The 144,179-nt window shown below is 36.2% G+C and overlaps 2 protein-coding genes across 6 annotated transcripts; both read right to left on the bottom strand.

Moving 5' to 3' along the window:
- Nucleotides 1-44,166: 44,166 nt before the first annotated feature.
- LOC148939460 (low molecular weight phosphotyrosine protein phosphatase 1-like) lies at nt 44,167-56,913 on the bottom strand. 4 transcript variants are annotated; one of them, XM_089106608.1, is made up of 2 exons: nt 56,894-56,913; nt 44,167-44,775 (listed from the first exon to the last, which is right to left on the bottom strand). In XM_089106608.1, the coding sequence occupies exon 2, from the start codon at nt 44,770-44,772 to the stop codon at nt 44,305-44,307; it is 468 nt and encodes a 155-aa protein (XP_088962734.1). In that variant the 5' UTR covers nt 44,773-44,775; nt 56,894-56,913; the 3' UTR covers nt 44,167-44,304. The 4 variants fall into 4 exon arrangements, with proteins under 4 accessions (XP_088962734.1, XP_088962731.1, XP_088962733.1 ...); XM_089106605.1 differs by lacking the exon at nt 56,894-56,913 and adding an exon at nt 56,625-56,861; XM_089106607.1 differs by lacking the exon at nt 56,894-56,913 and adding an exon at nt 56,368-56,586.
- Nucleotides 56,914-73,895: 16,982 nt separating this feature from the next.
- On the bottom strand, nt 73,896-129,749 carry Sps1 (inactive selenide, water dikinase). Of its 2 annotated transcripts, none has more exons than XM_089107009.1 (7): nt 129,617-129,749; nt 122,447-122,749; nt 119,223-119,327; nt 95,529-95,677; nt 90,494-90,606; nt 77,074-77,264; nt 73,896-75,688 (listed from the first exon to the last, which is right to left on the bottom strand). In XM_089107009.1, exons 2-7 carry the CDS (start codon nt 122,730-122,732, stop codon nt 75,291-75,293), a joined length of 1,242 nt encoding a protein of 413 aa, XP_088963135.1. In that variant the 5' UTR covers nt 122,733-122,749; nt 129,617-129,749; the 3' UTR covers nt 73,896-75,290. The 2 variants fall into 2 exon arrangements, with proteins under 2 accessions (XP_088963135.1, XP_088963134.1); XM_089107008.1 differs by lacking the exon at nt 129,617-129,749 and adding an exon at nt 129,523-129,611.
- Between the last annotated feature and the right edge of the window lie 14,430 nt (nt 129,750-144,179).

The raw sequence follows: 144,179 nt of genomic DNA, 5'->3' as shown, positions 1-144,179 counted from the left end.
ACAATATTAACAAAAACACTCTCAACCCATGGGGACTAATCATGATTCAAAGTCAAATCTCTGACCTGTAATACATCCTTCACATAACCCGCAACGCCTCTTCTGGGGTGAGTTGAGAGATTCGAGAACAGGCGATATCCGGGGATCATGATATGATCATCTTCCAGTGGGGTAGTAGAGTTCTTGGGGGTCAGCTCGCAGATACACAACACATCGTATTCTTCAGCAGTAGTTGTAAGTTTTAGTTCAGGAAGCTTATTTGTCACTGTATCAATGTTCGTGTGAAAAAGCTTCAATAATTTCTTTTGACTAGTCTGTGGAGGGTTACTATAATGTATCACTTTTGGCAAACTCTTGAAACTAATGTCTGATGAGCTAGGGCTCGAGCATGAATGGAAAGCACAACTATTATTGCCATTCTTAAATGAATCACTATCATCGACACTACTACAACTGTGGAAACTATTTACATATGGGCTATCCTCAGCAGGCAGTGGGCACATTAGTGCTCCGTCGCTGCCCCGTTTTTTGAAGTTTGGATTTGTTTTCGTTTCTCCCTTTCCGCCTTTGTGCGGTCAAAGTGAAACTGCACAGCACCCTTCAGCTCCCTCGACTTAGTCACAATCTCCTTTTTTATCTTGTAGTTATCAGTGAGGAAGAGGACAGGTCTAGGTCGGTCACCTGGTTTCGGTGGATTGTTCCCGAGCCGCTGCGGCTTCAAGATTTTGACAGAGGGCAGATTGTATGACTGGGCAAGATGATCCTGAATAAACATCAGAATATCAGCTGCCTCTTCACATGATTCAGGAACTCCGTAAACTACGATGTTGAGCTGCCTTTTCTGTCTCTCTCTGTCCTCACGGATGATCCGTCTAACATCACTTTCAAAGTTCTTGGTAGTATCGCTCTGACACCGGTTCAGCCTGCTAGTAACTATATCTTCTAATTTGGATTCAACTTCTGCTAGGGTGCACGTGCCTGCGATCTCACTTTCTAAGTTAGAGATTTTGCTGTTAATGTTCCCCAGTTCTTGTTTAAGATCTTGCTGAAACTGATCCAGAGAAGAGGTCACAGCTTTTGAAACGGTAGCTTCGATAAGCTTTTGTGTAGCATTTGAGCCAAGGCTGCTAGTCCCAGTAACCTTACACACAGGACAGAACCACTCACAGGTGAGGCTGTCAGTCATTTTCCAAAATAGTTGGTATTCTGATTTTGAGATTCCAACGCAATCTATGCACAGCCACTTATCACAACCATCACAAGACAAAGCTTGGGACTGTTCATAAAGTTCGCGTCTACAGCTACCACACTCATCTTCATTTTTCTTTGGGCTTACCCGGGTTCTCTTGTTTGTTGACACTTTCGGCGGCATTTTCTTCTATTTCTTCGCTGAAAACTCGGCTGAGAACAAAACCACAGTACAACGCCAAGCGATCAAAACTTGGCGCCCGGGTTAAAATTTAAAAAGGCACGTGGGCGGGCGGTCACGTAGGCACTTTTATCGCGAGCTTAAGTTCGATAATTGCACAGGATTCGATAAAAAGAATAGTCAAAACTGATCACCAAGTATATAAAATAGTCTATGTCCTGTTTAAATTTCCAAAAAAACTGTTCTAAGATTTCACTTGATCCACTCTCAAGGACGCCAAAGTCAACACAAAGGATGTAATTTCTACAAGTTACACACCTTCGTATTCTGTGGTCCTGGCGAATAATATGCCAATATGCTTTCTAAATACACTTCTCAGCCAATATATTTTCTAATTTGAAGTTCTTTTTGCCCTGAAAGTTCTTGAGGTAGACAAAATGTGGGAAGTGCAATACTCAAATCACCTATTCCCAGCAGTTTAAGGATTAAATCCCGCTGGTACCAACTCGGCCTCTTGTTTGTTTGATATTGCTCCCTTCTGCACAAATTATCACCAAAAGCACGCAGAACAAATCATCACCAAAAGTACGCAGAAAACGGAAGGCCAACGTAATCTGTGGCGTTTTTAATATTTATCGTTTGGCAACTGTGCTCCGTTCCTGATTGCAAATTCAGAAGAAGAAGAAGCTTGGCTTTAATTACAAACAGCCACAGCTGTTCGATCAGCTGTTTAAATGAATTGAAACAAAGGGTAAGTCCCTTGGGAATTAGAATAAAAAAAATTCTAACTTCAAAATCCAGGTAAACAACTTGACACACCAAGGGAATCCACTTGAAATAACACCTAGGTACAAATATAAGCAGTTAAGGCAAAATATGGGTAGAAATAAATAATCTTTCTCACAGAATTGGCCAACAGTCCTTTATTCAAATTCACACAACCCTGTTGCTGCTGTCAATCTATGATTGTCAATGATAATTTCCTGATTTTGATCCTCATTAACATCAGACGACTTTGGAGGGATTTCATTCAGAGGTGACCTAAGGTCTATGATGGCAGATATTTCCTTGCTTATTCATTCTAAATTATATCTAATTACTGTAAGGAAAAGGGGTGATAAGTCCAATAGAGGATTGGAATAATAATTGCCACAAGTAGTAGTTTCAGTCTGGCAGGAGGCATTAGATTTGTTGGCTTTGAGATGGTCATTATTACTTGGAAGGTTTGGAACTAGAAGAGGCGATCGAATTTCCATCACAATGTTCGCCAGGTCATTGCCCGATAGACGACGAGGGGGAGTAATTGGGAGAGGCTGGGGTTGACTGGAATAAGTATTAGCAAAAGTAATTACCTTTTTTTGGACTATCCTTGTTTAAACTATCCTTCTTCACAAAACGATCTAGGTACAGACAACTTTTAGTCCATTGGAGACATTCAATTCCAGCACATTGTTCGTGGAAATATGATCCACAGTCATTGCATATCAAACAGTTTAAAGTTGCCCTGAGCGACATTCGGGGCATACTCTCCTAGTCATTCTTGGGGTTTAGGATAAAATGAAGTTTAGTCTCTAATTAAGTCCGAATATAATCCTTTTAATTCACACCTGTTCAAAAACTGGGATTTAATCCTTTAAAAGAATAAATATGTCTTAACAGGTCAGAGACTGAATAGCGACTGAACTTTAAGAAAAATTCGTATTTTTCACAGGGTAGCTGTATCCAGTGTTGCCACTCGACCGGCTCCGCTCTGCGGTGCCAGCCTTGTCGAAAAGCGGTATTTCTACAGCATCCCCGAACCAAAATGCGGTAAAAACCACGGCATGCCCAAAATTCTCGGAACAAGCTGTTTTGTATTTTTTAGAGAAAATTGGTGAAAAATCTCGCTTCAATATGAATGTTGATTCAGTGTCAAGTGAAGTGTGGTGAAGATCTGTCATAAATTTGAGAAAACACGTGCTGTCTGTCCTTCTTATCAGTGGTCAAAGGTAAGCATGGTCAGCTTAGTCCGTGAACACACATTTGTCGTTCATTGTTTTCGTCAAGCACGCAACAGAAGTAAAAATGCAGAGGTACCACAGCAGGGAAAGTCCACGGTGGGAAAACCGCATAAATGTGAAGTTAATAGTGAAGAAACTAAAAGTGATTTTCCCTTGGGCTTTCAAGCCTATCCAATAGAATAATTGAAGGGTACCTAGATTCTCGTATCTCAAACTTTTCGATTAATGTTTAATGAAAATCAATATCAAAAGCTTCAAGAAGGAACATCAAGATAAATAATACAAGACAAACAGACAAGATTAATTTCAGACAAATAATACAAGACAAAAAGACGAGATTCATTGGAATTATACGGTTCACATGTGTCACAAACAATATCATGAGTCAGATCATACTGAATACTTTGGTTCCAAAAGTTGCAGTCACGAGAAGAGGCGCTATACTTTACTTTGAATACACGCTTGGCTAGCCTAGGTTCTAGCTCTAGCATTGACTTGCCCGAGTCAAGCCCTCCTTTAGAATTGCAATTAAGGCCACACTTGGTTTTCAGTGTTGCCGAAAGAGTCACTGCACTCAGTCGGTTTCGCTTATCAGTTTTCACTTCCTTGAGCAAACTGAAGAGAAGCTCGGCAATAACGTTTGAGAAAGGAAGTGAGAAAAAGTACTGAACCATTTTGCCGATATTTGGGAACACCCGACTACCATTTGGTGACTTTGTTTGCAAGATGTGGCCACAGTAAACGACAATGTCCAAGTCATCTACGTTAGGGAGATCGACAGTACTAGGTAGAGCTACACTCGGTATAGACCGCCATTCCTGCTCCAGCTTTCCTTTATTCCAAAGCGCAGAATCGTAGTAGTCGAAGAATTGACGAAGACTGGGAACTTTCAGTTCATAACTAGAGCTTGGGGTAAGCAAGTGTACCAGGTCGTAGATCTTTCCAGAGAATGGAAAACGGTCAATAATTTGTTGAACAGCTTCGACGTAGAAATCCCTCGGAGCGGCGAATTCGGAGACTTTCTGCTACAAAACGGCCACTGGTAACTTCTCTCGTTTCGAGCTTCACAAGAAAATCGTACCCTTTGCAGCCGATATAGACATTTTCGTCGGGAAGATAGTTCGCTTCGTCATTCAGATTGATGTCAAAAGGGTTGACTGTTTTAACATATGAAGGTTTCATAAAGTTAATGGTTAATGTCCGAAGAAGTTTTTTCCACCTGGGTTTTCATGAGGTGAAATAGGAGTTTTCCAGACTGGAAGATGGTGTTGAACTCATTCAGCTGTCCCAAAACCTACTTGACAAAAAACATCATAACCCTCGAGTATGGGTCGTTTAGTGTCATTATTACATGATCATGAGCATGCGAGGGATCATCAAGTACCAACGAGTCCCAGTACAATGTAAGAGTATCCCACTGTTCGAGAATAAGGCGTGCACAGCTTTGAAACGACAACCAGTGTGTTGGAGCCAAAGAAAGGAATCTGTGCTGTTCCACTTGAGTAAAGACTTGAAACTCCTTCCTATATGCATCTTGGCATTTTGCACTGTGCCTGAAGTGATTGCACACAGTCCGACATAGATCTTCGAGGCTCTTGGACAGTTTTTTCAAGCATGACTTGCAACTAGGGCATACAGATGGCAGCTACATTTCACAACTGTAACCCAGGGATATTTCCCTTCAACAAGTGTTTTGACTGAGTGGTTTATCCCCATCATAACATTCGTTGTGTCAGAGCAACATCCGGACCAGTTTTTGAGAGGAATACCCGCCTTCTTGACATCATTTATTGCCTTCACTAGCTGGTTGAATAGACCAGACGCCGATCCGTCGCTGCATTCAACAAGAGCGAGCAAATCTACCTGCACATTCATTGCTTTGTCACAAAAGCTGACACAAACAGCAAGTTGTTCGGCTACAGAGGAATTTGTGGTCTCGTCAATTACTACGCAGAAAAGATTCGTTTTCAAGTTTTCAAGAAGCTTTTCATGAAAATAAGGGGCCAACGATTGTCGAGCAATATTATTTGCTTTAGTTCTACCAAGAGTGGCCTGGCCTAGAAGATCTGGGCCTGGCATACTTTTCACAAGTTTCAGCATGTCTTCAGAAAGCGAATAGGGTAGTTCGTGCTCAACGAGAAATGTCACTAGCTTCGCTTCAACAGTGGCCACCTTTTCGATTTTTGGATCACTAGAAAAATGAAGACTCAATGGCATGGTCTTAGAAGACGAAGTTATCCACACTTTTTTATAATCTTCGTGAGCTTTGGTCTGTTTTTGTCTTTTTGTGTTATGTTTCCCTTTTTTACAAACGAAACCCTTTTTGCAGCAAAGACAGTGAACTAAAAATCCACTGTTTTGACCAGTCTGTACCTTTTCCTTTTGTAACCATTCATTAAGGCTAGATTCTCATTCCCACTAAGTCTTGGATATTTGGTCTGCCCTTGGTATCCTCTTTGGTATCCTCGGTTTTTGTTGGAGGGTTCACTATCGTCCGAGTCTTTATCACCTTCCTCATATTCCTGATCGATATCTATCACTTCTGCCATTATGTTGTAACACGTTTGGTCTATAAACAAGAGAAATATTTAGCTATTATGGGCTTTCTTTCATGAATTGACTTGCTGGTGAAAGAAAAGAGCCTGCATTAGTTTAATTTCTTCCAGCACCATCCTGCTGAGAGCCCATTGTTCTTCCCGGACAAATCCTTCGCCGGGAATCCGGCTGAATTCGGAAATTTGGCAGAAGTAAGGCAGGAAGTTTTTATCAGTTTCGTCAAAGCAGATATGACGTCGAATCACAGTAGATATGACAAACACACATATGTTGCGTTTTTGCTGATACCCCTGTCACCATGGGAAATGCGGATGTCTAGCTAGTCGTTTTGCAGTTACTGTGATATCTGATATAAGGTCCACTGCAAAAACGACTATTATATTGCCGAAATTGCACTTTTTAAAAGTTCTTCGAAAAGAAAAACTTAAATCGAATTACATAACTAAGTGCTGAACTTCTTTCTCACCAATTTGACAAAATTTGGTGAAAATGAGATGACTTTTCAGATACCACGAGAAGATACCACGGCCTGACCGTGATATCTGAATATCAGTTACCGCGATAGCTGGCCAATTCCGGAGCTACTTGTCTGGCGAAAAATTGAAGCTCAGAAACGAATTTTGCGTATCTCATTACCCCTATTTCCAACATCTAGTCAACTTCAAATAAAAAATATACGCATAACAATTTATCCGGTTTCAGCCGGATTCTGGACGAAATATATGTCGGGCTAAAAAATGATTGCCAGATACGGTTTCAGCATGCCCTCTTACACCGATATCGAGCATCTTATCAACTTCAAATAAAACTTTTACTTTTAACAAACTTTCCGGTTTGTGCTAACAAGGAAATTGCTAATTTCGAAAAAAATTATATTTCTTAGCTGTTTCATCATCGTGATTTTGATGATCTCTTCTAGTGAGATTCGGGCTTTCAAAAGTTTCGGTAAGAACTACACCTCTCGTTGACACCATATGATGAATTCGAATTTTGAAATGAAGAAGTAACGAACTGACAACTAGTTAAAACACGCATTTTGGTAAACAGAAAACAGATCATAGAAGCCACCCACCCCCTAGGATAGGCCAGTAATTTTTGGATCAATAAACTCTCTGACCTGATAACATCCAGGGCCCTATCGACTAGGCGGGAGGTGGGCCCCCTTCCCCCGAATATTGTCGGCCAGTCATTAAAAAGTTGCCGATTCAACGCACAGCGCCGCTATTTTTCGTGAAAACAATAAAATTTTACTTGGAAACAGTAGATTTCTTAAAAACAGTCGGTTTATTCTTGAAAATAGTTTTTTTTTCTTAAAATCAGCCAAATTTTCGTCAACACAGTCGTGTTTGTCTGCATAAAACAGTCGGTAAAAATTACCAGCCAGTCGATAAATACCTCCCCCCCCCCCTCACATTTTGGCTAGTAACGGTTCTTATGACACCTAGGCTACTTAAATATAGGTACTACTTACCATCAATGCCATCAGACAATCCTGTGAAATAAGACAAGTCTGTCTGGTTCTTCTTGCTAACTTGAAAACGCTTGGGCTGAGCCGACAGAGGTCATGAAGTCATAAGATGAACTGAGAAAATCAAACGTCAAAGTTTCGTTAAACCCGCAAAAATAACTCAACCCCCTTCAAACACACTGGCCTCCCAGGGGACAAGCTGCCGACCGCCGACGGGTCATTAATTAAGGTCCGTAGTTGACTTGACATCCTCATTTTATGAAACAAAGACATTTGCGAAAGATAAGAAACTTAAAGTTGGGCAAATTTTACATACGGGAACAAATACGGTATAAAAAGCTATTTTGCGGCATAATCGCGGCGTCCGGCATGATCAAAATTTTAGCTGTTTCATCATCGTGATTTTGATGATCTCTTCTAGTGAGATTCGGGCTTTCAAAACTTTCGGTAAGAACTACATCTCTCATTGACACCATATGATGAATTCGAATTTTGAAATGATGAAGTAACGAACTGGCAACTAGTTAAAACACGCATTTTGGTAAACAGAAAACAGATCATAGAAGCAGCCCACCCCCTAGTATAGGCCAGTAATTTTTGGATCAATAAACTCTCTGACCTGATAACATCCAGGGCCATAACGACTAGGCGGGAGGTGGGCCCCCTTCCCCCGAATATTGTCGGCCAGTCATTAAAAAGTTGCCGATTCAACGCGCAGCGCCGCTATTTTTCGTGAAAACAATAAAATTTTACTTGGAAACAGTAGATTTCTTAAAAACAGTCGGTTTCTTCTTGAAAATAGTTTTTTTTTCTTAAAATCAGCCGAATTTTCGTCAACACAGTCGTTTTTGTGTGCATAAAACAGTCGGTAAAAATGACCAGCCAGTCGATAAATACCTCCCCCCCCCTCACATTTTGGCTAGTAACGGTTCTTATGACACCTAGGCGACTTAAATATAGGTCCTACTTACCATCAATGCCAGCAGACAATCCTGTGAAATAAGACAAGTCTGTCTGGTTCTTCTTGCTAACTTGAAAACGCTTGGGCTGAGCCGACAGAGGTCATGAAGTCATGAGATGAACTGAGAAAATCAAACGTCAAAGTTTCGTCAAACCCGCAAAAATAACTCAACCCCCTTCAAACACACTTGCCTCCCAGGGGACAAGCTGCCGACCGCCAACGGGTCATTAATTAAGGTCCGTAGTTGACTTAACATCCTCATTTTATGAAACAAAGACATTTGCGAAAGATAAGAAACTTAAAGTTGGGCAAATTTTACATACGGGAACAAATGCGGTATAAAAAGCCATTTCGCGGCATAATCGCGGCGTCCGGCATGATCAAAATTTTATGCGGCATTTCTCTCAGAATCGCGGCGTAATGCCGCGAAATGCGGCATAAGTGGCAACACAGGCTGTATCAAACCTGTGGTGACGTCATGATATCAGGAAAAGGCTCAGAGTTTCTGCGGTTAGAAGACAAGCGACAATAAGAATACATATATAGAAGCCTACTGCGTTTCAAGTAACAGGGCCTGGCGGTGAAGCCGCAGGGCTCCCGGTACTCATCTTATATGTGAAGATATAATTTTGTCATATATTCTATTTGTATTTTTACATATTGTTACGTACAAAATGCACGCAGATGTAGCAATTTCCGTGATTAATGATTAATTTATTTCAAAAAGATTAATCTATTTTAAACCTGTTTATTTTTAAATGTAGGTGGTACATAAATAAAACTATTAGTTTTGGGTTTTAAGAATGTTACTACCGATAAAAGGAGAGGTGGTGGAATAAAAAAAAAAGCCCTGGAAGTGACATAAGAAAACTATGCAGCAAATACTTTGCGTTCATAATTTGTAATATGTCCTTTCCGCAAATTTCAAGTAGGCAAAACAGAATTTAAACGACAAAAACAAAAACAATACGGACTTAGAAATAGGAACCATAAAAACAAAAATTCAAAAGAAAAAGTAAAATAAAAGTATAGGGTCAAAAATAATCAAATCAAATATACGGCGAGGTTATTTCTATCCCAACCCCAAATTAAAGCAAAAATCTTTAATTGATCAACTTGAAGTTAAATTTCTTGTGTACAAGTAATCTTGAGATAGTAAGGGATTCCGTATCTTGGGAGAGTAAGGAATCAATTTGTTTATGCAGCTAGCAGGTTAGCCGAGTCTGTCAGCAAAGGAGCCACCGTTGCTTTGGAAGCTTTGCGTAGTTTATCATCTACTTTTGTGCGCCACATCTCAAGTTTTTTAATGCTTGTAGGTTCCACTCTGCCTCTAACTACTAGAAAAATTAAAATGAAGGAAAACATATATGTGAAATCGAGTTACTTTGGTTAAATCTAGAACTTAGATGGCGTTTTCATATTCTAGGTTTGACAGGGGTAACTCAATTGCACATTGATCTTCTTTTTTTTTATTTTAACTGCCTCCTCGATTAGACAGAAGTGACTCTACTGCATTTTTTTTATCAGTTTTTTTATTTGTCTTTGCATACTTTTATTTTGCGCTTTTACCTTCCCTATTTTTTCTGTTCCTTTTAAGTAAGTCCGTATTGACTTAGTTACTCGTTGTTCTTCTGATTTTTCTTGTTCGGTTGCGTTGAGGACGCTTTGTTGATTATGCGAATGACATACCGCAATCGGTATGTTTTCTTGTTCTTTTTATTATCTTTCATCAGACTTTTGTTACGGCTGGTTCACTCAGCTTTTCATCTTCTAAAACATCTATTCGTAAAATTCCAACTATAATCGAAGAATGTGCAATCTTTTCCACATTACCAATACAACTGCCTAGCTACGAAACTCACTCACCATAGTCGTGTTTCTATCAATTCAATTCAATTCAGATCGGTTTTATTAATACTTTACACTTAAATTACAAATACTCACAAATACATTTACCAAAAAAAATCTTGGCCATGATTCATAATAATTGGCCCTCTAGGTCAATCCTTTTAAGGAAACATTATATCACACTTTTAAATATATCACATAGTCGCGGTCCTTCTCATGCCTACCAGCACTAACTCAAGTCACCTCCATAATTTACAAATACCAATAATAAAATTTAACTTAAATTTCAAATTCAACGGGATAATACAAGATCTGATATAGCTTATAAATGTATTATGAAAATAAAATTATTAATTTAACATTATAAATTTTTTTATCGATTTTCATTTATTTTAATCATAAAAAATCATATTAAATTATTTACTACTATTAAGGCTTCTTCCTCAGATGTTTTTTTTAAAATTTAATTTGAATGAAGCAAGACTAGGTTTTTGTCTTAATTCCTGTGGTAGACCATTTCATATTCGTGAACATAAAATATCCAAGGAAAAATCAGGCCGAACGCATGGCGTAAACAGAACAACCAACAGGCTTCTATCTAGTGATCTTCCCTGACGTGTTTCAACTTGTGAAAAAATTCCTGAAAAGCATTTTGGTAGTAGAGAATGAAAATATTTGTAAACAAAAACTGAACAATTAAACACTTCCAAACTATCTAGAGAATATATAGAATCCGTTTCTCTAATTAGGTTTAATACGCTTTTATTTATTTTATTAATAATATTCGTATGAAGTTCAAATGTCGCCAGCCATACAAGAGAGCAATATTAGATATGTAATTGATTCAGTGCAAAGTACAGAACACGAAGGATCTTAAAAGGAAAAAAATGCTTTAGTTTTTTTCTAAATACTCAGATTTCTTGAAACTCTTAGGCCCACCGCTGCAAAATGTTGTTCAAAAGATAGGTTTTAATCGATGCACTCCCCAAAAAACTTGCCAGATCCATCGGTCTTTGATTCACCCCTCTAGATGTTTTGAGACCTTTAGAAGAAGGCTTGAGCTTTCCTACTCATGAAAATAACAAAACAGGGGATTTTAGTATATTTATTGTCATATTATTAGCATCAATCCATAAACAAAGACGCTCCATTGTTTCTTGTTGTCGATGAACCAGTTCCTCTCCATCCTCATTAGCACATCCAATGATGGTGTCATCTGCAAAGCCCTGCAACACTCATCCGAATTCGAATCCAGACTTGGGTTAGACAATGAAGTGCTATGGCACAAAATGCAGCAACGAACTAAGTGGCGGGCAAAAATAAATTGTAAATAATTTATGTGAATAATGAATAAGAGAGTGCCAAGTATTGAGCCATGGGGCACGACGCAACTCATTGTTTTTGATAAAGAATGATCATTCCCTACAATAATTAATCGATCTTCAAGATAACTTTTAAACCACGAAAAAATATAGCCTCTCACTCCGATATGGTCAAACTTACCAAGTAGTATGTCATGGCACATGCAATCAAACGACTTCTTTATGTCCAGGAGTATTGCCATAAGGATTTTACCCTGATCCATCATTTTATTTATAAAAATAGAAAGAGAAGCAAGAGCGTCCTCTGTAGAGTGTCCAGGACGGAATCCAAATTGTAGGAAATTCAGCAAACCCTTAACTTCCAAAAAATTCGCGAGTTATTTATGCATTGGTTTTTCAAAAATTTCTGAATATGTCGATAAAAGTGAGATCGGCCTTTAATAAGACACATCCAATGGGTCTCCCCCTTTAAAAACTGGGACCACTCTCGATTTCTTTTGATCAGCTGGAAAAATGCCTGTTTCAAACAATTGGTTCATCACAAGAGATGGTGGTTTAACCAAAAATTTCAGCACTTTCTTTTACAATTTTAGCGTTAATTCTATCATATCCCGATGCAGAACTACCTTTCGGATTCTTTATTATATTTATAACATCATATTCATAAACGGGAACAAACCCATTGACTCATTACACAAAGGAGGAAGAAAATCTTTATAATTTTGAAGAGATATTGGAACTGGCTCAATCGTTTCCCTCCCAACTTCACTGAAAAAAGAAGCTAAAACCCCCGGAGTCTCACATTCATTCTCAACACTTACTCCCTTATGAATTAGTTTTTTCGGCATATCAGAAGCTTTAGAAGAAGGTTTTAAAACTGATTCTATAATACTCCAAATTTTCTTACCAGTATCTCCACAATTCTTAAATTTATTTAAAAAATACTTTTCTTTTTCATTTCGTATAATTTTACGAAGCTGTTTTATATGCTTCTAACAAACCTTTAGTTGGCTCACTTAAATAATCTTTCCACATTCTCATCTTCTTATTTACACAATTTAAAAGATTTTTCGAAACCCACGGACGCCTAGGAAGAAACTTTCTAGAATTACGGACAATACTCTCTTCACAGCATTCTTCCATTTTTTCCACAACAATACAATGAAACATTTGGAAAGCACTGTCTGCATTAAATTCGTCATACAAGGACGACTAGTTGATTTTGCTCATTTCCTCTTTAAAAAGTTTAATATTGTCCTCCGAAAAATTTAGAAATTTCAAATTTTGATTCATCTGGCGACTAGCAGTTACATGGTCTTTAATTATGTATGAAGCCAAAATAGGGTAATGGTCGGACATATCTGAAACTAAAACTGACACAGAAGGAGAACTTAAGCAAAAAATATTGTCAATCATCGTCTGAGACGCTTGTATGACTCGCGTAGGAATAGTAATAGACGGGTATAATCCGAAAGCTGCCATCATCGAATGTACATGCCATCATCAATGTACTTGAGTTTGGTGTATCTTAGTTTACGTTTTATTTCCTGTAATTTGCCCTTAACCTTTGCAACAGTTTCTTCGAATAGGCAAATATTGTACACAAAATGCGTGATTTGAATAAAAGATCCAAAACAGAACGAAGTAATGAGGGAAGTCAAAATAGAAATAAATTTAACCAGCCAATATAAATATCTCATGCCCTAATATATAAAAATAGAATTCGATAGTTTAAACAAATCCTACTTACAATCACATTTACATATAAAGGTTTTTCAAAGCAAATGGGTTTCCGCTCACTACTGAATTGATACTTCTCTCTTCTTTGGATTATGTATGCTAAACATACGCAAATGATGCAGCAGATTATAAAGGCAAGAAAAATGATGCTGAAGCTACGCGGTTAACTCAAATAAACTTCTAAATTATTACTGCACAGAAATTCTTCTCTGTTCTAAATAAAGCTATTGCGATCAGGGACACTAACACAAATCCAGGAAAGAGACAAAAAGCCAATTTTTCTTTCTTTTCAAATGAATCGTTGAACATTGGAACTATTGTTTGCAATAATCGATGAATTGTCATTGAAACTATTGTCACAACTCTTATGAATCCGCTGGTTACATCCTCAACTATTGTCCAAGTACATATGAAGGGTGGGAGAGGGACGTCCCCCTCCCACCAATTACTTTTATGTTTTTACTTTTATAACTTTAATAAATCAAATAATATTAACATTTTGATTACTAAATATCAGTATATGTATATTAAACTGACAATGCACATTCATTTGTATTTTTTCGGTAAAGTGCGAACTTTGTTCTGGTCTTGGGAAGGCACAGGGGTTTTGCGCCCAACTTATGTTAATTTCTGCTCGTTTTGAGTTTGACTCGGGTATTTATTGTAATTTCTGTTCGTTTTGGGTTTCATTTATTTATCGATGCTGATTTGTGGTAGTTTTGTGCTTGGTAGATTATTTGATTTTATTTTTGCACATTTTTGTTTAATGGAGTTCTTTACTTTTGTTTGAAAAACTTATTTTGTGGAAAAAGTTTTTTTAATTCATTTCTGTTCGTTTTATATTGACATAGTCTTTTCAGGGAAAAAGAAAATAATACTTTAAATGTTTTCGTTTTTTAAGACTTTATAGTTTGGCCTGCTATTTGTATGCTGAAGAAATATTTTTAGCAATTTTTAACAACATACACCCGTTTAAAAATCGGGACACAAATAGTAGGGGAGGTCGGGGTTGTTTCTAACACGGGTTGGTTCGTACACTGCAGTTGTATAATCCAGATCCAGCTGGAATATTCTCCCGAAAATTAGGATCAAATACTGACAAGTGTCCGACTTCAAGCAAAAGTTCAAAAAGTTCCCGAGCACCCGTTTCAAAGATATTCCCTTTGAAACACTTTTTAAGGCATTATTTTTATTTCCACTAATGTGCGCCAGGCTTTGTAGCTGTGCTATTTACGTGAGTACATAGTTGAGTGTTGGCAGGTACTTAGCCTTACCATGTCACTAGCTAAATCTAGCCACAAATTGGACTGGCCTTAACTATTTTTTTTAGAAGCAATTTCTTAGGAATAGTCTGTGTGGGGTTGATTCGGACGTCATAGCCGGGTTGGTTTGGACGAATTTCTGAAAGTGTCCAAAACAACCCCGTTTTGTCAAATTAACCCCAGGGGGGAGAGACAAGCCCAAAGGGAAAAACAAAGGCCATTTATAGCATCCCATACATTGCATTTGTGTTTAGCGCAACAATATAGGCTATGGCTTTGCTGTTGAGGTAAATATGGAGCAATCTACATTTTTGACCTGTGAATAAAGTGAACATATCACTCGATGCGTTTTTTTATGCTATTTCCAAATATAACACTTGCTTTGTTGCCTTAATTACCTTAATTCGCACTTCGGAGCAAATTAAGGTCCATACTGGATCTGTTGTGCTCCGGGTCAAATGATGGCAAAAATTCGTCACTGTGTTAGGGCCCAGTGACACGCGATAGGAGAGGTCTGCTGGAGAGATGCACTTTAAGCCCACTCGGTAGCGGTGGCCACGAGGTAGGTATGGCCCGTAAAGACCATTCTCAGTGGTATAGAGCTGACACCGCCGCACAACAGCAACTTCGGATCGAGTATGCGAGATGGTTGGGTATGACAAGTGGCATCAGCCTCCTAGCAAGACACTCATTATGATAAAGTTGGCATCAGTCAGTAGTTGAGTGGGACGGACAGTCCCACTCATATTTCCATGGCTTGTTATTCCATTCCTTCTCAAGTCTGGACTTGAAGGACGCAGCCGTAGGTGCAGTTGCCGTTTCAGCTTGAAGGCTATTCCAATCGTTGACAACACGCTTGGAGAAGAAGTGTTGCCGCGTTCGTGTTTTAACAAAACGTTTTGACAGCTTATGTGAGTGTCCTCTTGTCTGGTGCTGACTTGAATGTTTGGTAAAGAGGGGGTTATTTGGTTGTGCATTATACTTGTAGGTCAGCATCATATCACCACGGCGGCGTCTGAAGACGAGTGTTGGCAGCTGCATGCGTTCCAGTCTCTTGTTGTATGGGAGATCTCGTAGGCCAGCTATGCATTTTGTGGCACGTCTCTGAACTCCTTCGATTAGACTGGTATCATTCTTATAAGAAGGGGAGGTGAGACACGTACCAAAATCCAAAACAGGTCTAACTATAGCCTTATAGAGCCTTAGAAAGACTGTACGGGAGCGGCTGGTTATAGTGCGTTTGAGGAGACCAAGGCTTGAATTTGCTTTTGAAACTGCTTGTTGCCAGTGGCCATGGAACTTCAGTTGTTCATCTATCAGCACTCCTAGATCTCTTTCTTCGGGACTTGTCTTTAGCACTAAGCTAGCCAGTTAATTGGGATCGGACATGCTATACTGGTGACGGAGGTTGTTGCTTCCAAAGTGAAGGACACTGCACTTCGATGTGTTGAATTCAAGTAGCCAGTCTTGTGCCCACATTTGGATTTTATGAAGGTCACGCTGCAGACTTTGTCGGTTTGCAGGCCCAAACAGCTTGGAGTCGTCGGCATAGAGAGTGATGTTGTTTTCTGTTCCGTTCATCATATCGTTGATGTATATAAGGAATAGGGTAGGTCCCAAGACAGTACCTTGGGGGACTCCGCTTACAACATCACATGGTTTGGAGAATACCTTGTCACCATTAGTTGTGAAGAGTCAAACCGGCTGACTCTAACCAGTCAGAAAGTTCATGACCCACTTAACCACGTCCAGGTAGGTGCCTGCTGCTGGAAGTTTCAATCTGAGATAGTTGTTTGGTACCTTGTCAAAAGCCTTCGCTAGGTCCAATAAAATCAGGTCCACAGGGATTCCTTTCTCCAGGTAATCTGTTATGGTGCTGTATGTCTCAAGGGGATTGGTCTCAACCAATTTTCCTGGCAGAAATCCATGCTGGTCGGGGGAAAGTATATTATTATTACAGAGATGTGTCAAAATATCAGCATTCACAATCTACTTAAGGGTTTTTGCCACCACTGAGGTCAGACTGATGGGTCTGTAGTTTTTGGCTTTGGTGCGGTCACCTTTCTTGAATATTGAGGTGACATGGGTCAGCTTCCAGTCTTTGGGTACCTTTTTTGAGTCAAGCGACAGTTGGAATATATTGCATAGTGGTTGTGCAATTTCTTTGGCAAGCTCCTTCAATAGTCTTGGGTGCAAATTATCAGGACCGGCAGACTTATTGACGTCTAGTGCTTCAAGTCGCTTTTGGACGACAGGGGGGGAGAGTAGAATAGGTGGCATTGGGTTAGGGATGTCCTATGGTGGGCTATGAGGAAGAGGATCATCTGGTTCATTGGTGAAAACCGATACAAACTGCCTGTTGAGGAGTTCGGTGATGTCCTTCAAGTTGGTCACTTCCTTGCTATCATCTGTACTGAGTGCTTTTACTGACCGTCTGCTATGGTCCTTACTTGATACATACTTCCAGAACTTCTTTGGGTTATTCTTACTATCATCAGCTAGCTTGGACTTGTACCGTGCGTAAAGTTGCTTAGTTAGGCTTCTTAGTTTGTTTTTCGAGCTTTCGCAAACTTTTGGTAGTGTTCTTGCTTCCCTCCTTTATTGTACTTTCTCCAGTACCGTCCCCTCCTGTTTCTTTCCTTGCGTATCTCGGGGGTCATGAAAGGCAGTGTTTTGGGCTTTGGCGTGAGTTTTACTGATGTGTGTTTTTTTTTAAGTGTAAGTAGCTCGTCCTTTAGGTTAGCCCATTGTTGGTCGACGTCCCCTTGAAGTAAAGGTGACCAAACTACGCCTTCCAGCTCTTTTCTGATCGCCATTTTGCAATTCCATTTTTAACTTAACCTAACCTTCCTAACCTTAATCAAATCTATAGCCCATATTATTCATTTCCTGTGCGTTATTGATTCTTGATTTCATCACTGTCAAATCAATTTGCGGGTAAATGGGTCTTAACAAGAGCAAAGCTTACAGTGGTATAGCCTATAAGCTGTATCTAAAACAAGAGAAAGAAGTATCATCTTTGTGGGTCCTTAATGGGATTAAAATTGAATTTGTGACAAAAGGGATTATCACATTTGGGAAAAGCATAAATAAGGCACTGAGTGCTATGTTTGCTTTATTCTTAGGTCAGAAACTGGGACTACTCAATATTTACCGCTATTGAAACACAGACAAGTAACCTATTATCATTTCAGATGCCAAGAAATGTTCAAAGGAAGCATGACCATCCACCACCAAATATGGAGGATATGAAAAGGGCTACAGCAGCAGTTATCCTCGACAATGTTTCAATCTGAAAAGCTGCAGAAGAGTTTGGCATTAAGAAATCTACATTACAGGATTATGTTAAACGTTCAAAGAGTTTATCAAACTACTACTACTACTAGCAACTCACTGCAGCACCAAGCCTCCTGAGGCCAACACAGCTACCCATGCTCCTCCACCACCCCAATCTATTCAAAGCCTCCCTTTTTACACCCGCCCACGAAGTTCCCATTTCCTTTAAATCTTTCTTTATGACGTCCTCCCACCCCAGACAGGACAACCTGCTTTCTGTTTAGCCCTAGATGGTTGGCCGAAAAGAACAATCTTTGGCAATCTGTCATCCTTCATCTGCACAATGTGCCCTAGCCACCTCAACCTTTCTTTCATTATAGCCCTAGAAAGCAGTATTGAACCACATTTTTTGTACAGCCTACTGTCTGAAATACAGTCAGTCAGCCGGATACCCAGAACAATCCTTAAGCAATTAATTCTCTATCTAATAATTCAAAATTCTCTGGAAAACATGTAGCAAATCTTCATCTGCTTTTTGGAGCGTCCATGCTTCAGAGCCATGTTTGACCACTGTCATTTGTGTAGCTTCTAATATTCTAATCTTGGTTTGCAGACTTATCTTCCTATTCTTCCAGACTTTTTTTAACTGTGAAAAAACACCCTGAGCCTTGGCTATTCTACTTTTAACATCTTCACTGCTCCCACCATCTTTACTAATAATACTACCAAGGTAAGTGAAGCTGTCCACTTTGATCGATCTTCTCGTTACCCAACATCACCTTTTTATCTTCACTTACTCTTAGCCTTAGCGACTTTGTCTTCCTAACATTAATTTTCAAACCAATTCTAGCACCCTGAACTTGCAAAACCTCTAAAACTTCATTCATTTTGCTCACACTTTCATCTAGGATGCTTAAATCATCAGCACAATCCAAGTCCAGGAGACTTTTTCCTCCCCATTTTATTCTGTGGTCTCCCATTGCCTTTCCTCTGCTCCTTAAAACAAAGTCCATCAAAATAATCCATATAAAGGGGGATAGAACACAACCCTGCTTAACTCCTGATGTAATACAAAACCAGCTGCTAACCTCATTTCCTACCTTAACAGCAACAGTATTATTCTCGTACATAGCACTAATCACTTTGATGTATTTGTATCGTATACCATACAAGGATAAAACCTTTAGTAAAGCTCTTCTATCAACAGGGTCGAAAGCTTGATCGTAATCTATAAAACTGAGGACCAAATGTGTTTGAAAACTCAGGCACTTCTCAACTATTAGCCTAAGAGTAAAAATTTGGTTGACACATCCTCTACCTTTTCTAAAAATGCGCTGTTCATCTCTTAAAACTTTGTCTACAGCATCTCTCAGTCTAAAAACTTTCATACTACTGAGCAATTCGCTACACACAGACACCAAACTAATGCCTTGATAATTATCGCAGTCACTCTTAGCACTTTTCCTATAAAATGGTTTAATTAAAGTTTCCTTAAAAACGTTGGGTACTTCTTCTTTTTCAAAAATCATATTCATAATCTTCAATACTTTATTTCTGACCTCAGAGCCACCATATTTAAGAAACTCACTTACCAACCTATAAGCACCTGGAGCCTTATTATTTTTAAACTCTTTTTGTATTGTCGCTAATTCTTCCTCGCAAAACGAAACTTCTTTCACATCCAAGGTATGACAAACATTTGCGCTTCCTTTTGCATCTTTTCCTGCAACTCTATCTTGTTTAAGCGAGTTCTCAAAATGTTCAGCCCATCTCTCTTTAGTTTTTTCCTTTTTGCTAATTGCGGCCCCATTCCTATCTTTAACTGGGACAAGTCTGGATTGACAACTCCCTCTCAATTTGTTAACGTGCCAGTACAATATTTTACTATTATGCCATCTAGCTGCATCTTCCAGATCCTTGGCAATTTTATCCATGGCCTCCACTTCACACCTCCTTAGTTCATATTTTAATGCTTTCTCCACTTTCTTTACTTTCCTTTTGTTTTCATGCCATGTATCACTCAGATAATTCTTGTACAAGTCCTTTCTCCTTTCTATTAAACATAAAGATTTTTCACAAATAGTCGTAGCTGCGGTCCTAGCTTTTTTCCCTAAGACACCTTCAGCAACTTCACAAATTATTTTTTAAAATTATTCCAACCATCTTCCACATTATCAAATTTTAAACTCTCAAGTTTATTATTCAACTGTTCCTGGAAAGTTTCTCTCAAATTCTCATCCTGGAGTCTACCAACATCATAACTTCCCGGGAGGTAGTTACCCTTCCTATATTTAAGTTTTAAATTAACCCTTGACACTACTAGATGGTGATCTTTACTTTTAACATCAACAGCACTCCTATATACCCTAGTATCTTGTATTGATCCTGCCAGTCTTCGGTTTACTATAACATAACCAATAAGGTTTGCTGTCTTACCATCACGTGAGTACCATTTTAACTTATGAGCCATTTTATGACCAAACACCGTATTGGTTATAACTAGATTGTTATGCCTACAAAATTGCAAAAGTCTGTATCCATTACTGTTTTCTTTTCCTACATCAAATTTACCTAGGCTGGGATACCATTGATCCATCTTTCTACCAACCTGGGCGTTAAAATCTCCCAGTAACAACATCATATTTCTACCAGGGACCTTGTCTATTTGCTCCTGTAACTGTAAGTAAAATTCATCTGAGTCACTAGTATCTCTGGCAGTTGGTTCTACAGGGGCATATACTACTATAACTGATACCCTGAACTTTCTAGTCATAAAATGAGCAATTAGTATTCTATTATTAATACCTTCCCAGCCTAAACAATACTTAGCAGCTTCCTTATTCATCATGAGCCCTACTCCCTGTCTATGTACCCCATCCTTCCTGCCTGAGTAAACAAATTCTACATCACCTAATGTCATGCTTCCTACCCCTGGGATATGGGTTTCTGTAATACCCAATAAGTCCAGCTCAAATCGTCTGAATTTGTCAGTCAAAATGTCGGTACAATAGTCATTTTTTAATGTCGTAAGATTCCAAGTTCCAATTTTCATGTTCTTTAAATCAGTGAAATTATTTTCGCCTCAGGAAAAGCAATGATCCCGGATACCAGTGCAGGACGGGGACCACATATCTTCTCAATTCTACACCGAAGTGCTTAAGCTGGCTTAGAACTGAACAGCAAGAAGTTCCTGGGACCTCCATGAATGGAGGCTTTGTGCAATCCTGGGCCCATCTTGGTCACAACATGGTTTTCAGCACTTGGCAATGCTCTTCTATCAACAAGAGTCAAAATCCTGCACAGAAATTCTCCAGCCTATTACCTCCAAATCATTGTATATTCATGCCTACAAATATTATGCTACGATGGGCAGGCAGCCCATAGTAGATACATTACCTAGGAAGAGGTTTTTCAGCCCAAAGACGTCCGTCAAAACATACCAAGCCCAGAAAAATTAGCCATTAGTCAGAATCCCGTGCGAATGCTGTGTCGTTTACTAGGCTATAATTTCTTCTAGGGGCGCCACTCCTCAAGTGGGAATAGAGTTGACCGCAAGGCCCCAGTCGTGCAGGTATCCCGAAAGGGTCGAGGCAGCCCTTTGCAGAGGCCGGTGTCCATAGATCTGGATCTTACGCCCTGCCACAGTTCTCCTATAGAGGATCCTCCCACGATGGTGTTCTGCATCACCATGCTATTTAAACCATTACTTGGAGAAGGTTTGTAACTCATGGGACTTGTGGACAAACCAGTGGGCCCTGTTAAGTATACACTTGAGGGTCCTGATTCTTCCTTCGCCTGTATTTGACCCTGGGCAAGGTTGCCCGAGATTCGACAGTGCCCCAGAGGGTACCCCCCGGGCGAGGGTACCAATTCGTTATTATTTCCAATTCGTTTTTAGTCATACCATTTCGGACTTACGTTATTATTTCCCAGCTATTTCAGCAAATGGAAAAGATGATAAATTGCGTTTTGGAACACTTCAAAATATTTTCATAAAGAACAAAGGTATCGGAAAAGAGAATTGAGAATCAATTGAGCGAGATCGGAGTCAAGGGGAGAGCTAGAGGTGTTTTTTATTTGTTTACTTTTTTTTTACCAACAATCAATTTAGACTCAAAATTATAATTTAACCCGGTCATAAAAATTCAGACTTTTATTGTTATTAAAAGTTTTTTTTTAGTACTTTTAAAAAAAGACTTCTTATTCAAATTAAACAGCCCTTGTGTTTCAGGAGTCGTTCTTAAAAAATTGGGACAATCAGTCAAACTTCAGTGAAAGAACGATGTATTGAGGAGGAACGATATCCCCCTCATGTGCGGAATAGTTTCTGTTCGTTGTAAGTTTTAACGTTGCTCCTTACTTTCAGTTGCAAACAAAACTTGTTTTTTTTTAATTTAGTTTCTGGTCGTTTTTTCCAAAAATGCCGGAAAATCTGCCATCCCCCTCCATTTAAAATTCCCTCCCATCAAGGAAAATTCCACCGTTGAAATTTCTTCCCACGTAAAATACTTCCACCCGGAAAATTCAGACAATTCCATCCTCGTTGAAAATTCTCCCCGTAAAATTTCTTGTGGACGATCCCGCCTGAAAAATTCTCCTTAGCAACTTTCATTTGAAAAAGGCTTTTATTTCAAATCGTTTTTCAAATCATGCCGGAAATCCCCTATTCCTTTGACATTTTTTCCCGAACCCCCCCCCCCTAATTGGGAAGTTGCTCTCGTGGACAATTGTCCCATAGAGAATTTCGCCTGCGACATCCCCTCCCCCCCCCAAGGAAAAATCGTCCACATAATGCCAACTCCGCTGAAAATTTCCCCCGGGCAATTCCCTGGATCATCTCCACATACAAAATTGTGTCGGCAAACAGAAAGTAACACAAATAAAACTGTTAAATTTTCCCAGCTTAAAATTTCCCCAGAAAAGTTGACCTCGGGAACTGCCCTCCTTCTCCTTCTCCTTCTTCGCTAGATATCTTTTATTTCTTTTATTTTGCCCGCAGTCAATTTAAATTGATATATTATTCACTCATACCAATTCAGACTTATCAAACACTTTAGCTGAAACACCATTGGAAGACCAAGTATGGACAGCAGTGTCTCGTGTCTCGCAGCAGCAGTGTCTCGAGCCCTAGAGCCTACACAAGATCTAGTCACAGGGAGAGCACCTGATCTTAATTATACCTTTTCGCAGAAAATAGTTCTGAGCAGGTAAGTCTTCAATCCCAACGAGGAGAAAGCATCTTCAGACTACTTTCAAAAAACCTTAGCAATGAATCACGGCTTTAGCACCATTGAAGCACACCAGCTCACTTATCATTTTGCCAAAGCAAATAAAATTAGATGTCCTTCATCCTGGGAAATCAAGGCACAAGCTTCGAAAGACTGGATGACTGCATTCCTCAAGCGGAACAATGAAATTTGTATCAGATCCCCCAAGGCAACAAGTCAAGCTAGAGCAAGTGGTTTCAACGAAGTGGTTGTAGGGAGATTCTTCGATAACCTTGCGTTAGTCTATGCTAAATACCAAATCCCTCCGGACCATATTTGGAACACAGATGAAGCAGGTGTTCCAACTGTATTACCACCTCCTAGACTGCTTGCCAAGAAGGGCCAGAAGCAAATGGCCCCGACAACATAACAGTAGAACGTGGTCGAAATGTAACGATGGTCTGTTTTGTTAGTGTGGCAAATACCTTTAGTTTTTGTCTTTCCAAGGGTTAATTTCCAACCACGGATACTGAAAGATAGGCCCCCTGGTGCTCAGGGACTAGCTAATCAAGTAGTTGGATTAATTCTGACACCTTCTTGACACAATGAAACTTTTGTGAAAAATATCAGATCATTAAAAATACCAAAACTCCACTGTTACAGGACAATCATAACAGTCGTCAGGACATCAAAGTAGCCAGCTACTGCAGACAAAATGGAGCAATCTTACTTACCTTTCCACCTTACGGCTTGTACCGCTTAAAACCTGTAGATATTTCAGTCTATGGACCACTCAAAGCGGCGTTGAGAAGTAGCTTTAGTGAATGGTTGAACCTTCATCCAGGCCAGCGTATCTCTATATATGAGATAGCAGAGCTCAGCAGTGTTCCATATCTCGAGAAGATCAGCATGAGCAACATTGTGGCTGGTTTCAGAAAAATCGGACTGTGGCCATTCGACCGAAGCACTTTCTGCCGTTCCGACTTTTCTACTGCTTCGGTTACAGATCGTCAATCGCTGGACAGGCTACCTCAACTTGTTGTGCCTGACCCACACGTGCCAGAGCAAAGTGCTGATGAAACTCAAGGGCCTTCTGTAGTCTTTTCCGTAACTCCAGAGCAACTAAGGCCGTTTCCTCATGTACTCCCTACAACAACCATGGGTAGAGGAGTAAAACAAAGAGGAAAAACTAGAATACTTACAGAAACACCAGAAAAGGAAGAACTAGAACAAATGGTGAAAAATAGAAAAAGGTCTCAGAAGAAACCTGTCGCCACCCTTCCAAAGAAAGTAAGAAAACCGAGGGCCGCTGACCAAGGTGAAGATAGTAAAGATAAGTTACAGGAATGTCTATTCTTGGATGATACTTCTCATGAATCTCTACATCTCGGAAAAACGGAACCGGACAATCTGTATGACGTAAAAGTCATAGCCGCTAATGGACTTGAGTGCATCGTGAAATTTCGCTCGTAGCGACAACGACAACGTTTTTGTATGTCTGGACGTGTAGAAGGCCTTGTTGATGCTGATAGTGGAGGTGTACGTTTGCTATCAAAGAAAATGGGACAAAATTCGTCTTTGCTGATCCTGTTGACCAGGCTTCAGTTTCAAATAGATGACATTATCTTGAAGCTTCCTTGTCCAGTTTCGACAGGTGGTAACCAGACGATTTTGTCTGCTAAAAACTCTCGGCTTCAACTATTGATTTTTCCGAGCGCTTTAAAATGTCGCTAAAGAAGTTTTGTATCTAAGAATTTTAACTAATAATTGAAAGCTTTATAACTATATTACAGAGGTGTCCGAAGCAACCACGTAGCATCGTCCGAAACAACCCCGCCCTCTGGGGTTGTTTCGGACGATTTTGTTTTGTTTTTTAAACCGTTTCTGAAAAAACCTGCGAAGATAAAAATTGGCGAAAATTCTTTTAGGTGTGGAATTTCTGAACACACATTGGGGTGCTTGAAGCGCCTAGATATATTGCTAGTTAACGAGATTTTTGAGAAAGCAAAAATCGTCCGGGTCAACCCCGACCTCCCGATACTGTGTAATTTAGTTTCATACCTCCTCTAGTTGACCCGAAATGGAAAACTTGATCACCAGTATCAGCAAAGACGAATTCTGTCTTACTTTCTTTGATAGCTTGGATACACTTACGCATCATTGTCGACTTGGCCTTCGACATTTTAAGAGCAGAAAACGGAGACGTTGGCGTTGGAGGCTGGGAGCGGAAGGGGATTAGTTGCCCTCAAATACCTTTCGACTATTAAAAAGGGCATCAGCCCTTTCTATTTTCAATCGAATGAGCCCTTTCCGAAGTTCCCACGACAACTCCTTCGATACGAAGTGCCCTGGTCTAAACAACAACAACAACAAAAAATAATACATTATACCCACTTCGATCTTTAGTATAAAAATGTCAAGCCTGGCAATCACTTTCGACTATCAAAAAGGGCACTAGGCTTTTTGATATCCAATCGACTGAACCCTTTTGGAAACGACAACGCTTTCTCTAAACACCTTATATGCTCCCAGGGCATAAATTAAAACCCATACCTTAAGGTCTGTTAGGGTGGTTGTCATCCTCTAAAACCAAATTTCCAGAACTTTCAACTACGTTAAACAACATGGCTATCTAAAAATTTTGATCAGATGTGTTTGGGGAAATGGTCGGCGTGAGAGGGGTGGTAGTCGCTCTCCAATCACTTTCAACTATTAAAAATGGCCCTAGCCCTTTCAACTTCCAATCAAATGAGCCCTTTTGAAGTTCCTACGACAAAGCTTTCAATAAAAATCATATATGCCACCAGGCCATAATTTACAACCCTTACCCTGAGTGCTGGGAGGTGTCATTCTAAAACACCTAATTTCATGAACTTTCTACTTCGTTGAACAAAATGGCTATCTGAAAATTTTGATTGGATATGTTTGGAAGAGTGGTGGGCGTGAGAGGGGGGTTAGTTACCCTCCAATCACTTTTGACTATCACAAAGGGCACTAGCCCTCTCAATTTCAAATTGAATGAGCTCCTTTTTAAGTTTCTACGACAACTCAATCTGTAAAAACCTTATATGCGCCAAGGGCAGAACTTAAAACCTTTCCCCTGGGGGCTCTGGGGGGTTTGTCATCCTTAAATACATAATTTCTAGAACTTTCAACTACGTTGAACAAAATGGCTATCTTTAAATTTTGATTGAATGTTTTTGGGGAAATGGTGGGCATAAGAGGGGGGTTAATTAGTCTCCACTCAGTTTCGACTATTAAAAAGGGCAATTTCAATTTCCAATCAAATGAGCCATTTTTGAAATTTCTATAGCAACTTTCTATATAAACTTTATATGCCCCCAGGGAATAACTTACAACCCTTGCACTGAGGGCTCTAATGGTGTTATCATCCTAAAAGACCTAATTTCAAGAACTTTCAAATACGTTGAAAAAAATGCATATCTCAAAATTTGGATTATATGTGTTTGGGGAAATGGTGGGCGTGAAAGGCGGGTTAGTCGCCCTCCAATCACTTTCAACTATTAATAAAAAAGACACTAACCCTTTCAGTTTCCAATTGAATGAGCCCTTTTGAAGTTTCTAGCTTTCAATAAAAACATTATACGCCCCCAGGGCATAACTTATAACCCTTGCCCTGCGGGCTGTGGGGGGGGGAGGGGTTATCATCCTTAAAGACCTAATTTCAAAAACTTTCAACTACGTTGAATAAAATGACTATCGACAATATTGATTGTTTGTGTTTGGAGAAATGATGGGCGGGAGAGGGGGGGTAGTTGCCTTCAAATCACTTTCGACTATTAAAAAGGGCACTATCCCTTTGAATTTCCAATCGAATGAGCCCTTTTTCAATTTTCTACGACAAAGATTTCAATAAAAACCTTATATAACCCAAGGGCATAACTTATAACCCTTGTCCTGAAGACTGTGGGGGAGTGTCCTGCTCAAAGGTATAATTTCCTGAACTTTGAACTGCGTGGAACAAAATAGCTATCTCAAAATCTTTATTGAATGTGTTTGGGGAAATGGTGGGCGTGGAAGGGGTGTTAGTTGCTTTCCAATCACTTTCAACTATTAAAAAGGGCACTAGCAATTTCAATTTTCAATCGAATGAGCCCTTTTTGAAGTTTCTACGACAACACGTTATGTATAGACCTTATAAGCCCCCGGGGCATAATTTACAACCCTTGCCGCTGTGTGGGGGGGGGGCTCTCATCCTCAAAGACCTAATTTCCAGAACTTAAAACTACGTTGAATGAAATGGCTATCTCAAATTTTTGATTAGATGTGTTTGGGGAAAAGGTGGGCGTGAGAGGCGGGTTAGTTACCATCTAATCACTTTCGACTATTCAAAAGGGCACTAGCCATTTGAATTTCCAATCGAATGAGCCTTTTTAAAGTTTCTACGACAACGACTTCTAAAAGAAATCTTATATGCCCCCAGGGCATAACTTAAAACCCTTGCCCTGAGTGCTTGATTGGATGTGTTTCGGGAAATGGTGGGCGTGGAAGGGGTGTTAGTCAACTTCCAATCACTTTCGACTATTAAAAAGGGCACAAGCCACTCGAACTTCCAATTGAATGAGCGCTTTTCGAAGTTTCTGCGACAAAACACTTCGATACGAAGTGCCCTGCTCTAAAGGAAAAAATTAATAAATAATACATTGTGCTAACATCGTTCTTATTTGCTTCCAGGGCATAACTTAAAACCCTTGCCCTGAGGACTATGAGGGAATGTCCTCCTCTATACTTAGTCCCCGTTTCTTGTCTCGTTCTCGAGTGTCCCCGTTCTTTGGATAGACAGCGCGATCGCGCTGCTTATGATTTATGCTACAACTTTCTATATAAACCTTACATGCCCCCAGGGCATAACTTACAACCCTTGCACTGAGGGCTCTGAGGGGGTTATCATCCTAAAAGACCTAATCTCCAGGACATCCTACTACGTGGAACAAAATGGATATCTCGAAATTTTAGTTTGATGTCTTTTGGAAAATGGCGTGCGTGAGAGGGGCGTTAGTCGCTATCCAATCACTTTTAACTGTTAAAAAAGGCACTAGCCTTTTCAATTTCTAATTGAATGGCCCCTTTTGAAGTTTCTACGACAACTCTTTCAATAAAAACTTTATATGCCCCCAGGACATAACTTACAACCCTTGCCCTGAGGGCTGTTGGGGGAGGGGTTTTCATCCTTATAGACCCTAATTTCCAAAACTTTCAACCACGTTGAATAAAATGGCTATCCCAAAATTTTGAGTGGATGTGTCTGAAGAAAAGGTGGGTGTGAGATGGGGGTTACTTGCCCTCTCATCACTTTCGACTATTATAAAGGGCACTAGCTCTTTGAATTTCCAATCGAATTATCCTTTTTTGAAGTTTCTACGACAAAGATTTCAATAAAAAACCTTATATGCCCCCAGGGCATAACTTATAATCCTTGCCCTGAGGGTTGTGGGGGAGTGTCTTACTCAGAAATATGTTTTCTATCGGGAAATCAACTACGCTGAACAAAAAGGCTATCTCAAAATTTTGATTGGACGTGTTTAGGGAAATGATGGGCGTAGGGGGGGGGGTTAGTTGCCCTCCAATCACTTTCGACTATTAAAAAGGGCACTAGCCCTTTGAATTTCCAGTTGAATGAGCATTTTTTGAAGTTTCTACGACAACATCTTCTATAAAAACCTTATATGCCCCCAGGGCATAATCTAAAACCCTTGCCCTGGGGGTTTTGGGGGAGTGTTGTCCTCAAAAATATATTTTTTTATCGGGAAAATCAATTACGCTAAGCAAAATGACTATCTCAAAATTTTAATTTGGTGTATTTGGGGGAATTATTGGCGTTGGGGGGGGGAGGTCCAGTTGCACTCCAATCATTTTTGACCATTGAAAAGGGCACTAGTCCTTCGAATTTAAACTTGAATGAGCCTGTTCTGAAGTTTCTACGACAACGCCTTCTCTAAAAACCTTATATGCCCCCAGGGCATAACTTAAAACAATTGCCCCGAGGGTTGTTGGGGAGTGTCCTTCTCAGAAAACATATTTTCTATGTGGAAATAAACTACGCTGAACAAAATGGCTATCTAAAAATTTCGATTGGATGTGTTTGGGGGAATGATGGGCCCTGCCTATGAAACTGTATACAAACGTATTCGAACCTTTCACAGTTGAATTGAAACTAATGGTCCTACTAGGCATTCTTTTAGCTATTCCGACTTTTCATTTCTTTGACCCTATTCATTTGAGCTATTAAAACTGTAGTAAAAACAACATGTAGGCTTTCCAAAAGATAAAATCCGATTTTAATTTAAATTATTTCACAGTTTGTCACTACTCAAACCAAGAATCTATTTCAAATTTTAATGAGAGAATGAACACCCTTTTGATCATATCAACCGTCGAAATCTGGGAATTAGTAAAGAGAAAAGAGACTTTAAATAGGTAAGGGACTCCAAAATACATTTATATACTATATATAGAATATACTTTAATTTGTACATCGTTGGATTGAAATTAGTGGTAATCCCAAGCATCTTTTTATTCAGATTAATGTGTTAAAACTTTTTTTAAAGAAAAATTAATAGTCATATTAAAACCTAAGAAGACCAGAAATAAAGTCGTAAACAATTCATACTTAAAAAGAACAGAAAGTATTATAAATGAAACTCAAAGAACTAGAACAAGAGGAATCTAATGTACGAAGAATTATTCCAGGGCACACTTCCCCCTCCCCTCCAAGAAATAAATTGGCATCAACTAACTTTTTCCTATTCAGCTCGAAACTTTTAGCCTCAATGCTCAATACTCAGGAACCCCAATACTCATTGAAAAATATATATAAAAAAAATCATTAGTTCCCCCAAAACAGGGCATAGAAAATAATCTTTTCGTGAAAAGGGCCACGAAAAGATTTTTCCCCATCCACTTTGTTTGGAAGGGATGCTATAAAAACTACTGAGGGGATTCGATTGGAAATTCAAAGTTACAGTACCCTTTTAAGGAACAAAAGTGATTGGAACGCAACTAAACTTCCTCCCATGCCCTTTTCTGCTACCTAGACCTCCGTAACTCCAAAATATTGGATCAATATTTTGAGATAATTGTTTTGTTCGGAAACGTTGATAGGTCTAATTAGTATGTCTCCACAGTCAAAATCACCACGAGAGCTCCAGGAACAATATTCTTTATTAAGTAAATAACCTATGGTTCATGGCATGTTTTACAGTAAAAGGCGGCCATGTTAGGTCTTGGCTGTCCGATCAGCTAGGAGCTCCTAGTGATTGTTCACTAAGCCAAGATTTCCAGAGCTTCGAAGAGGACCCGAAATTTTGGTTTTAAGGAGAGTGACAGGTACGTCAAAAGACACTATGTGTATCCATTTCATCAAAATAACATATTTGCAATATCTCGGGAACGATTTGGGGGGTGAAGTTGAAGAATGGCGGGAAAAGGAGAAAAAACTATTCATAAAGATTATGAGGGGGTGTATTTTTAGAGTTTTATTTGACACTAGACTTCGTAGCCCAACCCAGCAGTGCTGATCACCATTCCATGGCCCTTCATCCAGAAAGTGCAATGGGAGGGGCCAGCAATCCTGTACTTTCACACACCCTTCTTGTTTACTTTCTCTAAATTCCTCCGGGTATTCATTAAAAGCTTGGTTGACTCTGGTTGAGCTTACAGTCACACCACTCACCCTTCTTCCAAACCAAATAATCAGCGTCACTAGGACTCGAAGCCTTGTCCTGAATGGTACGAGACTGCAAGTTCAGTGCACCAAGCTAGGGCAGCTTTGCTAAACACTCCGCTAGGACAGCTTCTAGAGAGTTCTAGAGTGTTGCCAAGTGAATTTTAAGTAAGTGAACATAACATAGGCAATAATATCCAGCAGCCAGAACCTTTCATAGGGTTGGTGGCACCCAACTCTATAGCCCTACAGCTTTTGGGTCTTAAAAATAAGACCCAAAAGGCCAAGCTACGGTGCTCCCACCCCGGTTCCGGTTTACCTCAGTCGCCGCCCCCTTTCAACGGTCCTGCCAGCACCATGTCTTTCAGTTTTTATGCAGAAGGATGATCAGGCAGGTTAAAGCAAGGTATTTGAAGCGAATAATTCCTATTGGCTTTCTAGCGTATAGCGATCGGGTTGGGTACTCAAGAGTCTAAGAATCACGCCATTTTTCAAACTCCAGGAGACACGCTTGTATAGGAACGGCGAGACATAAATAGCGTACTTTCATTGTGGTGATGAGATGGGCTGCTGTGTTAAATTGACAGAGTGTAGCGGGTGCACAAGGCTATTCCCCTAGTCATCGTTACAAAGAATAGAGGTGGACTAAAGATAATACCTTGGGAAAACTGACCTGCGCGACGTAAAACTGTCAAGGACAACCTGAATAAAATAACCATTAACAGACTTTTCTACCACACTGACACCCAGCCACAGATTCCCTATGCTTTGGGCTTTTTATAAGTTTTTTATTTCTTATCCCTGTAAGTCACACTCTATATAGAAAAGCTTCAAATTGATATTGACAACCAGAATTAAAGAGGATATACAAATTACAACTGCCCTTTCTTAAAGAATCTTACTGATAATAATTTCTAGCTACTAGCTTTCGTGGATAAAATTTTGACATTTTCTTCCTTTGTTAACTTTACTTGTTTTATTACCGCACCCTAAATATGAGTAGAACACTTTACAGACAGGGTAGTCTCATGATACTACCCATCTACCCACCCATGATATGAGTGGGTAGATACTACCCACCCATGATATGGCAAATAAGGGAACAAAGTGAAAAAGAAGACGTGTTACTAGTTTTTACTATATGGTAAGCCAACCTATCATATGAAGAAAAAACACTAATTAAATACCAAACTATTTTGTTAGACTATGTAGACTATTTTGGACTATTAGACTATTTTAGATTATTTTGAATAGAATGGCTATCTAAAAATTTCTATTAGACGCATTTCGGGACAATACGACGTGTGTGTAGGGTGGAGGGGGTTGATGCCCTCTGATCACTTCGGTTCTTAAAAGAGAGCACTAGAGCGTCTGATTACCAATCCAATGAACCCCTTCGAAGTTTATATGACCACACTTTCTATACAAACCCTATATGTCCCCAGGGCATAACTTACAACCCTTGCCCTTAGGGGGCTGGGGGGATTTGTTTTCCTCAAAGACATAATTTCCAGACCTTTCTGATGGGCTGAACAAAATGGCTATATCAAAATTTGTCCTCTGATCACGTTCGACTAATACAAAAGGCACAAGTATCTCAATTTCCAATCGAATGAGCCTCTTTTGAAGCAGCTACGACAAAACTTCCTGTAAAAACCTTATACGCCCAAGGGCATAACTTACGGCCCTTGTTCTGAGGGCTGTGGGGGGATGGGTGTCATCTTCAAAGAGATAATGTCCAGACCTTTCAACTACGTTGAACAAAAGGGCGGCATCAACATGCTGATCGGAAGTGCTTGGGGAAATGAGGGACGTGGGGGGATTCTTCCTCTAATTACTTTAGACTATCAAAAAGAGCAAAAGCCCTCTCAATTTCCAATCGAAAACGCCCTTTTTGAAGTTTTTACGACATCACTTTCTATAAAAAATATTATATGACCCCAGGGCATAACTTACAACCTTAACCTTGAGGGCTGTGAGGGGTTTGTCATACTCAAAATCCTAATTTTCGGACACTTCAACTACATTCAACAAAATGGCTATATCAAAAAGTTAATCGGAAGTGTTTGGGGCAATGATGGCCATGGGGGGGGGGGACATTCACCATCCGATCACTTTGACTATTAATAAGGGCACTAGCCCTCTCAATTCACAATTGAATGAGTCCTTTTTCAAGTTTCTATATTGTTTTTTTTGTTTTTTATTTTCTAGACCTGGGCACTTCGTATCGAAGTTGTCGTAGAAACTTCGAAAAGGGCTCATTCGATCGGAAATTGGAATGGCTAGTGCCCATTTTAATAGTCGAAAATGGTTGTAAGGCAACTAACACCCCTTCCACGCCCACCATTTCTCCAAACACATCCAATTGAAATTTTGAGATAGCCGTTTTGTTCCACGTAGTTGATTTCCACATAGAAATTATGTTTTTGAGGATGACACTCCCCCCACAGTCCACAAGGCAATGGTTTTGAGTTGTGCCCTGGGAGCATATAAGGTTTTTATAGAAATCTTTGTCATAGAAAATTAAAAAAAAACTCGTTCGATTGGAAATTCAAAGGGCTAGTGCCCTTTTTATAGTTAAAAGTGATTGGAGGGAAACTAACCCCCCTCTCACGCCCACCTTTTCCCCAACACATCCAATCAAAGTTTGAGATAGTCATTTTGTTCAACATAGTTGAAAGTTCTGGAAAATATGTCTTTGAGGATGACAACCCCCCACAGCCCTCAGGGCAAGGGTTGTAAGTTATGCCCTGGGGGCATATAAGGTTTTCATAGAAAGAGTTGTCGTAGAAACTGGAAAAAGGGCTCATTCGATTGGAAATTAAAAGGACTAGTGCCCTTTTAAATAGTCGAAAGTGATTGGAGGGCAATTAGCCCCTCTCACGCCCAAGATTTCCCCAAATACATCCTATCAAAATTTTGAGATATTCATTTTGTTCAACATAGTTGGAAGTTCTGGAAATTAGGTCTTTGAGGATGATAACCCTCTCCCGCACAACCCTCAGGGCAAGGTTCGTAAGTTATGGGGGCATATAAGGTTTTTATAGAAAGTTTTGTCGTAGAAACTTCAATAAGGACTCATTTGATTGGAAATTAAAAGGGGTAGTGCCCTTTTAATAGTCGAAACTGAATGGAGAGCAACTAACCACCCTCTCTCGCCCATCATTTCCCCAAACACATTCAATCAAAGTTTTGAGATAGCCATTGTGTTCAACGTAGTTGAAAGTTCTGGAAATTATGTATTTGAGGAAGAGAAACCCCCCAAGGCAAAGGTAGTAAGTTATTCCCCAGGGGCATATAAGGTTTTTATAGATAGCGTTGTCGTAGAAAGTTCAAAAGGGGCTCATTCAATTGGAAATCGAGAGGGCTAGTGCCCTTTTTAATAGTCGAAAGGGATTGGAGGGTAACTTACCCCCCTCTCACGTCCACCATTTCCCCAAACACATCCAATCAAAATTTTCAGATGGCCATTTTGTTCAACGTAGTTGAAAGTTCTGGAAATTAGCTATATGAGGATGACACTTCCCCAGAGCCCTCAGGGCTAAGGTTGTAAGTTATGCCCTGGGGAGATATAAGGTTTTTATTGAAATCTTTGTCGTAGAAACTTGAAAAAAGGCCAAATCGATTGGAAATTCAAAGGGCTAGTGCCCTTTTTAATAGTCGAAAGTGATTGGAAGGCAACTAGCCCCCCTCTCGCATGTTTATTTTTTAATCAAATTTAAATAAAACACGTCACAGTCAGCGTAAGTAAAATAAAACATTCCAGTGTTCGAACCTTTTTAATAGTCGAAAGTGATTGGAGGGCAACTAACGCCCCTCTCATTCCCACCATTTCCCCAAATACATCCATTTTGTTCAAAATAGTGGAAAGTTCTGGAAGTTAGGTCTTTGCCAGCATTGTCGCCATTGTGTAAACATGATTCTTTACTTAGGCAGCGCTATTGCGCTGCCTATGATAAACTGAAATAGGCAGCATAGAAAAGTCATTAAAAGAAAAACTTAAAAAAAGGACAAAAAAAACTTAAAAAGGACTTCTGCAACACAATTGAAATTACCAGATATAAGCCAGTGTTGTCATTCTTTAAATACAACGAACGGCTAGGTTGGCATTGATGCCTTGCTGAAAGCCCATAGCCAGAAAAAAATAAAGGATGAATTTCGTTAAACTACTCCTTCCTAAAAATTGGCACGTTTTCATGTCAATAGCGAAACTTTGCCGCCAAGTTTTGCCAAATCTGGCGACTGTTCTTTTTTCTATTTCAATGTGAAAACCAAACACATTATGATTAGTTTTTTTTATAATATTAAGTAATTAAATGCTTCTAAAACATCCAGGAATCTCTTCTTCGATATCAGTATATTTGTAACGGTCAATTTATTTTTAAGTCTAATATATAATAAAGTTTCATTGGGATTTTCTTCATTTTAAATTGTAAAAAAAATCATTTCAAATGTAAGAAAATCAAATGAATAAGCAAAACTTTCAGCATATTCTGTCTACACATATTTTAGTTCAGAACTAATTTAACTCTTGCTTTTTTACAGGTATAGTTAGTCAACATTAGGATTTTCCGACAATTCATTCAGTTACATTTTAAAAGACTCCTATTTTCACTCATTCTATTACAAAACCTATTCCTTTCAAATGTATTGAAAAATCAATTGGCCAATCAAAGTTTCCAATTCAAGCAATTGCTATAGTTTTCTGTAAAGGAAAAGTGCATTCTATTACAAAAATCTATTCCTGTCAAACGTATAGAAAAATCAATTGGCAAATCAAAATTTCCAATTCAAGCATTTCCTTTAGTTTTCATTAAAGGAAAAGCGACCCTCTATCTTAAGGCGGGGGAGAAGGGGGGCTGAGGTCTGGCTTTACAAGCTAATTTTGATCGTTTTAAGTTTATAATTTGCTCTTTAATTTTTACAAAGAAATCTTGCCTTTTATTTTGTGTTCACTTATTAATTGGCTTAGGTTTTTGTAGATATGCAAAATACTAACTTTGGCTAATAATTTTTCTTATAAACAGGAGTAATATACAACAGGAGTAATTTATAAATAAATAGTAGGCATTTGGCAGTAGTAGTCGTGGTAGAAACTATCCTGGCTAGGACAACCATATCTGATCATATTGAGAAAATTAGATACGTTAGCCGACTCTGGTGTGTGAAGAAAATTGGATATTATTTGTGGATGGTGTTCTGGATGTCAGAGTACGATGGTTAACAATCAGCAGGTCTCCATGGTTCATCAGGCCACCTACCAATAAGTTGATTATCACTGCCATCCGTGGGCCTGCCCACATAAAGATAAGTTTCTTTTCGTCTCTATCTGATGCTAATTAAATTCTAATTTTATTGATTTTTAAAATTTGTTGTTACCGTTATGGATCCGGCTAATGTTAAAATTGAAGATTTGTTCCTCGCCAAAATTACGGGTTATCCCCTATGGACCGTCCGAATTTTTGAAGTTATGAAGACTAATATCGGAGATAACAAATTTGATGTTTTTTCCTATGGAAGAAACCATGATCATCAGGTCCTGTTAGTTGTGATTTTACTCGGTTTTGACTGCAGTGCTAAGGGAGCGTCAACAAAGAAAACTAAGTACGTCAATCATGCGTTTCTAGAGCTAAACAATCATCCTGATGTTTACCACTTGTTTCTAAGAAAAGGGCAAGGTTCGGTAACGGCTAGCTTAGTCTCAGATCCCACTGCTGATCTACGTAGACTAATAGTGGCTACAGAGAATGAACTTGTGGCTACAAAACAAAATCTAACAAGGAAATCGAGATAAAAATGAACGAAAAGCCGAAAAAATCAACTTTGCAGACTGCAGCCAATTTTAATGCTAAGTTTCCAGTTGTAACAATGGTTTCTGAAATCTATGATGCAGTACATGTTGAGTTTTATCCTAAACTTGAACTGATTGAAAAAACATCTAAAAAAATACATGTCTAAGATTGATCTATTGAACAACCGCATGAAACAGCTTGAGTTCAAGCTATAAGACATTTAGAAGGAGGGTACAGGTAAGTCCCTGCTATTGAACGTTGCGAAACAGATTCCTTTGCAGAGTGTATAGGATACCATGACGCACGTATTATTTGTCATGATGGATCTAACTAATATTAAGGGTTCAGACATAGTTAGTGTTCAGCGATTTAGGAGTTGGAACACATGATGCTCGAAGACCAGATAAAGTTGCCTCTATTCTCGTCTAGATTTAATCATAAGAAATAGATCGCCATGTGTTAAAAGCAAAGAAGAATCTTAGTATCATAGGATTATTTGTAGCTGAGAAGCTTACGATACACAACCGCGATTTTCTGGGTACTTCAAAAAATGAGTCTGAAAATCGCAGTGTGTGGCCGTATTTTTGTGCGCGAAACTGAGACTGCTCCAACCAGGCGTATCTGGTCAATTGATGACCTTTTATAGAGTTTTTTTTAATATTTGTGCTATTTTTGGTTATTTTTCTTCTTTTTTCTCTCTTTTTTTCAAGTGCTATTTCTTGTTCTTGTATATGAAAAAAGATAATGTCTTATCAAAACCGATTTAGTCTTCAGGGTTATTTCTTAAGAGGTATTGCCGGCGATGATGATATACTGGTTGTTGAGCTAAATCCTATGAGAGAGAGTGATTATATTTGGTTGCCGTACATTCATGATATAAATGAAAAGAGTCTACGACTATGTTCTTGGAATGTCCACGTGATTACAAGCCACATGGATATTTTGGAATTGATTGAACAATTTTTTTTTCTTCTTTTGATATTATAGGATTATGTGAAATATTTTTTAGTTCAAACCAGTCTCTCTCGCTGTATTTATTTCTGGGTAATGATCTTTGTGTTAAGAACCGAGTGGTGATGGGTCGAAGTGGTGTTGGATTCCTTATAAAGAATGGGTTGAATTATAATGAAAGGGATGATCTTAGTGTATGGATTGAAGGTAAGGTTGAAGTTTTTTCAATTGAAATTGAACTTGATGGGAGAAAAAATATAATTAGTATGGTCTATAATCCGCCCAGTGCTTACCTGGACGATTTTGTGGGATGCATGAGTTAGCTGATTTCGAAGGTACCCTCTGGAGCTAGTCATTTTGGTATGGGTGATTTTATTTTCAACCTGCTTCATGTGTCTAATCATAATGTTGATTTTTTAGGTTTTATAATATCGAATGAGTGCACCCGCTTGTGAGTGTACCCACGAGGATTATTGGACAGAGCGCAACCTTAATTGATAATATTTTCGTTCGTTCTGCCAATTTGAAGCTTTGTTATGCTGATGTTGTGGCCTTTCCTGATTCTGACCATCTTCCATTGGTGAGTGTTATGAAGTGTCAAGGTTATAAAGACAAGGTTAATGAAAAAAGGGAATCTTCAAAAGTTTGTGGAGGAGGTTAGTGTTATCGATAGAACCCCTGTATTTTCTGAAGGAGAATCCCCTACAAGAGCAATTGATAATCTAATGTCTGTTATTCTACCCATTTATGATAGTGCATGTCCTATTAAGGTAATGAGAGTGAAGAAACAGGAACCCCGTAAGCCATGGATAATGAGTGAAATACTGGAAGAAAAAAAGCTAAGGATTGAGCTTTATCAAAGATATCTAGATGATAAAAGTGATGTTCCGTATGATTTTTTTAAAAAACACTGATTTAGAGAACAAATTACGTGGCAAAGCTATGGCCGAATATTACGATAGAAAGTTTTCGAATTGTAAAAGAAATATGCGAGAAACAATGAAATCTAAGAAATAAAGTAACCAATGGGAATGCTGAAATTGGAAGGAATGAAGTATAACTTGAAGGGTTCGCCCCTGATGATAAGTCTGGAATTGCAAATGAGTTTAGTAATTTTTTCTCCAATATTAGTATTAAAGTGCAAAATAGTGTAAAAAATAGATGTCAACAGGTTCAAGAATACATTATATGTGATAATAGAGGTGAGAGTTTTGAATTAGCCTTTGATCTGTGTACAAGTGATGAACTGCTTAAAATAATAAAATCTCTGAAATCAAATTCTGAGGGAGTGGACGGCTTATCTCTCGGAGCGTTTAAGGCAATAATGCATTGTATTCTACCGTGTCTGCTTTTTATTATAAACCTGTCACTTGAAAAGGGCATTTTTCCTGATCAGCTAAAAGTTGCAAAAGTGATAACACTTCATAAAGGTGGCCCTAAAAAGGAAATTGAGAATTGGAGACCGATTTCGATCCTTCCATTATTTTCGAAATTATTAGAAAAAGTTGTTCATAAACGTCTATATAATTTCCTACAGGCTAATGGTTTGCTGAGTGAGACCCAATTCGAATTTCGCAAAGGGCACTCGACGACGAATGCTTTGCAACAACTTATGGAATCAATCAACAGTGGTAAGGACAGAGGTGAAACACCTTTGTCTATATTTATAGATATTCGCAAAGCATTCGATACAGTTGATTTTCAAGCACTTCTAAGTCGGATGGAGTCGTTAGGGGTCCGCGAAAAGTGCTTAAAGTGGTTGGAAATTTATATAACATGGAGATACCACAAAGCAGTGTTAAATGATGTGGGCTCAGCAGCTTTTCTAGTGACGTGTGGAGTTCCACAAGAATCAGTGTTAGCTTCGCAGCTTTACCTCATCTATGTTGATCTCATGCGTTTTTATTTGAAAGATGTGTGTCTTATCTCGCTAGCTGATGATACCGTTTTAACTGTGCTTGACTCATCTGTGAAGGACCTGGTTCGAAAAGCGAATCTCGTGTTGGAAAGGCTGGAGATTTTAACTTCACTAAGTCTATTGTGTGTAAATGTTCGCAAGACATTTTTAATGACGTTTTGTAAAGTTGGTACACTCTGGATGTGTCTGGCCAGGTAACTTTATGTGGTAATCTAGTTCAGTAAGTTGATCATCTCCGCTACCTTGGTTTTTATCTTGATTGTCATCTGGCATGGAAGTGTAACAGTGACTCAATTTAATAAAAAATTGCCCGCGGGGTAATAATACTTTACCAGCAACAGAACTTTCTCCCACAAAGAAATATCCTAACTTCACGGTATTCGTTGTTTTGTACATTCTTTTCTTACAGTCGCATCCTATGGAGCGCTAACTTCTTATGCAACTATAGAACATTTTATGTTCACCAAAGTAAATCTATTAGAACAATTGATAAGTGTGTCCAAATTATAAATGACACATGTGCTTGTTTTAGATCCCTGAAGCTAAATGTAGGTCAGATAAGAGATTATCAAGCTGCAGTATTTGTGTGTCAGTGTAAGAATGGTTTAACCCCTGATGTTTTTAGAATTTTTTTCAAATTAATAGTGACGTGCATAATTATGGAACTAGGCAAAGTTCTAATATAGTTGTTGATTTGCGTCGTGGTACCAGGTCTTCATTTTCAATGAGACACCTGTGTCCATCAGTATGGAATGAGCTACCATTGAGCATTAGAGCGGTGGATCACGTACCTTAATTTAAAAAAAATCTAAAAGATTTTTTTTGGGGGAAATTTGTTAAATTTTACTTTGGCTGGTAGGTTGGGTTGCGGAGGAAGAGGAGCTGGAGAGGTGAGGGTGGGCTGGGAAGGTAAGGATGGGTACGGGCTAAGGTAAGGTTGGAAGAGCAGTATGGGGGAGGGGAGAGGGAGTTAAGTATTATGAGTGATGGAGATTGGATTTGTTATTATTATTTTTCTTTTATATTTTATTTATCTATTATTATTTTTAATTCATTTATTTATCTATATATTTTTTTCATATATATAGGTTATAGTTTATCAATTTGTGGTTTATTTATAATAGTTTTAATTAAATAGTTGAGGTGATAAGTAAGTAGTTATGTGGACTTTCGAGCGACCGAATACCTACATAGGTTTTTTCCAGCGTGAAAGTGTTGTTTAATTTATTTATTTGTTTGTGAATGTGGATTAATAAACTTATGAACTTAGTTGCACATTGCACAGTTGCCCAGTTTAAGAGCAACAATGGTAGAAGTAGTCATGGTATGAGTAGAAGGGGTAGGAGCAGCAGTGGTAATTTTCACATTGTGGAAAATCAGATACCAGAAACCAAACTTACCATGTCCCCTTTCTTAGACTTGGATGTTTGAGTGTTAAATCACTTATTCAAATCTCAACTTTCAATAGCCACAAAGATATTTCTAAAAATAATACCAAGAATACCAAAAACTTTACTTGCCATCAAATACTAGACAATTTTTCAAAACCAAATTTGACTACGTTCATTCTAAAACTCATTTGAGAGTTTGTGGACTTTTTTTTAGCAGAGATTCAAGACTTTCAGAGCGATGCGTTCTAAAATCTGTGTATATCCTCAGACGACGAGTATATTAAAGTCAAAGCCATCAATGAATCTTCTTTTCGAATTCCGTCCAGTATTTTTTAATAGACTTGGTCAAATTGATCTCTGAACAGCTCAACTGATACTTGAGTAACATTTGGTTGCTCCATTTATTTTGGAAAAGCGATCCAGCACAATCTTAACAACAAAGATTAGCATCTACTGTTTTAGCAAAACAAAATAATGGCTTGATTCCACAAATGATCAAGCGACTACAAACACTAATGCCTGCTTGCTGAAACTAAGGATTCCAACTCTTACCTTATTTACTATTCAAATGCATAAATTTATTCCTGAAGAAGTTGTCATATTGCACACAAAATCATTGTAATGTGTGAGCAAGTAAACAGTCATCAGGCATCTAACAAGAATAATTTCAATCAATAGTGACAATAGAGGCGGACCTGAATAGCCGGTTTCGCCTTGTTCAAACACAGAAAGACACCTTGGCTGGTGGCAGGGAAGAAAAAACCGTAAAGAACTCCCCGAAAATTCACACTGTCAGTGGACTATCATAGATTAATACGTCTATAGTCACACGGCTACTTTTTTGTGCCAGTAGTGCAAGACAAATGATCCTAATGGTTCTTTCACACTCTTAATTAAAAAAAAACTTTCTTTCACTAGAGGTTTTCAAAGAACAGTAAAGAGCTATATAAATCACAGACGAGCAGGAATAAATTCAAATAATAATTCAAGCATAACACGAACATAAATCACTATAAATGAATAAATGAAACTCAAAATGAGCAGAAATTACAAAGAATGTTCAAGTCAAACTGGGTGAAGGGCCATAAAATGGAGATCAACAGCTTTCCGTTCGAAACAGCAAAGTCAAATACCGTATTTTTTACCTTTTTTTTATTACAATACATAGAAGTAGGGTTTATACCTTCTAAGCCTTCTTAAGGCCCGAACGTCACTTTTGCTTTACTGGAAACAATTTTTATTTCGACCTGTGTGTTTTGATTTGCCACGCCATAAAAAAAAGAAAATCGCCATAACAGTCAAGATTACTGAAAAATAAAAGTACAAATGAATGTAGACTGACAGTTTAATATATATTGATATTCATTCCTGAAACCCTGAGCAATTTCGGGTTTATTAACGTTATAAAAAAAAACGGTAAAATGAATTTTGTTTTCAGAAAAGCGCAAATAACCTTCTAGTCTTTAGAAGATTTTTGGGGCATTATCCCTACTCCTGTTTATGGCAGTTACTGAATTTTCTGATCGTTTTAAATTTGAATTGATTGTTTATTGTGCTTTCTGTTCATTTTGGGTTTCATTCAATTATTGATAGCGATTTATGTTCGTTTCAAGCTTGAATTATTACTTGACTTTATTCCTGCTTGTCTGTGGTTTAATGTAGCTCTTCACTTTTCTTTGAAAACTTATTTTGTGGAAAAATTATTTTTTAATTAATTTTTGTTTGTCTTCAATTGACAATGTTATTTTATTGGTTAATAGTAGGAATTTTTCTGGAGTTTTTTTTTTCTGGTTTTCCTATAAAGAATCAAGACTTTGGCTTGCTCTTTATATTTTGAGAAAAATTTTTCGACAAAATTTAATAATAGTTGTACAATAGAATTTTCAAAGGATGGGTACGGGAATTATTATTCAAATAACTAGTTTGTAAATCAGCACAATTTTTTAGCTAAAACTCCATCATATGGCAAACTTAACTATAGACAAATACAGATCGACCATTTCATTATAAGAGCTTTATTGTGTTATATTTTGTTTCAACCACTTATTTGTGTACATAAATCTGTCTTGAGCTCTTTTATTTAAAAAAAAAAATCGATTTTATAGTACAAAAAAAATAATAGTTTGAATCATATCCACATAAAAAGAAGAATATTAAACACTAAGAACCAATAGAACCAAATTTTATACAAACATTGTTTGTCCTTGATAAGCTACCCTTGTCCCCCCAAGTCAAAATTTAGAATCTATTTGATCTCCCCATCCGATATTCCCTCACAGTTTCAGCCGAGTTCCTTAATTGGTTTCACAGTTTCAGCTGAGTCCCTTAGCGTTATCTGAGATATTGCAGATACGCCCTTTCGACAACCTGGATGCACACAATATTTTTTGATTTAGTTAAGCTTCCACTTCAACGTTGCCATTAAAATACAGCTGAATACCTTATCTGTTCCTGAGATGTTGATGATATGCCAATTCTGACAACATGGATGCATATAGTTTCTTTGGATTTAATTTAACACTTCTCTCATTATTCCCTGAAAGTTCTAACTTAATACAGATAAACGTTCTTGAAATACTGCAGATATACCCTTTTGACACCCCTGATTTACACAGTGTCTTTTTATTTAGTTCAACATACCCCTCAACTTACACTGAGAGCTTCAACTTAATACCCTTAGTCGTTCCTGAGTTATTGCATATGTCATTTTGACAGCCATGATGCACATGGTGTCTTTTGATTTGGTTCAATATTCCCTGAAATTTTCAACTTAATACTCTTAGTCACTCCTGAGGTATTACAAGTACGCCTTTTTTACGATATTGATACACATAGTGTCGTTTGTTTATTTTCGGCACCCTCCTGACCATCTCTTAAAATTTCGGTTTAATACCCATAGAAGCTCCTGAGAAATTGCAGATATGTCCTTTGGACAACCTGGATGCACATAGTGTCTTATAATTTAGTTCGACATTTCCCTCAACTTTTCCTCGAAGCTTCAAATTAATAACCCAAAGCTGATCCTGAGTTATTGCATATGTGACATTTTGACAACCATGGTGTACTTGCTGTTTATTGACTTAGTCCAATATTCCCCTCGATATTCCCTGAAAATTTCAACTTAATACCCTTGGCCACTCCTGAGATTTGGCAAAAGCACCTTTTTGACGACCTTGATGCACATAGTGTCTTTGGTTTGATCATCATCCTCATTACCATTCCCTGAAAGTTCCACCTTAATACCACTAGAAGTTCCCAAGATATACACAAAGAAAAGTTTTGTGATGGTCAAATACATAAAATTTGAGCCAATTGAATTCCTAATAGTAGCAACCTGTCCCTTGAAAAAGGGAGAGTCAAGTCCAGGTTACTCACCTACTAGAGTGTCCTCGTAGCATCTATCTATTTATTCAACAACATAAAGCTCCAAAATCTTTTATGTCAGGGTATATATGAATACAATAATGCGAAAAGCAGTGACAACTGGCAGAATATAAACTTCGATTCAATTTAAAATAGAAATTATCCACTATTGTCAAAATTCTAAAAATCAAACAAATCACATGGATTTATCTATAAAAGCACTACAGCACCTAATACATTGTTGAAAACATTTTTCAAAACCTTTATCATCACGATCGTAATATGGATCTCTTATAATCCTATCTCCTTCAGGATCAAACTCACCTAACAATAACAATTTTGCTTTTGAACTTATTGGAGCCAAGGTTTCTAAATCTTCTATATTTTCATCATCCATTCCAAATATATAATCGAAAGTATTAAAATCTTCTATTTTGATTTGTCTTGCTCTGTGGTTTGTTGAAAGATTGTGACTTCCTAGTGTTTTTAGCGCTCGTTTATCAGGTCTGTTTCCAACATGCCAGTCACCAATTGCAGCACTGTCTACCTCCCATTTCTGATCCAGTCCTTTTTCCTTCACCAGGTGATCAAATACTGCTTCAGCAATAGGTGACCGGCATATATTTCCAAGACAGATGAACAAGACTTTCTTTTTATCGATCATTTTCTAAAAAAGAATAAACCAATAAAATATACTTCTACGACTTATATAATTAAAATGGACATAAACAAACATGGAAAAAAATCATCCTTGAGGGAATCTTGACATTTTTTGTGTGGTAAGTTTAATACTTTAAAAATACTCTTTTAGGCCCAAGCATTGGTAGTTTTATGTGCTTAAATGGATTTCTTCACGAATTCTCTGCAAGAATACTAGGGGGAAGGCAGAAATTCTAAATCCCCATAAGAGCAGACTCAAATATATTCTAAGATGATAATACCAAAATTCTTTAAACATTTAAGTTGTATAAAGCACAGAAAAAAAAACATTGGAATTCCTTGCTCAACCTCAGTGGTTGTTAGACGTGTGAAAACTTCTTGGCGCCAAGTTTCCAGGATACGCGATAAAGGTTAAACTTTTTTCAAACAGCCAGGGGCACCAATTTACGACAATTTAGGGAGACCGGCAAAGAGTTCTTTCAATTTTTAGTCTAATGAAGATTCAAGTAAAAGATTTTTTTTTAATATAGAGGGTGGAAATATGAAAATATCTTTCCTCCAGTTCATTGAAACACTTTTGCGCAAAAACCTATGACATCTCTAATCTATTCACGCTTAAATAGCAAGGTAAATCAAATGACACTTTGTGGTACCAGGTAACCAAGAGAGCATATCTTCAATACCCTGTGAACAGCTTGGGAGACCAACTTGATGCTTTCAGGGATTGTTGAGGGGAGGGATGGGGCAAGTGAAATTCGAATCTTGACCTGGGAAGGGGAAGAGGAAAAAGTCTAAAGCTTTTGGTCTCCAATCTGTTTAGATTTCTCGGCGCATTGAGCCTCCATCGGACTAGAATCTATTCCTAATTAAGTAATGACTTAGATGGAATGAAATAATGTCTACTCAGGTTATCAAAATGGCGTGCCTACATTATCTCAGGAACAGCTTCGGAAATTGAGTAAAAATTTCCAGGAGAGTCTGGGGGCCAAGATGACCCTAATTTGACTTGTAGGGATGGGTAGAGGTAAGTCACGTGTATTCAGGTTATCAAAATGACATATTTGAAACATTACATGAATAACATGTGGGGAAAGAAGATCGAGCTAAAATTATAGGAGTGTTGAGGGGAGAGGCAAAGAGACTTTATATTTTATGTTTAGAGGGAGGGGTTTGGGGGGGGGGGGTATCTAATGTGTGAATCCAATTCGCCTAAAAACGTTGGCACTATTAGCACCATTGAAACTTTAAATCTAATCATTGTGAATTAGTAAGGTAAGCCAAAAGACAGCACACATAGTCTATCAAAATAGAGAATTTACAATATATCGGGAACAGCTGAGGGTCGAGTTAAAATTTTAGAGTGTTTGGGGAGGACACGGAGAATTTAAATAATGTTTAGGAAAAGTGATGTGAGCACCGAAATTTTTTTGTTCCTTTAAAAATGGTTCGTTCAAGAAAAAAGCAAGATTTAACACCCAAAAGGGGCTAACTTATTTTTTTCGTCCGTTTCTGATAGGCTTGTAATTTACAGTAGATGTAGATAGGGCAAGGAAAACCTCAGTGCCAACAAGAATATTTTGCACATTGGTAGTAATTACATGTTGCACCAGAAACTGGGCCAACAAATTTTGTTTTTTCAGATTAGCTTAGAATTACAGGGCATGTAGACAAAGACAGCAGGGCTTCAGTAAAGACAAAAGCTGTAGAAAGAATTATTGTATTAATTCCCGATGCCCAAAAGAGGCCCAAATCTGGTGTGTCTATAATTGGCTAGCGACCTACTGGAGATGTATACTGGGCCAAACGTATTTTTAATGTTTTATAAATTTATAAAAAACGTATAACAAATTTTTTAAAGATTTTATTGATTCATGAAACCTCAAGAAGGACGAAACATAACTTTTCTCCAGTTCAGAGTAATTAAACTGGACCAAGGGAAATTTAACAAGGACAATAAATTTTGGTAGGAAAATGTGGTTAATCGACTCTAAGCGAAGAAAATCTGAATTATTTTTACGCTGATCTGTTTAAAATTTTTGACCACGAAAACACCTCAATTTAAGTTTTCAGGACCAAGGAAACCTCAAATAGGACTAAAATTGAGGAAAAAAGTCTGGCTGTTTTGATTTGTGACATTCATTGCTTCTTTTTTTTAAGACAACCAAACTTTGACATGCATTTTTTTTAACAAACAATACGAGAAAAATATAACATAAAAAGGTTCTTTTAATAAAATGGTGGATGAAGACGCTTGTACATTCCAGCATATTAGGATGGACGACCCTATGGACAACGGAACATCACAAAGATTTTCAATCCATATTAAAACAACCAACATTCACTCGAGATTCTAAAGTAAAACAATTCAAAAGCTAATTTTATGAACTGCTGCTGATAAAAAAATTAGACTGAATTTTCCAATATTATAATTCTTAAGTAAAAACACAAAAAAAACATCACAGATATTCCCAATATTAACCGATACTAAAACTATGAAAGTTAAAAATGAGAAGAAATGAATCTAGAAAACATTTTCAAAAACAGAAGTTTTTCAAAGAAAAGTAAACAGCAATGCTAGCAGCCATTCAAACTCCTGGCATTGCTGCCAGAAAAAAGAAAGTAAAACAGTAATTCAAACTCAAAACAGACAGAGTCATCAATGTAGACATGAAACCTAAAACAAGCAAAAATTAAAATAAATATTCACATCAAACATAAAATACACTTGATGAATAAACGAATTCTAAACCAGACAGGAATTCAAATGAATGACCAAGTTGACCTTGAAACGAACAGGGATTAACGCAAAATGAATAAGACTAACGCCTATTAAATCTTCTAAAGGCCAGATCACTATTTTACATTTTAAGCATTTTCTCTTTAATACTTACAACATAGAAAAATAAAAAATGGTGAGACTCCCAGGAATTCATGCTACAATATATTCTAAGTTCTCTCTAGTAATCTTAATTATTACGGCGATTTCTGTTTTTTAGGTTCTTGCTGTTTTGACAAACAAAACCACTCTGCCCAAAATGTAAATTTTTTTCAAACAACATAGATGGCATCTTGCTAGGCGTATTCCCCTCTCCCTCAGAGCATTCCCTTCTGGAAATACCAATAATATAGGCAGAATATATTATAAAGAATATCCCATAGTGTTTGTTTTTACACTTTTTTCTTTTAATTCCTTTTTTGTGTTTTGGGGAGTTGTTATCTTATCGCGGTTAAATAAAACTTAAAGAAAATAATTTCAAAACGTAAAAATTAGCGATAACTATAGAAGGGGTGTTCTGCGGTGAAATTGCACAGAGATAAAAGGCTGGGACTAACAATTACGAGTAATTACTTTCCATGGATTTAGTCTGGTAACAACAATTCCAGTACATAATACCAGTTCACCTCTAGCAATTGGGAATGTGTCTACTAGGCGTAAAGCAGCAGGTTCTCCAGTGCAGTCAAACTGCAAGGCAGAACTAAGCAAATTTAAAATTCCTCCTTGTTCTAGATACCCCAAGAACTCCTTATTCCAAATAAACAAGCTATAGTTTAAGCAAAGAAAAAATTCCTAAAAGCAATCAAACCATGTTTACAAAAAAGTATTGGGCATTGTCCACTAGGGATACATAAGATTTTCTGTTTTAAAGTACCTTTAAGGGCAGGGCCGTATGCAGAGGAACACGGTTGGACCCCCCCCCCCCCCAAAAAAAAAATGTCCAACTTGTACAAAAGTAACAAGAGACACGTAAGCAAATTTTTGCTGCGTTTTAGAAGTCATTTTTTGTAACACCCCCGAACAAAAATACCCCCCCCCAGGACAAAATCCTGGATACTGTCCTATTCAAGTGGCATATTTTTTCGAATTTAATTTAAATAACATGGAGTCGAGCTTTATATTAGAACCCAGCAAATACAAAATTGACAGAACTCCTTGTTCGAAATAAGTAAGCAATAGCTTAAGTAAAGAAAAATATAAAAAAATAAAAGTCATTATACTTTGTTCACAAAAAAGCATCACGTATTTTCCGCTGGGCTTGCATTAGGATTTTTTTCCGCCGGAGGTACCTTTAAAGGCTTACGAAAATCGCTGAAAAAAGCTCGAAGTAACACACGCCAAAAAGCCCGAAGTAGTACAATTTTGGTCAATTTAAAAGGGCAATAGAACATTTAATTTCTTTTTGAGCGATCCTTTTCCCGGTCTTCTAGGACTATGGGTTCGATATGATACCACTTGGGTAAAAAAAAACAAATAAACAAAACGAAACAATAAAAAACAAATATGCTGAATCTGATAGTATGATTTTTATTAAACTCTTGCTTTTTTTAGGGTTTCCCCCTTTTTAACAAAATGAGGCAAAGTTTTTCAGGCTTGTAACGTTTAATGTGAAACATTAAACTTGATGAGCTTCATATCTTTGGTATAAAAAGCCAATCTCTTTGACGCGTTAATTGTAATCAAAATTACTTGTTTTAGAGCTTTGTTTACTATTAGCCCGGGTTACTCCTTACTTACAATACGTTACCACAAACTGTTTGATTATATTCAATATGTTCTACATGCACCTTGAGTATACATAGGATATTACAGAGTTTTTTCTTTTCTTCACTCTTTTTATTTATGTTAATTTTCTCTTGACTGCTAAATTTTACATTAATGGAGAATTTTCCACGTGGGGTATCGCCAAGAAGTAATTTTCCACGGGTGGAAGGGGAATTTCCATGGGGAGGGGGAATATAACAGAGCCCAACACCTAGGCTGTTACCTGGGTTTGAGAGGGAGGGAAACAGCACCACTCTTTTTTCAACTTGATCAGCTTTTTGATGTTACTTTATTTGTTGTGTGGTTGTTGATATTGGGACAAATAAAAACTTACTGTTTGAAATATATTTCATCTTGAGTAAAACACAAATGACAATTTGTGTTTTCTCCTTGTTTCAGGTTTCATCTATGCAAGTAATGTAGTACATATTAATTTTAGATTTGATTGTTCCTTGTGATATATGTTTCTTTAAGGTTCTATTTATCCATTCAAAGTAACTTCTGCTTGTTCTAAGTCTGAATTAAATACTTTATTTCTGCTTCATTTAGGTTTTAATTAGCAATCAACCTTACTTTCTTTGGAGTGCTTTATTATGTGCTATTTCCAAGAACAGGTTTTTCTTCATTTTTTTTCTGCTCAATAATTTAATTATTGAAGTCTAGTTTAAATTTTAAGCAACATTTGAACATCCAGTCAAAATGTTTGGTCATCAGTTTCTGCAACACATTTTTGGATAATGACTTCATTTTAAAACTTACGGTGGATGGAGAGAGGTTTTATGGATTACAAAGACTGAAATTTGCATATTTTTGGTCTTCTATCTGGCCAAAGCCACATTGTACACATCCTTGAACATATATGCATCTTACTTCAACAATTTATGAAAAGTTTTTTCATGCTGTATTACTTTTTGTTGTAAAAGCTGGTAAGTTTTAATAAATGCATTTCAAGATCATTTATTAAAAAAAGTTTGTTTGCTATTATCTTGAAAAGAAAAAAAAGTAGGATATTGTAAGTCAATACAGCCGGGATTGTTCCTAATTTTTCTTCTCTCTTCATTGAAGGTGACCCTGTTAACATGAAACATGGCCTGTAAATTTCAAGCAAACCAGCAAAAAAAAATGTGTTTCTTTTGCACCAAAAATCAACACAGCCAAGTTTTTTGTCTAAAATATGTTGTCCAAAATAAGGTCCTTTTGACTGAATCTCTTTACCCTGAAAACTTTCAAATTAGTTAGAGAAAAATATGCTTGGTCCATTTTGGGGTGCCTCAAATTAATACATTCCATTTTTCATTTTATACTTTCACCTCTTAGTTTTACTTTGTCAATGAAATTGCAAGGTAACTGGAGACAACACTAATTTGGTCTTATTGTGGGCATGAATCAACACCACAAAATTTTTGGCTTCATTGAGGTCTTCTTGAGGAAACCTAGACAAAGGTCAATGGAGGTGAACTGAGATCAAAATACTATGTAAGTTGCAATCCAATCAAAGGAAAAAAGGTTTGCATCACATATTCAAACAACCAAACTTCAAAATTTTGCACTCCACAGGGATTACTGCTTCAAAGAGTGCACTCCGCAAAGATTTAGTGAATGGTTGGCACAAGGTACAAACAATTCTTTAGGATTAAGCTTACAAATCATAGCTTGTACTCCTGAATCTACTCCAGCCATTGTTGAAGTGTTGTCGTAGCCCTGCCCACAGCACACTTCTATATCCAGACCATCTTCTCAATTGCATTTAAGATATTATGTGTAATGTCCAAAGCTCTTTTTCCTGCAAACTGATAGCCTAAAAATTGCTCCTTTACTTCAAGTTTCTTGTTCTCAATGTGTAAGTAACGAATTAACTTCACTCATTTGATCAATGTGCAAGGCATCAGGTGTGCTGTCAAACATTATACTTAAATACTTATATATAAAAATGGTATTTTCAGACAAAATCTGCCAACAAACTTGTAAACTGCCAAATAGCATTACTACTTTGCTACCCCACTTTTACTTTGCCCTAATGAATCATAAGTCCTTTTAGACCAATTTTCGTCACCCCTCCAGGGCTGGCACCTGGGGTGGACCAATCCCCCCTGTACCACCCTTCCTACGCTACTGCTCAAGCCTATAAAGGACAAAATGAATTTTGGCCATTATTAGGCATCACAAAAATAGTTTAAATTTGTTCTTTTCTTCATAAGACTCCACCTGGTCCAAGAACCTAGGAGTGCAATTTTCATATAACTGAAGACATGAAATTTAAGTGTTATTTATTTGGCAACATAAATCTTTTATTTTTTTTGTCTGGAATGATCAAAAAGCGTTCAAAGTCAAGTAAATCCTTTTGTTCTTAGCTTAAAAATATATCTTGACCAATTGAAAGCAATCCTTTGGCCTATTTTTGGGTGAAAAAAATATTTTTTACTTTTTTTTGTGAATTGAAGACCAAAACATGAATATTTTGGCCTTCTCTAATCCTTTTTCAAATGCAAGATTTCAAGTCCCCTTGTCCACCACCCTTCCTGAAAGTTTCAACTTGTCCCACAAGCAATTTCTAAGACATTACCAATACATTATTTTTGCTGGCTGGGTAAATTTGATGTCTTTCAATTTCAATTTAGCTTGCTATTTCATAGTAAAAAAAGTCCCACATAGCAAAACTTTTAGGAAGACTGAATCATTTTTGCAAACACTGCAGCAAAATTGATTTTGCCTGCTATTTTAAGTGGTTGCACTTTTTGTCCAGAACAAACCTGTGTCTAAGATACAACCATCTACCCTAATTAATTTATTTAATCAAAGACACACTTTGTATTTTAAATATATCTTATATTATAATAAAATAAATCACCAAATTTGACAAATGTTACATTAATCACCTTGCAGAAAGATTAAGATACTATTCACTGTTCTTTCTATACAGGATTGCTCCTGTTGCAAGAATGTCCCCCCTTCTTCCTTAATGTCTAGATATAATCCTATGTTAAATACCAACTTTGGTGATCATCTTTGGGATGGCTGGCACTTTGGTTGTGTGGAAATTTAATTTTTTTTGTGAGTAATTTCTTTTGTCAAGGTAGTCTTCAGTAGTTTTAGTTTGTAAAACATAGCTTCAAAATTTTTTGTCTTCATTTAGGTTACCATGCCCTGTAAGTTCCAAGCCTATAAGGAACAAAACACATTTTGGCCCATTTTCAGGCATCACAGAAATAGATTTAGTTTTTTCTTTTCTACAAAGGGGTCCACCTGGCCCAAGAACTTATGAATAATTGTAAATCCATTGAAGAAATGAAATTTAAGACCCTGCTTTTGTGCATTGTTAATCTTATAGCTTTTGGTCTGAGAGGATAAAAAAAACTTTCAAAGTTCAGCAACTCCTTTTGGTCTAGGCTTACCAAATATTATTAGCCTGGCCAATGGAAACAAAATTTTGGGTGAACCAATTGTTTGCCAAGTTTTTACCATGCACGATTGTCCTTTTGACCCTAGGACTTGCATAAACAAGTTTCAGGCTTTCCAGAAAAATTTTGATCATTTTCCGGGCAAAATTTTAGTTTATTTAAAACAAAAATGCTTTGCCCCTCCCAAACCCCCCCCCAAAAAGTATCCTTGTCCAACGTCCTCCCCAAACACCCCCTAAGAGTTTCAACGTGTCCCCGAAGCTATTCCAAAGACATTACAGATATACTATTTAGCTAGATTGGGAACATATGATGTCATTCCATTTCAATTTCAAAGTGAGAAAATAGTTCCACATTTCCTCACGCAGCAAAACTTTTAGAAAGATTGGATCATATTTAGCAATGCTACAGTGAAACGAATTCTACCTGCAATCTGAGTTTCAGGAAAGCTATCAGAATCTTCAGGTCTTACTGCACACCATAATTTACATCGTCTTATGTAAGTAATTGTTAAGTGTGCAAGTTTGCTTTTTTGTTTTTGATGTACTCAACTTCTTTTTGTTCATAGTGGGTAATAAATATGTTATTATTACTATGAGTGGTTGCACTTCTGTCCGGAATATGGCTGTGCTCAAAACACAATTAATTACCAATATTAATTTATTTGACCAAATATACATTTTACATTGGAATTAGACTTTATGTTAGCAGAAAACAAATCAGTAAATTTGAAAGATTTTCAATGAATGAGTTAGCAGAAAGATTAACATACTATTGCTATTGATTAACATATATACTATTGATTAGTATACAGTTGTTTTTTCTAAATATGATGCTTTCTGTTGCAATCATGTCACTCTGGTGTCTAGATATAGGCCTATATTAAATACAAAATTTTCTGATCATCTTTGGGGGTGACTAGCAGTATGTTTATGTAGGGGTTTCATTTTTGTGTTGTTTGAACATTTGAGGCTGATTAATTCAAGCTCCTTTTGTATGTTTCTTACCCATTGTTTGTTTGATGCACTCCTGGGCAGGCTGCCCATTGTGCACGTCTCCTCGATTTCATCAGAGCTTTAGGGGTGAAAGGTGTTCCATGTCAAAATTCAGCTGTTGTACTGTCATGACCAAGGGTCAAACTATTTAAATTGCTATCTGGCTTTTGTCACTGTGGTTAGAGAGGGGTTTTGAAGAGGCTCAAGGCCAAAACCATTAAATTAATGGCAAACTATATTAAACTTTATCTAATGATGTCACATTTGAGCCTCCATATTTACAATTATAGCACAACTGGCTGATATGGCATTTTACACTGATAAGCTTGGCTTGCAATATATACACATACTCATGCATACACAAACCACTAATTTACATGTACAATATTAAAATAATGTGCAATAATATTCATATATACAATTATTTATACATATTACAGCACTAAGTGTAGCTTAGTATCTATAATAAAACAGCCTAATACTTCCATAGATTTTTTCCTGGCCCAAGGTGGTGCCTGTGCATGACCCAGGATACTTCTGAGCGTGAATGCACCAAAATACTTTAGGCAAGCTTTTTTCAGTGGCAATATTTCTTACTTTCTATTGCTTTGATTTGCATTGTTTTAAGATAATGCACTTCTATACTGCCAAGCTAAAATTTTTCCAATATTCTACATAGCCTAGGCCTACCTTAACTTTAACACTGGAAAACAAGAGCTTTACAGCATATTAGTTTGGATCTATCTCCCCTATGCTTTACAGCATATTACTCCCCTATCTCCCATATTTTCACCATCATCAGGACTGAACACTCTAGTTTAATACCAGATCATGAGAAGAAATTTCTTTTGCCAAGGCAGTCTTCAGGTAGCTTAGTTTGTATGGTTTTTTAATGTTATTACTGATCCTTTATTGCTTCTATGAATACTGTTAAATGATGGTTTTTCAAATCAAAGTTTTGGTCAATTCCTATTTACTTTTGTGATTTATGTTTTTGTGGAATAATTAAGTCTGAAGTCTACTAAAAAGAGTAGCACCCTTTTAGGTGCTATTTTAGTGGTTAACCGCCCCCCCCCACCACACTCAGAAGAAAATATTACAAAATCCCAAACATTACTTTAGAAATTCTAAAACACTTACTTATATCAATCCTAAAAGCACTTGATTTTACTTTAATCTCCCCCCCTAATGATTTTCTGAAACAAGCTACACAAATCATAGTAGTACCATAAGATTCCTCATTATATATTGTTTTCTTCCACTGCTGTCCAGTTTTTAAAACTGTTCCAAGTAATATATGTATTAAAATTTTTATTCTGCCTCAGGCAAACTAATTTGTTTTGCAATAAAATCTGCAAAACTCTGTTACATCAAGATATGGTGATATATTACAAGATTGATTAAAAGAGATATAGGCCTATATTATAAGAACCATATCTGAGACCATGGGGGGGGGGGTACATTGTCAGCAGGGGCGGGAGGGTCTTGCCAACCCCAACTGTTTTGTTATTCAGTAAAATTTTCACTGAAGGTGACAATTTTGGCAGAAATTTTGCAAAATTTGCTGAAATTTAGCAAAATTCAGCATAAATTGGGTAGCAACTTTGTAAAATTACAAAGATTACCCCCCCCCCCAATGAAATGAGCATCAGGATGCTCATGATTGTCAGAACAGCAACTATGATGTTTGGAAATAGCCTAAAATAAGGAATCTAATAATACTATTAATATTTTGTTAGCATGCTCCAGAAATTTCATGGAGAATATATAATCTGAGCTACATATTCCCACATTGGAAGGGGGAGGGTGAAGTAAGGTTAAGTGCTTCTAGGAATGATATGAGTAATTATTTTAGAATTTTTAAAAGTAGCTTTCAAAATTTTATAGTGTTTCCTTTAAAAGGAGCCAGCCCAAATAATAGAACCCAATTTTGTTCTCTATTCAGCAACTTCTAAGGATAATTGTTACTACCAAGAAAATCATGTCCCAGCCCTCCTCCTAGTTGGGCCAGAGATAGCACTAGACTATATACAAAATTTTGCTGATTCTTTTTAATTGTCATTACAAACACACTACTTTTTCAGCAAAGTCATTACACAAAATGATACAAACCACCAGAATCAGATAATTGTATATATAGCTAAGGACCATACCAGGTCATGTTATGGGAGGGGATGCAGTTGCCACAGAAACAAACACCATATTTAAAAACAGTGTTGAAGATGGAATCAAACAGTAGCATTCCACTGTAATTAGAAAGTTCAGAAGAGACATTACACAATAAAGTTATTTTGATTTTTTGGTAGGCTATTTACCATTTTGAGATGAGGGGCTTTTTTGCTCTAAGCTATAGGCCTATTAAAATAGTTTCATTAGCAGAGCAAAACTTTCAGGGTTAACTTAGAGTCCAATTTGTGTTCAAGCAAGGTGTTTTTTGCTTTCTCCCCTTCCTTAATTTGAAGGCTTAGAAAACTGTAAAGAATACATATGTTTCTATACCTGTCTTTACATTAGAAAAAGTATTTTTCTGTGATTGTCATCTGAACCTGCTCTTTTGTACTCTAGAGTTTGAAAACATAATTCCAATGATTTGAGAAGGAATTTAAGCCATATTAGGATTTTTTTTTTAATTTAAGAAACATTTTCTAAATTCTTAAAAATCTTACAAATGAGGATTTAGCAAGGCTACATGGCTGAAAACCCTCTCTTTGTGCATCCAATAGAAAATGATGTAACTGCTGTGAAGTATTTGGATACCAGTGCTTCCATTCCACTAAGTAAAAGAAAAGGTAATTATTATGGCACTAGACCTGTCAGGTCCAAACCAGCAGTGCTGATCTCTGTTTAGTGGTCCTTCTGGCAGGAAGTACAATGAGGGGTTGGGGTCAGCCAACCTGTGCTCTTGCACACCTTTCATGCTTACCTTCCCCAGATTTCTCCAGGCACCCATTCAGAGCTGGGTCGACTCTAGCTGAGCTTACAGTCACACCACTGACCCTCATTCCAAACCAAATAACTGGCTACGCCAGGGATCAAACCCACATCCCTTGGACAAAGAATTCTCAACCCAGAGTACGTTCACTTAGCCAGGACGCCCGTTTCACTAATGTGGGAATAAAGTATTTAAGTGCAAAAAAAAGAGGGGAATCATAGTAGGACACAATCCTAAAGTAAATATGTCATCGTTCCTACTTTTTGAACGGGAAATGTTAAAAAAATTAATTGTCAGTGTTTCCACTTCCAATTTTTTCAAATGTCTACAAGGCTGGCGGAAAATCCTTATTTTCAATACCTCAATCCCTAGAAGCTTTCAATTTTCTGATTTCTTTCCAAGTTATAAGTAAAGCCTTACTGTACTTACTTTTAATGAGAGCAGAACATGGTCTGGTAAAACTTCAGAATACCTTAGCTGCCTGAAACAGCTAAACTTTAAATTCAATTTAAAATAAAATGGCAGAAATATCCTCTGCTCTCACCCAAATGTTGACTCATCTATTTTTACCTGCTTTCTCTTATCCATTTGTTCTTATGTGGCAGCCTGATGGATGTGCTGATTTAGTGATTTCCTTCAAGAATTTAGTGTTTTATTCACCCTACGGCAACCCCAAAATAGCCACCTAGGAGGCGGTTCTAGGCGTTTACCCCCCCCCCCCTGGAAAATAGGATTTTCTTAATTTGAAAAAAAAATTGAGATATTTTTAACATGAGCACCACTCAATACACAAACCCGAAATCCAAGCTTATCTTTATGCAAGCACTTCTTATTCAAACGCCTTCAAGGGTAATAACAATAGCGCTGATGTTCAAAGAATAACCCAGTTAGCCAAAGGTAAGACCTGGCGAAATCAAAACACAGCTCTAACACTTGAAGCTACTGATCAGATGAACAATTCCGAATTCCAAAAGCTGGGCACATTTTTGACTCTGAATCACCTCATTTCAACCACTGGACAATCAGAGCAAGTCAAAGCTTTTCTAACAAGGAAAGCAATTACTACACAATACTCGAAATGACTTTCAGAGGGGCTGGAAATTTTTTTTATAATTTAAGTAAAGTTGCTCAGAAAATTTAGGATCTCGGGAGAGGGGGGGCTGACCCAATATGTCTGTGTGTGTGCTCTTTACATCCTAGATAGTCTGGTCTTTAGGAAGAGGCTGGAGTATAGATATAATAGTTCATAGTAAAATATCAAGAATATTTGCAAGATCCCTAAATGAATCTAATTTTTGTGTTTCAGGTGGAAGTCATGGCTGCCATCTCCAGGCCTTTCTGCTTTTTTTGCCGCATTGAATTCATTATCAATGTAGGTTCCATATATTTGTGCTCCATCATTAGCTTTGGTTTTGCATTTATAGACTCTTAGAATAGGTCTAAAGAATGGAAAAATATCAGTTTGATACGATAGTTGTGAAGGACGTAAAATTCCCGTTTAAAAAATACGCTCGTCTTCAAGTTTAAAATACCACGTCTTTTCAGGGGTTTAATTTGCTTCAAATTAATGTTTTCTTTTGAAATACATACCACCTTTTGTTAGAAATTCGTTTTTCTTTAGAATTAGCACAGCCAAACTAAACCAGTTTCTAACCCACCGAATGTGCGAGTGCCATTTTTCCATGGACCATTTCGCATGTGACGAAGTGCATATGACTCCAACTTATACACAATTAAGCGCAAAAAATAAGCTAGGGCTAACCAAATTTTGAACAGATCTCGTACGCGACCTATATCTTTTTTGTTTAATAAGGTACTTAACAGGTAAGGCTGCCGTGAACTCTTCAAAAACCTGTGAATACAGTCGTTGTTCGGTATATTAATCTTGTGCAGGAAAAACGAAAGAATGTACAAAGTTACTCTCACTGAAGGATCGCTCATAATCACAAGCATTTTTGATGCCTTTTGTTTTGCTTCTTGTTTTCCAGCTGAATCACCTTGTCCGTTGTTTGAGAAGAACAGAAGGAAAGGGTTCCAGGATTTGTTTAACAGATATTTTAAAAAAAAGTCATCGCGTACTTAAAGTTTCCAGCTACAACTTGTTTTCGACCTGACAGAGTCCAAATATCCTTTTAGCTCAGCTTGTCTTTTTCGACCGTTTGCTACATCAACTATAAAAAAAAATGTTTGACAACTATTTATCTTCATAGGCATAACAGAGCAAGAGAATGGTTAGCCTAGTTCAGACAAATCTAGCAAATGCTCTTTTAACTACATATCACGACATTTTTCCTCTCCAGTATTAACACTTATTCCTTCAGGCCCTCTTGGAGGTAGCTAAACTCATATTGTACACATTATTTGTGCCATTGATAATAGTTTGAACATTCCTAGATGAGACAGTCATTGCGAAAGATGGATTTTGGTGTTAGGTTTTAAATCATCCCACTGTAACATACATTCACAGCATAATAATTAACAAATAAAAGTTTCAGCTATAGTCAAGTGCTAGGAGAAGCAAAGACTGATGCCTACTAAAACTCCTCGAAAAATATATAATTTGTTTAGACAAACCTAATAAAAAATCTGTTGATACTAAACTGTAAGCATGTTACTTGTCAGATGTTCTCCCTATAATAGAACCATATTAACATAATTCACCTTTGTTGTTTTGAGACTATGGGTCCCATCCAAAACAAATTCTTAGGTATTTGTCTAACTGCTGTATAGTTTGCCGGATTTATCAGGTAACAAGCGAGACACTGCAAAGGTTGTGATGATTTACCATTTTGCAGTAAGGTGGCGCACTAACTTTTCTATTTCCATGAAGAATGGTTGCTTTTACATCTATATAGCCAGCCAAGATGGCTGTACTAAACTGTTTCTGAATTCTTTTATTTGGTTTATTCCTCTGCTTGATAATCTGGTCTTCTTCTTAAATGAAAGCGCCGGAAAGCTGACTGGGGCAAGGCACAGGCTACAGAGAAAAATACCGTCGAGCGTTTGCGTCCTTGAATAATTTGATATGAACTTAATTATTACATTAAAACGTTTTCTTTGATTATTTTGTAAGATAGTGAAGCATTTTCGAGAGAATAGAAGTCTATTAGTTATAAAATGGCACAGTGAAAATTAGCAACCCTGACGACGAAAAACTGGACTGAAAAAAAAAAAAAACTTCAATTATGATTTAAACAGACAGGAACTTGAAAGAGATTTTGAACCTACACACAAATCCCAACACCCAAGACGACAGCAAACACGATCAATAAACCAAAGCGAAGAGTACATGACAATGTAAAACTATAATTATTAAATGAAAGGCATAATAGACTTGGCGCCCAAAAAGCACTCCAAATAAAACAATTTATTTCCAAATTCTTATTATAATTTGATAATCTAAATGAACTGTCTTTAATGAGACTTTACTGCAAGCAATTCCTTTGATAGATGCAGTATCTAATCGTATAATTGAAAATTTATTATGTAAATTAGGGATTGCCTGTATAAAACAGGCATCATTAGTATCATAAAATACTGAAGAGTATTTGAAATAACAAATATGTCATACCAAGTTACTCCTACTTTTTTTTAAACCATCTTTATCCTCCTTCTTACGCCACTTCTTAAGAAACCTATTCAAATTGACATATAAGATATTCGATGATTTTAAATGACAGAAAAATAGAATATAGGCGTTTTTTCATCAGACTTGGAAGATTCTCATGTTTTATTATTGATAAATTTCGTTATAATGTGCTTCTAGGTCGGATTCACAAATACAAACAACTTATTGCAAATGCAGGCACGTCTCCAATATACATCATTGTTAAATTTTTATACTTTAGTATTGAACGCTCAATAGTAGAATTCAGACTTAAATTATAATTAAAAATCATTTGCCCTATAGTGCTTGAGAAGTTGCAAGTAAAAACTTGGTTTTCCTTACATTTCAAATTACTAGGAAGAGTTGATTCACTTCCAACTGATTTAAAACTGGCAATTTAATATTTTCAATAAATCTATTAGTAAACTTTTACGGATAACAATAACCAATTATTATTATTAACCATCTTACAAGACTTACTATAGCTTGATATAAATTTTGATTTAGCTAAAATGCATGTTGCGTTGTATATTAATATTAATTTAGAGTTTGAATTACAAGTTATATTACTTTTCAAACTCTAGAATACTATATCAAACAATTTCGCGATAAATTATTTAAGCATTTAATTACGTTTATTAATGTTGAACTTGCTCTTTTTTGGACATGATTTTTTGGCTATTGGATTGAATTTACTGTTTTGTCCTAGGTGATTGGATGGATGAACAAGGTCTAAACCTTGTTCAAGTGCGGATTTATCTCAGTTACTAAATTAGGAAGACAGTTTTTTTTTCTTTCTTAACCAAATAATTACTTGTAACATACTATTAGCCATACCGTTAGAATTCAATAGTCGGGATAAATCAATCAGAAATGCATTTAAATCAATACATTCTTCCTGTTGTTTTTCCTATTGCCCCCGAAAAGCGTAGTATTATCCAAAACTAAATATACATTACTCATTGACCTCATCAGATGGCTGGGGATATGCTTGTAGACCGCCTCGGTATATAAATATTATTCGACATTAAAACAAGCCAATATTTCAAAAAAGTCCATAAGCAAATTAAGAAAATTTAGCCTTGGGCCTAAAAGTAGATAAATAGGATCGAGATTATACTAATAGAAATTTTAACAATATAAATAGATCCTATACAAAATGCATACAACTGTTTTATCAACTCAGTTTTCAACCCAAACGGAAAAATACGAAATTTTGTGTTATCAAGGACTAGCACGGTAGATTAGGTACGTAACTGCCATTGATGACCAGAAAACTGTGAATATGTACTATAAAGATATCCGTGTGCCAATTTTACAAAATCCTCCTCACTCACCCCTAAAAATCGCCAAGAAGTAATGAACAATTACTGTTTCGAGTTGTTATTTTGTACCAAAAAAATAGCAAATATTCTTCTCTAACAAGGATAAACAAAAAAGGAGACAGCAAGCAATTTCGAGGAAGTTAAACAATCCACAGAATACGACACAGCTGAAAACAATAATTTTTGGACGGAACTTTTAAGACGGTCGTATCTCAGCACTATCAACCACTAGTTAATTGCAGGGATAAAGATAAGCACAACAAGATTGAGATAGCTAAACGGGCCTTTCCTGTCAGCAATATCATTTTTTTTTTATATCAGACTATTTCCAGTTTAATTATACCAGAATTTCAATTTTATCAGTAGATAGAGCATAAGAGCCCACTTCCATATCATGTTGAATCTTAAGCTGAACCAACTGGCCACTTCCACTGTGACAATTAAAAAACATTGAATCTTTTTTTTTCATGCAACCAAAACTTACAGCCCAGCTCTAAATTCGGAGACTTTCCATCGATTGATTTTATCTGTTCCTTCCTGTATCCTAGTTGGTCAAATATTCCCCAAATTCATTAACCCTATTTGTTTCCTGGAAAGATAAAGAAAATCGGAGCCTGCTATGTCAAGGTTGTTTACACTACGTCTTTATGGCGTGTTGGCTGTTCAAATATGTTTCCTCATGTACTCTAGCTGCTTTTTATAAGTGCCTAAATTTTCTCTAATTCATCAACCTTTTTTTTCTTAGCGGAAAAAATTGCGGGAAATCAGGGATTGTTACGTGAAAAATTTTTACGCTAAGACCGTGTCGACTACCCTAATAAGTTTTGTTCTGTGTCCCACTTGATTCTGTAAGCAGCAGTTTTTGGTATTACCCAAAGTCGCTAGCCTTTTTTTTCCTTGCCTGGAAAAATTGCGGGAAATCGAAGCTTGTTACGCACAACATTTTACACTATATTTTTAGGCCGTGCCGACTGGCCTCATATGTTTTGTTCTGTATCCCACTTGGTTATTAGTTTAAGCAGTAGTTGCCGGTTTTCCCCAAGCTCGCTAGGCCTTTTTTCTAATCAGGAAAAAATACAGAAAATCAGAGCTTGTCATGACAATATTGTCCAGGTTGGATTTAAGGCGACCAAAAAACCTTCCTTGCACAAAAGTCCCTAATAACTCTCAAAAACAACTAAAATGCATTTCCCCATTCTACCACCCTCTTGCACGTCACCTATTGAAGTATCAAATCTGCGTTATCACCTATCTTACCGTTACTGTTTAGAAACAGAGTACAGGTACCTTAGAAAGGTGGAAAATGTTGTCCAAAATAAGGTCCTTTTGACTGAATCTCTTTACCCTGAAAACTTTCAAATTAGTTAGAGAAAAATATGCTTGGTCCATTTTGGGGTGCCAATTAATACATTCCATTTTATACTTTCACCTCTTAGTTTTACTTTGTCAATGAAATTGCAAGGTAACTGGAGACAACACTAATTTGGTCTTATTGTGGGCATGAATCAACACCACAAAATTTTTGGCTTCATTGAGGTCTTCTTGAGGAAACCTAGACAAAGGTCAATGGAGGTGAACTGAGATCAAAATACTATGTAAGTTGCAATCCAATCAAAGGAAAAAAGGTTTGCATCACATATTCAAACAACCAAACTTCAAAATTTTGCACTCCACAGGGATTACTGCTTCAAAGAGTGCACTCCGCAAAGATTTAGTGAATGGTTGGCACAAGGTACAAACAATTCTTTAGGATTAAGCTTACAAATCATAGCTTGTACTCCTGAATCTACTCCAGCCATTGTTGAAGTGTTGTCGTAGCCCTGCCCACAGCACACTTCTATATCCAGACCATCTTCTCAATTGCATTTAAGATATTCTGTGTAATATCCACAGCTCTTTTTCCTGCAAACTGATAGCCTAAAAATTGCTCCTTTACTTCAAGTTTCTTGTTCTCAATGTGTAAGTAACGAATTAACTTCACTCATTTGATCAATGTGCAAGGCATCAGGTGTGCTGTCAAACATTATACTTAAATACTTATATATAAAAATGGTATTTTCAGACAAAATCTGCCAACAAACTTGTAAACTGCCAAATAGCATTACTACTTTGCTACCCCACTTTTACTTTGCCCTAATGAATCATAAGTCCTTTTAGACCAATTTTCGTCACCCCTCCAGGGCTGGCACCTGGGGTGGACCAATCCCCCCTGTACCACCCTTCCTACGCTACTGCTCAAGCCTATAAAGGACAAAATGAATTTTGGCCATTATTAGGCATCACAAAAATAGTTTAAATTTGTTCTTTTCTTCATAAGACTCCACCTGGTCCAAGAACCTAGGAGTGCAATTTTCATATAACTGAAGACATGAAATTTAAGTGTTATTTATTTGGCAACATAAATCTTTTATTTTTTTTGTCTGGAATGATCAAAAAGCGTTCAAAGTCAAGTAAATCCTTTTGTTCTTAGCTTAAAAATATATCTTGACCAATTGAAAGCAATCCTTTGGCCTATTTTTGGGTGAAAAAAATATTTTTTACTTTTTTTTGTGAATTGAAGACCAAAACATGAATATTTTGGCCTTCTCTAATCCTTTTTCAAATGCAAGATTTCAAGTCCCCTTGTCCACCACCCTTCCTGAAAGTTTCAACTTGTCCCACAAGCAATTTCTAAGACATTACCAATACATTATTTTTGCTGGCTGGGTAAATTTGATGTCTTTCAATTTCAATTTAGCTTGCTATTTCATAGTAAAAAAAGTCCCACATAGCAAAACTTTTAGGAAGACTGAATCATTTTTGCAAACACTGCAGCAAAATTGATTTTGCCTGCTATTTTAAGTGGTTGCACTTTTTGTCCAGAACAAACCTGTGTCTAAGATACAACCATCTACCCTAATTAATTTATTTAATCAAAGACACACTTTGTATTTTAAATATATCTTATATTATAATAAAATAAATCACCAAATTTGACAAATGTTACATTAATCACCTTGCAGAAAGATTAAGATACTATTCACTGTTCTTTCTATACAGGATTGCTCCTGTTGCAAGAATGTCCCCCCTTCTTCCTTAATGTCTAGATATAATCCTATGTTAAATACCAACTTTGGTGATCATCTTTGGGATGGCTGGCACTTTGGTTGTGTGGAAATTTAATTTTTTTTGTGAGTAATTTCTTTTGTCAAGGTAGTCTTCAGTAGTTTTAGTTTGTAAAACATAGCTTCAAAATTTTTTGTCTTCATTTAGGTTACCATGCCCTGTAAGTTCCAAGCCTATAAGGAACAAAACACATTTTGGCCCATTTTCAGGCATCACAGAAATAGATTTAGTTTTTTCTTTTCTACAAAGGGGTCCACCTGGCCCAAGAACTTATGAATAATTGTAAATCCATTGAAGAAATGAAATTTAAGACCCTGCTTTTGTGCATTGTTAATCTTATAGCTTTTGGTCTGAGAGGATAAAAAAAAAACTTTCAAAGTTCAGCAACTCCTTTTGGTTTAGGCTTACCAAATATTATTAGCCTGGCCAATGGAAACAAAATTTTGGGTGAACCAATTGTTTGCCAAGTTTTTACCATGCACGATTGTCCTTTTGACCCTAGGACTTGCATAAACAAGTTTCAGGCTTTCCAGAAAAAGTTTGATCATTTTCCGGGCAAAATTTTAGTTTATTTAAAACAAAAATGCTTTGCCCCTCCCAAATCCTCCCTCAAAAAGTATCCTTGTCCAACGTCCTCCCCAAACACCCCCTAAGAGTTTCAACGTGTCCCCGAAGCTATTCCAAAGACATTACAGATATACTATTTAGCTAGATTGGGAACATATGATGTCATTCCATTTCAATTTCAAAGTGAGAAAATAGTTCCACATTTCCTCACGCAGCAAAACTTTTAGAAAGATTGGATCATATTTAGCAATGCTACAGTGAAACGAATTCTACCTGCAATCTGAGTTTCAGGAAAGCTATCAGAATCTTCAGGTCTTACTGCACACCATAATTTACATCGTCTTATGTAAGTAATTGTTAAGTGTGCAAGTTTGCTTTTTTGTTTTTGATGTACTCAACTTCTTTTTGTTCATAGTGGGTAATAAATATGTTATTATTACTATGAGTGGTTGCACTTCTGTCCGGAATATGGCTGTGCTCAAAACACAATTAATTACCAATATTAATTTATTTGACCAAATATACATTTTACATTGGAATTAGACTTTATGTTAGCAGAAAACAAATCAGTAAATTTGAAAGATTTTCAATGAATGAGTTAGCAGAAAGATTAACATACTATTGCTATTGATTAACATATATACTATTGATTAGTATACAGTTGTTTTTTCTAAATATGATGCTTTCTGTTGCAATCATGTCACTCCCCCCCCCCTCCTCCCGCGGGTGTCTAGATATAGGCCTATATTAAATACAAAATTTTCTGATCATCTTTGGGGGTGACTAGCAGTATGTTTATGTAGGGGTTTCATTTTTGTGTTGTTTGAACATTTGAGGCTGATTAATTCAAGCTCCTTTTGTATGTTTCTTACCCATTGTTTGTTTGATGCACTCCTGGGCAGGCTGCCCATTGTGCACGTCTCCTCGATTTCATCAGAGCTTTAGGGGTGAAAGGTGTTCCATGTCAAAATTCAGCTGTCGTTCTGTCATGACCAAGGGTTAAATTATTTAAATAGCCATCTGGCTTTTGTCACTGTGATTAGAGAGGGGTTTTGAAGAGTCTCAAGACATAAACCATTAAATCAATGGCACGCTATATTCAACTCCGTCTAAGGATGTCTCATTTGAGCCTCCATATTTACAATTATAACACAACTGGCTGATATGGCATTTTACACTGATAAGCTTGGCTTGCAATATATACACATACTCATGCATACACAAACCACTAATTTACATGTACAATATTAAAATAATGTGCAATAATATTCATATATACAATTATTTATACATATTACAGCACTAAGTGTAGCTTAGTATCTATAATAAAACAGCCTAATACTTCCATAGATTTTTTCCTGGCCCAAGGTGGTGCCTGTGCATGACCCAGGATACTTCTGAGCATGAATGCACCAAAATACTTTAGGCAAGCTTTTTTCAGTGGCAATATTTCTTACTTTCTATTTCTTTGATTTGCATTGTTTTAAGATAATGCACTTCTATACTGCCAAGCTAAAATTTTTCCAATATTCTACATAGCCTAGGCCTACCTTAACTTTAACACTGGAAAACAAGAGCTTTACAGCATATTAGTTTGGATCTATCTCCCCTATGCTTTACAGCATATTACTCCCCTATCTCCCATATTTTCACCATCATCAGGACTGAACACTCTAGTTTAATACCAGATCATGAGAAGAAATTTCTTTTGCCAAGGCAGTCTTCAGGTAGCTTAGTTTGTATGGTTTTTTAATGTTATTACTGATCCTTTATTGCTTCTATGAATACTGTTAAATGATGGTTTTTCAAATCAAAGTTTTGGTCAATTCCTATTTACTTTTGTGATTTATGTTTTTGTGGAATAATTAAGTCTGAAGTCTACTAAAAAGAGTAGCACCCTTTTTGGTGCTTTTTTTGTGGTTAACCGCCCCCCCCCCCACCCCACTCAGAAGAAAATATTATAAAATCCCAAACATTACTTTAGAAATAAAACACTTACTTATATCAATCCTAAAAGCACTTGATTTTACTTTAATCTCCCCCCCCCTAATGATTTTCTGAAACAAGCTACACAAATCATAGTAGTACCATAAGATTCCTCATTATATATTGTTTTCTTCCACTGCTGTCCAGTTTTTAAAACTGTTCCAAGTAATATATGTATTAAAATTTTTATTCTGCCTCAGGCAAACTAATTTGTTTTGAAATAAAATCTGCAAAACTCTGTTACATCAAGATATGGTGATATATTACAAGATTGATTAAAAGATATATAGGCCTATATTATAAGAACCATATCTGAGACCATGGGGGGGGGGTACATTGTCAGCAGGGGCGGGAGGGTCATGCCATCCCCAACTGTTTTGTTATTCAGTAAAATTTTCACTGAAGGTGACAATTTTGGCAGAAATTTTGCAAAATTTGCTAAAATTTAGCAAAATTCTTGATTTCTGCAGAAAATTCAGCATAAATTGGGTAGCAATTTTGTAAAATTACAAAGATTACCCCCCCCCAATGAAATGAGCATCAGGATGCTCATGATTGTCAGAACAGCAACTATGATGTTTGGAAATAGCCTAAAATAAGGAATCTAATAATACTATTAATATTTTGTTAGCATGCTCCAGAAATTTCATGGAGAATATATAATCTGAGCTACATATTCCCACATTGGAAGGGGGAGGGTGAAGTAAGGTTAAGTGCTTCTAGGAATGATATGAGTAATTATTTTAGAATTTTTAAAAGTAGCTTTCAAAATTTTATAGTGTTTCCTTTAAAAGGAGCCAGCCCAAATAATAGAACCCAATTTTGTTCTCTATTCAGCAACTTCTAAGGATAATTGTTACTACCAAGAAAATCATGTCCCAGCCCTCCTCCTAGTTGGGCCAGAGATAGCACTAGACTATATACAAAATTTTGCTGATTCTTTTTAATTGTCATAGGGCTGGAAATTTTTTTTATAATTTAAGTAAAGTTGCTCAGAAAATTTAGGATCTCGGGAGAGGGGGGGGCTGACCCAATATGTCTGTGTGTGTGCTCTTTACATCCTAGATAGTCTGGTCTTTAGGAAGAGGCTGGAGTATAGATATAATAGTTCATAGTAAAATATCAAGAATATTTGCAAGATCCCTAAATGAATCTAATTTTTGTGTTTCAGGTGGAAGTCATGGCTGCCATCTCCAGGCCTTTCTGCTTTTTTTGCCGCATTGAATTCATTATCAATGTAGGTTCCATATATTTGTGCTCCATCATTAGCTTTGGTTTTGCATTTATAGACTGTTAGAATAGGTCTAAAGAATGGAAAAATATCAGTTTGATACGATAGTTGTGAAGTACGTAAAATTCCCGTTTAAAAAATACGCTCGTCTTCAAGTTTAAAATACCACGTCTTTTCAGGGGTTTAATTTGCTTCAAATTAATGTTTTCTTTTGAAATACATACCACCTTTTGTTAGAAATTCGTTTTTCTTTAGAATTAGCACAGCCAAACTAAACCAGTTTCTAACCCACCGAATGTGCGAGTGCCATTTTTCCATGGACCATTTCGCATGTGACGAAGTGCATATGACTCCAACTTATACACAATTAAGCGCAAAAAATAAGCTAGGGCTAACCAAATTTTGAACAGATCTCGTACGCGACCTATATCTTTTTTGTTTAATAAGGTACTTAACAGGTAAGGCTGCCGTGAACTCTTCAAAAACCTGTGAATACAGTCGTTGTTCGGTATATTAATCTTGTGCAGGAAAAACGAAAGAATGTACAAAGTTACTCTCACTGAAGGATCGCTCATAATCACAAGCATTTTTGATGCCTTTTGTTTTGCTTCTTGTTTTCCAGCTGAATCACCTTGTCCGTTGTTTGAGAAGAACAGAAGGAAAGGGTTCCAGGATTTGTTTAACAGATATTTTAAAAAAAAAGTCATCGCGTACTTAAAGTTTCCAGCTACAACTTGTTTTCGACCTGACAGAGTCCAAATATCCTTTTAGCTCAGCTTGTCTTTTTCGACCGTTTGCTACATCAACTATAAAAAAAAATGTTTGACAACTATTTATCTTCATAGGCATAACAGAGCAAGAGAATGGTTAGCCTAGTTCAGACAAATCTAGCAAATGCTCTTTTAACTACATATCACGACATTTTTCCTCTCCGGTATTAACACTTATTCCTTCAGGCCCTCTTGGAGGTAGCTAAACTCATATTGTACACATTATTTGTGCCATTGATAATAGTTTGAACATTCCTAGATGAGACAGTCATTGCGAAAGATGGATTTTGGTGTTAGGTTTTAAATCATCCCACTGTAACATACATTCACAGCATAATAATTAACAAATAAAAGTTTCAGCTATAGTCAAGTGCTAGGAGAAGCAAAGACTGATGCCTACTAAAACTCCTCGAAAAATATATAATTTGTTTAGACAAACCTAATAAAAATCTGTTGATACTAAACTGTAAGCATGTTACTTGTCAGATGTTCTCCCTATAATAGAACCATATTAACATAATTCACCTTTGTTGTTTTGAGACTATGGGTCCCATCCAAAACAAATTCTTAGGTATTTGTCTAACTGCTGTATAGTTTGCCGGATTTATCAGGTAACAAGCGAGACACTGCAAAGGTTGTGATGATTTACCATTTTGCAGTAAGGTGGCGCACTAACTTTTCTATTTCCATGAAGAATGGTTGCTTTTACATCTATATAGCCAGCCAAGATGGCTGTACTAAACTGTTTCTGAATTCTTTTATTCGGTTTATTCCTCTGCTTGATAATCTGGTCTTCTTCTTAAATGAAAGCGCCGGAAAGCTGACTGGGGCAAGGCACAGGCTACAGAGAAAAATACCGTCGAGCGTTTGCGTCCTTGAATAATTTGATATGAACTTAATTATTACATTAAAACGTTTTCTTTGATTATTTTGTAAGATAGTGAAGCATTTTCGAGAGAATAGAAGTCTATAGAGAATACCAGAAGCAAAAGCAAACTTATGCCCGTCTCGTGCCGCACAAACAGACTTAGTAACTCCTTTGTTCCTTTTTTTACAAGTGCTTTTAATAAAATGTAGAGGAGTGTTTTCATGTAAAAATGTTTTCATGTAAAAAAACAGCGCCTTTTAGTGCATTTTTTTTAATGTGTCTATGACAGCTGTTTTCATTAAAATGATTCTGATTCTATTAGTTATAAAATGGCACAGTGAAAATTAGCAACCCTGACGACGAAAAACTGGAGTAAAAAAAAAAACAAAAAAACTTCAATTGTGATTTAAACAGACAGGGACTTGAAAGAGATTTTGAACCTACACACAAATCCCAACACCCAAGACGACAGCAAACACGATCAATAAACCAAAGCGAAGAGTAGATGACAATGTAAAACTGGAATTATTAAATGCAAGGCATAATAGACTTGGCGCCCAAAAAGCACCCCAAATAAAACAATTTATTTCCAAATTCTTATTATAATTTGATAATCTAAATGAACTGTCTTTAATGAGACTTTACTGCAAGCAATTCCTTTGATAGATGCAGTATCTAATCGTATAATTGAAAATTTATTATGTAAATTAGGGATTGCCTGTATAAAGCAAGGCATCATTAGTATCATAAAATACTGAAGAGTATTTCATACCAAATATGTCATACCAAGTTACTCCTACTTTTTTTTAAACCATCTTTATCCTCCTTCTTACGCCACTTCTTAAGAAACCTATTCAAATTGACATATAAGATATTCGATGATTTTAAATGACAGAAAAATAGAATATAGGCGTTTTTTCATCAGACTTGGAAGATTCTCATGTTTTATTATTGATGAATTTCGTTATAACATGCTTCTAGGTCGGATTCACAAATACAAACAACTTATTGCAAATGCAGGCACGTCTCCAATATACATCATTGTTAAATTTTTATACTTTAGTATTGAACGCTCAATAGTAGAATCCAGTCTTAAATTATAATTAAAAATCATTTGCCCTATAGTGCTTGAGAAGTTGCAAGTAAAAACTTGGTTTTCCTTACATTTCAAATTACTAGGAAGAGTTGATTCACTTCCAACTGATTTAAAACTGGCAATTTAATATTTTCAATAAATCTATTAGTAAACTTTTACGGATAACAATAACCAATTATTAGTATTAACCATCTTACAAGACTTACTATAGCTTGATATAAATTTTGATTTAGCTAAAATGCATGTTGCGTTGTATATTAATATTAATTTAGAGTTTGAATTACAAGTTATATTACTTTTCAAACTCTAGAATACTATATCAAACAATTTCGCGATAAATTATTTAAGCATTTAATTACGTTTATTAATGTTAAATTGCTCTCTTTTGGACATGATTTTTTTACTATTGGATTGAATTCATTGTTTTGTCCTAGGTGATTGGATGGATGAACAAGGTCTAAACCTTGTTCAAGTGCGGATTTATCTCAGTTACTAAATTAGGAAGACAGTTTTTTTTTCTTTCTTAACCAAATAATTACTTGTAACATACTATTAGCCATACCGTTAGAATTCAATAGTCGAGATAAATCAATCAGAAATGCATTTAAATCAATACATTCTTCCTGTTGTTTTTCCTATTACCCCCGAAAAGCGTAGTATTATCCAAAACTAAATACACATTACTCATTGACCTCATCAGATGGCTGGGGGTATGCTTGTAGACCGCCTCGGTATATAAATGTTATTCGACATTAAAACAAGCCAATATTTCAAAAAAGTCCATAAGCAAATTAAGAAAATTTAGCCTTGGGCCTAAAAGTAGATAAATACGATCGAGATGATACTAATAGAAATTTTAACAATACAAATAGATCCTATACAAAATACATACAACTGTTTTATCAACTCAGTTTTCAACCCAAAAGGAAAAATACGAAATTTTGTGTTATCAAGGACTAGCACGGTAGATTAGGTACGTAACTGCCGTTGATGACCAGAAAACTGTGAATATGTACTATAAAGATATCCGTGTGCCAAACTTACAAAATCCTCCTCACTCACCCCTAAAAATCGCAAAGAAGTAATGAACAATTACTGTTTCGAGTTGTTATTTTGTACCAAAACATAGCAAATACTTCGTCTCTAACAAGGATAAACAAAAAAGGAGACAGCAAGCAATTTCGAGGAAGTTAAACAATCCACAGAATACGACACAGCTGAAAACAATAATTTTTGGACGGAACTTTTAAGACGGTCGTATCTCAGCCCTATCAACCGCTAGTTAGTTGCAGGGATAAAGATAAGCACAACAAGATAGAGATAGCTAAACGGGCCTTTCCTGTCAGCAATATAATTTTTTTTTATATCAGACTATTTCCAGTTTAATTATACCAGAATTTCAATTTTATCAGTAGATAGGGCATAAGAGCCCACTTCCATAGCATGTTGAATCTTAAGCTGAACCAACTGGCCACTTCCACTGTGGTAATTAAAAAACATTGAATCTTTTTTTTTTAATGCAACCAAAACTTACAGCCCAGCTCTAAATTCGGAGACTTTCCATCGATTGATTTTATCTGTTCCTTCCTGTATCCTGGCTGGTCAAATATTCCCCAAATTCATTAACCCTATTTGTTTCCTGGAAAGATAAAGAAAATCGGAGCCTGCTATGTCAAGGTTGTTTACACTACGTCTTTATGGCGTGTTGGCTGTTCAAATATGTTTCCTCATGTACTCTAGCTACTTTTTATAAGTGCCTAATTTTTCTCTAATTCATCAACCTTTTTTTTTCTTAGCGGAAAAAATTGCGGGAAATCAGGGATTGTTACGTGGAAAAATTTTACGCTAAGACCGTGTCGACTACCCTAATAAGTTTTGTTCTGTGTCCCACTTGATTCTGTAAGCAGCAGTTTTTGGTATTACCCAAAACCGCTAGCCTTTTTTTCATTGTCTGGAAAAATTGCGGAAAATCGAAGCTTGTTACGCACAACATTTTACACTATATTTTTGGGCCGTGCCGACTGGCCTAATATGTTTCGTTCTGTATCCCACTTGGTTATTAGTTTAAGCAGTAGTTGCTGGTTTTCCCCAAGCTCGCTAGGCCTTTTTTCTAATCAGGAAAAAATACAGAAAATCAGAGCTTGTCATGACAATATTGTCCAGGTTGGATTTAAGGCGACCAAAAAACCTTCCTTGCACAAAAGTCCCTAATAACTCTCAAAAACAACTAAAATGCATTTCCCCATTCTACCACCCTCTTGCACGTCACCTATTGAAGTATCAAATCTGCGTTATCACCTATCTTACCGTTACTGTTTAGAAACAGAGTACAGGTACCTTAGAAAGGTGGAAAACGGTGATAGTGTCAACAAAAATAAATCAGCAATGCCATTTAGCGTTTCCTGGCATTTTTTTTTTGCAGGCTCTGCAAACAATGTTCCTTTTTTGAGAAACTGAGATCAGACACTTATTACTACACTATTTTTCCAACTACACTAATTTTGAGCCATCATTACACTGAAAAAAGATAACATACACCTAACACGAAATGGCGTCGGAATTTTTTTTCTTTTTTTGTCAAAACTAGTACCACTTTCCACCCGTGTTAGCTAACAATACTCGTTAGTCTCAAAATATAACAGAACAAGAAAAATCAAAGAGCAGTCGACCCAGGCCGAACTTCCAGTAACCCTAAAGCAATTCAGAATATCATTTACATGTTTAATAAACTGTATTCAAAGATAAAGCACTGACAAAACAGATTCAAGCCCATAGGCATCATGGCCACTGTTCCATTCATATGAATTAGCCAGGACATCAGCACATTAGCTCTTCAATGAAGTTTGCCTAAGATGCTTCATATAGCTACATACATGTAAATTTGTAGAACGAACAGAGGCATCAAGTAAAGAAGCAGATATAAAAAAAACATTAAAAGTTGATAGTTTTAACTAAAATCTTCATCATAGCTACAAGGATTACTTTAGACTTCCATTTAAATTTGGGAAGCTCGTGGCAAATGTTGTTAAACTAGGTTCGGTTTTGCAATAAGAGAAGAAAATAAAAGCTTCAGGCCCTGAACTGTTTTGGCTGATACTAGGGTGTTTTGGGGTTAAAGTAATATACCAGCTACCGACACTTACAAGTATGGTTTCGACTTAAAATAAACTTGACTGACGCATTACGTATACATCATTGTATTTACTGGTTATAAATTTTTTAAGTGTATTCTAGAGTGTTTTGAAAATTTAAAATCACACAGACAATATTGCCATCTAAATTTTAATTGCCCCAAAGCCGACATGATTAGTATCGACCTACTGGCGCCCTCAACACAGCTGATAATTCAGTATTTCAATAGGAAAAGTTAACGTTCTGGTGGTATGCGGCATACCAATAAGCTATTGCTGGTGAGAAGGTACCATGGAGACAACAGGTATATTACCTTAGCTCCCAAAAAAACAATCCAATATTATGCAAAAAACATAAAAAAAATTGATAAATTTAAAACAGGCAGATGAATAGCAGCTTGAGTTCAAAATCTACGATTCTTTTGGGAAGAAGGCTGTCAAACACGTTTTCCATAATGATAAATGACATTGGTGTTGAATTACTACACTGAAAGTCAGACGAAAAGGTGGCTTAATTTTTTTTTCAAATATTGAGCGAGTTTTAAATGTTGCGATTTAATTTAAAATGCTCAGAAGCATAGTCAGAATGGATTGATTTCATTAACCATAACATGTTCAAAGCATTCAAAAACATCAAAATATATTTGTATCCTGAAACTATATTTTCAGTTTAGTCTTCGATGACTTGATAAAATATTTCCTTTTAAACACACTGCAACCAAAAGTACCAAAATCCAGTCATCTCTGGAAATCGGGAAATTCAGAAAAAAAGGAAAAAAAAGAAGCGTTGAACTATCAAACGATAATATCAAATAACTTCTGAGCAATATATAGTTACTAAATTTTTAGAGCCTGCGTGTCAATTTGGTATACTAATGAGTCACAAACTCAAATATATAATTGGATGAAGCATCAAAGACCTATCATAAAATCAATTCAAATAAATGCTTCACAACTTATTCAGTGATAGTCTACCATAGTTCTCCCTCCTTATCTTTTGCTGGTACTTCAATTATTCGAGGTTTATCGATGATTCTAGCTGTTCTGCTCCCTTTCTCCACAATACCAATAATCCAAGCCTGATATCCTTCCTGCTTCTCAATATCTTTGCAGTAGGCTGCAGCTTGTTCACGAGGAAGGGCGATCAGCAATCCACCAGAAGTTTCCGCACTCAAACCTTGCCCCAGTTGGAACATATTACCACAAGCTTTTGCAACGGCAGCCATTTTGGCAATTATTGGTAGATTATGAATAACAAATGCCACTTCATTTTTCTGGTTGGCAGCCAAGTTTTGGGCGTGACCAAGGAGCCCAAACCCAGTGACATCTGTAGCACCATGGGCATTATATTTGTGCATTAGTCGGGCAGCTGAAATAGAAAATATATTGTGATTTTTCGTTAATATTATGTTACTTACAGTCTAGAAAGTCACGAAATATTTTGTATATAATTATAATTCAGTTTCAAGTTTACTGAATAGAAAAGCACGAACTTAGAGATGTTTTTTTTTAAGGATGATCGCTTTTTAAGTAGGTATATTTTACCTTTTTTTCCAGGAACTTTGTCTCAACTTAAAAAAGGAATTAAGACAACATGTTTACATCTGAACCACATATTTGTCTGCTCATATTTGTGCATAGAGACCTCCCCCCTACGCAGAAATTATCGCCTTTCGACGTCTCACTGTATATTGTTTGAGAGCATTGTCGAATGATGTACACTCACGTCTGATAAAAATTTGCTTGTAATCCTATGGGAATTATATATTTCTTTTTAGAGAAAATATATTCCTCTTCAAGAAATAAAGCTTCCTAAGTAGGATTGAAGGGGCCCAAACCTCAATGTATCAACTCATTTTCCTTATATGGAAGGAGTTTTAAGTTGAGAGGACGATGTCTATAGACTCCTGAAAGGTAATTTACTTATTCCATTGATTCAAAAAATTTCATAAATCTCTTTTGCTCTGTTGAATATAAATCACACCCATACTTTCTACATGTATAAAGTCACATGGAAAAAAGGAAAAGAAAGTATTTTCTACCAATTGGTAAGATACCTCTGTCAACATGTGGATTAGCTTAAAAATGAATAAACCAACAATAGTAGTTTTTTTTACTGTTCCTCATTTAATTTATTAGTTCATATTTATGAAATAATAATAAAAAAAAATCACTAAAACAATTAAGCCTGGACACGAGATGATAAAATTTTGAACTTTGGCTTCAGGCTATGTATTTGTTTTTCATTTTTTGTTCGAAAGGGAAAAAGAGTGGCAAAACAAACGGATATTTGTCGAGACCACAGAACCCGAAGGAACAAATTTTAAAAGCCTTCTTTTTACCACCAGGGCCAAAGTTTACTTACACGCCAGGCTGAACATTCATCTGATTAAAAGGCTTTTTTCCCTGTTCTTTGCTTTTCCCGGCTTTGGTGAATATTTGCAATATATTCTATTTGAGCTCAACAATCTAGCCGCAGGGCCTTCAGTTTTATTTCATTTGTATTTCCATTGTTTTAAATTTGAGTGGTTTATATGTATATTATATTTTTATATACAAGGTTGAGAGACTGAAATTTGGCAAGGTCTCCATTATTATTATTTCTTTTTGTATATTTGGTTTTTTCTTTTTCTTTTTTTGGTAAATGGTATTTCCAAACTTAACTCTCTTAGTTCAAGGTTCAAATTGAGTGTGTGGTTCCTATATAAATAAGTCCTCACTGTTTAAAGGAAAAGTGTATAAATGAACAAATACCAATCCTATTAAGCCGAGCCATGGAGTCCATCGCCCTCAAATAAGCTTTTCGAACATCTTCTTCCGATACACAGAGCTTGATCCTGTTCCATCGTTCTGGAATGTCTAACCATTGATGAGCATTAACTGCTACTTGGGTTCCTAGAGGCTTTGTTAATACCAGGACGTCACCAACCATTGCATTATCAGGCCTAGAAAAGGAATTTAAGCATCGATGCTTAATTTTGCTTTTAAAATTTCGTTAATTCTGTGAACCATTTTGTTGAAAATCCTGTAATTTTGCTGAATATGACATTACTTTGACAAAGAATTATCAGCCAAAAATATGCTAAAATTAAGTTAATTCTGCAAGTTAATGTGATCCCTCCTAAAAAAAAGTAGTCTAAGTTTTGATAATTGACACGCTTTAATAGGGCACGTTTCGTGACTAGCTTCTAGGGCACGCTACGTGCGTAGCTGCTAAAGCACGGAACATATAGATGAGCTTAAAGATATACATAATATACTTACCGATGTCTTTATAATCATGCATCAGAACAAGATAATTTTTCTTCATCATGATTAGTCTTGGAAGAAAAACTGACAGTGCAGCTTGCAAAGAATAAATACGCAGTATCAATGCTTGCAGTATCTCTAAATTCCTAAGCTTCCCAAAAAACCCTCATATTCTCCAAAATTTGACAAAAATTAACCCTCATCAGAACATGAAAATTCAATATCAGTCGAAAGTTTTGACCAATAGATATTTTGAAGGAGATCTCGGAAAACCCTACTTTGTTTCGGGGAATCGAGGGATAGTCAAAAGTGTTTATTTTGTCTAAGTTTTAGGAAAATACTCTAGCTCAAACGTATAAACGTTCAAGACTTGGGGTAACTCAATACCAGTAAGCACAAGTAATCATAATAATAAAGAATATGAAGTGTTTACGGATTCAGTAATCGTTCATTCCTAAGTAGCAGGTTAACTAAAACTCAGTCAAATTCTTGAACGGACGGGAGCAGAGAGCCTCTTTCTTTTTCTTTTTTATAAACACTAATGAAAAACCATAGGAATTTAAGGGTTATGATAAAAGCATTTTAGCATTAGACAAAACTTGTTTATATTTCTGTACTTGAAAATGATGATGAAAAACAAAATGAAATATAAGCTGTAACAATAATAATAATAGTAAGAATAGTAAGATCAATAATACAAAGAACAATAATCGAAAGATTAATAGCAAGCCGAAAATGAGAGAAAGCGAAGCAAATTCTTGTAGCCAAACAACATATTATTCATGATCTAAAAGACTACTGAGAAATAAAAAGGATAAAAACAAATACATCAACAAACAAATTTAACTAGACAAATACCTAACAGAATAAGATTTCGGAGTTTCTTTTCGTCACCCCGTGGAGAGAAGATATATACATGCATCAGTTTTAAAAATAAAAAGAGAGAGATTTCAACCATGTAAAACGTCATCTTGAAGAATTAAATTTTTTGTCTTCAATACTAATTTCCTTCAAGATATTAATGCCTATGAACTTGGCAATACGAATTCCATACAAAACCAACTTTTTTCATACAAAATCAACGGCTTTTACAGTAATATTCAAAGTTATTACTCTTTATGGTTTACTTTTTTCCTATAGCATATCACTTTAAATGGTTACTTTAAAAGTGAGTAATAGTCAAATCAATATAAAAGGGTGCTTGATGGTTGCTTAGGCCAATCAATTGATGAGATCAGCTTCATTGTTACTCTATCTGAAGTTACTGAGTGCATTTCTAAGCTACAAAAGAAAACTTTTCGTGGTGTTAATGGCCTCTGTGCAAAGCATCTAAGATGTCGGTCCCCTTTGCTGATTGAGCATCTGACCTTACTCTTTCAGATTATATTCTGTTGTCGCATGGTACCTGTTTTTATCAGTACTGGAGTAATAACCCCGGTATCAAAAAGGAGAAAGCCCTCGGACCAATGTTCTTCTTTTAGACCAATTACGGTGTCACCGGTTTTGTGCAAAGTTTTTGAGTTACTAATTATTGACAAGATATCTGATAAGCATTATAGACCGGATAACCATTCCAGCTTCAAGAAAGGAGTAGGCCGCGACCATGCTCACCATTTGACAGCTAATTTACTTCTACATACTAATAAAAATAATGAGATCTTATATTTTGATAGCTTAGACGTGTCTAGAGCTTTCTACATGGGTGTACATCCACATATCTTATTGACTGCTTATAAGCGTGGAGTTAATATTCTATCATCAATACGTGATACGCATAAAAAGCTAAATACCAGAATAAAGGTCACCATCTCACCTGGTACGGTGGAACTTACTCCTTCAATTCCAGTAAAAAAGGGTATAAGACAGGCTTACTCCTTCAATTCCAGTAAAAAAGGGTATAAGACAGGGCACTGTTACTTCGTTGCCCCTGTAATTGTGCCACAACAGAACGTTCTAACTAGACCCCGGCGCCGCGCCAATGAGGGAAGACCGGCGGCAGTGAGGCCAAAACAGCGCGCCGCCGGCGCGATCAATGTTGACCGCAAACATTAATGTTTTCATCAGTCTTTCGCAAATCACAGCTTAAATTTACAACAGATTCGAGCCTATTCATGAGTTCAAAAATTCGCAAGTCGCTGGCTGGAAACTGGTCTTCTTCGTTATTCATTAAGAAAAGTAGAAATCTGGTAGAAACGAAATGGCTGTGGCGTTTCAGAACCCTTGCATAATACGAGTAGTTCAATTCAATTTATTTAAATAAAAACAAGATGAAACATAACACCAATAATAATATGGATCCTGGAAGCGAACTTGTTGAGGACCATAACAACAAAAAATTGAAAATGAACAAGAGAAAAAGAAGAAGAAAAAAACAGAAAAAAAGAGAAAACACGGGTAAATTAAATCAAATTGATTAAAAATTTAGAGATTTATAATATCAAAGTTTAATAACATTGTTATACAGCGTGCGAAAACTTGTGGATAGTTCGATACTGGAGGGTATCAATCGCTGGGCGGAGCTAGAGACACATTTGGGGACAATAAAGGAAAGGTTGGATGAACGGAGACATAGTCATTCAGAATTATTGCAATTAAAATAAGATAATAATTGGGAAGGAAGGTTTTTATGGTAAGCGGAGTATGAAAGGGATAAATTTAATTTTTTAATAATTTGTTCAAAAGGAATAATACCAAAATCGGAGAACAAGTCCTGAGTGGGATATAGTCGGGGCAGCCGAAAAACTGCTTTGATGGCATGGTATTCGGGCAGTTTTTAATTTATTGGTAGCTGAGGGATAAGTGTTTCCCCAAACAGATCCGCACTATGAGATATATGGCTAAATAAAAGAGTAATAAAGGGTGACAAGGATATCAGGGAGAAGAAAATTATTCACACGATTAATCATACTTACCTGTCGCAAAATTATGGCTCTGATGCAGGATACATGAGTTGCAAATGATAGGGAGGAGTCTATGTGGACACCATGAAAATTGGCAACTTCGACCTGTGGGAGGAGATTGGTGGAATATTTTAGGCCGAGTGCTTGCTGAGCTTCATTTTTTTTTTGTATGGGGTTCGAAATAATACAACCTGACTTTTCTTGCTGTTAATGGTCATGCAGTTAACGAGAGACCATTCCTGTACTCTATTCAGAAGAATTTGAGCAGAGGTGACGACGGATGGTAAATTAGGGCCGGTGATGAAAAAGTTGGTAGGCCTATCGTCAGCAAAAAGTACTGGGTGCACTGATGGACCCAGGCCTGTAACCAAATCATTAATATAAAGGAGAAAAAGTATTGGACCAAGAACATAGCCCTGCGGGACGCCCCTCCGGACAGGTAGGGGATACGAGGTCATGCCGCCCAGACTCTCACTCTGTACTCTACCAGAGAGATAGGAGTCGAACCATGAGAGAGGAATTCCACGAATCCCTATGTTCTTGAGTTTACTTAATAAAACACTGTGATCAACCATGTCAAAGGCCTTAGAAAAATCCAGAAATAAGCCAATTACAGTATTTTTAAGGTCAAGTTGGGAACGGATAAACTGTGTGGCTAAAGTATCTATTAGCTATGTATTCTTGGCATAAATAATCATCAAAATTAGTAGTTTTTTTTTTCATCGACCATTACTGCATACAAAACTTCAAATACCATATCACAAAATTCGTCAGTTATCTGTGTAAAAACTTTGAACTTAGAAGCTTAATTTTTTCATAATGCCCTTTGCCTATATCTGTTCTGTCACCTTTAAAACAGTTGAAATGGGCGACTTTGATATTGGTTGTTTTTTTTGCTCTTTTGGATTCCTAAAAAGCCTTCTTGTATTAATAACTGGTTTTGAATAAATGTTTAAAAAAGATGCATTTAAAGTTTTTTTGGCTTCTTTATAAAATATATGTCAAGTAGGCTAAGGCTGAACTGCTGCTTTTTTATAGCTTTTGGCTGCTCTTTTGGATATTATTCATTTTTTCTTTTGGGGATTCATTCCAATTTATAAAATCAAAAATACCTTTTAGCAGCCAAATTATAAACTGTATATAAAAGGAGTATATTCAACAAGCTGAAAAATAAATGGTGAAGACTTCACATGAGAACACTTCAATTACAAAAAAACAAAAAACACTTAATGGTTCATTCGGTATGAAGAAAAATGAAGTGCCAGCCATTTTTTAGGTAAAAAGTGAAAAGCTCATCCGTTTTAAATGTAATTAAATGAAATAATATTCAGACTGAAGTAGCTCCAGGAAGATTTTGAGATTTTCTTCCTAGTTCGTCACTTTTAATCCAAGCAAAATGTTAGGACACTTAGTATCAGTTATTGAGTTTAAGCTTTGATTTCCAAACGCTCAAAAAAAATTACCAAATTTAAGAAAGTCGCAACAATAAGTCACCTGTGGTCAAAATAGTCATAGACTCCTCTTTGATCCCCACCCAGGTTCAAAGCTTCTGCTATGGTGATATCCATGGAAATCTCCAAAGAGTTTCTTTTTAAAATAGGTTTCAAGCGTAGTTAGGGGTATTTAGCCTTTTTTGCTTTCCTTCAAAGCTTTGAAAAAAGTGCTATAATATTCCAAATGTTACATTTATTTTTATTTGTGCATATTTTTGGTTATCATTTGTGGGGTGATCAAATTTTTTAAACCACTGTAGATACGTAAGAACGTTGCAACATCTAGTACCCTGAGGTCATAAGACTGTCAAAGACTCCTCCTTGAACGAAAGCTTTTATTATGACCTGGCCTTTTAATGTAACTTGGGCACTGGACCAAGGGCCCCATTGTCACTCGAGCGCAACATTAGGTGTGATATCGATATCGCTCTCGTCACACCAATTCGTTTTAGTATGAATCTGCCTGGTACTTATGAATGAATGTTTTCAAAGTAAACCCGTTTCATCAATAAGAAAAAAAAACGGGTTGGAGAAATGCGTCCCTTTCCCTTCGAACGATACAACTACACAAGTTTTGTATTAAATATAACTCACGAAAATCTTGTTAATTTTTGTCAACTTTTTGGCATCCCTGCTTTCAATAAAAAAAAGATCATGGTACTATCACTTAAATATAATAACTCCCTATGCCCCCCTCTCTGAATACCAATCTTGATAGGATACCGTCTCTGCTTTAAAAAAAAAAAAAATTAATTAACTTATTGGAATTCCTGCTTTAAAAAAATCAAAGTTTTATCATTTAAATTTGTTAGCTCACTACCCCCCCCCCCTCTGGATACCACCTTGATAGGATACCGTCTCTGCTTTAAATAAAAAAAAATAACTTTTTGGCATCCCTGCTTTCAATAAAAAAATTAAGACATATTATCATTTACATGTAATATCCCCCTACCCCCCCCCCCTTCTGGATACCACCTTGATAGGATACCGTCTCAGCTTTACATTAGAAAAACAATTTACTTAATAATTAACTAGGTCACTATATGATTCAAACCAACACGCAAAATAACATCTTAGTGTTCCTTGAAAAAAATTGAGGGTATGAGTAAAGGGGTACAAAGACAACAACAAAAATGTCGAAATTATTCAGATATACCTCAAATTATTGAAAAACTGAGTCATAGATTCGCCGTGGCATTCAATAAGATCCAAAGAATCTAATTAAAAGGGAGCACACACAAAAACCAAATTAGACCAGTAGTCTATGAGATATCGCAAAATACCCAAGACAATGAATAAAGTCCCAATGGGGGGTCCTGGGTCTATCAAATATTTCAATGGTTTCCCAAGGAATTTGATATCATTTTCTTCTGTCTCCACTTTAAATGAAAAAAATAATTATCTTTTTGACATCCCTGCTTCCAATTAAAACAAAATGAGGTATTATCATGTAAAAATGATAGCCTCCTATCCCCCCCCCCCCTATAGGCAATATTTACTATTTATTTATGAATCCTGTTTGTGGGGTAACTTCCGTTTCAATCTTTAATTCTCTAACCTTGTACATAGCTTAGTCTATTGCTAAATTTTGTCTCAATAAAAGGTTGTTTTTTTTGGCGGGGGGGGGGGGGGGGTGGTAAAAATGTTTCAGAAAGAAGATTGTATTTTCTATCAGGCGTTCAAAAATTGAGTATTAAGCATTAAGAAAATCTTATCTAAAAACAGCAAAAGAAAAAAAAATTCTGAAAAATTACAATTCAGCTGTATAAACAATCTGTCGGCTGTCAATTTCAAAATCCAACTGAAGGCTGAAGCTGTATAGTAGTGAATGCGTTCTATATCAACTTGAAAATAAAATTCTTGACTACGAATGATGTAAGAAATAGTCATTGGGAAACTGCATTCGAAATGATTTAAACTCATTTAATAAAGACGATACTTTTTTTTGTCAACATTTGAAGAACTGTGTATATTGCAATATTTGCAATTGCATATTGCATCTGTCTGGTTTTTATGCAAAGTAACAAAGAGACGAAAATTAACGAATAAGAGAGTAGTGAAGAATTATGGTATGCAAAGTAATATTTGGCAGGGAAAGTCACCAGTGATAAATCGCTAGGAGTGGCACGGTGATTGCGTGATTTTCGGGGAATTAAATTTTTTTTCGGGGTGACGCAGATTTTCGTGGAAATACCTGAAAATTCTGGGATAGTGCAAGCCCTGCTTGACTTCTAATCAGGAAAATCAAAATACTAAACCACACGAGAAGAAAAAGCTCCGACTTTGCGGTTGACGCAATAAAGAATTGCCGCAAAATTAATTTAAAGTCGACCAAAAGCCGCCGCCTCTACCGGCGGCGTTGCGACACTTCGGTGGCGGTCGACCGAGCCTCTCATCGGCGGCGTTCGGTCGATCCTCCGGCGCGGCGTCGGGGTCTAGTTCTAACCATATGTATATTTAAAAGTATTAATATTTCGCTAGCTAACTATGCGGATGACATCTTTGATATTAGTAGAACAGCATTTGGAATTAAGAAAACTTTTCGAATTCTCGATAGGAAGTATAAACGTATTGGTCTTTAAATAATGAGAATAACACCGAGTTCCTGTTGTTCAATCACCGCTCAGATTGCCCAAAAAATGTTCAGTTGGGTGAACATGTTACTAAAGCCCAAGATACACTGACGTATCTTGGTGTACGGATTGGGTCAAATCTTCACGCCATGCGTCAATTTCTGAAAGATTTTTTTGCCAGAAAATCTAGGAATGTTTATGGTTTACTAGTTGCATTAAAGTTAAAATTTAACCGCCGTATCTTAGCTAGCGTTTATAATGCATTTGTTGTTCCGCATCTGCTCGCCCTTGCACCATTTTGGTCTCTCCTTACTGCTTCAGATATTAAGGATATACGGAAGTGTTTCTACAAGTCTGCGAATGTGGCTTTACTTGATAGTTTAGCCACCGATTTAGCCTGGTATTGTTTAAGCACTTTCGCGAAATGTCACTTTGTTTTAAGACAAATTTCATTTATCAAACCTTGCCGTGGCATACCACACTCCTTCCAGACACGAAACCAGAGTTTCGATTTAGCGCAAGAATCAACGAGGTCAGGGTTATCGGACCAACCATGCTTCTCAGTGCAGACGTACTCTTCGTATGGGTACACTAGCACGCTCGGCAGCACGTAGAACGTGAAGGATCTCAGCACAATATATATTCAGCAAGGTTTGCTTCTCTGCAAAGGTTAGGTAAAATTGCGTCAACAATTGTTTTATGCCTTTTTGTTACGTTTCTACCGAGTCAGGAAAAAAATCTCGGGGAGAGGGGGGGGGATGGGGTCAAAGACGGTGATTGCCCTGGTTATAGTCTTTCACAGACGGCATTCTCAACCACACAGAAAGTGCACAGGAAACGTTTTTTTTATATCTATATTCTGCCGCGGCTACTATAAGCTAATCATGCCTGCCATGATGCCTGTCTTCAAGTTTAGCGGTTACCTTTCCTCCTTTTTAGAGCTTCCAGAAAACAGTATAGGTAGCTTAAAAGACAGGAAATTGACACTACTTAAAAAAAAAAACACAGTCGTTAAGTTTGAAAAAAAAACTCCGAACGCTAGATGGTGTTGGTCATTTTTCTTCGACAATGACGTCAGTTTCCACTCTTACAAGATACTTCTTTGGCTTTCACGGTGGTCTTCTTACATGAAATCAGCAATAGCATGCTAATCTGGAAATTCTTATTCGTCTCTTTTCAGTTTTTGGCCAATTTCGTAGAACCTAGCATACATTGTCGTGAAATATCCAAGCATCTCTACCATGATATATATACTGAGAATCCATTGGTTTCACACTGTCTAAAGTACCACTATTAAGCTGGTTTACTTTAAAAGTCTGTAACAGCTTAAACTTGATGATGACTGATTAATTTGGCAGGCATTTTCCTTCTTTCGTTAAGTAGATTATGTTACAGAATGGCAATATAAAACCGCTATTGATTTGAACAATTTTTGCTAGTTGGAAATAGTGTTTGGACCTTTGTGAAGAGAAAGTAGTGGCAACTATGTTAATATTTTGAAGTTACCTTCGATATGATGATTTTCATATTCAGCCGTTAAATTATGGGGTTCCGCAAGGTTCAATTTTGGGCTATCTATTATTCATAATATTCATCAAAGGCTTAATTGTACCAATAAAGCTTCCAGAGCGGTGTTACAAAATTTGTTGCAAGGGGGAAGATGAACCACCAATACTTGAATACGATTTGCTCCAAGTACCTGTCGACGACACCCTTGTTGTAAGCACGGATACAAACAACATCACTTACTAATCACTTACCATGTCAACTAACAGATATTATGGTTCAAACGTATATGTGGATGGATCCTAATCTTATGTATATTAAGACTAAAGAATGCATGCGCTATTTCATACAGGTTACGCACAGGTAAAGGTTTTACAAATTTCAGTAGAGCTGAGACAACAAGAGGGTTAATTTTTAGACCTGACGATCGTAATGTCAAGTATCTAGGTGTGGTATTAGAACAGAAACTTTCTTTTAAAGACCATATCTATTGGAAATAATTGTAAAACTGAGTGAACCTGAAAAAAAAAACTAATTGAAAACAACATTTTTGAATAGAAAATTAAAGTACGATGGATCTCAAAATGAAAAGAATATTTACCCCCTACATGTATCTTAGATCTGTTCACAATTAGAAAATTTGAATTTTGAAAAAAAAATCACAATTAGCAATTTTGAAAGAAAAAAAATTTAAAAAACACCACAAAAATTTGTTTATACCCATTTTTATTTCGTTTTTACGAGCCGGATAAACATTTCAGGGTGGGGGGTCAATTTACTTCTATTTATCCTCATTTCTGCTGCTTACCTGAATATTTCAACTCACTTTGAAATTTTGTGTAAACCAAGTTATATCCACGTAAATAGAAGAATCGGTTCGAACAGTTTCATTTCTAGAACACGTAACTGCTGAAACCATCTTCCAGAAGATGTTGTATGTTCTGAAACTTTTTGAAAAATTCAGCACTCATTGCCTAGTACTAAGATTTACATATATACCAGTGTGAATATGAGAAAAACAGGTTTAGTTATGAAACATAAACTGTTGATTATATTTGTTCAAGGCCGTATCCAGGGGGGGGGGTTACCCGGTTTGAACCCCCTCCGCAATTTTTGACCGACTCGCAAATAAGTCGAAAATTATTAAAACCTAGGTAAAAATCAGTAAAATTAGTCGAAAACTGAGTCAAAAATTAGTAACCCCCCCCCAAAAAAAGTAAAAATTAGTAAACCCCCCCCTGAACAAAAATCCTGGATACGGCCCTGTATTTGTTGGATTAGCATTTGGTTGTATTAGTTACTCCATGTGCTTTATTATTTATATTTCTGCACGACAAGCAAAAGCTTTCTGCTTTGTGGCAATACTGAATAAATAAAATATTCTATCCTAAATAGAATTTTGCATCTCATATATTTTCCAATTATTCAAATTTATGTACGGTATTGTTCACTGGCATGACATTTAATTTTGAATCATACTTGTAAAAAGTTGAGCAAAGTGGCCAGCAAAGCCTTAAGGTTAATTTTCTTTAATCCATCTAGTTTATATCTACAAGATTCTCATTTCTGTGATTGTTTTACTTCTCTTTTTCCTTTTTCAATACGAACTGTTTCACGAATGTTTTTTAAAATTTTTCTGTGTCCAGTGTCAGATCGACAGATGCGAGGAACAGTGCTCTTTTAGATAATCCAACGACGCCTACCTGAAAAATTGCAACCTGAAAAACTGACGTGCAAACAAACGATATTTGCTCTTTAAAAGAGTTTCGAAAGTTCGCGATGGGTAGATGTACGAATATTTATTTTTTCTACGTACATTCGTTGAGTGGCAGGGACGCATCTCTCTTCGCGATGGGTATTGTTGAAATAAAAAAAGAATTTAATCGAAAAAATTATTCGCTGTTATTTGGTAAAAACTCAGATGGATCAAGTGTGTACCCTGGTATTAATTTTTTATTCCATTTGTAAGTATTATTCTTCATATCCATATTTCATTAGTAGTCTCATAAGGCATGAGCTTCAAGGGCATATTTTTATTGTTTTATTGTTGTAAATAAAACAGAATTAAACTGAGTATTGCCACTAAGAACCCTTACAAGAAGACCGGCGGCAGCGGGGCAAAAACAGCAGCGGCGGCACACCGCCGGTAAGATGTAGGTGGCGCGATCAGTGTTGACCGCAAGCATTAATGTTTTCATCAGTCTTTCTCAAATCACAGCTTAAATTTACAAATTTACTTTCTCTGCTCATTGGCAGTACACTTTCATAGGATACTCCACCCAGTAGCTACTGGTAGCAACCAAACTGCCATATTGTTGTAAAAGTCTCTCACCTCCCTTCACAGTCTCTTTTGTATTTTTTTTAAAGCAGCCATATAATGTTCTACAAGATCCGTCTCTGCTTTAAATTAAACAAAATAATCAACTTTTTGGCATCCCTGCTTTCAATAAAAAAAAAATCAAGACATTATAATTTAAATATAATACTTCACTAACCCCCCCCCCTCTGGATACCACCTTGATAGGATACCATCTCTGCTTTAAATTAAAAATTAAATGAAAAAAATAATTGACTTTTTGGCATCCCTGCTTTAAAAAATAAATAAATTTGAGATACAATCATTTAAATACATTACCTCCCTCGCCCCCCCCTCTGGATACCACCTTGATAGAATACCGTTTCTACATTAAATAAAAAAAAAAAAAATTTTTGGCATCCCTGCTTTCAATAAAAAAAATTTAAGGTACTATCACTTGAATGTAATCACTCCCTATGCCCCCCTCCTCTGGATACCATCTTGATAGGATACCGTCTCTGCTTTTAATTAAAAAAAAATAATTAACTTATTGGCATCCCTGCTTTAAAAAAATTGTGGTATTATCATTTAAATATAACAGCTCCCCCCCCCCTCCTCTGGATACAACCATGATAGGATACCGTCTCTGCTTTAAATTAAAGAAAAATAATTAGCTTTTTGGCATCCCAACTTTCAATAAAAAATCGAAATATTATCATTTTAAAAATAATACCTCCCACCCCCCCCCCCTTCTGGATACCACCTTAATAGGATACCATCTCAGCTTTACATTAAAAAAATAATTTACTTAATAATTAATTAGGTCACTATATAGTTTAAACAAACACGCGAAATACCGTTAAACAGCTTAGTGTTCCTTGAAAAAAAAATTGAAGGTATGAGTAAAGGGGTACAATGACAACAACAAAAATGTTGAAATTATTCAGATATACCTCAAATTATTGGAAAACTGAGTCATAGCTTCGCCATGGCATTCAATGAGATCCAAAGAATCTAATTACAAGGGAGCACACACAAAAGCCAGATTACGCCAGTAGCCTTTGAGAAACTGCAAAATACCCAAAACAATGAACAAATCCCAATGGGGGGCCCTGGGTCTATCAAAATATTTCAATGGTTTCCCAGGGAATTTGATATCATTTTCTTCCGTGTCCACTTTAAATGAAAAAAAAAAATTATCTTTTTTGCATCCCTGCTTTCAATAAAAAAAATGAGTTATTATCATTTAAAAATGATAGCCCCCTATCCCCCCCCCCCTAAAGGCAATAATTTACAATTTTTTTTATTAATAATATTTTTGGGGTAACTTCCGTTTAAATATTTATTTACCCAACATTGTGAATCGCTATGTTTCTAGCTAAATTTTTTTTCACTAGAAGGTTGTTTTTTTTTTTTTTTTTTTGGGGGGGGGGGGGGTAAATAGGTTTAGAAAGAAGATTGTATTTTCTTTAATCTATAAGGCGTTCAACAATTGTGTATTAAACATTAAGAAAATCTTATCTAAAACAGCAAAAGAAAACAAAATTCTGGAAATTTACAATTCAGCTGTAGAAACAATCTGTCGACTATGAATTTCAAAATCCAACTAAAGCTTATGGTATACAAAGTAATATTTGTCAGGTAAAGTTACTAGTGATAAATCGCTAGGGGTGGCACCGTGATTGGGTGATTTTCGGGGCACCAAATTTTTTTTCGGGTTGACGCATAGGTTTTCGTGGAAATACCCAAAAATTCGGGGATAGTGCAAGCCCTGCCTGATTTCTAATTAGGAAAATCGAAATACTAAACCACACGAGGAAGAAAAGCTCCGACTTTGCGATTGACACAATAAAGAATTACCGCAAAATTAATTCAGTCAGCCGAACGCCGCCACCTCAGCCGACGGCGGCGTGCGTGCGGCGGTCAACCGGGCCTCTCATTGGCCAGCGTTCGGTCAATCCACCGGCGCGGCGTCTACTTACAAATATCAACAAACAATATTTCTAGCAAAACACCTCAGACAATACCAACATTGAAGATCTTTAAAAAAATATCACCTCATAGAAGTTCAGCTAAGAAAAAAAGAAAAAAAAAAGAGCGAAAGCAGTGATTTCTTTTCAAAGCATATTAAAAGCAATAATTACTCGTAGAACTTACACAATGAATTCGTTCGGTTGACAGACAGTTGTTGCAACTCCACCAATTGTTAACCAAGGGTTCATTACAGTCTGACCACCAGTTACAGTTGAACCAGCCTCAGTGGCACAATCCTATAATAGATACAAAAAATGAGAACAAACAGGTTTTACAGCTATGAATATTCAACATAACCATTCAAATGAATCAACACTTTTTTTGACAAACAAAATACATCCATTAATCTTGCACAATTCGTCTCTCAACTAAATAACGACTAGATTTGCGTTTCTATAGCATAGTAAAGTGTTGCAAATCCTCATTTTGATTTTGTTTCTTCATCATCAAGGAAATACCATTATTGTCAATACCATATAAGTTTGAAAATTGAATGTCTCATCACCCTTTTCTTTTAAAAAAATCTGTTCTTTAGAGACCGTCTAAAACATGCAGCATTCTCAACACCAAGTTTATTCGCTATTTCCTGAAACACAATCACTGTAATTAGTTTTAAATGCACAACGTATCTAAGCTACTTGTATTACTGAGGCAATGTACTACTTTGCCTCAAAACCTAACACATATTAACTATATAGTTTCCTATATAATTGATGCTACGGCCAATCTAATGCTATGTTTATCACCAAGTGATAGTCGCATAAATATTTTACTAATAACTGCAAAACAAGGTTATAACGCTTTCCACTGCATTATTATTTATTGAGTTGTATAAGGACTTGCAGGAAGACAAATTTTTCAACTCAAAATTTTCAGAAAGGAATAAAAATTATGTCGATTAGCACAAGTATGCAGCTCCACATTTTTTATGAATTTCAAAATCCAACTAAAGCTTATGGTATACAAAGTAATATTTGTCAGGTAAAGTCACTAGTGATAAATCGCTAGGGGTGGCACCGTGATTGGGTGATTTTCGGGGCACCAAATTTTTTTTCGGGTTGACGCATAGATTTTCGTGGAAATACCCAAAAATTAGGAGATAGTGCAAGCCCTGCCTGATTTCTAATTAGGAAAATCGAAATACTAAACCACACGAGGAAGAAAAGCTCCGACTTTGCGATTGACACAATAAAGACAAATTTTTATTGCAGCTCCACATTTTTCCGGATGTACGTTCTTACAGTTCTTGTTTCCAAGTCGGTCTTTGTGATAAAGGGGAAAACCTTAGAAAATGAAATTTCTAAGCCTACTAATATATGGACTACAACTACTAACATATGTATAGATGTTCAATGGTCTAAAACTTATTGATTCACATCTTTTTGGATATTGGTACCCTCTTACCAAAAACAAGTAAATATGGATACTTTGGGGTGGAAGGTAGGTGGGACTGAGAAGTGCTGTACACCTCCAAAAGTGCATTGGCTCTGTTCTCTTGCTCCATATTTACTCGCCCCATACGTTTCAAGCAGGCTGAAGGTAAAAGAAAGCGTACATATCTCTGAAAATTATCACTTTCATGTCCAAATAATCCAGGATACTTGTCCAACAAGTTCCAAGCTGATCAGAAAAACAAATATGCCCACCTGCCTTTCTGCTAAATAGACTGTGATTAGAAGGCGTCTTTGAGGAACGGAGAGCTTAATGTATACGTACATATAATCATGTAGATTAGAAATTTGTGTATGATTTCAAATAAGGCACAAACCGCCAAGTATTTGACAAAAAATTTGGCAATGAGAAGAGTAGAAAAGTCCAACACCCCCCCCCCCCGGAGCTTTGGGCCTCAAACCTTGGAGATTGATAATCACCGCAAGTTTTCAGTTCAAACATGGTACAAAATTTCTTCCTTTCATTTAAAAGTTGCAAGTGGGAGGGAGGTAAACTGTTGAAGGATCAACTGTACTATTTTCAACAGACCCACTTATTTCTCCAATTATATAAATTGAAAATCCTTGCGCGACTTTATTCCTAACCAGTTACAATATTTCTATATTGTGGGAGTAGTTTTTGCTTCCTAACAATACTAACTGAAATTCCTTACCTGATTTCAGTTAAAACAAGATGCATCATGCCTATCTTTTTATTAAGAGATTTTGTGGAGTGTGTGGGCTTGTGGGGTAGGGGGTATGGTGTTTTTTTTTTAGAAGCCTCAGTCAAATTTCTTACGTATTTCTGCTTGAAAAAAGTTGCAACATGCCTACCTTTCTGCTAAAAGTTGGCAGCAGGAGACAAAGGGTATTGGATGTCACTCGCCTGCTTTGATTTTCGGTTGTACAAATTGAGAATCCTTTTGTGATTCTGGTTTAAAAGGTGCAAGACACCTACCTTTTTGCCAAAAAGTTGATGGGAGAATTGGGGGGGGGGGGGGAGTATTTTAATGTGACCAAGGGACTATTTATTATATCTAGCTTTACTATCTCTAGTTTTCTCAACAAATCGGGTCTCTAATCACTTTTGAACATTGTCATTATCTACTTTTTGGCCTTTACGTACCACAACCAAAAAATTTTCAGATGGTGTGCTTCATACACAAATGAGCTTGAATCAAATGCTTGAATATCAAACACGAACAGAAATAACTTGGAAAAATAGACGGCAGTGTTTTCAGACAAAAAGAAAAATGCTCCTTTTTGGAGCTGTAATTTTTTAAATTTAAGATCCTTAGAAATATTTTAAAGACGAGAACAGGAAATCGTCACAGAACTTAAGTACTTCCCAATTTTAAATTATCTCCCACTTGAAAGTGGTGCCTGCTGAAAAGGAATTTTACACTCGAAAACCGAAACATGGCTCAAAGAAATTGATGCTTGCCGAAACAACTTCAAATGATCCTCTTTGATGAAAAACTCATAATCCAGCTAAAGCTCTCACTAAGTTATGGCTGAAAGACAAGAAAAAAAGGAAAAAAAGAAGAAAAAAGTGAAAAAAACATAGCGTAGCTCCCACAACACAGTCAAAGAATTACGAAATTATGAGGAGTTACATATATTAGGTATATCTACATCATTTGTAATATATACAAATTCCAACATTCTTTTTTAACAAACCCAAAACTATGATTAAGGAAAAATCCCACCTCATCTCTCTCTCTCTCTCTAAAAAAAGATCTTTGTAAAAAAATAATATGTATACATAGAGAGAAGTGTATATATTCTGTGTTGTAAATACTACTACAACTAATAACAACTCACTACAACACCAAGTCGCCGGAGGTCAACAAAGCTACACACACTCTACCTGCATCCCAGTCTACTTAAAGCCTCCCTCCTTATACCTCACCAAGAGGTTTCTTAAATCCTTCCTTACCTTTTATCACCCAATTCGGGGACGACCTGCTTTTCGTTTGACCCTAGATGGTTGGCAGAAACGACTATCTTTGACAATCTGTCATCCCTCATCCGCGGATTCTGTTCTAGCCATTTCAACCTCTCTCATTACAGCCTAGAAAGCAGGATAGAACCACCCTTTTCGTAGAGCTTACTGTTTGAAATACGACCCTGCTTAACTCCTGAATGAAACTAGCAACCAACCTGAATTCCTACCTTAACCGCAGCAGTGTTATTCTCGGATATAGCACTAATCATTTTAATGTATTTATCTGGTATGACATACAATTATAGGAGTTTTATTATAGCTCTTCTATTGGCTAAATCAAACACCTATTTAGATAAGGACTAGAGAGGTCTGATTGATAACTCAGGTACTTCTCAGTTAGCCTATACTAAGAGTAAAGAGTTGGTCGAAACGTTCTCTCCCCTTCCTAAAACCACTGTTCATCACTTGAAACTTTATTTGCGACAGCTCTAAGTCTAAAAGCACCCTTATACTAAGTAATTTGCTTCCTACAGAAACCAAGCCAATGCCTCTATAATTACCACACTCACTTTTATCATCTTTCTTATAAGGGCTTTAATTAGGGTGTTCCTAAAATTGCTTCCTCTTTTTCAAAAATCATATTCATAATCTTCAGTAACTTATTTCTAACGTCATAACCACCATATTCAATAGACTCATTAACCACATTATACGCACCTTGGGCCCTATTATTTTTTAATCCTTTTAGAGCTATCACTAATTCTTCTTCACAAAATATATCTTCCTTCCCATCCAAGGTGTCACAAACTTTTTCATTTTCGTCTATATCTTTTCCTGTAACTCTACCGCGGTTTAGCACATTATCAAAATGTTCTGTCCATATCTCTTTACCTCTTTTCTTCTCAGTAATTGTGGTCCTATTCCTATCTTTAACTGAGACAAGTCCAGATTGACTGCTCCCTTTCAATCGATGAACATTTAAGTACAATATTTTGCTATTATGCCGTCTAGTGGCATCTTTCAGATCACCGGCAATTTCATCCCTGGCCTCCCCTTCACACCTCCGAAGTTCATATTTTAATGCATTCTCCACTCTCTTTACATTCCTCTTACTTTCAAATGATCTGTTACTTAGATAATTTTTGTACAAGCCCATCCTCCTCACTATAAAAAATTAAGCATTTTCACTAATATTCTTAGCTGCGATTCTTTTTTATCCTTTTTAATCCTTAAGATTCCTAGATGCCTTACTATTTATTTCCTTTTAGTACTATCTCTAAATCTTCTTCCCAAAATAAATCTCCCTTCAGTTCCACGTTGTTAGACACTAGGATGAGAATTGGAGATAAAATTTTCCAGGAACAGTTGAATATCAAACTGAGGAATCTAAAGTTCGACAATGCAGAAGATAGATGGAATAAACACATATGGCGAAAATACATAAATCACATTGCAAATGGTGTGCTGTGTCCAAAGTGATCTAAGGGCAATGGGTTATCATAAATCTTTTGACCTGTTCAGCTTAGCATAAGATTGCAATTAACCTAACATTCCTCCTAATCTCTTAGCAGATACATTAAAAACGTCTTCCTTTTTTATGAAACATGTTCTTATTTATGACAAACACAGACGACCACAGTTTCAGACAGCTAAAAAGCAGCAAGCTATCCCAAAAGAAACTGAACAGGACTAACTGTTTAGTATTCTGTCTAGTTAGAACTTACATCTTCGTTGCTGAATTCAACACATCTATGTTTAAATGAAAAGAAGGAACAATTACCTTGAAGCCTCTCATCATGAGGGGGACGACTACATCACGTTCTTTTTCTGTCATTTTGGTAGAAACACCGAGCAGCATAAGCATATTGTCACATTCTGTAACACCCATTGCAAAAAGGTCACTAAGAACATTCGCACATGCGATTTTACCTATAATAAATCTCGTTCAACAGAAGTTAGAATTAAAAGTATACAGCTTCTTCTTTAAATAATGAATGGAGAGGGTGAAAAAAAAAACTTGTAGCAAATAAAAAGCAAAGTCTTATCTCTCGTTGTAAACCAAATTATGACCAAAAGTAGAAATATAGTAGCCTGTAGAATCCTTTGCAAAGATCAGCCATTCTGTTTAATAATAATAATAATAATAAAGACAAGTATAAAAAACACTAAAGTAAACAAGTAAAAAAGAGTAAAAAAGGCATAAAAAAGTGAAAAAAGCAAAAAAAGTATAAAAAACAGTATAAAGAAAGGGCGTTTAAAAAACATGTTTTCTAAAAGTGAAAAGAATTTCTCCTTTAACATCTGCTCCATTTTAATGCGGTGCAGGCTTCAATGAGTTTGGCAGCTACCAGCTTAAACAAATGTGCGAGTATATAAAAGATTATTTCAACAATATTTCTTAGTACAAATTCTTTCTATCTGGCAATTCTGAAGTTAATAAAAGCTTATAAAATATTTACTAAAATTGAAACAAATAAACGTGATTTTTTTAAAATACAAATGCACAATTTCAAATTCAGCACAAGACCATTTGTAAACCAAAGCAATAGATTTTAGACGTCTTTTATTTTTCAGATTTGGGAATATTGAAATTGGAACTTCTTTTTTTTAAAGAAGACATTATGAGCCATCAAAACTTGACAAATACCAGTTTGGATTTTTCGAGCTAAGTAGCAAAGAGAAAACCTATAAAGCAAAAAATATAAACTCAGCGACAGCTTCATTCTTTCCGAACGAAGAGCATGTTAATGGTCTGCCCCCCTATGGAAGAAGGCCTGGAAGAAAACACCACTTTGTTTCGGCACAATTTTTTCTGGTTATTAATCAGACCATTGGCTCGGTACGATCACCCCATAAAAAAGAACAAAAACAAATAAACACACAGTCGTGACCATTCTCGTCGACAAAAAAAAAGTCTCATGTTCTAATAAACGAGGTCTTGAACCTTCTAAAATAGCTTTCTCTTATACGTAGAATTAGATACCTTAATTTTCATTAACATCACTCAACTCGTTTGGGATGTTCCCCACCCCCTTTTTTCAAAATAAACTAAAAAAAACTTTCTGAAAAACAGGTTTTCAAAGAAAAATAAAGAGCCATATCAAACTTAAAAACAAAATAAATAAATTCCTACAGTAATTATAACTCAAAACAACCAGAAATTACTATTAAGTTAAAATAAATCAAAACGAACAGAATTTAAATAAACAATCATAGCAAACATACAGACAGCAGACAGCAATATAAATGAACAAATAAATGTTAAAATTAGTAAAAATTCAGCTAAATATTGAAGTCAAACTTAAAGAAAAACACAAATGGCTACAAACAGGAGTTTGACTTCTGCTCCTTTACCCCTCCCCTAACCGTTTAAGTCTACAGCATATTACGTCACTTGCATTTAATGAACAATTTATATGTCTTGAACAGTAGTTGGAAAGAACTAATAAAAATAAATTAAACATTTGACATATAATGATACTTATTACTGAAAACTCAACAATTCAAGATTCTATTTCACTGAAGTTTTTATTTTTCAATGTTGTAATTATAAAAGAAAACATTTGTAATAGGCCTACAACTCGTTTTCAGTAAAGCACAAATGACACAATCGGCTTTAGACTTTTACGGTTAGGGAGGGGGGAGGTAGCCAAACTCCTGTTTGGGATGATTTTTTTTTAAGTTTAGCTTGAATATTTAATTTAAATTTTTACTCATTTTAAAATTTATTTATTCATTTATATTACTATCTCTTATCCGCATGTCGGCTACGATTGTTTGTTTAATTTCTGTTCGTTTTGAGTTTCATCTATTTTTTTAAGAGTAATTTCTGGTCGCTTTGAGTACGAATTATTGGAGGAATTCATTTCTGCTGGTTTAAAGTGTAATATGAGTCTACTTTTCTTTGAAAAATCTCAGCTTTAGATGTTTGATTTATTTAATTTCTGTTCGTTTTTTATTACCGAAGTTTTTTTTACTGCTTAACATAGTGAGTATTTTTCAGTTTTTCACGCCTTTGGTGAAAAAATTGAAAAATACCATTCTAATTTATTAGTTCCGATCAGGGTCTTTCAATCTATTTAGCCACCCCATTCAACATTCCCTAAAAGTTTCGACCAAGTGCCATTAACCGTTCCTGGGATACTGCAGATACGCCCTTCCAATAGCCAGGATACACATAGTATATTTTGAGTAAACTCAATATTCCCCTCAATATTTTCTGAAAGTTTCAACTCAATATTCTTAAGTGTTCCAGGGATATTAAACACATCATTTTAACAAGCTAGGTGTGCATAGTATCTTTTGATTTAGTTCAACATCCACTGAAAGTTTCAAACAAATAACGTCAGCCAAACAATCCTCAAATATCACACACGCGCACTTTCGACAACCAGGATACCCATAGTTGTATTTTGGTTTTATTCAACATCCCCCGCAACTCTGAAAGTTTTAAATTAATACTCTTACCTATACTGGAACACACAAAGTTATACTTTGATGAAATTAAACATCCCCCTAAACACTCTCTGAAAAATTTAACATAATACTTTTACCTATTCCTGATATATTACCTACTTGACCTTCGACAATTAAATAAAAAAAAAAGTTTTTTTTAACTGAAAGAAAGGAGCGACATTAAAACTTAAAACGAACAGAAATTATTCCGTATATGAAAGGAGCTGTCCCCTCCTCAACGCCTCGCTCTTTACGCTAAAGTTTTTTTATCGTTTAAAAAAATAGAGTTGTGAGAAAGAGTCAAACTTTAGCGTAAAGAGCGAGGCGTTAAGGAGGGGACAGCCCATTTCATATACGGAATAATTTCTGTTCGTTTTAAGTTTTAAGGTCGCTCCTTACTTTTAGTTAAAAAACTTTTATTATTTAAGTTTTTTATTATTTAATTTCTGAACGTTTTTAAATTTATGCAGGTTTTGATTTTGAATCACCGTACATGAATAGCCTAATTAAAACGAAATTTGCATATTAATTTCACTTCTTTTGGCTAAATGACTTTCTCGAAAGTTGTTTAATTTTATTTACGAACGTTTTTATTAGTAATAAATATACGTAACTTACAAATTAACTTACGTAACGAACTTCTATGTCCGTATATTTTTATTACGTATATTAGGGGGGTTCACCCCCTTGTCAATACTTCGTTCTTTACGCTAAAGTTCGAATGTTTTCCAATTCTTTAAGGATGACCCCTTAATCAACAAGGCCGTTAATTAGAATAAATAGCTCTTATGAAAGTACTAGAAAGACTTTAGCGTTAAGAGCGAGCGTTAGGGGGTGAACCCAATCACATACGTAATGGTTTCTGTTCGTTTTAAGTTTTGATGTTGAAAAAATTTTCAGTTGAAGATTTGTTTTTTATTTATTTAATTTCTGATCGTTTTTTTAAAATAATGCTGGAAAATCCGGCGCCCCCTTCATAGCAATGTCCCTTCCCCAATAAAAACCTCCTCCATGGAAAGATCCTCCTATGTATACCCCGATCCACCTCCCCACTACCAGAAAAAAATCCCTGGGAACGTCTGTATACTTCCCAATAACCAATACTATACTTAAACATTGGGCAAAGTTCATAACTTGCAGCCCTTCCACCGGGGACTGTGGGGAATTAAGTCATCCTGAAAGACATAGTTTTTATATTTTTCGACCATGCTGAACAAAAAGGGCTATCTCAAAATTTTGATCGAGTGACTTTGGGGAAAAAAGAGCGTGGGAGGGGGGCTAGTTGCCCTCCATTTTTTGGTCACTTAAAAAGGGCACTAGAACTTTCAATTTTGCGTTCGAATGAGCCCTCTCGCGATTTTCTAGGACCAATGGGTCGATACGATCCCCCCTGGGAAAAAAGCAAAAAAAACAAAAAAGCAAAAAAAAAAAAAAAAAAAAAAACAAATAAACACGCATTCGTGATCTTTGTTCTTGTCAAAAATACAAAATTACACATTTTTGCAGATAGGAGCTTGAAACGTCTATAGTAGGGTTCTCTGATGCGCTAAATCTGATGGTGTGATTTTCATTAAGGTTCTATGACATTTAAGGGGTGTTTCCCCCTTTTTTCGAAAATAAGACAAATTTTCTCAGGCTCGTATCTGATTCTTTTGATGTATCTATGGGTATACAAATTCCTTTATTTAGAGTTTCGCTTACTATTGAGCTTGGATGCTCCTTACTTACAGTTACCACGAACTGTTTGATTAGAACACATATGGTGGCCCCAGTTCGTTACCACGAACGGTTTGATTAGAACACATGGTGTCTGGCTTAATTCGACATCCCATTCGACATTTACTTATATTTTCAAATTGATAATAGTAACTACACCCAGCAATATCTTGGATGCACATAGCGTCCATAAGTTCAGCATCTCCATCAACAAACTCTGAATGTTTCAACTCCCTTCCCTAACTACTCTCGAAAAAATTAGAAAATATGCCTATTCAACACCCTAGCTGCATTTAGTGTTCTAAATGTATACGTCCCTAAGATCAATACAGATACGCTCAGATATCCTGTGGACAACCTGGATGCACTACGCGAATTTGACACGTAGAATACCGTTAAACTCTTTTGATTTAGTTGTAATAGTTAAAGTTGTAGTAGTATTTAAAGTCACAGTCGCAATCACTGCAGTCACAGTCACAAGCAGTTGCAGTCACGGCTTTTCACACTCGTCGCAATTGCAGTTGCAAGCAGTTGCAGTCGCAGTTATAAGTAGTTACAACCACATATAGCCGCAGAAAGTTTCACAGAAAGATCGCAAAAAGTCACAGTCGCAATTATTCGTAGGCTTAAGTACTCACAGTTGCATGTTATGACAGTTGCATATAATCTCAGTCGCAATCAAAAGTAGTCTTAGTCATAGTCAAAAGTAATCACATTGGCTAGTGGCTGCAGTCAAACGTAGTTACAGTCACAAATAGTCAAAGTTGCATGTAGTCTCATTACCAGACACAAATAGTCATAGCCGCAGTCATATGTAGTCGCACTTGTAAGCGGTCCAAAGAAGTCATAGTCGCAGTAGAAATTGTGGTCCTGGAAGTGTAAGTTATTACCCTTAGCCGATCCTAAGATATTAAAGATATACCCTTTTGATAATCTCGATACACAGGGTGTCTTCTGATTTAGTGTAATATCTCCCTCAGCATTCCCTGAAAGTAGTCTCAAGTAGATGTAGTAGCAGTTGCAGTCAAAACCGGTTGTATTTGTAGCCTCAACAGTGGTTGCCCTTAGAGTTTCAAGTTAATGTCCTTACCCATTCCTAAGATATTGCAGATACGTCTTTTTATAACTTGGATCCGGATAGTTTCTTTTGATTTAGCTCAACATAACCCTCAAAATCTCTCAAAATTTCACCTGAATACTCAGGCATAGCTATTAGACCTTGAGTCTATTTTGAATAAAATAGCTTTTTAAGATTTCTATCAGCGTTAAGGGGGATATCTAAAAAGGCAACAAGAGGAGGAGAGGCAGGTTGCCCTCAGTTCCTTTTTCAACATCCCTCTCAAAATGCTTTTAAAGTTTCAATTTAAAAGATATTGTTGCTGTGTCCTTGACAACCCTCCGACATATACTGCTTTGACTTTGCTTGATATACCTTCAACATTTTCTAAAATTTTTACCTTACTATCTGTAGCCTGGATCAAACATACTCCTTTTTTCAATAATCAACCTAGTTTAAAAGCAATGGGCTTGTATATAAAAATATATATATATATATATATATATATATATATATATATATATATATATATATATATATATATATATATATATACCCGAAAAGGCTATGGGTATAAAGGTCAAACCTTTGAGGATGTTGAGGTGTATGGTAAACTAATTGAAAAACTACATGCATCCTATTTACCAAAAACGAGGACCTGCAGCATTTTAAGAACGGCTGATGGTATTAATCTATAAATTTCAGAACATGAGGGGTATGTTGAAAAATGGTGGGGGAGCCGCCAGCCCTCCTCCCATGCCATTTTTAGTTGCTCTCCCTCCAAAAGCGTTCAATTAAAATTTTGAAATGCTTATCTTGTTCAAAATAAGGTCAAATAATTATGCCTATGGAGACGGTATACCCCCCCCCCCACCTACGGCTTTTGAGATGGATGCTGAACACGTTAAGATGCACAATGTGCATGATGGTTTTCAAAAGAGCAGATCAAAAGTATCTAATGAACAACTTAGAGTATTAAGTTTGAAACTTTCAGCGGATGTTAAAGGGCAATCGGAGGGCAGCCAGCCCCTGTTGATTTTTTTTTAGATACTCCTTTCCCCAAAATTTTGGGGGATGTAATGTAAAGCATAACAGAACGGAATAGGGCGTTGAAAATTCACAGTTCAGTTGAACGACTGATATTCGGATTTCGCCAAAGGTGAAGGTTCAACCTGCCCATGGCAGAAGACACTGTGGATATCCTTGCTTGCAGTGCGGAGAGAAGCGAACCATCTGAAGAAATTGTGGAGCCTAGGTAGGTGAACCTTCGGACAACTTCGATGAAAGTTGTTCGATCCAGGCTATCTGGAGAATCTAGGGCGGGAGAAGACGGGTCTATAGCCATAATTTTTGTTTAATTCCAGATTATCCACAGTCAATCAAAATATATATCTACAAAAATATAATTTGTACTTTACTGAAAAAAATTTAAATGAATTTACTGGAAAAAATATGCATTGCCAGTTTAATATGCATATGCTGATATTTATTCCTTACAATGTTATAAGTGAAAACATTTAAAAGAATATTTTTCCAGTAAAGTACAAATTATATTCTAACTTTTAGAAAGCACAGGGTTTAGATCCCTACTCAGATTAATTTCTGCTCGTTTTGAGGTTGACCTATTTTAATTTCTGTTTGTTGTGGGTTTCATTTATTTATTGATACTGATTTGTGGCAGTTGTATGCTTGATAGATTATTTGATTCTATTTTTGTTCATTTTTGGTTTAATGGAGTTCTTTAATGGAGTTTAAAGGTTTAATGGAATTTTTTTTGAAAAACTTATTTCTTGGAAAAAATGTTGTTTAATTAATATCTGTTTGTTTTATATTGACATATTCTTTTTCAATGAGAAAGACTGAGCCTCTTCTTAAGTTAAACAGCCATCCCCTCCATAAAAAACTTTAATACCCCTGGGCATAGTTGTGAAGAAGTTGTGTTAAATTTATTGTTATTTGATGGCGATTCGGGGTGGAAATTGGAGAGGACAGGAGACCACGCTGTATTTAGAGTGTGCAATTATTACGGGCCCAAACATGCATCAATGCACAAGGAATTGAGTTAGGCTAAGTGTTTTTTTGTTGTTTTTTTTTTTTTAATTAAAACCCATATTGAACTTGAACATAAATTACAACCCTTGCCCCTAATCTCTGTTTTTTTTAAACCCCAAAAGCCTTGTTATATGATCTTTAGACTATTTTGAATAGAATGGCTATCTCAAAGTTTATATTAGACGCATTTCTTGACAATATGACGTGTGTGTAACAACAGTTTAAACAACAGTTTAAATCTTTTCAGTTTTTCTTTCAGAATTTATAGTTTGGCCTGCTGTTTGTATGCTGGAGAAAACTTTTCAACTATATTTAACATGCACTCTTTTAAAAATCTGGACACAAATAGTAGTGTTTAAAATTAGTTTTATACCTCCTTTAGTTGACCTGAAAAATAGAACTTGGTACCATTTGCTAAAAATCTATCTATGCTCTTTGACAGCTTAGATACACACACTCTTTTGGTTTAGTTAAATTTTAAGAGTAGAAGTAGCCCCAATAATTTGAACATAATACCCTCAGTCGTTCTTGAGATACTGCTGAGATGTCTTACTGACAATCAGCAAACAGACAGTGTTTTTATTAACCTTAAGGCAACATTTAGTTTTTAAGCATAATGGGCAAATTGCTTCACTGTGAGGGGTTGACCACAGGTACAAGACCGTTCTGAACAAAATGGCTATCTTAAATTTTGATTGAAAAATTATGAGCTAAACAGGAGGGCTGACTCCCCTCCAATCACTTTTGACTCTTATAAAAGAGTACTAGAACTTTGAATTTCCAATCAAATTTATCTCCTTTAATATCAAAAGTATACATATAGTGTCTTCCGGCTAGTTCAAAATGTGTCACTACTTACCCTGAAAGGTCGTTACAGCCGTTATTGTGATATTGCTTTGTCACCCTATGGACAATCTACATGATCATAGTTTGTTTTGATTTAGTTCAGCATCCACCTAAACATTCCTTGAAAGCTTCACCTTAATACCCTTAGCTAGTGTAGTAGCAATAGTTGCAGTAGCATTAGTAGCAGTATGAAATAACTACTTCTTTTCAATTTCCCTTCAACACACGATGAAATTTTTAACTTAATACCAACCAGTCCTGAAGCACTGCTGATACATCCTCTTGACAACCTAAATGGGCATAGTGTGTTTGGAATTAATTCAATACAGTTACAATATTGACCAAAATGTTTGCCTTAATACCCTTAGGTTTACTAGTAGTAATAGTAGCAACAGTAGTCATAGTAGTAGCAGTAGAGTTAATAGTAGTATTCTTAGCTTTAGTAGTAGTAGCAGTAATAACAGTAGTAGTACTTGTAGGAGTGGAAGCAAGTATTATGATGCAAATATAGTCTTTTGGTTAGTTCAACATCCCCCACAAGCTTTGTAAGATTTAATTTCACACACGAAACTGTTTCTAAGGTATTGCTGATATTCCCTTTTGACAACCTGCATACGGATGGCAGGTTGTCATCCGTACAACAGAAATATTCTCTGAAAATTTCACCTTCATAACTTTAGGTACAGTTGTAATAGCAGTCACAACAGTAGAATAACTACTCAACTTAATACAATTAGCCATTTCTATGATATTGTCGATTTGCTCATTTGATAACCTTTATATCTATATACTTCTTAAAATTTTCATCTTAATACTCTTAACCTTACAAGTAGTTGCGATAGAATTAGTAGTTGAAGCAATAGTTATAGTAGCAGTAGAACTAGTAAATGTTGCAGTAGCAGTAGTATTAAGACTAGTGTGCATATATTGCCATTTAGTCAATTGATCTTCCCCTTTAATTATTCTCCGAAAGTTCCAACTTAATACCCAAATCAATTCTTAAGATATGCTGTTTTGACAATCTAAATGCACAGAGTGTCTTTTGTTAGTTCGAATTTGGCATTAATATTCTCTCAAATTTTACCTTCATGGACTTAGCCTTTAAAGTACTATTATCACAGTAGTTTCAGTGGTAGTAAAAGTAGTTGCAGTGTTAATGTTGTATTAGTAGCAGCAGTAATAATAGCGATAGTAGCATGTGCATATTGCCTTTTATTCAGTTGAACATCGCTTTCATGATACCCCGGAAGTTTCACCTTAACGCGTTAAGCAGTTCCAAAAACTTTGCTGACATGCGCTTTTGACACCCTTTTCAACTTAATACTCTAAGCCTTACAAGTTGTTGCAACTGAAGTAGTAGTTGGGAGTAGTTTAATAGCAGTAGTAGCATAAGGAAAAGTAGCAGTGGCATTAGTGTTAGTAGTACCATGCATATATTACCTTTTGGTCAATCAATCTCCCCCTTTAAGTATTCTCCGAAAGTTTCAATTTAATACCCAAAAATACCTTCAATTCTTGAGATACGCTCTTTTGACAATCTGCAAGCGCATAGGTGTTTTGATTTAGTTCAAATTCCCCCTCAATAATCTGTCAAATTTTCACCTTCATAAGTGTAGCCTTAATTGTACAGAACAATTACAGTAGTAGTAGAAGCAGTATCATAGTAGTAGTGGTAGTAATAGTGTATAATTATTAGTAGTAACAGTAGTAGCAGCAGTAATAACAGTAGTAGCAACAGCTATATTTTGCCTTTTGGACAACTGAACATCCCATACATGATGCCCCTGAAGTTTCCTTTTGATATGATAAGCCGTTCCAAAGATATTGCAGATACCTTATCAGCAATCTGTATACACATAGTATATTTTGATTTAGTTCAACTTTCCCCTCACTGTTTCCTCAGATTTATTTTTCCAATACCCTCAGCCTTAGTAGTACTCGCTACAGAAGTAGTAGTTTTAGTGATAGTAGTGGTAGTAGCAAAAGTACTTGTGGTAGCAGTAGAAGCAGCAGTACTTACAATAGTAGTAGCGTGCAAATATTGCATTTTTGGTCAACTGATCATCTCCCTTATCATTTCCTGAAAATTCCAATTTAATATACTCAGTCATTCCTGAGTTAGACCGTTTTGACAACCCATATACACATGACATGTTATGATTTAGTTCAACACTCCTTTAACATTCCCTGAAAGACTCATCTTAATGCCCTTCGTATTTTGGGACATTAGAAGTCAAACATGCATACCTTTTCCCAATAACATACACAATATGTAAAGAATGAACAAATTGCATAACTTGCAGGCCATGCCCTGAGGCCTTGGGAGGTGTGGTGGTATGCCCAAACGCATAATTATGGAACCTTTCAACAATGCTAAAAAAAACTGATGTCTCAAAACTTTGTTTGGATGTTTGTTAAGGGAAATGATGGGCATGGGGGGGATGTCTCTCAAATCCCTTTGACTCTCCAAAAGGGCACTTTAACTTCTGATTTAAAATCAAATGATACCCATCTGTATATAATACGACCATCCATTCCATAAAACCTTATATGCCCCAGGGCATAACTTAAAGCCCTTGCCCCAGGGCTCTGGAGGGTTCTGCCAACCCTGGAGGCATTGTTATATCTTCGTTGGACTATTTTAAACAAAATTGTCACCGCACAATTTCAATCAGATACATTTGGTGATGAGGGGTAGTTGGAAGGGGGGGGGACTATTTGACCTTCATCACCATTAACTCTTAAAAGGGACCTAGAACTTTCAATTTCAACCATATGAGCCACCTCTAAAGTTTATACAACCATCCCTTCCATAAGAACCTTAAATACCCCAGGGGCATAACTTACAACCCTCACCCTCGGGCTCTGATGGTTTGTATTAACTTCAAGAGCCTTGTTATATGATATTTGGACTATTTTGAATAAAAGTACTGTATCAAAATATCTATCGGATACATCGGGAAAACAAAATGTGATTGTTTGTGTGGGGGTAGGGGGTAGCTGCGCTCTGATCACTTTGACTCTTAAAGAGGACACTAGAACTTCTGATTACCAATCCAGTGAGCCCCCTCCAAAGCATTTACGACCACCCTTTCTATAAGAACCTTATCTGCCCCAGAGCACAACTTACAACCCTTTCCCTGAGAGCTGTAGGAGGGGGTGTTCCTCACAAACATAATTTCCGAAACCTTCGAATACGATGAACCAAATTGTTATCTCCAAATTTTGATTGGAGGTGTTAAGGGATACGATGAGAGCTGAGACATTAAGGGGAATACCCCAAGAGCTGTGGGGACGGGGGCTTCTTCCCCCGTCCCCACAGCTCTAATTTACAGGAAAGATATAATTTCCGGACCGTAAAATTACAGTGAACAAATTGCTATATCCAAATTTTGATTTGATGAATTTGGCGAAATGATAAGCGTAGGGGGAGGGAGGGGGGCTGGTTGCTCCCAGATCAATTTTGACTATCAAAGACGACACTATAACTTTCAATTTCAAATCAAATGAGCCCCATCTGAAGTTCATGCGACCACACCTTCCATAAAACCTTATATGACCCCAGGGCATGATTTAAAACCTTGTCTCCAGGATACTGAGGGGTTGAGTCAACCCTAAAGGCATTGTTATATGTTCTTTGGACTATTTTGAGCAAAATCAATATCTCACGATTTTAATCAACCTTTTCTAAAGCTAACCAACCAACCCTTCCATAAAAATCTTAAATGCCCGCGGCATAACTTAAAACCCTCGCCCATAAGCTCTGGTGGTTTGTATCAACCACAAAAACCTTGTTCTACGATCTTTAGACTATTTTGAATAAAATGATTCACAATTTTTTATTCGATGGAATTTTTTATTACTTAGGCAGCGCTAGCGCGCTGCCTAAGTAAAGAAAGATGTGGGCACAATGTAGTTTTTTTTCCATACCCGGGCACTTCGTATTGAAGGAGTTGTTGTAGAAACTTCGAAAAGGGCTCATTGGATTGGAAATTGAAATGGCTAGTGCTCTTTTCAGTAGTCGAAAGTGACTGGAGGGCAACTGCTCCCCCCCCCACGCCCGTCATTCCCCCAAACACATCCAATCAAAATTTTGAGATAGCCATTTTGTTCTGCATCGTTGATTTCCAAATAGAAAATATCTTTTTGAGGAGGAAACTCCCCCACAACCCGCAGGGCAAGGGTTTTAAGTTACGCCCTGGGGGCACATAAGGTTTATTATTGAAGGCGTTGTTGTAGAAATTTCAAAACAGGCTCATTCGACTGGAAATTCAAAGGGCTAGTGTCCTTTTTAACAGTCGAAAGCGATTGGAGGGCAACTAGCCCACCCCCACGCCCATCAGTCCCCCTAAAACAACCAATCAAAATTTTGAGATAGCCATTTTGTTCAACGTAGTTGATTTCAAGATAGAAAATGTGTTTTTGAGGAGGACACTCCCCCACAACCCTCAGGGCAAGGGTTTTAAGTTAAGCCCTGGGGGCAAAGAATGTTTTTATGGAAGGCATTGTCGTAGAAACTTCAAAAAAGGCTCATTCGATTGGAAATTCAAAGGGCTAGTACCCTTTTTAATAGCCCAAAGGGATTGGGGGGCAGCTAGCCCCTCCCCAAGCCCATCTTTCCCCCAAACACATCCAATCAAAATTGTGAGATGGCCATTTTGTTCAACGTAGTTGATTTCCAAATAGAAAATAGGTTTTTGAGGAGGACACTCCCCCATAACCCTCAGGACAAGGGTTTTAAGTTAGGCCCTGGGGGAATATAAGGTCTACTGGGGGTAGACCTTATATGCCACCTTCTACTGGGGGTAGAAGGCGTTTTCGTAGAAACTTCAAAACAGGCTCATTCGATTGGAAATTCAAATGGCTAGTGCCCTTTTTAATAGTCGAAAGTGATAGGAGGGCAACTAGCCCCCCCCACGCCCATCAGTCCCCCAAACACATCCAATCAAAATTTTGAGATAGGCATTTTCTCAGCGTAGCTTATTTCCAGATAGAAAGTATCTTTTTGAGGAGGACACTCCCCCACAACCCTGGGGGCAAGGGTTTTAAGTAATACCCTGGGGGCATTAAGGTTTTTATAGAAGGCGTTGTCGTAGAAACTTCAAAACAGACTCATTCAATTGGAAATTCAAAGAGCGTTTGCCTTTTTTAATAGTCGAAAGTGACTAGAGGACAACTAGCCCCCCCCCACGCCCATCATTCCCCCAAACACATCCAATCACAATTATGAGATAGCCATTTTGTTCAGCATAGCTTATTTCCAGATAGAAAATATCTTTTTGAGGAGGACACTCCCCCACAACCCTTAGGGCAAGGGTTTTAAGTAATACCCTGGGGGCATTAAGGTTTTTATAGAAGGCGTTGTCGTAGAAACTTCAAAACAGACTCATTCAATTGGAAATTCAAAGGGCGTTTTTGCCTTTTTTAATAGTCGAAAGTGATTGGAGGGCAACTAGCCCCCCCCCCCCGCCCATCATTCCCCCAAACACATCCAATCATAATTATGAGATAGCCATTTTGTTCAGTGTAGTTGATTTCCAGATAGCAAATATGTTTTTGAGGAGGACAATCCCCCATAACCGTCAGGGCAAGGATTTTAAGTTATGCCCTGAGGGCATATAAGTTCAATGTTGACCATGTACAGTTTATTATTTTTTTTTTCTTTAAAGCAGGACACTTCATAAAGAAGGGGTCGTCGTAGACCCTTCAAAAGGGGCTCATTCAATTAGAAATCGAGAGTTCTAGTGCCCTTTTTAATACTCGAAAGTGATTAAAGGACAACTAGCCCCCCTCACGCTTATCATTCCCCCAAACACATCCAATCAAAATTGTGAGATAGCACTTTTGTTCAGCATAGTTGATTTCCAGATAGAAAATATGTTTTTGAGGAGGACACTACCCCACAACCCTCAGGGCAAAGGTTTTAAGTTATGCCCTGGGGGCATATAAGGATTTTTATTGAAGGCGTTGCCATAGAAACTTCAAAACATGCTCATTAGATTGGAAATTCAAAGGGTTAGTGCCCTTTATAATAGTCAAGTGATTGGAGGGCAACTAGCCCCCCCCCCCCACGCCCATCATTCCCCCAAACACATCCAATCAAAATTTTCAGATAGCCTTTTTGTTCAGCGTAGTTGATTTCAAGATAGAAAATGTGCTTATGAGGTGGACATTACCACAAAACTCCCGGGTTAAATATTTTAAACTATGTCTTGGAGGCATATATGGTTTTATAGAAAACGTGGTTTCATGCACTTTAAAACTAAATTATTCGATTGGAAATTCAAAGAGTTAATGTTAGTGTTAAAATTCGAGAGTGGTGAGAAAGCAATTAGGCCCCCCCCTCGCCACGCCCAGCTTTCCCCCAAACACATCCTAGCAAAATTGTGAGTCGGTCAATTTGTTCAACGTAGTTGATTTCTAGATAGAAAATAGGTTTTTGAGGAGGACACTCCCCTACAACCGTCCGGGCCAGGGTTGTAAGTTATGCCCTGGGGGCACATAAGGCTTTTATAGAAGGCGTTTTCGTAGAAACTTCAAAACAGGCTCATTCGATTGGAAATTCAAAGGGCTAGTCCCCTTTTTAATAGTCGAAAGTGATTGGAGGGTAGCTAGCCCCCCCCCACACGCCCATCATTCCCCCAAAAACATCCAATCAAAATTTTGTGATAGACATTTTGTTAGCGTAGCTGATTTCCAGATAGAAAATATCTTTTTGAGGAGGACACTCCCCCACAACCTTTGGGGCAAGGGTTTTAAGTTATACCCCAGGGGCATATAAGGGTTTTTATAGAAGGCTTTGTCATAGAAAATTCAAAAGAGGCTCATTCGATTGGAAATTCAAAGGACGTTAGCCCTTTTTAATAGTCGAAAGTGATAGGAGGGCAACAAGCCCCACCCATGCCCATCATTCCCCCAAACACATCCAATCAAAATTGTGAGATATCCATTTTGTTCAGCGTAGTTGATTTCCAGATAGAAAATATGTTTTTGAGGAGGACACCCCCCGCAACCCTCAGGGCAAAGGTTTTAAGTTACGCCCTGGGGGCATATAAGGGTTTTTTATAGAAGGCGTTGTCGTAGAAACTTCAAAACAGGCTCAATCAATTGGAAATACAAAGGGCTAGTGCCCTTTTTAAAAGTCGAAATGGATTGGAGGGCAACTAGCCTCGCCCCACGCCCATCATTCCCCCAAACATATCCAATCAAAATTTTGAGATAGCCATTTTGTTCAGCGTGGTTGATTTCTAGATAGAAAATATGTTTTTGAGGAGGACACTCCCCCACAACCCTCAGGGCAAGGGTTTTAAGTTATGCCCTGGGGTCATATAAGGTTTTTTTATAGAAGGCGTTGTCATAGAAACTTCAAAACAGGCTCATTCGATTGGGAATTCAAAGGGCTATTGCCCTTTTTAACAGTTGAAAGTGATTGGACGACAACTAGCCTCCACGCACATCATTCCCCCAAACACATCCAATCAGAATTTTGAGATGGCCATTTTGTTCAGCACAGGCTAGTTGATTTCCAGATAGAAAATATGTTTTTTAGGAGGACCCTCCCCCAGAGGACACTTCCCCACAACCCTCAGGGCAAGGGTTTTAAGTTATGCCCTGGGGGTATATAAGGATTTATAGAAGGCATTGTCGTAGAAACTTCAAAACAGGCCCATTCGATTAGAAATTCAAAGTTCTAGTTCCCTTCTTATTAGTCGAAAGTGTTTGGGGGGGGGGGGGCAACTAACCCCTCCCCCACGCCCATCATTCCCCCAAACACATCCAATGAAAATTTTGATATAGCCATTTTGTTCAGCGTATATGATTTCCAGATAGAAAATATGTTTTTAAGGAGGACACTCCGCAACAACCCTCAGGGCAAGGGTTTTAAGTTATGTCCTGGGGTATATAAGGTTTTCATAGAAGGCGTTGTCATAGAAACTTCAAAAGGGGCTCATTTGATTGGAAATTTAAAGGGCTGGTGCCCTTTTTGATAGTCGAAACTGATTGGAGGGCAACTAGCCCCCCCCCCACGTCCATCATTCACCCAAACACATCCAATCAAAATTTTGATAGCCATTTTGTTTAGCGTAGGCTAGTTGATTTCAAGATAGAAAATATTTTTTTGAAAAGGACACTCCCCCAAAACTCTCAGGGCAAGTTTTAAGTTATGCCCTGGGCGCATATAATGTTTTTATAGAAGCCGTTGTCGTAGAAACTTCAAAAAAGGCTAATTCGATTGGAAATCCAAAGGCTAGCGCCTTTTTTAATAGTCGAAAGTGATTAGCAATATTTTTGTTGTTGTTGTTGTTTAGACCAGGGCACTTCGTATCGAAGGAGTTGTCGTGGGAACTTAGAAATGGGCTCATTCGATTGAAAATAGAAAGGGTTGATGCCCTTTTTAATAGTCGAAAGTGGTAGGAGGGCAACTAATCCCCCTTCCACTCCCACCCTCCCATTCACCCATTATGTTTAAAAACTAAATGTTGCCTTAAGATTAAATCAAAATGCTCTGTTATAATGCTAATTCCCAATAAGGCATCTCAGCAGTATCCCAAGAACGACTGAGTGTATTATGTTCAGACTTTTGAGGCTACTTCTGCTCTTAAAATTTAACCAAACCAATATAGTATAAGTGTATCCAAGCTATCAAAGAAAGTAAACAGATTTTTTTGCAAATAGTATCAAGTTATCCATTTCAGGTCAACTAGAGGAGGTATGAAACTAAATTAAAGAGTACTATTTGTGTCCAGATTTTTAAAAGGGTGTATGCTGTTAAAAATTGCTGAAAAGTTTTCTTTATCATACAAATAGCAGGCCAAACTATAAAGTCATAAAAAACGAAGAATTCTAAAGTAGTATTTTATTTTTCTCTGAAAAAACTATGTCAATATAAAACGAACAGAAATTAATTAAAAAAACCTTCTACACAAAATTAGCTTTTCAAAGAAAATTTAAGAACTCAATTAAACATAAAATGAGCAAAAATAAAATCAAATAATCTACCAAGCTCGAAACTACCACAAATCAGCATCGATAAATAAATGAAACCCAAACCGAACAGAAATTACAATAAATAACCGAGTCAAACTCAAAACGAGCAGAAATTAACATAAGTTGGGCGCAAAACCCCTATGCCTTCCCAAGGCCAGAATAAAATTTTCATTTTACTGAAAAAAATACAAATGAATGTGCCTTGTCAGTTTAATATAAATATACTGATGTTTAGTAATCAAAATGTTAAAATTATTCGATTTATTAAAGTTATAAAAGTAAAAACATTTATATTTTTTTCAGTAAAGTGCAAATTTTGTTCTGGCCTTGGGAAGGCATAGGGGTTTTGCGGCCAACTTTTGTTAATTTCTGCTCGTTTTGAGTTTGACTCGGTTATTTATTGTAATTTCTGTTCGTTTTGGGTTTCATTTATTTATCGATTCTGATTTATGGTAGTTTCGAGCATGGTAGATTATTTGATTTTAATTTTGCTCATTTTTTGTTTAATGGAGTTCTTTACTTTTCTTTGAAAAACTTATTTTGTGGAAAATTTTTTTAAATTAATTTCAGGAAAACACGAAATGTTGGGGGGTGGGGGGTTAACTGCCTTCTGATCACCTTTACTCTTAAAAAGGGCACTACAAAAACAGATTACCAATCCAATGAGTCCCCTCCGAAGCATATGCAACTACCTTTTCTATTAAAACCTTATATGCCCCCGTGGTGTAACTTACAACTCTTGCCCTGAAAGCTGTGGAGGTGGGGTTGTCTTCCTCAGACATAATTTCCAGACCCTACAACTACAATGAACGAAATTGCTACCTCCAAATTTGATTGGATGTCTTTGGAGAAAAGATGATCGTAGGGGAGCTGGTTGCTCTCGAATCAATTTTGACTCTTAAAAAAGGCACTATAACTTTTAATTTCAAGTGAGCCCTATCTGAAATTTATTCGACCACCTATTCCATAAAAACCTCAGATCACCCTAGGGCATGACTTACGACACTAGCCTATCACAGGGGCACTGGGGGAGGGGGATTTGTGTCAACCCTAGAGACATTGTTATATGTTCTTTGGACTATTGTGTGCAAAATCGGTATCTTTTTAATCAGATTCGTTTGGTGAAGAGTAGTGGGGGGGGGGGGAGAGGGCTAGAAGTCCAGCCATCACTTTTGACTCTTAAAAGGGAACTAGAACTTAAAATTTTTAACCAAAAGAGCCTCCTCTAAAGTTTATACAACCATTCCTTCCAAAAAAACTTTAAATACCCCCTGGCCATAACTAACAACCCTTGTCCCCAGGATCAGGGGTTTGCTTAAACACCAAAAGCTTTGTTATATGATATTAACCCTATTTTGAATAAAATTACTATCTCAAAATTTTGATTAAGTGTATTTCAGGACAATACGACTTGTGTGTGTGTGTGGGAGGGGGGGGGGTAGCTACCCTCCGATAACTTTGACTCTTAAAAAGAGCACTAGAGCTTCTGATTACCAATCCAATGAGCCCCCTCCGAAGTTTATGTGACCAAGCTTTCTATAAAAACCTTATATGCCCCCAGGGCATAACTTACAACCCTTGCCGCGAGGACTGGGGGATTGTTATCCTCAAAGACATAATTTCCTTTCAAATACGTTGAACAAAATGACCGACACAAAATTGAAATTGGAAGAGTTTGGGGATATGATTGGCGTGGGAGGGGTCATTTTCCCTCCGATCACTCTGGACTTATAAAAAGGGCACTTGTGCTCTCAATTTCCAATCGAATGAGCCTTTTGTAAGTGTCTACGACAACGCTTTCTATAAAAAACCTTATATGCCCCAAGGGCATAATAAACAACCCTTGTCCTGAGAGCTGTGGGGGGCTTGTCATCCTCGAAGACATAATTTCCAGACCATTAAACCAAGTTGGAACAAAATGGATATATAAAAAAGTGATCGGAAGTGTTAGGAAAAATGTTGGGCGTGAGAGGGGGGGGGTCGTCCTCCGATCACTTTCGGCTATTAAAAAGTACACTAGTCCTCTCCATTTCCAGTCAAACGAGCCCTTTTTGAAGTTTCTACGACAACGCTTTCTAAAAGAACCTTATATGCCCACAGGGCATAACTTACAACCTTTGCCCTGAGAGCTGTGGGGGTTGTCATCCTCAAAGACATAATTTCCAGACCTTTCAACTACGTTGAACAAAATGGCTATATCAAAATGTTGATCGGAATTGTTTGGGGAAATGAAGGATGTGGGGGGAGGGGGGGGGGCTTTCACTTCCCAATTACTTTGGACTATTAAAAAGGGCACTAGCCCTCTTAATTTCCAGTCGAATGAGCCCTTTTTTTAAGTTTTTACGACAATGCTTTCTATAAAAAAAAATTATTTGTCCCAAGGGCATAACTTATAACCTTTGCCCTGAATCCAGTGGGGGAGGGGCTTGTCATCCTCAAAGACATAATTTTGGACCTTTCAGCTACGTTGAACAAAAAGACTATCTCAAAATTTTTATTGGATATCTTTGGGGAAATGGTAGGCATGGGAGGGGGGTTAGTTACCCACCAATCACCTTCGACAATTAAAAAGGGCACTAGCCCTCTCAATTTCCAATCGAAGGAGTCCTTTTTGAAGTTTCTACAATAATACTTTCTATAAGAAACCTTATTTACCCGGATGGCATAACTTACAACCTTTGCCCTGAGGCCTGGGGGGGGGGTGTCATCAACATAATTTCCGGGCATTTAAACTACGTTGAATAAAATGGTTATCTCAAAATTTTTATTGTATGTCTTTGTTGAAATACTGGGCGTGGGAGGGGGGTTAGTTGCCCTCCAATCACTTTCGACAATTAAAATGGGCACAAGCCCTCTCAATGTCCAATCGAATGAGTCCTTTTGGAAGTTTCTACAACAACGCTTTCTATGCCCCCAGGGGATAACTTACACGACCTTGCCTTGAGGGCTGTGGGGGGGGGATTCATCCTTAAAGAATATTTTTCGGACCTTTCAACTACGTTGAACAAAATGACTTATCTCAAAATTTTGATTGAATGTGTTTGGGGAAATGGCGGGCGTGGCAGGAGGATTAGTTGCCCTTCAATCACTTTCGACTATTAAAAGGGTACTAGCCCTTTCAGTTTTCAATTGAATGAGCCCTTTTTGAAGTTTCTAAAAAAAAAATCTTTCATATGAAGTGTCCTGGTCTAAGACAAACCAAAAAAATAAATAAATAATACATTGTGCCAACATCATTCTTTACAATAGTTTGCATGGTCACATGGCAAGAGGTTGCAGATCAACTCAGGTTTGCTCTTTTTACAGAGGTCCTCATTGGTTGATATGAGTGATGAATATTTTACTATCCGCCCATCTTTTGGGCTTGCAATGTCGATAGCAAGTGTTACACAGTCTTCACTAAAAATCTGGAAATGTCTGGTTGTCAAAAATCTTCCCTGATAAGCTCAAAAGTAGAACCTAATTGTAGTTTATATTAAGTTATCAGTTTATGGTTTTTTCAAATAAATGCACAACAGTCGTATGTAGCTGTGTCTAAGAACACATTTTAGTTTTTTTTGTTGGGAGGTAAAGTGGCGTCAAACTGAAAATCCCCTCCTAAAAAAATGTATAATACACTGAGAGCTCATGGCTCTTTATTACAGGCAATGCTAGAGCATCTTCTAAACGAAGATTTGTAATTTACCCTTATAGACAAATACCCCCCCCCTCCCCTTCCAAGAATTTTCTGTCTAGAACAGAATAAATTGCAGCTTATTGAGCTTTAAGCAAATCGCTAATGAACACAATTCAATAATTGCGAACATTTGTTGAACGCCAAAAATAAATGGAATGAGCTTATTGAACGTGAAGTTTACGAAAATAACAGATATGTTGGTTCGCCCAGTGTTCCACAGAACGTATTACAATCAATTAAAATAACTTACTGAATAGACGAAAATTTTATTTTGCCAGTTATGAAAAAAAAATTGTTTGTTAAATGATTGCTTTTGAGACATCAGATACAACAGTAAAGATTTTGATGCTCTACATTCCAGTTTTTAACTAATAGTACAGGTGTTTAAAGTGCAAAACTTATTTTAAAAAAAAGAAGCAGAATATCCTCAGTGCACAACGATTTGAGATTAATTTGAGGCGAAAGGATGTAAATTAAAGTTATGCGAAAATCATTTTTTACATCCATTCTAGCTCAAAATGTCAATCCCAGCTTCTGTTGTTCTTTCTTTCTTTTTTACATTCGATCGCTTTAGTCACGAGCTATTGTATGTAAGGAATAAGGTGCCAGAGAAAATAAAAATTTTACGCTACCAATACAAATCACTATTATCAATATATACAATTTAACAGCAAGCAGTCATAGGTTTATCGAGGCGTTAGCCCACACTATGCCTTGGTTGGACCTGGGTATGATTCGAAAAGCGACCTGAAATTAATTTTAGAGACAACTGTTCAGTCGAAAATAAGGAGCAACATTAAAACGAAACGAACAGAAATTATTCCGTGCTTGACAGGGACTGCCAAATGTCAACCCTCGCTCTTTATGCTAAAGTTTTATTGCTTTTAAAAAAAGTTCTCAGTCCAACTGAGAGGCCCTTGTGAGCGACAGGTTTGGAAAAGGGCAGGCCCCTCATATATGGAATAATTTCTGTTCGTCATAAATAAGTGCAGATAATATGACATCATTTTTTTATATAAAAACATCATAGCAGTACAAATATTATGACGACATTTTCACTATATAAGGCGACTGCCAAACCAATACTAATTAGTTCAAGAATATCTCTTACGAATAAAATGTTCAATAACAATTGTCTAATTGACTTGTTGGGTTCGGATCTGTCTTGTAGCATCTGCCTTGAGGTATTTGTTAAACCGGTTAAACTGCCGTGCCTACATACTTTCTGCAAAACCTGCATCCTTAAATGGGAACGGGAACAACTGAATTGTCCCCTGTGCAGAGCTGAGAGATTGCATGAAGATACTCTTCTAGAAAGGTGCATTGACAATCTTGCTGAATGTATCCAAAATCAAAACACCAAAAGGTTTCTGTTCTTCCCTTCGAAGAAGCTTGAGGCTTCAAAGCAGCGACAAATTCATTTCTTAGGTTCAGATCTGTCTTGCAGCCTTTGCCATGGGGTATTTGTTCAGCCGATGAAACTGTCATGTCTCCATACTTTTTGCAAAACCTGCATCCTTCAATGGGAACGGAACCATGGGGATTGTCCCCTTTGCAAGGCAAGGGAATGGCGTGAAGATACTCTTCTACAAAGCTGCATTAACAATCTTATCGAATCTACTTATACCCATAATGAAAAATCGAAAAGGGCTGAACTTTTAGCAGCACGTACAGATTTGGAAAATCAGCTTCTTGGTCCAAAGAGAAAGAGAAAAAGGAGAAGGAGAAGGAGGAGAAGGCAAGAAGGCATTCAAGAAGAAGGCAATGTTTTCCCCACCAATGGAGGTGAGACGGAGGTGGTTGTGAATTTTGAAGCAAACCTCACAGACGTCAGTCTTGACCAGCGCCTGACTTTATATTGACACTGTAAATGAGCATCCAGAAGGGAGGTGGGATTGGGGCTAAGTTGTAAGTCTAAACTTTAACTGAAGGGTTTTCAAGCAGTGTGTTATTTTCTCTTTCTGGATTTGTTGGTCTATTTTCTTGTCAAAATTTTAATGAGAAATTTGGTACTTCATGTTGAAAGAAGTGCATTTCCCAAATTCTAAAAATAATAATATTTTTCATTTATTTCTTTTCACTATTTTGTTTATTAGTTTTAATTTGCGCCGTTATTAATTAGTCTTAATTAATTATTTAGTCTTAAAACGTCTTAATTATTTAGTCTTAAAACGCCGTTCCATTAGTCTTGTCTTTTCAATTTCTTTTCGTTTTTTTTTTAGGTTCCCATAAATGGATTTTTAATAGGAAACAACTCACGTCACCAAAAAGTGCAGCAGTGGCAGGATAACTGGAAATCCTCAGAATTAGCAATATGTAACTTAATCAAAAAAATTCGATGTCTATTCAAGGTTAAACTTTATTTGGAACTTTAAGTTGTCATATACTTTTGTTTTTAAACTAATTGTCTAGTGAGTGTAGAAAAATTTAAAGCTATTGAGCCTAAAATAGTTAGAAAATCGGACAATTAAAAGAGATTTTTTTTTTTTACATTTAAAGAAATAAAGATCGTGAATTTTATTTTAAGACCAACGAAAATACTGGACGAACAAAATACTTACGAAACTATCAAAGCATATAGATGTAAGCATTGGCAGTTCAAAGAGCTCTTTGACAGCTTTCTAGGATCATACATTTAAACTCCTGCATAAACTATGAATTAATGAAGATAAAAGAAAAACAACCTTGCATATAGGGATCTTCAACAAGCGGGTAAAAGAAATCTGTTGTCTGTACCAACGACAAACCACCATGTCTCAATGGAGTAACAGATGCATCCATCCCAATACCTGCAATAAAAACCAGCACAATTAAAATATTGTTCAAGCTTGAATTGGAATTTCATAGCTCATTTTATGTATATCAAGAGGGCTTAAACAAGCAAAGCCTTAACTTCAAATATTTTTTATTTTAGTCTTGGTGGTCAAAATGGAAAAATTTCGCATTTGAGTAAAAGAAGTTGGTTGTATGCAAGTGAAAAAGATGCCGCTTCTGGGCAGATGTATATATATATTTAATAGAGGCAGAAGAGAATGATCATAGTTGGGACAATAGTTACTTCTGAGACAATATTATCTGTAACATTTAATCCAATTTAAACGAGTATATAGCAAGCAAAGGATAACTAATGGAACAAATATTTAAATACCCCTCAGTACTTTGGACTGAATTGCCATGAATTGCACTTTTGTCCAAAATGATGCAACAAAACCAATTGTAATTGCTATCGAAAGTGATCATACTCGTTTCTTATGGTGTGCAAAAATAAATCCATGAAGAAGAATAAAAATTCATATTCCGTTGTGAGGATTGGAGAATATCCACCTCCCCTGGAAAAAAGCTCCCAGGCTTTACTGCAAGCAATAAATAACTGTATGTAAATTATTAAACAAGTGAATTATTTTTATTTTAAAAATGATGAAGCCAGTTACGTCAGCTGGGAGGGGGAGGGAATATGATCCCTAGATTTTGAAAAATACTTGAGTATATTTTGAGTATAAAAAAAACACCTTTTTTGATACTCTCACTGGAAAACTGAAAAAAAAAAGACCAATTAGCCCCATAGATCCACAGAAGAGTATTTTGCGACCCACTCTCCCCATAATTTCGGTGAATTAACACCATTCAATTTGACAAATAGTTCCCAGTCCCTTCTTCTTGTAAGAAATCCCCGTGAAGATTCAGCATTAAGTGTAAAATGAAGTCAGATTTGATGGAATTTAAATTTCATATTAGGATAAACAAACAGAAATGTAATTTGATTTTTTAAGAGAAGAGACACACGGAAATGTAGTCTAGGGAGAGAGGAAACTATTAAAAAACCTACCATAACCTTAGGATGTTCAGCACTCCCTGTGCATAAGGCATAAAGCAGAGATAAAGCTAAAAAAGCGAAGCCGACTTGTCCCTTTTCCAAAAAAAAAAAAATTCCCTGAAAGACCAAATTCATCCCCCAAGTTGGAGACAAAACAAGGTAGATTTATTTAAACAATAACTTTGAAAATACTCATATATGAAGATAAAAATATCCTCCATCAACTTAAATTGATTCATCATGGACATTTTATGCTAATGGGAATTTTGGTCTAAAAATACAATTTTTTTTCAAAAAAAGTATATCTCAATCTCTATAGAAAAAATTCAAGTGTTGGGCTAAAATTTAAATCACTTTCGATAAGCCTTATTCATCACATACTCTACCAGTTGATCCAGCAATATTTCTTTATGGTTAGACACAACCAATTATATAGATAAACATGTATACTAAAATATAGAAACATTACTCAGCTACATATCAACTTTTACATATGTTTTCACTCATTAAATGCCTTAAACAAAACTGTTGCTGTATGTTACTTAAAAGCCTTACGTTACTCTCCCTGCAATATGATAAGAACTACAAATGTCCCCTTTCATTTTTTTTCAAATTGTGTATCTCAGATATATCTAACTGGCATTCCATTCTGATGCATGCTGGTCCAAAGCTTATTAGTCTACAAATACCAAAAATGTCCTGAAAACCCTTTATCAAGAAGCTGAGAAACTGTTCAGACCATCACAGTGTAGAATTTTGGCTACCAGGTTTGATCAGCCAGAAGGATAACTTTAACAATACCAGAAAAAGCTCACTTTCAGATTTTTCTTTTTTGATTTACTTGATCTTACTGTATGATTTTAATTTTAACATTTTTATCGACATCTATAAACAATTGGATGCAGAATTGTTATTCAGACAATACAACTTCTAAAGACACAAATTATACAATAGCATTAAGTTTAACAGTAGGCCAGATTCTCGATGTCACCACTAGCTGTGCCATTGCTTTACAATCCCATATATAGTCACTTTGTAGGTCCCCCAGGGTATAAAGAAATAACAAGGTTTAATGCTTAAAATTTACATTCTGACTTTTTTTTATAATTATTAACAAATTTAGACAGTTAAGTACTCAAATACAGATCTTTCATCAAAAAAACATCTTTTTTCTTTTTTTCAATTATAATAATAACAATAATTCATTTCTGCCTGCTCATGCAAAAAAAAAGAAGAGAAAAGTGGAGTAATACAAAAGAAGAAAAGGAAAAACAAGAACACTCAGCATCAAAGAACAAAATTCAGAAGTAACTTTTTCATTTGCACTCGTAGATCAGATGTAGAGGAAAAAACCCTAACAATGCTTTCAACGCCTTTTTTTCTGCACTTTTTTCAGTATATGGCACAATGACAATTGTGTCCACAATATTTTGAGATTTTAGAACGAATGTGTCTCTCTCGTAGAGAGGGTATCAAAGTAAAACTTGAGGTTTTTCCAGTACACAGACCAGAGGGTTAGTCCGTCAGTTTGCGCGAACCAGGCCCATAGCAGACACAAAAAGCAGGTGAGGGAAAGCAACCACTGTGTAAAGTTTTGCAAGAATCTTCCTGTTTAAGCTAAATTTCAGAGAGACAAGCTTCCTGTAACTTGAACGAATACTCTTGGTAATTTTCTCGGTTATTGGTAAATGTAGGGCCACTGCTTTCTTGCTTGCCTGCTGAGGGACAAAATTCCAATAACTCCATCTTTAGTACTTTGACCATTAGACTGATACTTTTGTAACCAGTCCTGATACTTCATGTCCATCCTTTCAATTTTTCTGCAGATTAGTTTTGAGATTAACCAAAAAAAGAATACTTAAAAACTGATTGTTAGAACAAAATTATAATAGACAATAAGTACTCTACTCTCCAATTTATTTTGAGGGATGGACGATTTTATAAATGAACAGTTCATACCAAAACCAGTTTGTAACGATTTTTACTAGGTACATCAAACCCCCATTTGTTCTCCATCCAAAATACAATAATAAATTAGCATGAAAATATACCTTTTTTTTTGTCATAGTTTCACAGAACTGAAATCCAACTTACCAATGCGAGTAATTGGCATATGTGGATGGAGATACTGCAACTGCTCATCCTGAGCACTAGTGTCCTCACCCAGGCCCTCCAGGAGTTTAAGTAAAACTTCCTGGGGGACCTTGCACCCTCATCCTTTTAAATCAGCAAAACGGGTGAGTCGAAAAGTGCTTTCCAGGTCATGAGCAGCTGGATCAAATGGTCTCCTAAGCTGTAAAGCATTGGCATTGTCAGACAATTCAAGATGGACAGTCTCCATGTGGCCAGGAATGATGTGGTGTCCAGCTTGGCTCATCATTTTCCTTTCAATCTAGTCTAAAAGAAAAACCAAATATTAAGAGCAAATAGTAAAAGAGCTACTTCTTATTTATTACATCAAGAAAGAAAGAATAGGCTGTTTATTATCTGACAAAGAGGTAAATAAGATGAATGCACATATCTAAAGAAAATCTACAAAGGTTAAATCACGTTTAGATCCCCAAACCCATACCTAGAATACTAGCACTTGACCCAAACACAGTTTGATTAAGATATGGCCACCTTTTCAACTAGAATTCCTGAAGACACAAAATTAGAAATCCTCTTCCCCTGCAAAGAATTGGTTATGTCTGGGACTTCATACAGTCAGCTATATTTACTTTTATTCGTAGACTTTATACATACATTCTTTTCTACTAGTTCAGTGCTCATTAAAACTTCTACCAATAATTATGTTTTCATTTCATTAATTATAAAGTAACCCAGGACCAAGCTTTGCTTAGTGAAAAGAAATACAATTTTTTATATCTCTTACAAAACAACTAATTTCATTTTATTTGCTATAGAAAGCAAAATAATTAGTTTATTGGACATCTGGGCATTTTTGATGCCATTCATATGAAAAAAGTTTCCCCCAAAATTAAGGACCTAAATGAATTTTCCCAAAGTAGTAATCTATCTAGACTGTATTTTTCGCACCAAAAAACGAACAATTATCTTATTTAGAAAAAATTTATTGAACAAACAATAATTGTAATATTTGTCACCTGATATACAAAATTACTATTGAAATTTTCTGCTGGAATGTGCAGCATTTGCAATGAAAAATATAAGATTCACTTCACAGCACCAAATAGGAACGTTTTTCTCTGAAAACTCAAAATCAAGTGATTTGCTAACAACAAAAAAATCTGTTTTCAAACTCCTACTAGTGCTCAAGGCTTCAAACCTTCAGGGGTCTTTTATTTCAGCAGCAGACAATTTTTGAAAAATATTATGGGATTTGAAGGGGGAAACGATTTTTTTCCGAAATCATGACCTGTCTAAATAGGTTTTTTTTTTCCACACTGAAAATGGTGGTATACCACTTTTCAGAAAAAATACAGTGCCATTTTCAAGGAAAAAAAAAATTAATTATATACAATTATTGCCCATTTAATATATTAAAATGGAAGGTCAGTACAGTCTAAGAAATAATTTACGTTTTTCTTGCATTTCAAATAAGCTTAGCTTTTAAAAAGTTTGACCCAAAAATATAAACAAAAATGACAGACCATATTGGAAAAATGGATGGGAGAATGTGAAAATGTAGAAGCATTTAGCCAAAAGCCAACAAAACTTGAATTAAACTTAAGGTACCTACACAAGAACATTTGAAGAGGTAATGCTGACAAAAATTACCAGAAAATTTTGTTATCAATGTAACTAGATAAGGTGGTGAGCACATTCATGACACAACTACTTTGCTCAGTCATGATGCTGATTCTAGGAAAATCTTTAATTCCCAATAAAATCAAACAATTATTAGACCCTATTTATCATAGAACTTTTTATCCATTACAAGTTGTCTAGGGAAGGAGTCAAGGTATGAAACCAAAAATATATTCCCAGACCTCTATAGTCTGTAAGCTATATAGTTAACATTTATATATTAGACAAAACTACAGTCCAGACACAAGTGCAACCCCTCACAATAAGACTTTCTTCCAGATTAACTACATTCCAACTCAATAGCCCCTCACTTCTAGATATGGCCTTAGGCTATATGCAAAGTTTTGCCGATTTGCAGTAGTATTTGGGCTTCACTCAAGCTGTTGTATATAGCCTAAGGTTATATCCTGGCAGTAAAAAGATTTAATTAAACTGGAGGCAACTTTTAAAATCCAATAAACAGGCATTTTCCTACTCATTCCAAACATGCTAGTTGCTACCTTTGGAAACACATCCTAGTCTTGTCTTACCTATTAGGACCAGATATATTTTGTATATTATGCTATACATAAAAAAGTTAATCTTTTGATTTGCTTTTTTGGCATTTTTGCTCATGAGATTTAAGCACAAAAGATAGTGCAAGCCAACAAAATGAGCACAGTTCTGTCTATAGAGCAGGACTATTTTTTGTTCTATTAGGCAGGAGGGTATATTAGTGAGAGTAAGAATATTAGAATGTTTGTGTGGTAAGGCTTTAGTTAATTTGGAATTTAGTAAAAATATATTAAGACACAAATACAAAGTTTTGAAATACCACTTTTTATAAAGATACAAATCCTGGAATGTGTAAGCTTGGAGGGAACTTGCTCAATAACCAATTTCCTGGCTAAATGTGTCAATGAACCGGAAGGACGTGGTTGGTTTTTCATATATATATACTCAGATTTTTGAGACTTGACTTGCCTTGACACTCTTTGACTTGCAGTGTGAACCTCTGCCTGTTTATTATTTTGTTAGAAATACCTTGGAACAGTGTTGGATTAGTGTAAGTGTCTAAGTATCTTATTATATATTATTGTAGTTTTCTGAGACTTGTGGTCTACTTGGGACAGCCAGTCCCAGTAGTATATATATATCTGGTATTATTATATGTTAATTGAATAAAAGCATTGTTATAGACAACCACTATACAATCTACCTTTAGCCCCTTGAAAATACCCAGCTGGTACGCCTCATTAGTTTGGTCATAGCCTAAGGCACTCTACCAAAGTTTAAATACCTTAGGACCAGAGTTTATCTCCCCTATAAAGGGAGAATAAAGGCATCTACCACTACACCACTTAAATACCATAAAATCACATTACAATATTTGGAATAGTCTTTTAAAGGTGTGTTAAGTGGTATGCTATGTCCATCTTCTAGCTTGCAAATTAACAAAAACATCCAAAAGTTTACTGCACATGGCTTATTTGCCTTCATAAGACATAGGCCTACCTTACACGGAAACATTCCTAAAAAGATCTAAATCAGAACATGACTCATTATCCTACTCAAATCAATGGAATTATGTTTTCAACACAAAAAGTTCTAGAGAAGCCAAGTAAATAAGAATCTAGAGCCATTTTTGAACATTCAAAATTTTACAAAGGCCAAGCTTACATCCTAGCCTATTTAAATATAATAATTCTGGTTCCCCAAGTCCAAGATTGTACAGCATTTTATAAGTTTAGGCTCAAGCTAAAAGTATTTCTGTGATAAGACTTTACTGTTGAACAGTAAACCAGAGCATTTAAAATTGTTAGTGTTGAACATGGTTGAAATACTCAAGCTTATCACATACTACTTATCAAGAAAATTTAGAACAACTCAACAGTGAAACAATCCACTTTCTAGGTAGTATATTAGAACTTTTACAGCAATTTAACTGCTGAAAAGATGATGACCTGTCCAACTACTGGGTATCTTACCATGTGTTTATAACCAGTAGAGGGGATGGGGTGCAATGTCACAATATTGACCCTTAGGCTATAATTGGATTACAGAAGTAAATGGTACTACTCTTTTGTTATCATAATGTTTCCTTTAGAAGAGGGCATAGCTTAGACTATAGTGATTCCATTTTCACCCTGGGTATACAGTAAATTTAAACTTAGCAAAAACCAATGATTCTTGAAAAACCACTACCATAGAGTGTTAGGGGTATTGGTTCCAAACTATTCTGTACTAGTCCCCAAAGCACTGCAAAAAATAAAAATTGGCAGCAGCAGACACAATTATGCTTGGTATGAGAGCACCAATTTTTTTTTTGGCAGTGCTCCATCAATTGATGGGCATTTTTTTCTATTTTTACAATTTATTTGCTTGTTTTTTAAAAGTTTCAAAAACTAAATTGATATGTTATCAGTTCTTTTTACTATCAAGAGTTCTTGGGATCAACAATTCCTTTTCAGCTTCTCTACCATCAGGTAGTCAGACAAACATTTCAGGGGGAGGGTTTAACCCCTTAACTCCACCCCCTGGATACAACCTTGACTATTATAACCAAACCTTGGACAAAATAACTTTTCCATTGCATTTTTGTTTCTTCAATGGCACTGCAATGAAAACTATAGTTAAAGAGTATGGCAATGAACTTTACAACTCCTATTGGTGGTGTTCATCTCTGCTTCATGGCCCTTCATCCAGTAAGTAAAATGGAGTCTTGGGGACCAGCTATTCTTTGCCTTTGCATATCCTTCCTGTTATACGTTCCTCAGAATTATCCAGATACCCATTCAGAGCTGGGCCAACTCAGGCTGAGCTGGCAGAGTCATACCACTAACCTCCATTCCAAACTGAATAGCCAGCAATACCAGGATTTGAACCTCTCTCAAAGGAACCACAGACAAAGGATTTCAAGTCTACCATGCTAACTACTTTGCTAGGATGGCCCAAAATTGTCCTAAACCCCTTATTTCCATTTCAGAGCTCCAATTAAAAGAAGTAAGAATTACCAATTTAAATTTCAGAGTTCTCAGATAAGTACAATTTACAGTTTTTCCAACAACAAAAACTTGACATCACATTTTATAATCAGACCACATAAAAATGAAATAGTAAAAAAAAAAATTAGTGAGGTAAATACAAAAAATTAAAATTGAAATGGCAGAAAAATTACCCAAGGTTGATAGCAGGATGTAATCTCTAGAAATTTTCTACTATATTATAATAAATTATCAATCATACACAAGAGGTCTCTGACATCTGATTAATATACAAAGACAGTGACATTTCTTCTCCAAGCCTGTTGTCAACAACTGGAATGGTCTTCAAGCTGTAATGGTGATTGCATCCACAGCTGCATACTTAGGTCTAGACTTTACAAAGAATGGAATCACAAGTCATAGAAATAAGAGTGGGACTGCCCATCCCATTCACTTACCCACTGATGCCAACCTCATCATAAGAGCATCTTGCTGGGAGGTTGATACTGCTAGCTGAAGTTGCTGTTGTTTGGTGGTGTCAGCTTTAAACCACTGACAACAGTAATTACAGGGCATGCCTATGTTATGGTCATTGTTACCAAGTGGGCTTGAATTGCATCTCTCCAGTAGACCCCACTTACAGTGTTTAACAGGGTCCTAACAAAGTGACAAAATTTCACCACCCTTAACACAGAGCACAACATATCCAGTATTGACCTTAATTATGCTCCAAAGCAGATGTGGTACAGCAGGTTATTGAAAAAATGTTAACCAAAGTGAGATCCCAGATTTAAAAAAAAGGAGACCCAAGTGATCCCCCAATTTGTTCATCATCATTTACTGACCTGTTTGGGAATCATGCTTGTGTGTCTTGCTCTTGTTAAACAAAAAACAGGATAAATCCTAGTTTGTGTAAAAGAAGGGGCTAACAGGAGGACAAAGGATATCTTCTCTAAAAGGGGGATGCCTGGAAAGTTAGCACCAATTTTCCCAAATCAAGTGAAAACTGAAAAATTACCTATATATTACCATAAAGGCAAAGATGTACTAAACAACACTGACCTTTTTCTCTGGATACTTGAATTATGCAGGCTTATCTTAGATTTGACAAGACTTTTTGCAAATACAGAATTTTAGCTTGGAGGGGGGGGACAAACTTGGGTATAGATGGAGTAGTTTGTCCCCCCTGCCCCATAGCACATTATACCCCAGCCTAGGATAAGCCTACAGGTTTGTAGAAGACAAAAAAACTTCAACAACAGAATGCTTATTTAAAAGATGCATCATGCTTTTATTAATGAAATCAGGCTAGGCTATCATATTTATCTTCATCATGGTAAGCATTCAATTTGAGGTCCATTAAGGGCTTTAAATTAGATTTCTGAGTAAAACTACCCTTTGCTTGGAAAGGGCAGATAAATATGCAAAGTAGTGTGTACACATTGTCCCTAGGCCTACCTCAGTTATGGAGTCTATTAGGCCAAATATATAGGCCTACTACCACTGGATGGCTAATTAGCCAACCTGCATTATAAGCCTAGGAGCCCAGCTGGACATAAGGAACAGGCCTAAGGAACTAATATGTTAAGAAAACTAGGCTAGGCCTTTTCTTACTTCAAAATATCCAGTATAATCACAGTTAACACATTTTGCAGGGGGAGAACCTTTATCTTCACTAAGCCTAGGAGCCCAGCTGGACATAAGGAATAAGGAACTAATAGGGTAAGACACCCAGTAGTCGGCCACCTGCCTATTCTCGGACAGAATGTTACTAACAGGGAACCTAGCTCTAGGCTAATGTGCTTAGAAAGTTTTTATACACTACTATAATACTATAAAGGAAGTTTTTATACACTACTAGGCCTATGGATACTATTAGATATCCATATGGATATCTAAGTGACCAGAGGAACCAGCTTTGTCTTTGTATAAAAACTTTCTTTTATAAAAAAACTTTGTATAAAAACAGGGAACCTAGCCTAGAGCTAGGTTCCCTGTTAGTTACATTCTGTCCAAGAATAGGCAAGTGGCCGACTACTGGGTGTCTTACCCTAGCCTATGTTAAGAAATCTATTCTTACTTCAGAACATCCAGTATAATCATAGTTAACACATTTGGCAGGGGAAGAACCTTTATCTTCACTTCTTACCTTTGGTTTTACAGTATTTCTAGCCTAAGGAATTCATGAATTTCTTAGAGCCTATAGGTTATTAACAGGGTAGCCTATATACCCCACCCCCCTAATGTGCAAATATAAACCCAGAATTGCATCCTGAATCTATATATAACATTCATTTGCATCACAAATAAACTTTACCCCCATATAAGCCATACGATGGATGTCCCAAATCTAGTCAAGCAAAGCTGGAATAAGCAGCTTATCAAGGAAAAGCAGTACAGGAGTCTATGCTAATATTAGGCTATAAAGAGAAATACCAAATTCCATAGGAAACTAATATTTTGGACTCCAAATCCTTTATTTTTAATACTCAAATGTTATATCAACTAATGAAAATGAAAAACCCCTTACAGTTTATTTTAGCAACGTCCACAGGAATCACGCTTCATACACAAAATGGCGGATATATAAATGTGATGCTGTAGCTTTTACATATCCCGAATTTCATTGGCTGACAACTGGTTTTAAAGTATTGCGCTACCTGCAATGGTGAAATTAAAATTAAATATAGAGTGCGTAAAAACAGCTGATTTCAGAGAAACCGTTAAGTGGGTGTCTCCTTTACGCAAAATCTTCTTCAAAGCATAAATTTTTTTAAATTCATTGGTAGCCTTGAATAAATCCTAATAGTGATGAAATAATTCGCTATGTCATTATAGAACAATACAAAATTTTGAATTTTCCAGGTTTAAGTTTAATCCGACTTCTACATAAAGCAAAAAATGAATCTATTTAGTTTATTGAAAGTTTTACTGGAATGTCTGATTTACCGTCGAGTACCTGGTTAAAAAAAAAAAAAAAAAAAAAAAAAAAAAAAAAAAAAACTTGTGGAGTTAACTTTAAGACTATTTTGGCAACTTGACTACCAATTAGTTTTTTGGAAGAAAAAATTGCATAAACAAATGAGGACGGAAAATGCTCCCATTTAATTATGGTAACAAAAAAAGGTGCTTGTATAAAGTACCCCCTGCCTAACATTTTTATATATGTTTACCTGACGGTCAATCCTAATGAAACATACCCAGTTAAGATTAAAATCAATGGTTTAAAAAAAAATTGGGCTATATATTTGCATATTATGTGGAGTGGGAGTAAAGTATAGCGGGTCTGTTTCTCTGACGCTCAACCCCAATGAAATACAAACAATATTATGAAAATATAATACTTTACTAACCAAATTATGGAAACTACATAGGTTTTTTACCCCCCCCCCCTAATGTTTCAAATACATAGCTTAAACTTGTTTGTAAAAAAAAATATCGAAAAAAAAACAATTATACTTAGGTTCTACTTAGATGAAAAGTATTATGTAGGGGGTATTTCATAAAAGCGTCAAAAAAAAATCATAGTAATCCTTAAACTCCTGGAGGCACTTTGTGTCCCAGCCAAGGGTCCTAAGAAAAACATGTTCAGTGTTATAAATGTTAACTCATTTTGCTTAAGCTGGGTCGCAATTAGCGATAAGGAAAAAACTAAAGAGAGATGGGCCAAACATTTTGAGAACTTGCTTAACCGAGATAGAGTTGCAGGAAAAAATATAGAGGAAAATGAAAAAGTTTGTGATACCTTGGATGTGAAGGAAGATTTGTTTTGTGAGGAGGAATTAGCAACAGTACTAAAAGTATTAAAGAATAATAAGGCTCCAGGTGCTGATAGGGTGGTAAATGAGTTTCTTAAATATGGCTCTGAGGTTAGAAATAAGTTATTAAAGATTACAAATATGATTTTTGAAAAAGGGGAAGTAACTAGCAATTTAAGAAAAACCTTAATTAAACCCCTCTATAAGCATGGTGATAAAAGTGAGTGTGGTAAATATCGAGGCATTAGTCTGGTCTCTGTAGGTAGCAAATTACTTAGTAATATGGTACTTTTTAGACTGAGAGTTGCCGTAGACAAAGTTTTAAGAGAAGAGCAGTGCGGTTTTAGAAAAGGTAGAGGATGTGTCAACCAAATTTTCACTCTTAAGCTAATAATTGAGAATTGCCTGAGTTTTCCAACACCTTTGGTCCTCAGTTTTATAGATTATGAGCAAGCGTTTGATTCTGTTGATAGAAGAACTTTAGTAAAGGTTTTATCCTTGTATGGTATACCAGACAAATACATTAAAGTGATTAGTGCTATGTACGAGAATAATACTGTTGCGGTTAAGGTAAGAAATGAGGTTAGCAGCTGGTTTTATATTAAATCAGGAGTTAAGCAGGGTTGTGTTCTATACCCCGTTATATGGATTATTTTGATGGACTTTGTTTTAAGGAGCAGAGGAAAGGCAATGGGAGACCACGGAATCAAATGGGGAGGAAAAAGTCTCCTGGACTTGCATTATGCTGATAATTTAAGCATCCTAGATGAAAGTGAAACCTAACGATTTTAGAAAAACCTTAATTAAACCACTTTATAAGAAAGGTGATAAAAGTGAGTGTGGTAATTATCGAGGCATTAGTCTGGTCTGTGTAGGTAGCAAATTACTTAGTAATATGACACTTTTTAGACTGAGAGTTGCCGTAGACAAAGTTTTAAGAGAAGAGCAGTGCGGTTTTAGAAAAGGTAGAGGATGTGTCAACCAAATTTTCACTCTTAAGCTAATAATTGAGAATTGCCTGAGTTTTCCAACACCTTTGGTCCTCAGTTTTATAGATTATGAGCAAGCGTTTGATCCTGTTGATTGAAGAGCTTTAGTAAAGGTTTTATCCTTGTATGGTATACCAGACAAATACATTAAAGTGATTAGTGCTATGTACGAGAATAATACTGCTGCTGTTAAGGTAGGAAATGAGGTTAGCAGCTGGTTTTATATTAAATCTGGAATTAAGCAGGGTTGTGTTCTATACCCCTTTATATGGATTATTTTTATGGACTTTGTTTTAAGGAGCAGAGGAAAGGCAATGGGAGACCACGGAATCAAATGGGGAGGAAAAAGTCTCCTGGACTTGGATTATGCTGATAATTTAAGCATCCTAGATGAAATTGTGAGCAAAATGAATGAAGTCTTAGAGGTTTTGCGAGTTCAGGGTGCTAGAATTGGTGTGAAAATTAATGTTAGGAAGACTAAGTAACTAAGGCTAGGAATAAGTGAAGATGAAAAGGTGACATTGGATAATGAAAAGACTGATCAGGTGGGCAGCTTCACATACCTTTGTAGTATTATTAGTAAAGATGGTGGGAGCAGTGAAGATGTTAAAAATAGAATAGCCAAGGCTCAAGGTGTTTTTTCACAGTTAAAAAAAAGTCTGGAAGAATAGGAAGGTAAGTCTGCAAACCAAGATTAGAATATTAGAAGATACAGTGATGACAGTGGTCAAATATGGCTCTGAAGCATGGACGAAAAGCGGATGAAGATTTGCTAGATGTTTACCAGAGAAATCGCTTAAGGATTGTTCTGGGTACCCGGCTGACTGACCGTATTTCAAACAATAGGCTATACGAAAAATGAGGTACAATACTACTCTCTAGGGCTATAATGAAAGAAAGGTTGAGGTGGCTAGGGCACGTTGTGTGGATGAAGGATGACAGATTGCCGAAGATTGTTCTTTTCGGCCAACCATCTAGGGCTAAACGGAAATCAGGCCGTCCCCGTCTGGGGTGGGAGGACGTCATAAAGAAAGATTTAAAGGAAATGGGAACTTCGTGGGCGGGTGTAAAAAGGGAGGCTTTGAATAGATTGGGGTGGAGGAGGAGCGTGCGCAGCTGTGTTGGTCTTAGGTGGCTAGGTGCTGCGGAGAGTTTTAAGTGGTAGTAGTAGTAGTAGTAGTAGTAAGAAAACATTTCCTGAGCATTAGTCATCATTAGAATGCCTGGTGCCGTTAAAATTTGTGTGTGTAAAAATAAGTTGGTCCTCAGACTAATTTTAAATGCCTTTTAAAGTTTTTATATATACAAGTTTATGTATTAGGATGCATATCGGGCATCTGAATGCACAGTATATGCTTTGCGAAATAACAGATTTTAATTCTTACAAATGATGCAATTTCTTAAATTAATATTAAAATCATCGGCAGGTATGTAGGCGAGCAAATTGCTTCAATGTAGTATTTACCTTTTTGTGGTATTGTGATTTTTATGGTATTTAAGTGATATAGTGGTAGATGCCTTTATTCTCCCTTTATAGGTTGAGATAAACTTTGGCCCTAAGGTAACTAAACTTTGGTAGCGTGCCCTAGGCTATGACCGGACTAATGAGGCGTGCCAACTGGGTATATTCGAGAGACTAAGTGTAGATTGTAGAGAGGTTGGCTATAATACAATACTTTTATTCAGTTAACAAATACTGATACAAGGTTTGATAATATATATATATATATATATATATATATATATATATATATATATATATATATATATATATATATATATATATATATATATATATATTCTACTGGGACTGGTTGTCCCAAGTAGACCACAAGTCTCAGAAAACTATAATAACATATAATAAGATACTTAGACACTTACAATAATCCGACAATATTCCAAGTTATTTCTAATGAGATAACAAACGGGCAGAGGTTCACCCTGCAAGTCAAAGAGTGTGACTTCAGTCTCAAAAATCTGAGTATATATATGAAAAACCAACCACGTCCATCCGGCTAATTGACGTACATAGCCAGGAAATTGGTTACTGAGCTAGTTCCCTCCAAGCTTACACATTCCATAATGGGTATCTTTATCTTAATAAAAAAGTGGTGTTTTGAAACTTTTGTATTTGCGTTTTTATATTTTTACTAAATTCCAAATTGCCTTAATTAGAAAGCCTCACTACAACACTCCCTATTTAAAGAAGAGTTGTCCCAACTCTCAATATTTTACTTTTAAAACAACTTAATTTTTTACATAGTTACATGCTGCCATCTTTGGGTCATTATGTGAATATACTCTCTATGGGTATTTTTAGGGTCGTGTTTATGGTCAAATATATGCCATGTCCTTTTTTGACCACGGATATCTATTTTGAAATTTATCGTTGTTTCTCTTTTTCTCTTTCTCTAAGACTGGAAAATACTCTTTTTACCCTTTTCATATGCATCTTTTATTTTACCTTAACCCCCACTGGCTTAAGCATTATATTAGTGGTTCTGCTTAAATTAGATTTCAAGTATATTAGAAACATTTATAAATTATTTGAGTTTAAATTTAATTCCCATTAATGATTTAATTTATCTGGGTTTTGTGGTTGATATACCGTTTATTTTTCGTGGTTTAAAAATGCCTTGGATAAATTACACATAACATTTTTGGTTTTTATATTTTCACATATTTTTCAGCACAAATCATTTTCACATATTTCAATAATATAAAGGCTGTGAGGCTATGTAGTACATTCTATAGTCCTAAATTAAGTTCTGATTTTATCTCACTTACTGATGAACTTGTAGTAAAGTCTGTAATACTGCATACAGTTTCCAAAATACTAGTTGACCATTTATGGTTTTGTTTCTGATGGTATGGGCTGTTAGTATCGGGATACATTTGAACTGCCTTCGAAATTTGTTCCTTTTCAAAAATGCGTAAAAAAATGATTGAGAAATGGATCCGAAAGGATGTTACAAAAATTTGATTTCCCAAAAAAATAAACTAAGGCTGTATCTAAAATCAATATTCACATTAGAATACACATAAAGCATAAAGTGTTACATATGTAGTAAAAAGAAACACTCATTTTTGTAAAGTTTAAGTACTTTTAATTACTTTTCTCTCTTTTTATCTAAACATAATATGCCGCTTAAATAGAAACATTATGTTTCTTTCTGGATTATCCTTTTCAAACTTAATACTTAAGGGATTATTTCACAATAAAAAAAATTTATACGTTGCCTCGAAGTCAGACATTTATGTATAACATTAAATCACTAGTCAATACTTATTTTTTTATGTCTAAAAATAAAAAAAAACATGTATATATATACAAGCATTGTGTAATAACTTACAGAAGTATTTTTTTTAAGTCGCAAAACTAGATAGAACATTCACCTACTGGTTAAAGCTTAAAGTATTTAAAAAAATAAAAGAAGGTATAAACCAGCATTGGAATTAATTCCAGTTAGTGTTTTGTTAATAGCTTATAAAGCATTAATGTAGAATACTTCTTGAATGATATAAAAAGCAAAATAAAAAACCAAAATACTCAACATATTAATTCACTATATTTAAATTGATATTTAAAATGACTTAAGCTATGTTTTTAAATAACTTAATTGTTTAAAACACAAACAACAATTGTGTACCCTTACAATTTATTTAGTCATTGCAATATTTGTTCCTTTTACAACTTTTAAATAAGTCCGTCAAGACTTTTATCTGATAAGTCTTAAATGCAATTAAAATATATAAAAAATCAAGCCTATCAAATTGATTTATACACTATAATTGAGAAATGTGATTAGCCTCTATATAAGGGCTTGGTAATAGTTCATGTATATGACTTTGCTATTTACATTTCTATATTTGCATTTTTTTTATGATAACAATTCCGTATTTATTAAAGGTTTTCAAAATACATTTAAAACTATATATATCTTCTCAATTACATTTGGTACCACTATATAAATTTTACATATACGACTATATACATTTCCTTATCTTTATTTTACAAATTTGGTTGTATTTCGAACCAACTTGTGTCTTTAAGTGTTTTTAGCTTACTATATGTCTGTTTGTTTATTGAAACTTTTGAGTTTTTTAATTCTTTTCGAATTTTTAGGTGATTGAGACAGTTACAAAAAAAATGTATTAGTCTGTAATCTCTTTTTTTCAGCTTTAATGTCGTTTTGAGACAGGGATTGATTTACAGCTTGATTTGATAAGCTAAAAATTTAGCTATTCGTCTTTTTACCTGTTTTTGGACTATCAGATGACTCGTGCATGCACCCTGAAGGTTTGCTTACCAGGTCTGCTTTCTGGTAGCTCGTTACAACGTTTCTAGGTTCTCTGTCATCGGCTACAGCTAAATGGACTATTATGAACTTGCACACACAATAATTAATTATTTATAGTATTGCCACACTTTTTTTTGATTTCTGGCCACAGTTTTCTCTTGGGCTATTCTGTTATCGAACAAAGTGGCCATTCTGCAGAACATATATCTTGCCTTCATGGCAAACATTAATTTATTTTTTAAAATTAATGTGATAATGAAAATTTTCACTTTAACTACCAAACTTTTAGTGTTGTTTTATTTAGGCCTTGATATTCTTTTTTTCCCAAAACGACTCCCACATAAGAAAGCATAATTTTTCCTGTCTACTTGGAGCATTTCTCCAATATTTCTATTAATCTTGGCCCGAGTTAACCACTGTAACGGTGGCTCCGTAGTATTAATGCTACTTATTTTGTACCTATTTAGTATAATTTTCGTACTAGTCTTGTTCGATCAGTTCAATATGTGCGTATAACAGAGTTTAACTGACTCCGTTGAATTTCTTGTCCTTTAATTTCGTCTTGCTTTATTTTCAACTTCAAACCTTCTCTTTTTTTATTATTCACTTCAATGAGGCCTAAGGGTTTTTTCAAGTTTTTTTTCCACTTTTTCAGTAAAATGGGTCTTTTTTTAAGCCTATATTTATATGTTTTATGTTTTATTCAATAGCTTTTACATGTTTTTATGCTGATTGCGCTTCTATGGTCAAATTCATTATCTCCTTATTTTTAAGAGGTGGGGGGGTGTCAATTGTTGCAACAAGCATTTTTTTTTAAATTATTTAAATTTATTCGTCCGAAAGTGTTTGTGTTAGGAAAGTACTGTATCTTTTCAGCTGATTTTTAGAACACTTTTAATTAAGGTTTGTCCCGCATTTGCTAGTTCTCATTTGTTCATAAAAATTCAATCTTAACGATATACAGGTTGCAAATTTAATTCTAGCTTTAATTACTATTTTATTTGCCAAAGAAAGAGAGAAAATAATTCCCTTGGCAAGGCTAAATAACTTTGAATCTGGAATCAAGAAGAATTATAAGAATAAAATTCTGTTCATTACTGCGAGGTTTATCGTTGTGTAATGTTATGTTTTGTTTTCAAAGAAAAAGTGGATACGTTTAGTTTGTATTAGGGTTCAACGGATTGGGATTTGGGTGTTTGGGTTGGCACAGGTGAAAACCAATTGCTTAAACTAGGGTTCTCCGGTGCCAGTTCGTTTTCTCAGATCCAATACATCGCTAGAGTTAAAATTATTAACTTGAACTATTATTGTGGTTTGCTTGTGACGATGGGGTTAATTTTGGCTTATTTCAATAGGCTTTTGTCGTTGGCCTTTACCTCCTTGTAAGTACTTAGGTTATAATTTATTTTTATATTGCTTTTCGTTTCTTTTACGTAGCACGTTTTTGCTTTCTAAGCTTTCGCTTAAATCTTTATAGCGCTTAATAATTGTCTTTAATATTTTTTTTTTTTTTACCAAAAATTATTATGTTAGACTATAACTAATTATAATAAGATTACAGTTAGCTTATACATGTCCGGATTCATGTAAACTCTCGCTGTATTTTCCTATTATTATTTTTTTAATTCCCGTCAAAAACAAACGATTGATTTCCAATCACCCCCCCAAAAAAAATTTCGTCAATACATACCAAAAGAATAACCTTTTAATTCTGGTTCTGAATATTTATAACTCAGTTATTTTCACTACACCCATTAAAAGTTACGAGTCAACTATTAATAACTTTAACTGTAATGCCACCTTGTAATTGTTCCCGTTATAAAGTTTCTATTTGCTTCCTAGACACAATCTATTTGTAGACTAATTGGGATATAAGGGACTATTGGCTTCAAGCTATTTGATTTTTACAATCAGACCGTATTTATGTGATATATTATGAAGGAAATTTTGACGTTATTAACATACCGATTAAAAGAAGAAAAAAAATATAGATATTTCTTTAGAGGCTCTTTACTCGTTTTCTTTTTCCCAGGTTATTATTATTTTATTCAAATACAAATCGGCTGGGAGCCACGCTAATTCTCCCTTTCTCCGTTTACTGGTCTGAATTTTGTATTCCAAATTTCTTTTTCTCTTCTTTTTAATATTTACAAGTTTTTCCGTGGTCTCTATCATGTGGTTTACAAGGTTTCTGAATTCGAGCGCGGTTTTGTTGTTTCGTCAAATGTCTTTAGCCTTCGTTCCTCATGACGTTTGGCCTTTTTCATTATTGATTTAGCTACTTGTGCTGCTGAAGAAGGAACTTGTTGCTGCCCTTCTGGTTTCTTTACTTTTCTCCATAATCTCTCTCTGAAGAAGGTTTTTCTTAACGATGGCCAAGGTTTAGTTATGTCTGTTTCTGTAGAAGAATTATTGGTGTCATATTCTGTTAGGTCGCGTCTGGTAGATGGTGTTTGTTCAAAAGCCATTTTTGTGTTAAGACTGTAGGTGAGTCTAATGTATGAAAATCAGATAATTCATTGGTTTCGTCCAAATGTTCTTCCTCTTTGGATTTAACCTCTGGTTTATCACGTTTTAAACCATTAGGTTGTGTTTGAGGCTCTTCTCTAACGCTTTCATCGCTAGTATCCGAAGAGCATCGAACATTTCCCTTTTTCTCTTGTTTGTTGTGGAGAGTTTGTAGCCAAGACTGGGTTAAATACTCCTTGCATTCCTCCCAACTGTTGCGGTCGTTAAAAAGGTCAGAGAATTCATATGGTCTTCTGATATATACTGCTGAAATTGTTTCCTCTATTTTTTCGTCTGAAGGAATAGGCTTTGATTTCCATGGTTTTGAGAAAAAATTTTTTTCATTATATTATGGCGTACTACTTCTTCCTTTTCATTATGCTGATGTTTTAGAACATGAGTCAAGTTATTTGATAGAATTTTAACAATCCTCTAGGGCCCATCCTATTTCTGTTTTAACTTTTTTGTCCCTTCTAGATTGGTTTCTTATACATAGACCAAATCTCCTAAACTATAATTTGTCTTATTTTTGCTTGTACCGTCATATTTTCTTTTTGTTCTATTTTCGCATCTTCCATTTTGTCTTTTTCTTGTTCCATAGCTTTTTTCATTCGCATCACCATTTCTTGTTTATATTGGTCTAGTTTTTAATATATTCTATCATTTTGTATTTCATCTAAACAAATTCTGGGATGTTAGATGTTGTAAAAAAATGGTGTTTCTTTTAAAGAACGTGATAAAGCCCTATTTACTGCAAAGATTACGAATGGTAAATGTTCATCCCGATTTTCATTTTCCTCTCTTGCATGTATCCCCAGCATGTGAGCTAATTCTCTATGTTCGCGTTCAACCTTTTTCATTAGCGGAGGCCATGTAAGACGAGGTAAACCATCACTTTACCCCCAGATATTCCATAATTTCGTCTAATAATTAGGCTCTAAAACATGGCACATTATCACTAAGTAAAATTCTAGGAAAAATTCCGTGTTCCAAAAAGAGCCGGTTGATTAAAACTTTCACAATGGTTTTTGTATTTTCGTCTGTAATTGGAAAAGTGTATAAATATGAGTTGAAAGGGTCAACTACGGTTAGTACACGCCTGTTTTCTTTCCTGGAAACTGGTAAACTTCCTCCTGTTCCCCAAATGTCTATTGACATTAATTCTCCTACCTCCTGAAGGGGTGGGGTATAGACCTAATTCGGCCCTAGGGGTCTTTGGTGGCGACTTTTGTTTGGCACACTCTTGGCTGCTTTGTATGAAAGATTTTACTTTTGAGTACATTTTTGGAAAAAAAAATATCCTTTTAGTCTCCCAATAGTTTTTCGCTTCTCCCATGTGACAGCCAATAGTTGCGTTTGGCATCTGTAAAATCTCTCCTTCCAGTTATTTCGGAATTACTGGAATAATTTTTAAGTATTTTCTTCTATATTCTTGCGATGGTCTGCAATATCTCACCAAAAGATTTTTACTTTCATCCAGATAAAAATTATCTAAGTCTTTCTAAAAATGTTTAAAGTGCTCTGGCAGTTCCATTCCTTTTGATAAAAAGGATTTCATCGCTAAGAAAAAATCATCTTTATCTTGATGATTCGAAATATTTCCATTAGATAATATTCCTACCCCTTCCAGTTCGTTCAGGATGGTTGTTATCAAATTTCCTTCCGTATCAGGATTTCGTGACAAATAGTCTGGTAAAATGTTTGTCAGGCCCTTAATATATATTGGGTATATGAATATGCTTGCAGACATAGTATCCACCGTGTCAGCCGTGCTGAAGTATTTTGCATCGTATGTAGCCAAATTAGTGATTTTTGGTCTACGCATAAAATGAATTTTTTTCCAAGTAAAAATTGGCTAAAATATTATGTAAGAACTACAACTGCTATGCATTCTCTTTCAACCGTCAAATATTTTCTTTTGCCTCCGTTAGCGACCTGCTGGTGTATTGGACTATTGATTTTACTCCTTCCGAATTTATGTTTAATAATATGTTTACCCGTGCCCCAGCCATTTAAACATTTGCCTCTCAATTACTTGGACTATCTGTCTTGACTTTTCCCTGTCCTACAGTTAACCAGCGTCTTGATGCAACCTATACGACCTATTGTAAAATACTTGATAACTTCAATTCCGTATCCCGACGCATCTGTTTGTAAACAGAAGTCTTGCGACAAATCTGGTTGTTTAAGTATTGGTGCCTGTAATAATTGCCTTTTTATTTCATTCAGCGGCTGCAATGCGTCCGCTGGACATTCAAATTTACCTGATTTTTTCAAAAGGTTTGTCAAAGGTTGTGCTATCGTTGCATAATTTCTAATATATCATCGGAAATAACTTAACAGACCACACACTGATCTGCAGTTTATTTATCTTTTGGTGGCTGTAAATTTTCTATCACCGTAAATATTTCTGAATTTGGTGAAATATTACCTTGGTTTATCAGATGTCCAAGAAAAAATAGTTTTGGCAATACTATTTTTAACTTTTCTGGTTTTAATTTTAAGCCTTCTTTTTCGAATTTTTCCAGTATTTTTCTAAGTCCGACTAAATGGTCTTCCAGGTTTTCATGAAACAAAATTACATCATCTAAATAAGCCAAGGTATCTTTTTTCCTTCCTGGTTCGTTATCTTTTAACACCAAATTCATTAGTCGACTAAAACAATTTGGACTAAATGATAAGCCAAAAGGCATACGTTCAAATGTGAACGTTCTTCCATCGTCTAAGATTACTGTTGCTTTGTGTTTCGTTTCTGGATCTAAGGCTATTTGCAAATATCCTGCTATTAAGTCAAAACTAGTATAGTATTTTGTACCTCCCAGCAAATATAAATTGTATCAATTCTTGTTAATTTCATAACGTCTTATAACGTGACCGCATTTAGCGCTCCAAAATCTATGCAAAACTTCCAGATGTTACCTTTTTTTCCGACTATTACTAGTGGAAAACACCAATTGCTAACACTTTCTTTCATTATACCCTGTTCTTCCATTTCCTATATTTGGCCGTCCAGCCATGGTTTTAAATGATAAGGTGTTTTATACGGTGACTTTTTAATTGGAGGGCCCTGTGTTGATAATTTTTGCATGATAAAGTGAGTTAATCCGTAATCCGCTTTGTGTCTTGCAAAAGTCCATCTAAAATCCCAAAGAATATTTTCCACCCGGGTTTTTACGTTTTCCGTTGAATGTTTTAAATCAAATTGTTGCTAAAAATCAGTTTTGTCATTCCATACTTTTCTTGTGGTTGCGGTTTTAATGGCATTTGTTCGTGGCTAGTGAAATTTACGCTTAATTCTGGACTGTTTAGAGATTTTATTTCTGAATTTGAAATCTCTTCGAGTAACCCAAGCCCTATTTGGTCCAGCTTTACTTTGTGAACAGCCGAACAGCTGTGGTAAGGAGTCGCTGTGGCCAATCAGAAGAGCTGTATCATAAAAAGACGTCGCCTGAAGCTCCTCGGCCACACATTGCGCCGTCCCGAAGGTAGGATATGTCGAGACGTCCTTGTCTGTGAACCAGCCCCCTCCTTGAAACGTAAACCAGGAGGACAAAAGAGGAACCTGTGGCAAAATTCAAGGAGGACCTGGAACCGTGGGGAGGATTCAGGAGACACGGTCGGAGATGGGACAAAGACTGGCTGAAGATCGCCGGAGAATCTGCAGCCGGCAGGTCCAAGTGGTCGTCGGAAGTCATCCCAAGATCCTTTGGTGCCAGGCAGGACAGTTCCTCGTCTGGTCCCCGCCGAAAGTAAAGTAAGTAAGTAAGCTTTACTTTGTTATTATTTAGATTTAATAGTTTTAAATATGTGATACCATTTTCAATTTTAATAACTTGATTTTCCACGAAAATTGTGGGGTATTCTTTCAGGGTGTATCGTCCTATCATGGCATCCTTCTTTTGTATTTAATGTTGCTAGAACTTGAGCTGTTGTTCCCCCTTGTATTATGATTTTTTCGTTTATTTTTAGGTTATAATCCGAATCGCCACTCTCTTTATCTGTTGTTACACAAATTTGCCTATTAGTTTCATTTGCCTGGCTTATGGTTATTGCATCATTTATGGTTTCCCATAGATCCCAAATTTCCTGATAGCATCTACTCCTAAAATACAAGGAAATGGTAGCTACTTACATATTATCACCGCTACCGTTAAGTGGGTGCCTCCTTTACGCAAAATCTTCTTCAAAGCATAATTTTTTTAAAATTCATTGGTAGCCTTGAATAAATCCTAATAGTGATGAAATAATTCGCTATGTCATTATAGAACAATACAAAATTTTGAATTTTTCAGGTTTAAGTTTAATCCGACTTCTACATAAAGCAAAAAATGAATCTATTTAGTTTATTGAAAGTTTTACTGGAATTTCTGATTTACCGTCGAGTACCTGGTTAAAAAAAAAAAAAAAAAAAAAAAAAAAAAAAAAAAAAACTTGCGTAGTTAACTTTAAGACTATTTTGGCAACTTGACTACCAATTAGTTTGTTGGAAGAAAAAATTGCATAAACAAATGAGGACGGAAAATGCTCCCATTTAATTATGGTAACAAAAAAAGGTGCTTGTATAAAGTACCCCCTGCCTAACATTCTTTATATATGTTTACCTGACGGTCAATCCTAATGAAACATACCCAGTTAAGATTAAAATTAATGGTTTTAAAAAAAATTGGGCTATATATTTGCATATTATGTGGAGTGGGAGTAAAGTATAGCGGGTCTGTTTCTCTGACGCTCAACCCCAATGAAATACAAACAATATGATGAAAATATAATACTTTACTAACCAAATTATGGAAACTACAGAGGTATTTTACCCCCCCCCCCCTAATTTTTCAAATACATAGCTTAAACTTGTTTGTAAAAAAAAATATCGAAAAAAAAACAATTATACTTAGGTTCTACTTAGATGAAAAGTATTAGGTAGGGGGTATTTCATAAAAGCGTCAAAAAAAAATCATAGTAATCCTTAAACTCCTGGAGGCACTTTGTGTCCCAGCCAAGGGCCCTAAGAAAAACATGTTCAGTGTTATAAATGTTAACTCTTTTTGCTTAAGCTGGGTCGCAATTAGCGATAAGGAAAAAACTAAAGAGAGATGGGCCAAACATTTTGAGAACTTGCTTAACCGAGATAGAGTTGCAGGAAAAAATATAGAGGAAAATGAAAAAGTTTGTGATACCTTGGATGTGAAGGAAGATTTGTTTTGTGAGGAGGAATTAGCAACAGTACTAAAAGTATTAAAGAATAATAAGGCTCCAGGTGCTGATAGGGTGGTAAATGAGTTTCTTAAATATGGCTCTGAGGTTAGAAATAAGTTATTAAAGATTACAAATATGATTTTTGAAAAAGGGGAAGTACCTAACGATTTTAGAAAAACCTTAATTAAACCACTTTATAAGAAAGGTGATAAAAGTGAGTGTGGTAATTATCGAGGCATTAGTCTGGTCTCTGTAGGTAGCAAATTACTTCGTAATATGGTACTTTTTAGACTGAGAGATGCCGTAGACAAAGTTTTAAGAGAAGAGCAGTGCGGTTTTACAAA

The sequence above is a fragment of the Artemia sp. Qi Xiang Cuo genome, chromosome 21 (genome assembly GCF_049724085.1).
Source record: "Artemia sp. Qi Xiang Cuo chromosome 21, ASM4972408v1, whole genome shotgun sequence".
NCBI lineage: Eukaryota > Metazoa > Arthropoda > Branchiopoda > Anostraca > Artemiidae > Artemia > Artemia sp. Qi Xiang Cuo.
The sequence above is the reverse complement of the archived record's forward strand: the minus strand, read 5'-3'. Positions and strand labels throughout refer to the sequence as shown.

Bases quoted from the DNA above. Each gene is read 5' to 3' on its own strand.
- LOC148939460 (XM_089106605.1), bottom strand. From the start codon at position 56,651: ATGGGTGCCTGGAGAAATCTGGGGAAG. The intron at 44,776-56,624 runs GTAAGCATGAAA...ATTCTTTTTTAG, and splicing joins CCTGGAGAAATCTGGGGAAG to AAAATGATCGATAAAAAGAA.